The following is a 144,179-nucleotide window of genomic DNA, read 5'->3' on the forward strand; positions in this document are numbered from 1 at the left end:
CTTGAATAGCAAAACATGATATGTCTCTCTTTGTGTCTGTGAAGGTCGTAAGGGCGCTGTGGATTTTGATGACGAGGTGAATCCCATAGCGTCAGAACTCTCCGAATACTTGAAGACTCTGCCAGGGGAGTCCAGGATCAGATCATCCCTCCGTTGCCTGGAATGTGGCGAAGAATGTGAGAATCATGCAGCTTTACAAGCACACCACATCACCACGCACACAGAAACCGCTGGTGAATCAGAAGCAGTTGAGCAGAGTGCGTCGCAGCTTCTCATCTGCCGCCGCTGCGGCATAAAGTTCAATGACAAAGAAAAGCTGGAAGAACATATGAAAACCCACATCAAGGCGAAGCCCTACTCGTGTCCCGACTGTGGCAAGAGGTTCATCAATGAAAGCTACATACAAATTCACCAGCGCATCCATACTGGGGAGAAACCGTTCCTCTGCTCCCAGTGCGGCAGAGGTTTCCACACGGCTTCCTCTCTCAAGCTGCATGAGATGCAGCACACCGGGGAGAGGCCGTTTGCATGTCTCATCTGTGGGAAGACGTTTCGAATAAACTCGTACCTAACAGCACATTACCAGACCCACATTAAAGAGAGACCTTTCATGTGTAGTGTCTGTGGGAAAGGCTACTCCAGAGCTGAGGAACTGAAGGTGCACCACAGGCTTCACACCGGAGAGAGACCCTACGAGTGTGGAGAGTGTGGGAAGAGCTTCATTTACCGTCAGGGTCTGCGGCAGCATCAGCGCACACATGCTGGAAAACGCATCGGCCCAACTAGACAGCTCGGTAGACCGAAGCAGCAGGCCATGCTGGACATCTAACAGTCGATCTATTGATGAATTTTTTGTTGTGTTTGAAGATATTACAGTAAATTGCGCTTCTTTCCTGCTCTTCTTCCTTCCATTCTTCCCACCTACAGTAGAGACGATTACCGTGTCTGAAAATATGCGCTACAGCGTCGTGTGGGTTGCCAAATATAATTTGGAACCTTACCTTTTCATCTTTCTTGTAATCATGTTTTGTACCCATGTGTTTATGTTTACTCATCCCTAGTAGCCCATCTGTACAATTTGAGTGCCTTTGTATCATGCATGCCAAATACTTATACTTAATGTTAAAAGAAATATGCACAATATCCTTGTTATTTTAAAATCCATGTCGATGGAATACAGAAATTTTTCAGAAATATGTCTGTTTTTTTCTTCATTCAAAATAATGTATCTTTACAGTAATACGGATTCTCCACAATCAGCTTAGTGACCTGCTTATCGTAGCACAACATACTGCACCAAAACTCCACCAATCATATATGGATGCCTAACTAATTTTAAATCTAGCCAAAAAAGTGTTCGTATCAAACCCTCATCCAGTCTTGAAAGATGGTTGTTCTGCAGCTGAGTATATTTCAAACAAATTCTCATATTTTTGCCAAAATATGGCTTAATACAGTGCTATTTCTGGTGTGTGCAGTGAGCAATCAGAAAATATTTGTATTACCTTATTTAACTACAGCGGATGCAATTAGCTGTTTCAAAAAAAGACTACATTGTCAAAGTGAAAACAAATCTTTACAATACTGATATAAATGAAGTACAAAACAAAATAATTGAGTACAGAAGGATTCACTCCCATCACATCTGCAATTTCCACCCCATCTTCTCTTATTGACAAACCAGCTGTTTGATTCTCCAGATAAAATGGTGTTCACCTTGGTCTACACCTTGAATACTCACAGGTGATCTGAAAAACTGTTGGCTTTGTCATCATTTATTTTGTAGATTTGTTTTTTAGTTTTGAGTCTTTGTCTAGATAGATGGAGAACTAGCTATAAGTTATAGACACTCATATTTGACAAAAAATGTCATATCAGTGCAGTCCCACAGTGTGTATTATAATTAAAAGTATTTTGTTGCTGCGAAGAAAAAACGGATGCACCTTTTATTTTATTTTTTTATTTATTTATTTGCACATATATAAAACTGCACAAAATCCAGTCAATGAAAAAAAAAAGAAATGTGTCAGGAGAGGTCAAGAAGCCACAGGCTTATATACAAAGGACCTCCCTCCGACCCCATGAGAAAAAAAAATAATAACAAAAAAGCAAGAAAGATCTAAACTAACATAATTTAAAAAATTCAACAAAAGTTAAACAACAAGAAGTACACAAAATGTGCAGAAAAACATAACCAAACAGTGGAAAACAATCCAATAAAAACAATGCAATACATACAAAAAACAGTACAGAAGAAAAGAAAATGTATCTAAACAGATCAAAAGATGTTTTTAGGATAACGAGCTCTTCTTGATATCATGTATTTTGGTGTTCCATATTTGTACACCACGATATCTGAGGGAGTACTGGCCATTTTATAAAATCTATAACATATATAAATATTTAGCTTTTAATATTTGTGGTAATCAGATTTAAATGAAGTTGAATGTTTTTAGTGATAGCAGACTATTGGAACTCTATTTGACAGCTTGGATTGCTTATTTCTGTCCTCTTATCTGGCAACCCTAGCCAGCCTCCTCCTCTACTAGCTGCAGGTTGTTCTAGTCTCTCTTCTCATACAAAGACATGAGAGACAACGTGGTGCACACACAGCGGTGATATTGGGCTTCTGGGATGTGAGTTAAAGCTAACATGGTGATTTGAAGCCACTATGAAGGAGGTGAGTGTTATAAATCTGCCCATAAACAGCTGCGTGCTAGTGCTACATGCTAGCTATCCGTCAGCCAGCTGTTTGACAGTCAGCTGGAGCTGCACCGTTAACTCTTCATGTTTACTGCCGCTGTGCAAATACAATTCAACCTTTAATCATTGTGGGAATCAGATTTATGAATGCTATTAGAGATGTTAGCAGACAGCTGTTATGTATGGAACTCTATTTGACAGCTTGTATTCCTTATGTCTGCCCTCATATCTGGCAACCCTGAACCTAGCTAGCCTCTAGTCTCTACAGATGCATCTTTAACATGTTTAGAGGTCTGTGAGTGTCAGGTGTTAAAGTATCAGGCTGTCTGGTCTGCAGAGGTGGACTAACTTCACTTTAAAGGTGCAGTGTTGATATAATGTTAGCATGTGCCAGATTTAACCCTCCCACTGCCTTTCTCATTAACCTTATACATCAGTGATCTTGTGTGAGTGTTGTGTCACTTTCCCACTTACAGAGACAGCCAGGGCTGTTTATGAACATTTTACAGAACCAGGGCTGTTTATGAAAAAGAAATTTCAGTGCACACAAAAAAACATACTGGAGATATTCACTGAAATTGACAAAAAAAGTGTATTGGATTAGAATCACTGACTCCAGCTGGTGCAGAAACAAAGTGGCTCACAACACTGTTCCAGCCAATCAGCATCAGGGGGCGTTAGAGGGAGAAAGGTCCATGGATGTACTGTATACATAGAGAAGCGTTAGAATGGGATCCTGGCCACTCTAGTAAGTGGAAATAGTTTCGTTGTTAAAGGGACTATTTGTAACCTTCAGAAATGCTTGTCAACAGCGACACCTGTGGCCGTTAAGTCAACGAAAGTCAGCGTCGGGCTTGCGCTCGCTCTACATAGACATGAACGAGCATCGCTCAAAACAGTGAGGCGACACACGTCAGCTAAAACCACAATATCACTCTATAATTCATCTGCTTGGCAGTAATGTTAGCTGACCAGACGAAGGTCTCTCCATGAATCACTGCTGATCCTAGTGTTGGCTTTTCCTGCTTCAGCCCGACCGCGGCCGGAGTGAACAGGGAAGACACCGGCACCCGGTCGTAGACGATAACGTTTCTCGCTGCGGAGCTCCGTCACTTCACAAGACACGGGAAACCTCTGTTGGTCTGGAGGAGCTCCAGCATTTATTTCTGCACAAACGTCCACTGTTCATTTACTAGATATTCTCAGAGCTACGAAGTCTTCTGCAGTGTGTAGTGTGCGCGCATGCACGTGAGGTGGAGCGAGAACGCGTGCGTTGTGTGAGTGAAGGCAAGCAGGAGCGGTCTGAACAGCATAGCCACACGCGAGCGCGCATATGCGAGCGCGCATGGGACACCGACCTGGTAGATTTATTTGTGTAAAGTTACAAACAGTCCTTTTAAATGACGAGACGTGATGTCATTCTGAAAACTAAATGTCTTGTTTTTTTTAGAAGTCATTCCTAATGTGCATCAAGCTGATGATTAACAGTTGGATAGGAGAATGGACCGGTGTTGCTGCTGCCATGTGTGTGGTAAGAAACTATCTAACAGCAGAGCTCTGCAGCGACACCAGAGGACCCACTCTGGAGCCAAAGCTCATACATGCTCCCATTGTGGGACAGCGTTCAGGTTCCTGAACAGACTGAAGAGACACATTTTAATCCACACCAAAGAAGAAGGAAGAAGGCTGAAGGAACACCTCGGCATACACGGATGGTCTGCTGAAGCCGAGGAAACTACAGAAGCTTTGGGTGGATTGGACACTGCCAGGACGCCGATCGACTCAGATATGGCACATTTGGAGAGGAAGTCTGCTGGTAAGTTGATTTAGGGCATGTGATTATCATAAAGTGGGCATGTCTGTAAAGGGGAGACTCGTGGGTACCCATAGAGCCCATTTTCATTCCCATATCTTGAGGTCAGAGGCTAAGGGACTCCTTTGAAAATGGCCATGACAGTTTTTCCTCACCAAAATGTATGGTTGGTACCAATGGATTCCTTAGGTTTTATAGTTTCATATGATGCCAGTACTCTTCACTTTAAAATAGAGTCTGCTACAACCTAAAAATTGCAAGTTGCGTTAATGCGTTAAAGAATTTAGTGGCGTTAAAATGAATTTGACAGCCCTAACAATAATACCTCACATTTCATTGCAGAAATGTAGGTGCCAAGACACAAGAGGTAAAGGAAAATATAAGACAAAAATAAAATGTTGTCCGTCAGAGACAACTCATTTTCACAAAGGATCCCTCAAACTTAGATCAAAGAGCGTTTTTGGTGTTGTTGTTCTGTACACCTACCAGTCTCTTTGTTTCATGCAGGTAAGACTGCTGATGTTACATTACCTGGTGACACACACACGGCGATGCCCGCCAAACCTGAACGTAACCATTCTCCGAAAACGACACCCACGAAACGTCAGACGAGAACTGAGTCTGAGGAGCTCGTCAGCTGTGCAGAATGCAGCAAAGGTTTCCAGAGCGTGTACGCCAGAGACCGCCATCTGAGAGAGAAACATAGCAAACACCCACTTCACAAGTGCTACGACTGCGGACAGACATTTAAAGTTAGCCGAAACTTGAAAGTCCACCGGCGGGTCTGCCATCCAGCACCTGCAGCAGCAGTGGGACCTGAAGAAGAGCGAAGGGCTCCAAAGACTCCCGTTTGTTCAACATGTGGAAAGCAGTTTCCTACTAGTGCCTCTCTGAGAAGGCACCTTATTATTCACTCGGGAAAGAAACCGTACCAGTGCACTTTGTGTGAAAGAGGTTTCTCTCAGATTGGAAACCTCAAAACACACCAGAAGATTCATAAAGGTGAGACCACTGAACTCTCCAGTATTTGTCTTGACCTTTTTAATGTTAAGTTTCAGTTTCTTGCTGTGATTGTCTCTTTTTGACAGGCAGCTGTTTTTCCAGCACTTGTTTATTTCCACCACAATCTCATTCCTTCAGCACATCAGTTTGGTGAATCAGTGATTTTGCGCCAGATGCATTTCACACCAGATGATAGTTGGAATAGAGGTGTTTAAGTCTGTAATGTCCAGGAGCGTCTATCTGGTGTAAGTCAGATGGCTTCAGGTGAAAGAGGGTGAATCTGGGGGTGGTTGTGAATGCCCCAAAGTCTGTGTGAAGTGAGGCAGAGTTCAACCGTGGAGAGAGATAGTAGGGAAGAACTGGCGATAAAGTCACTGTGAGAAGGGGACATTTTTCACATATAGAGAGGCGAAGTCCCTCCCCTTCCGGTGGACCCCATGGGACCTTATTTAAAAAAAAAAAATATGTATGATAGTCAACGGCAAAAGACAAATATTTTTTTGATCCCGTTTGAATTGCGCCATGAATCACACATATGATGTTTGTCAATTTAAAAGATAATTTTGTAAGTCAAGAAAGTCACAGTTTACAACCTGTTCACACATTGTCAATAAAGAATGATTAAAAACGTTTATAAGCGTAAAAACGTACATACAGTTCCTTTAAGGTTGATTAACTTCATTTTGTTTTTCTTCCAATAGGGAAATTCACCAACATGGCGGCGTTAGAGAAAAGTTCCCCTCAACCTGAAGAGGCTCAATCATCGGTGGAAATCTGCTTCTGTCATTTGTGTTGGACACAATTTTCAGAGAAACAACTTTTAGAAGAACACTTGAAACAAGTCCATGAATCAAAGAAACCGTTTTCCTGCACGCAGTGTGGCAAAAGATTCATGAATGTCCAGAAATTAGAAGAACACAAAGCTGGTCACCAGGGTCTGAATCTCCACCGGTGCTCCCAGTGTGATAAAGGTTTCCAGACCTCAAAGGGACTTGAGAACCACATGCGAGATCACACAGGAGAGAAACCTTTCCCCTGCGTTATATGTGGAAAAAGGTTCAAGCAGGACTCTACTCTGAGAGCGCACCATGCGACGCACTCTGGAGAGAGGCCTCACCTCTGCTCCATCTGTGGCAAATGTTATGTGAGAGCTGAAGAGCTTAAAGTTCACCTCAGAGTTCATACGGGAGAGAAGCCGTACCAGTGTGACGAGTGTGGGAAGAGTTTCTACTACAGGCAAGGCTACAACAGCCATAAGAAGACTCACAGTGCCAAACCCATGGGGCCAACCAGGCAGCTGGGCAGACCCAGACAGCTGGGGAGGACCAGGAAGAAGATCCCCCAGAGAGCTCCACCTGATTCAGATGGAGAAGATCTGACCAGGGAGCCTCCAGACCTCGGTAGGTGTGTTGATTAAATGTATCATCCATGACCATGCACTTCACAACGTGAACATTTAAAGGTTTTTTTGGAGGTTGTTATATCATTCTGTAGCTTCCCAGTGGTGTTCCTGCACATTTTGGTCAAAGCCCAAACCCAAGCTCTTCTAAAAACATTTTCCCACGTGACCTGACGTAGGTTTCTGCGTGATGACACTGCTACATATACAATATATATACATCCATATAGTCAGTGTATTAACGTTACATACAGTAACTCCCAGTTTGGAGAAGCAGACAGGAACACCGGCACGGAAGCTAAGCAATGTACTGCTGTGTAGACGCCACGTTAGTTCAGATCCGAAAGTCACACAATAACACAAACAAACTAACCGATCGATGCAGCGGTAGACCAGAAACTTCCATGTTCTGTGAGCTACATAGCGTACACTTAAACTGTTACTGATTTTTTTAGGTGGCTCAAATGGCTCGATTAAATATTTTAATCGATTGACAGTCTTAATTACAATATAACTCAAGACAAGTGCGGACTGTGTTTAAATATTTGCTTAAGATGAGCTCTGTAAGTTGTATTATAAAAATCACAACCTTTAAAAGCATTACTGAGGTATTGTTTTGTCCCTTGACCAATGGCTATGATATAATGAATGTGAGTCATTTGTTTATACAGGAAATAGGCCCCAGCATCACCTTGGCAACCAAGAAAATCATGCTGCAGAGAACCACAGTCAGGTCAGAGAAATTACAACCTGTAGATGTTAAAATTGACTTTCTGCCTGTTCACATCACATTCATTATTGTTTTATATTTTCCAGACATCTGCCTGGAACGGTGGTCATCATACAGCATTCAACCTGTCGGACAAAAACCCAACTACATCCCACTGGAGCGCAGCAGAGGGCCACCACCAGGCCTATGGTGATCCAGCAGGAGCAAGCATTGATTTCAGTGCCCTCCTCAGGGGCACGGCGGTAAGTGATACCTCGACCTCCAAGTTAAAGTGGACAAAACACTTGGCCTCACTTAATGTAAGAAAGTGACTGAATTGGGTGGAAGTTACTGTAAACTGTCAATAGGTGGTGCTGTAAATCCAGTCTTTGATACCAAACATCTGCATCCTCACGTTTGATTGTGCCTTGCATTATGTATCAGTGGCATAATCAATATATAATACTAATGTTTCTAAGCAGATTTATTTTTTTAAGATGGCATCTGTTTGTTTTCTATATATGTTGAGTGCAAATACCACAACAATAAATGAAACCCTATAATTATACACGTGGTGATAATTTAAAACCTCTCATGATTACAGGGTCAGGAGCACTTTAAAGAGAGCTGTCCAGCGGAGCAGCCCTCCTGGCCTTCTGGGACTTCCTCTGTAACACCATCCTCTGAACTCGGGCTCCCCACACTCCTCCCACACAACACCACATCAGAGACAATGCACCTGAGCAACAAGACGGGTCCGGAGGTAAATCCCCATGAAGAACTCAGACCTGAAACACAACAGGACCAGGATCACAGAACAGCACCTACAGGTGAGTTTGACCGTAGTGGTACAGTAATATGTTTTTTGTGAACACATACAACTCTTACAGATTTATAATCAAGATAATAAAGACTTTGGTCTTTCATGTTGTTTTAAATTCTACCAGGGTTGAGGGGAAACCTGGAGGAGGAGGGGTTGCCTGTAACAATAGGAACTTACTATATGTGCTGCATTTGCAACACAGAGCAAAGTTGTTGTTGCACCTAGAGGAATAAATAGTAAAAAAAAGAGTGTGGCAACCACCCAACAAACAACAACATCAGCAATGTGTCTCGCATCTGTTTCACGTCATTTATAATGTATTTCTTGTGTGTTTTCGTGACATAATGTAGTTTGGAGACCTCATCTGGGATTCCTCCCGGTGAAAGATCTTGTAGTGTGTGACCTCCTGTCTCCGGTCAGTCATGTAGTGTGAAAACCACAACTTACAAGACAGCAAGTTTTGTAGTGTGAACAGTACAGCAATCTGACGACTTTGAATGTCATGTAGGGTAAACTTGGCTTTAGTAAACATTACCATATGTACTCTACCTTATGTTTTCATGCCTCCCCCCCCCGGCGACAGCTGTGGCCGGAGGCATTATGTTTTCAGGTTGTCGTCTGTACATCCGACCCTTTCTATTGAACGTGATATCTCAGGAACGCCTTGAGGGAATTTCTTCAAATTTAGCACAAACGTCAACTTGGACTCAAGGATGAACTGATTAGATTTTGGAGGTCAAAGGTCAAGGTTTCTGTGACCTCACAAAACATGTTTTTGACCCTGACTCAAGAATTCATACACTAATTATGACAATTTCACACAAATGTCTAACAGGATAAAATGATGAAGTGATGACATTTTAGGCAGACATGGATGTAAACTTACTGGTTGGCGGAGGAATACAACCGCAAGGTGATAATTCTATTTTCTTTCTCTTTTTAGAAGAAACTTTAAGACAGCCAGAACCTGAACACAGCAGCTCTCAGGAAAAGCCATTTGAGGAGCCAAAACAATGCCAGGAGCCTCGCAGACTTAAGAAGAACTATGACTGTCCGACCTGTGGGAGAGTTTTCCTTCGCAACACCGCTTTGCAACGACACCTTATGATCCATTTAGGGAAAAGACCTTTCAAGTGCTTCATATGTGGAAGAGGATTCACCCAGAGTGGAAACCTCAAAACACACATGAAAGTTCACAAAGGTCAGAGGCAACAAGAAGCTCTTTTGTCTTTATTTGTAATGTTAACTTAATAATTAAAATTCTTTTAAATGCTGGTGTGACTGCGTTTACAATACATAACTATAAATGTCTCTGTTTTCTCACAGGCGAGTTACCAAATTGGACATTAGTTCAAGAGAAGAGTCCGCCTAAAGAATCTCTAACAGTTCATGTGTGTGGAAAATGTGGCATGGACTTCCCTCAGAAACAACAGCTGGAGTTACACCGAGAGAGCCACAAAAAGCCTTACGCGTGTCCTGACTGTGGCAAGACATTCAAAAATGAATATTATTTTAAAATACATAAGCGCATACACTCAGGAGATTCACCTTTCCTCTGTTCAGAGTGCGGGAAGAGTTGCGTCACAGCAGATTCGCTTAAAAAACACGAGTTGACACACACTGGAGAGAAGAATTTCCATTGTGATCAGTGCGGGAGGGCATTTTCACAATCTTCCCACCTCAACGTGCACCTCAAGACTCACACCGGAGAGCGGCCTCACCTCTGCTCAATCTGCGGTAAAAGTTACTCCAAAGCATGCGATTTGAAAGTTCACCTGCGAGTTCACACCGGGGAGAAACCGTATACTTGTGAGAAATGTGGCAAGTGCTTCTATTACTCTCAAGGTTATCAAGCGCATCTGAAGATTCACGACAAGAAGCCAAAACCTCAAACAAAACCGTTGGGTAGACCAAAACAACAGCCGATAGTGGTAAAAAATCAATAATGTCCCCTGGGAATTCACAATAGTCTGAGAGGGTATAAACTGGAAAAGTAAATCTATTACAGTTGTGTGAAATAAAATATCTCAAGTGACTGAAGTGATTGTTCAAACAATATGATAGTATCACATGTATATGGTGTACAGTCAGTTCTGTTGTTTAATACATGTATTGTACTATAGTATTAAAGAAAATAAATTATAATATTGTGAATCATTGTTGATAATATTTGTTTCTGTGTCTTTAAATGTGATTCACTTAAACTTGACCTTTGACCAGAGTTGATTTTATCATATATTTTGACTCTACAGATCACAGTATACATTGGTGTGTTACAAAGGAAAAGTTTTTACTGCTTTCTTGGCAAAATAAAACAAGAAGTTTGTACTTAAATATATTTTAGACTCTGCATTGAATTACTTTATATATGCTTGTATTTTTTAGTCAGAACTATTTTTATATCTTCATACACAAATACTGTATATGCTGCTTCATGCATTGGGTTGTCATGAACATGCCGCAGGATAATAGTATACTGTCATTGTTGGGAGTTTATTTTTGATAACAAATTATGGTTCTGAAACTTTTTCTGGCATGCCCCTCTTTAGAAGGAAAACAATGTAAAGATTTGTTTTTGTAAGACGGCATCTGTTGTCAGCTTTATATGTTGAGAGCCGTTTGAAAGTACCTTATGAATAATAGTGTAATAATATGAGTAGTAATGTCCTTGTATGAGCCAAATATGTTGTTGGAATAACCAGACATTATTTTGTTATTTACTGTGTGTGCATTGGGCGTCGCTGTGCTGGCATCTAGGGGCTCTGGTAGAAACCAAAGAGTGTAGGAACTGTTGTCGTTTGGTGTTTGACCCCGGAAGGACAAAGTGTTTGGTTTTTGACCGCTGTGGCGCTAAAAGTTTTTTGTTTTTTTTAAATACTTTATTTCAAGAGTTCAATACAATATATTCGCTTGTTCAGATTTTTCATTAAAATTCTGCAAAATGTTTTACAATATAAAGATAAAAATAAAAATAAATGATAAATTATACAACAAATAAAATTAAGAATAGTCAAGTCAAGTCAAGTCAAATTTATTTCTATAGCACATTTAAAACAACATGAGCTGACCAGTGTTTTACAGACATAGGCAGAATAAAAACAGGTCAACAGAGCAGACAACAAAATCACACACATCCACAGACAGAGACCAAGACAAAATCCATGAGTAAAAGACTGTTATAATGAGCATTTATAAAAAGGCCAATTAGTAATCACAATTCAAGTACATTCAAAAGCCAAAGAAAAGAGGTGGGCCTTGAGCTGTGCTTTGAAAGACTCTGTAGAGGGAGCAGATCTGATGTGGAGAGGCAGAATAAGGAAATATAATCAATAACTGACTAATTTAATGATTGTCTTTATACTTTTATAATACATAATTGACATGCCAGATTCCATCAATCCGATTATAATGGCTGTTTAAAATGGATTGATTAATGTGTTATAAGTAAACATGAACACTATAAAAGTCTATAAGCGACGACAATTAAAGAAATAGTGAAGGCAAGGCAAGGCAAGGCAGCTTTATTTGTAGAGCACATTTCAGCAACAGGGAAATTAAAAGTGCTTTACATAAACATTCAAGAACATTGCGACAAAGTGCAAAAGAACATTAAGACATAATTAAAACATTAAAACATTAAAGATTAGAAAATAAAAACAAGCTAAAAATAAAAGCTAGGATAGAAGCTAAAATAGAGTATAACACAAGAGTAAAAGCTCTAGTGCAATATAAGATCATTATCTGGTTTAATAAAAGGCAGCAGCAAAACAGGAAGGTTTTAAGCTTTGATTTAAAAGATCTCAGAGTTGGAGTTGGTCCTGCAGGTTTCTGGGTTTTCCAAATATTTGGTGCATAAAAACTGAATGCTACTTCTTCTGCATGTTTAGTTCTGACTCTGGGGACACTAAGCAGACCTGATCCAGATGAACCTGAGAGGTCTGGATGGTTCAGAACATAGCAGAAGATCAGAAATGTATTTTGGCCCCTAAACCATTTAGTGCTTTGTAAACCAGCAGGAGTAGTTTGAAATCAATTTCTCTGAGAGACAGGGAGCCAGTGTAGAGACCTCAGAACTGGACTGGTATGATCCACTTTCTGGTCTTAGTGAGGACTCAGCAGGTTCTGAAGCTTTTATTTTGGTTTCAAAAGCACAACCGGAAGTTCCGGTACTACTGTTAGTGGCTAGCAGCTAAAGCAAGAAACGTTTTCTTCACATCCAAACGCTTATTTAACTTAACTCATTCGTCAGGAGGTATTAATTTAACACGTTGTTTGAACATATTGAGCATAAAAAATGAGAGAGAAGTTAATATCGCCAAGTCGTTTCAATAAACTGTCGGGAGACTACTTTTTACCTGAGGGAGAAATCACTGCTGAGGTTGGTCAACATGTCTGTTGTTAAACGTTAGCTAGCTCGGTTAGCTCAGTGTTACTCAGGAGGTTGAGATATTTACAGCTCATTTAACGCATTATTTCCACGTTGGACTAGATGGTGAATCTGTCGGGACTGTTGTTTTCATAGAAAATGCACCTGAGTGAGATGAGTCCAGAGGTAGATCACCATGAAGAAGAACACAGACCTGAAACACAACAGGAGCAGGATCACAGAGCAGCACCTACAGGTGAGTCTGACTGGAGTGGTGTTGTGTACAACTCTTACAGATTTATACTCAAGATAATCAAGACTTTGGTATTTCTTGTTGTTCAAACTCTACCAGGCATGATGTAGAATATGCTGTTTGAGCTTTAAACTGAAACACGATAAGCCTGGAACAAAACAGATAGTAATGCACACAGTGCACTTTCATAGACTAAGCTCCTGGAGTCACCCTGCACTATACTCATTTATAACAGTCTCTTCTGCACTATATTCACTTTTTTAATAGTCACAGCTGTTACCCTGCACTATATTCAGTTTTAACAGTTTTTCTTTATCTCCTTGTATTTTTATATCTGGTATATTTTTTTGTACTTTGTACTTTGCACTACCAATTTTTTTACTGCCTTTTTACTAACATGTTTTGCACTATGGAACTGTGATGCTGGAAACTTCAATTTCCCTCGGGATCATTAAAGTTACTATCTATCTATCTATCTATCTATCTATCTATCTATCTATATGGAACGACACAGGACTGGTGAAAAGGGTTGTCTGTGTCATTTGTGTTGCACCTGACTCCCCTCTGGGCATGATATACCTACATGTTATCGTGCACCTTGATGACCCGAGGAATGTGGTGTGCAGGGTGTCTACATTTTGTTCACTCCTCATACCTAAACCTAACCAATTAATCCAACCAACCAACCAACAAAGGCATTCAAGGCAATGAGATGGAAAGGTCCGATGATGTCATTCTGCATAATAATTAGCCATGTGCGTCTGTTTGTTGCAATGAGAGTGTGTATTTCCTGAACTGATGGGCTGGCTGAACTATGGGCAGTCGCTGTGGAGGTGTGCCTTTTCAGGTTTTCATACCTGCTGCTACCATTGGTGCAGCTTTATAAATGTTCCTTAAAAAACAATACCATATGTATATTACCTGTTTTTTTTTTCTTCTCTTTTTAGAAGAAACTTTAAGACGGGCCGAATCTGAACACAGCAGCTCCCATGAACAGCCTCAGGAAAAGCCGTCCGAGGAGCCAAAACAGGGGCCAAGCAGACACAAGAAGAGAGACTGTCCGACCTGCGGGAGAGTTTTCTCTAACAACACCGAACTGCAACGACACCTTGTGATTCACTCAGGCAAAAGACCTTTCAAGTGCTTCATATGTGGAAGAGGATTCACGCAGCGTGGAAACCTCAAAACACACATGAAAGTTCACAAAGGTCAGAGGCAATAAGAAGTTCCTTTCTCTTGAGAATGAGATGCTTGTGGAAATCATTGATCATGTGTTTTCATTGAATTCTTAAAGGTCTTATTGATAACATTTCTATGTAGACGAATAATTTTTAAAACATAATACATCCACAGAGGTTTTAGAAAGATACAGATTAAAAGTATGACTTTTCCCTAAGAAAATAATTATGATTGTGAATTAATAATTAAAACATTTTGGAGGGTCCAAAATTAATGTTTTGTTTAACTCTGTGGAAGATATCTGACGTTTGGTTCCCACTTCTAACAAGGCTTGTGAGCCAATAATATAACGACGTTGGTATCACGTGGTATCCCCGTGTCGTCAGCAATCAAGTTGCCAGTTAGTGTGGAAAAAACTGATAAATGGCTGAGTTTGACAGTAAGCGCTCGGCTTCACTCCGGTATCTATCCCAAGTGCGATAAAAGAAGGCTTCCTCTGCCATGCGTAGTCGCACTGACACCGGTGTCTCCATCAGGCTGCAGGATATGTGAATATTTACCATGGCAACAAGTGACAACTGACGTTAGCACATATTAACTATCTTAGCTTAATCGTCCGAACAACGATAACCCATAAAATTTGAATTTTGCAAATTTAAACAAAACCAACAACTACCAACAGCCATAGTCCTTGCAACCTTAACTAATGTGTTGTCACCGGTTAGATTATCAAAATGACAAAAATAAACGCTTCAATCCTTGAGGAGCTACGTTAGCATTAGTAACGGTTGTGTCCAGTTAGCATAATGTTATAGTTCCCTCAAACAATGTATAACGAAGATGCGCATCAGAGGGGATATAGAAGTGGGTGGCCGACTGGAAAATAAGTATGCCGTAAACCTGCGTATAGAAACAAAGTAACCTAAATCTATAGCTAATGTAATCCTGTGGCGACATGTTGGAAAATGACTTCATTACCACGAAAGATTTATCACTTGACATGATGGTCTGTCTGAATCATTCCATTCACCATCAAATATGCAGGTTGTACAACGAACTGGCAACCACTTGTTGTGAAGTGAATGCAATTGAACAGATGAGGGAGAGTGTGACTTCTAGTGGCTGGATGTTATACTGTAAATTTTATCAATACTACCTTTAATTTCTACTAAACTTATTTGTATCTTAATTGTTTTTTCTCCTATTAAATTACAGATAAATTATGTAGATCTGATCTCGTACTTCCACTGAAGTCTTCTTATGTTACAAAGTGTTGTCTTTGATTTATGTGCAGAAATTTTAATTGATTAATGTTGTGGAACTTGTGTTAGCTATGCCCTAAAGGAGGGACACACCAAGTGACACAGCGAAATACTAATCTCAGTTGCTAAAGGGACAAATGTTCATTTTTTCAAAAGATAAATTTGCACCATTTACTCCTTTCTCATAACTGTCTGCCAGTGGTAATTTAATAAAAGTGATGGTGCAACACGGCCTAAAAGCAAAAAATGTACGTGGGTAGACTTTGCCTACTCAAGCAAACACACTGATTGAAGTAATTCCATTGATATGAATTGATTTCACAGTGAAATATTAATCTTTTAAATGTTGGTGTGACTGTGCCTTAAAAATGCAGAACTGTAAATGACTGTAAATGTCTTTGTTTTTCTCACAGGAGAGTTACCAAATTGGACATTACTTCAAGAGAAGAATCCGCCTAAAGAATCTCCTGTGATGGTTCATGTGTGTGGAGAGTGTGGCATGGACTTCCCTCAGAAACAACAGCTGGAGGAACACCGCCACAGCCATAAAAAGCCTTACGCATGTCCTGACTGTAGCAAGACATTCAAAAACGAACAGTATTTTGAAATGCATAAGCGCATTCACTCGGGAGATTCAAATTTCCTCTGTTCAGAGTGTGGAAAGAATTATGCCTCGGCAGATTCGCTTAAACAACACAAGTTGACACACACTGGAGAGAAGAATTTCCACTGTGATCAGTGCGGGAGGGCATTTTCAAAATCCTACAACCTCAACATACACCTCAAGACTCATACCGGAGAGCGGCCTCACCTCTGCTCAATCTGCGGTAAAAGTTACTCCAAAGCATCTATTCTGAAAGTTCACCTGCGAGTTCACACCGGGGAGAAACCGTATACCTGTGAGAAGTGTGGCAAGTGCTTCTATTACTCTCAAGGTTATCAAGCGCATCTGAAGATTCACGACAAGAAGCCAAAACCTCCAACAAAACCGTTGGGTAGACCAAAACAACAGCCGATAGTGGTAAAAATTCAATAATGTCACCTAGGAATTCACAATAGTCTGAGAGGGTATAAACTGGAAAAGTAAATCTATTACAGTTTGCCCATGTGTGAAATAAAATGTCTTTCAAGTGACTGAAGTGATCAAGCAATATGATAGTTATCACATGTAGCATATGGTGTAGTCAACTTTTTTTCTGTCATGCCCCTCTTCGGAAGCAATTATCACATTTTATTGAAATAACCTTATCAAGAACATGAACCGCATGTTTTTTCCCTAACATGTTGATAACCTTGTTAACGACACAGCGATCTTATTTTGCATCTTCAATGCAGGAAAAGCACATGTGGATGTAATAACATTTATTATGGCTCTGTTCCAGCAATTATTTTAACACAATGCAGCAGATAATAATGCCATTAATTACACCTGTATTTGACAACTCAAAGTGTCTGCTGTGTCACATTTTTCCCTGATCATGTGTGCCTCCTGCTCATCAAAAAATAAATAGTTTGGAACTGTCCAGCTTGTTTTATTGTTTTTTGACCCAAAAGGGTAAGTTGTCATTAACCTTTTACCCACCAGAGGATTACTTTTTACTCCAACCACAACGGAATATGTTCACGTAACAGTAGAAATACAATGGTCTAAAAATACAAGTAAAAGTTCTGAATTAAAAATGTTACTGAAGTGGAAGTATAGAAGTATTATCAGCTACTTAAAGTAAGTAGAAGTACTCATAAGGCCGAATGGCTCCGTTCAAAGTGTTATAGAATATTATATTATTCTCCTTTTATCATTAACAAATACACCTAAGAGTATTTTAGTGTTGCAGTTCCTCAAAGAGTATTTTAGTGTTGCCGTTCCTCAAAGTGGAGATTAGTAGTATAATATTGCATCATATATAAGCATATATGTTTTTTATATATTTAAAAAAAAACATAACTAACTATACGTGTCAGATAAATGTAGTGCAGTAAAAGGTACAATATTTCCAAGTTAAGTACAAGTATGTCAAAATTGTACTTAAGTACAATACTTGGGCGAATGTGCTTAGTTACTTTCCAGCACTCAGTCTGGATATTATCATTAAACTGACGGTATATGTAGAATGAGTACTTGTACTTTTGATAATTGCACTTTGCTTATAGTTTTACTAATGTTACTGTTTACTTTTATGTGTTTGCAAAAGCTGTATCAACTGATCTTCATCATTAATTGGGAGATTTATACTATACTTTATACTTTTATAATAGATAGATAGATAGTAACTTTATTGATCCCGAGGGAAATTCAAGTTTCCAGCATCACAGTTCCATAGTGCAAAACATGTTAGTAAAAAGGCAGTAAAAAAGTTAGTAGTGCAAATTACAAAGTACAAAAAAATATACCAGATATAAAAATACAAGGAGATGAGGAAAACTGTTATAACTGAATATAGTGCAGGGTAACAGCTGTGATACACGACTATTAAAAAAGTGAATATAGTGCAGAAGAGACTGTTAAAGATGAATATAGTGCAGGGGGACTCCAATATATAATTTGCATGCCAGATTTAATTAGTCCGATCATAATAGCTGTTTCAAATGGATTGATTTTATTAATGGATTATAATGAAACACCATAAAAGTCTATAAGATACTGCAATTTAATTATGTTATATTAGTGGGGCTTTTATTTTGGTTTCAAAAGCACAACCGGAAGTTCCGGTACTGCTGTTAGTGTCTAACAGCTAAAGCTAGAAACGTTTTCTTCACATCCAAACGCTTCTTTAACTTAACTCATTAGTTAGGTGGCATTAATATGACACCTTGGTTGAACGTATTGAGCATGAAAGGTAGAAATATCGCTAAGTCGTTTCAATAAACTGTCGGGAGACTACTTTTTACCTGAGGGAGAAATCATTGCTGAGGTTGGTCAACATGTCTGTTGTTAAACGTTAGCTAGCTCGGTTAGCTCAGTGTTACACAGGAGGTTGAGATATTTACAGCTAATTTAACGTTTTATTTTCACGTTGGACTCGATGGTGAATCTGTCGGGACTGTTGTTTTCATAGAAAATGCACCTGAGTGAGATGAGTCCAGAGGTAGACCACCATGAAGAACAACACAGACCTGAAACACAACAGGAGCAGGATCACAGAGCAGCACCTACAGGTGAGTCTGACTGGAGTGGTGTTGTGTACAACTCTTACAGATTTATACTCAAGATAATCAAGACTTTGGTCTTTCTTGTTGTTCAAACTCTACCAGGCATGATGTAGAATATGCTGTTTGAGCTTTAAACTAAAATCTTTATTTAGTTTCAAAGGACCTCAGGAAGGAGTGAGGAAACTCACAGACAATAAGCCTGGAACAAAACATGGTAGAAGACATGCAGCTCTCGTTCCGTGTCCATCTTGTCGGCATATAGTGGGACATAACACCTCTGCAATTGGACTTGTGACAAGCCTTCCAGTTCTCGCTCCCACCGGAGCCATGAATCCCTGAGTCCCGGTGGTTGAAGTGGGTCATCCCAATCCCTTTTGGCTTGCCACAGATCTTGGACGATCACTTTGGCTCTGGTGGTGTAAGGGAGCAGATAACCCAAAGGATCATACTGGCTGGCGAGGACCCGGTAGATGGAGCGCGCAGCGTAGGCTTCTCGGCAGATGAGGCCACTCAATGCTTGTAACTGAGGGTGTCAGGGAGACAACTCCATTGTAGACCCAAGGTGGGTTCTTGAGGACTGCTTGCTGGTTGAGAGAGCCATAGCTCACTGCTGGTAGGTTTGGTATGAAGTTGCAGGTGCTGTACCACCTCAGCTCTATTGCTGGCCCACTGTCTGATTTCAAAGACGCCTTTAGCCATCACTGTGTGTGGCTTGTCCAGGAGAGTTCGGGTCTGCGCCATGGAGGGCAGCCTCTGAAGGCATAGAATTTATTAAATGTTCCTTAGAAAATATTACGATATGTTTTTTTTTTCACTTTTTAGAAGAAACTTTAAGACGGCCAGAATCTGAACACAGCAGCGCCGATGAACAGCCTCAGGAAAAGACGTCCAAGGAGCCAAACCAATGCCAGGGGCCTCGCAGACTCAAGAAGAACTACGACTGTCCGACCTGCGGGAGAGTTTTCTCTAACAACACCGCTCTGCAACGACACCTTGTGATTCACTCAGGGAAAAGACCTTTTAAGTGCTTCATATGTGGAAGAGGATTTACGCAGCGTGGAAACCTCAAAACACACATGAAAGTTCACAAAGGTCAGAGGCAACAAGAAGCTCTTTTGTCTTTAATTCAATGTTGTTGTTTTTTTAATAAAAAATGCAGAACTGTTTGAAAATAAACGACTATAAATGTCTTTGTTTTTCTCACAGGAGAGTTACCAAATTGGACATTAATTCAAGAGAAGAATCCGCCTAAAGAATCTCCTGTAATGGTTCATGTGTGTGGAGAGTGTGGCATGGACTTTCCTCAGAAACAACAGCTGGAGGAACACCGAGAGAGCCACAAAAAGCCTTACGCGTGTCCTGACTGTGGCAAGACATTCAAAAATGAACATTATTTTAAAATGCATACACGCATTCACTCAGGAGATTCACCTTTCCTCTGTTCAGAGTGTGGAAAGAGTTGCGTCACAGCGGCTGCACTTAAACAACACCAATTGATACACACTGGAGAAAAGAATTTCCACTGTGATCAGTGCGGGAGGGCATTTTCACAATCCTCCAACCTCAACTTGCACCTCAAGACTCACACCGGAGAGCGGCCTCACCTCTGCTCAATCTGCGGTAAAAGTTACTCAAAAGCTTCTGTTCTGAAAGTTCACCTGCGAGTTCACACCGGGGAGAAACCGTATACCTGTGAGAAATGTGGCAAGCGCTTCTATTACGATCAAGGTTATCGAAAGCATCTAAAGATTCACGACAAGAAGCCAAAACCTCAAACAAAACCATTGGGTAGACCAAAACAACAGCCGTTAGTGGTAAATAATCAATAATATCACCTGGGAATTCACAATAGTCTGAGAGGGTATAAACTGGAAAAGTAAATATATTACAGTTTGCCCATGTATGAAATAAAATATCTTTCAAGTGACTGAAGTGATTGTTCAAGCAATATGATAGGATAACAGTGTACTTCTATCAATTTATTTTTGTATACAAATTGTGTTGCTCAAATTATTTCTGCCTTGCCCCTCTGCGGAAGTAAAAAAATGTGAATTATAATGTTGATAGCCTTGTTAACATCAGGGTGCTTTTGCTTCTTTATAGAAGACATTTTGCATCGTCATTGCAGGAAAAGCACATGTGGATGTGATAACATTTATTATGGCTCTGTTCCAGCAATTACTGTAACGCAATGCAGCAGATAATAATGCCATTAATTACACCTGTATTTGACAACTCAAAGTGTCTGCTGTGCAAAAAAATGTTTTCCCTTATCATGTGTGCCTCCTGCTCCTTTGTTTGGGATCGAATGATTTAGTCTTTTAATTCATAATTAATTGAAAAGACAGAATAAGGAAATATCATCATTGATTGGGATTGCATCATATATAAGCATATATATTTTATATATTTAAAAAAACATAACTATAAGTGTCAGATAAATGTAGTGAAGTAAAAAGTACAATATTTCCAAGTGAAGTACAAGTATGTCAAAATTGTACTTAAGTACAGTACTTGGGTGAATGTGCTTAGTTACTTTCCACCACTCAGTCTGGATATTATCATTAAACTGACAGTATATTTAGAATGAGTACTTTTGATAATTGCACTGTTCTTATACTTTTACTAATGTTACTGTTTACTTTTATGTGTTTGCAAAAGCTGTATCAACTGATTTTGGTCACTTAGAGGCAGAAAAACAAACTGTTAACACAACATTGACATATTATCACTATTAATTCATTATTTACTGTGCAGAAAGAAAAAGTAAATATAAGAGATTTAATAATTCTCTTTATACTTTTATAATATATCATTTGCATGCCAGATTTAATCAGGACTATCATAATAGCTGTTTTAAATTGATTGATTTATTAATGGATTATAATGAAACATCATAAAAGTCTATAAGATACTACAATGAAATATGTTATATTAGTGGGGCTTTTATTTTGGTTTCAAAAGCACAACCGGAAGTTCCGACATTGCTGTTATTGGCTAGCAGCTAAAGCTAGAAACGTTATCTTCAGATCCAAATGCTAATTTAACTTAACTCATTAGTTAGGGGGCATTAATTTAACACATTGTTTGAACGTATTAACGTATTATAATCACGTTGGACTCGATGGTGAATCTGTGGGGACTGTTATTTGTCATTGTTGACTTGTGACAGCTTAGAGGGGAGGCTAATGGACTAGCTAGCTGGCTAATAACAAGTTTCCTCAAAGACGGTGGTCATCCTAGCTGAGATATCTCATCTAGAGGTCAAATACTGTTGTCTGTGCTGCAACTCTGGTTCATTAAATGAAACCCTATAATTAGACACGTGGTGATAATTTAAAACCTCATGATCACAGGATCAGGAGCACTTTAAAGAGAGCTGTCCAGCAGAGCAGCCCTCCTGGCCTTCTGGGACTTCCTCTGTATCACCATCCTCTGACCTCTGACCTCACACCCCTCCCACACAACACCACATCAGAGACAATGCACCTGAGCAACAAGATGGGTCCAGAGGTAAATCACCATGAAGAACTCAGACCTGAAACACAACAGGACCAGGATCACAGAACAGCACCTACAGGTGAGTTTGACTTTAGTGGTACAGTATTATGTTTTTTCGTGAACACATCCCAGCCAACATTTGTATGTGGGGCCCATGTGGGTAGTAAATGGGCTGAAAAATTGGCCCTATATGGGATTGTTCGTGGGTTCAATAATGGCCCCATGCCAATTGCCCTTGTGGGTTTCATGCAGGAGTACACTGGGTGTTATATGGGCCCAATCTGGGCAACATAAACCAAAACCCATCTCGGCCCCAGGTTTAAGTTCTATGTGGGAACTACATGGGAACTCCATGGGCTGAAATATGGGTTGTAAGTTGGTTTGTCCACAGTTTTCATGGTGGCCCAATGCACTAATTTCCCAGTAGTGACCCAACTAGGAACCACACGGGTAGGGACCAACTTAGTTGACCCAAGTGGGCCCCATTTGTGTTGCCCATTCTGAGCCCATGCACTAATTTCCCATTAGTGACCCACCTAGAACCCACATCGATAGCCATGTTGGCTGGGATATAACACTTACAGATTTACAATCAAGACTTTGGTCTTTCATGTTGTTCAAATTCTACCAGTTATGATGTAGAATATTTATTGGTCAAATTTAAACAGGAATTAAATTCCATTATATAATATAAATAGTATATAAACATAGAATTGAGTTGAATAGATCGGCCCCATTGTTACGATACCCATTCCAGCTATTTGAGTCAGTATCGGCCCGATGTCCAATCCGATATCGGTGCATCGATAAATAATTTAGAGAAAATAATATGGAATAAACTCAAGGTACATGATTTTATTTCAGTGCAGATCACGTTTGTATTGTAGTTTTATTAGAAAAGGTGCAGTAAAAATATTAACAGTAGGGGTGTCCCAGAGTAAGAAATGTACATAGTTGAATCTGATTGGTCAAGTCTTCGTCAAGTGATCATCGAATCATGTTTTTGCTTTCTCATGCCCTGTTTAAGCTTTATGTATCGATACAGAAATAGCAAAAAACAATAAAAAAAATTGCGGAGATACACGTGACTATCGCTTAGCTGCCCTGTTTGTTGTGTGTAGGTGCGGCACTGTCCAGAGTACTGAAACAAAGCGGAGGAGATCGATAAACAGACAGAACATGGTTTCTTAGCCTGCTTGCTTTTCGTGGTTGTAAACAGATCTTTTGGCTGTAATTATACCCCCCCTCCATTATAGCCAATCCAGAGATAGAAAGGAAACGACAGGGAACAGAGAGAGAGAGAGAGAGAGAGACTGTCTGCAGTTTTGTGACACTACTATTGGAGCAGCTTTATCCTTGAAAACATTACCATATGTTAACTACCTTTCCCTTTTTTTTATTTTAGAAGAAACTTTAATACGGCCAGAATCTGAACATAGCAGCTCCCATGAACAGCCTCAGGAAAAGACGTCAAAGGAGCCAAACCAATGCCAGGGGTCTCGCAGACTCAAGAAGAAAGACTGTCCGACCTGCGGGAGAGTTTTCTCTAACAACACCGCTCTGCACCGACACCTTGTGATTCACTCAGGGAAAAGACCTTTCAAGTGCTTCATATGTGGAAGAGGATTCACGCAGCGTGGAAACCTCAAAACACACATGAAAGTTCACAAAGGTCAGAGGCAACAAGAAGTTCCTTTGTCTTTAATTCAATGCTTGTTTTTTATGAGATGCTTGTGGAAAGCCCTGGTCATGTGTTTTTCAGTGGAATCTTAATTTATTCATCTTAACTTGTAGCTTTCACTAAAGTCTTCTTATGCTACAAAGTGTTGTTTTTGATTTATGTGTAGAAATTATAATTGGTTAATGTTGTGGAGTTTGTGTATGCTATACCCTGAAGGCCCGGTCACACCAAAAAAGTGGCACAGTGCCCACTCAAGCAAATTCACTAATTGCAGTGATTCTATTGATATGAATTGATTTCACAGTGAAATATCAATATTTTAAATGCTGGTGTGACTGTGCTTTAACAAGAACTGTCTGAAAATAAATGATGATAAATGTTTTTGTTTTTCTCACAGGCGAGTTACCAAATTGGACATTAGTTCAAGAGAAGAGTCCGCCTAAAGAATCTCCTGTAATGGTTCATGTGTGTGGAAAATGTGGCATGGACTTCCCTCAGAAACAACAGCTGGAGGAACACCGAGAGAGCCACAAAAAGCCTTACGCCTGTCCTGACTGTGGCAAGACATTCAAACACGAACAGTATTTTGAAATGCATAAGCGCATTCACTCAGGAGATTCACCTTTCCTCTGTTCAGGGTGCGGAAAGAGTTGCGTCACAGCAGCTGCGCTTAAACAACACCAATTGATACACACTGGAGAAAAGAATTTCCACTGTGATCAGTGCGGGAGGGCATTTTCACAATCCTCCAACCTCAACTTGCACCTCAAGACTCACACCGGAGAGCGGCCTCACCTCTGCTCAATCTGCGGTAAAAGTTACTCAAAAGCATCTATTCTGAAAGTTCACCTGCGAGTTCACACCGGGGAGAAACCGTATACTTGTGAGAAATGTGGCAAGTGCTTCTATTACTCCCAAGGTTATCGAGCGCATCAGAAGATTCACGACAAGAAGCCAAAACCTCCAACAAAACCTTTGGGTAGACCAAAACAACAGCCGTTAGTGGTAAATAATCAATAATGTCACAAGAATAATAATGCTCCTCTGTTTGGGAACCAATGATTTAGTCTTTGAACATTAGTCATCATCCATCTATCACTGCTCAATATCTTATCTGGTTCTAAGTCTCAGTAAGCAGCCCAGATGATTGTTATTCTTTAGCCATGTCGTCCAGTTCCTCCAGAGGGATTCTGAGGCATCCTCTAGTCTTACCAGTCCAACATGCCTCGAAAACCTGCTTTCAAAAAATAAAAAGTTTGGAACTTTCCTGCTTGTTTTACTGTTATGACCCAAAAGTGTATGTTGTCAGTTTACCTTTTCCCCACCAAAGGAATAATATATAAGCACACTAATTACTCAGATTCTTTACTTAAGTAGAAATACAATGTTTAAAATACTCCATTACAAGTAAAAGTTTTGAATTCAAAATGTTGCTTTAGCAAAAGTACAGAAGTAGTATCAGCAAAATTCTCAATGTAGTGCAGTAAAAAATACAATATTTGCCAGTATGTCAAAATTGTACAGTACTTGAGTACATGTACTTAGTTACTTTCCACCACTGACACTGGATAATAATATGAAACTGACATATGTATAATGAGTACTTGTACTTTTGATAAATACACTTTGCTGATACTTTTACTGGTTTCATTTTATGTGTTTGTAAAAACTCTATCAAATGATTTCAGCCACTTAGGGTCAGAAAAACAAACTGTTAGCACAATATTGACATATTTACATTAATTAAATTAATTTACTAAAGACAGAATAAGGAAATATGATCATTAACTGAGAGATTTAATTATTCTTTCATCCCTTCATAATACATCATTTACATGCCAGATTTAAAGGTCCCATATTGTATTAAGTGAGATTTCCATGTCTTTTATATTATAAAGCAGGTTTAAGTGCTTTATAAATAGAAAGAAACACAGAGAGAAACACACACAGCCCGTTTTCAGAAATTGTGCGTTTGAAACAAGCTGTTAGGATTTCTGTCCATTTGTGATGTCACAAATATACAATATTTACACGGTTTTAAACATAAACATTCTAAATGTGTCCCAGTATATTTCCTGTTGCAGTGTATGTAAATAACATCAACTGACAGGAAGTAAACATGGACCTAGTTGCCTAGCAACGCAATTCCATTGAAATGCACTAAAACAGAGCGTTTCAGACAAAGGGTAAATACAGGCATATTCAGACAGACAGTATGAGGAAAATAAAGTTTTTTTTGAACATTACAGCATGTAAACATGTTCTAGTAGAAACACAAAATACAAGTATGAACCTGAAAATGAGCACGATATGGGACCTTTAATTAATCCGATTACTATAGCAGTTTAAAATGGATTGATTTATTAACCCACCATAAAAGTCTATAAGAGACAATGAAAGAAAATACATTAGTAGAAGTAACATAACTCTGAAGGGTGTCAGTAATGCAACATCACGGATGAAAGCAACCTTGCCTGGAGCTTTTATTGTGGTGACAAAAGCCAACCGGAAGTTCCGAACCCTCCTACTAGTGGCTGGCAGCTAAAGCTAGAAAAGGTTATCATCAGATTCAAACGCTTATTTAACTTAACTCAGGAGTTAGGTAACATTAATATGACACCTTGTTTGACTATAATGAACATGAAAATGAGAAAGAAGTAGAAACATCGCCAGGTGGTTTAATAAAGTTCTTCTGTGGAGCTTCTTCACCTGAGGGACAAATCAATGCTGAGGTTGGTCAACATGTCTATTGTCTGTTGTTGAACGGTAGCTAGCTCAGTTAGCTGAGTGTTACACATGTCGAGGTGATGTTTGCAGCTGATTCAAGGTGTTAGTTTCACGTGTGACTCGATGGCGAATGTGTCCGGACTGTTGTTGACCTGCGGCTCTAGCTTAAGGGGAGGCAACCCGTTAGCTAGTGGCTAATACGAGCCTTGCTAGAGGACTAGCTGTCAGTGGCTAGCTGGCTAATAACAGAGAGGTGGTCGTTGACCAGAGCGCTGGTCACCACCACCAGGAGACATCATCTCATCCAGAGGTCAAACACTGGAGTCTGGGCTGCAGGGGGCTCTTGATGGGTTCAATTATGACACCATAAGATACCAACAGGTTTGTCAATTAGGTTGCTGTCTAACTTAAATCACAATAATGTGGGAGTTAAAGGGATGGAGCAAATTGGTCCCTCAAGCTAATGCTACAGAGCTAACTGGGCTACCCAGCACAGAGAAAAGAGGTTTCCCCCTGACAATCAAACCACTTGAAAGCACAGTAACATCAGTTGTTTTGATGGTACGCACTGTAACAGTACACAGTCAAATAGTGTTGCACCTTGAATAGCTTCTGGTTATACCCAGCCAGATGTTACAACACACAGCATCCGCCCTGCTGAAGTGTCCTTGAGCAGGATGATGGATGTCTTCCAGGGTTGAGGCACTAGTTGTAGAGGGGGACAAGTGACAAGGACACTTCTCCTATAGAGATCTGGTGCTGGAGGATGAAAATCTACCCAGAATGTAATATATAAAAAGGACATCCTCAGCCACTGAATGAATCCTTGGGATTATGATCAGGGGTGTACTGGGAAAGAAATTGAGCCCTGGACTTATCTACTGGGACAAAAATGTTTGAAATAATTATTTAATCCTAATTACAAGAACCCTGAATATGATATCTGGGATATGGTAACGAATATATCTTTATGGCTGTCAGATTTGTCCGTCAAGGTAGGCTTCGTTTATGCTTATAATGTTTGAAATAATGTTTAGCATATCTGTAACAGGACTATGATTGACATATACAACATTATTTAACATAGTAAATCACTTTGACTGTTGGGTCACTCTTTTGCAGAATTGTAATTAGGACTCTTGATATTGAAGTCTTGCAATTAATTATAATTATTTCAAGCACATCCAATGTCAGACTAGTGTTAGCACGATAATGTACTAATAGTCCAAAGAGTCAGTAACAGCAGTATGTTTGCCGCAGCTGTTTGGCGACGCGTTTTCAGTACTTTGCTATAAATTGTTATTTGAATGTCTGTTTTCTGACTCTTGATTTTTCACCTCTTCAAGGTTGTATGTTTGAGAGATGGGCTCTGAAAACCCAGAGGACTTTGGACCAGCTGTGATCCTCGCTGAGGAAGCTCAGCAAGAAATTGGATGCCTGATCAACTCTGATGGAGAAGAAGTGGACTTCTCAGATCTCGGTGAGAAGATAAATTGTGACAGCAAAGTATACTGTACACTGAGTGAAAGGAAAAATAGAGCCCCCCCCCCCCCCATACATCTCAATGTAATCCAATCTAACTGCCGTGTAATGAATACAAACTTTTTGAAACTTAATATTTTGAGTTCACACTGAGCTTTTGCAGACTGTGGTGGTGCTCTGTATATGTAAATGACGTTGCCAATATATTATGAATCAACACATAAACAACTGAAGTAGTAGTTTGAAAACTGAACATTTCAAGTGAGGTTATATTTATTGTGGGTGGTTTTTATTGCATTGACATACATCATAAAAGTATTCCCATTTTTCTTTTAAAGCCCTGTAACATCTGGATGGAATAGGATTAGTAATTAGGGAATTCACACTTTGAAGGAATAGTTCTGGTGTTTTGAAGTGGGGTTGTATGAGGTACTTATCCATAGTCCGTGTATTAACTACAGTAGATGATGGTCTGGAGTTTGGAGAAACAGACAGGAGTAAAGTCACTGGAGCAAAGCAATGTACTGCTGTGGACGAGGGCAGCAGCAAAACCCTATTTTAGACTCCTAAAAGAAACCTAAAAAACCGTCCATTTAAGTACGCTATATTCAAAATATTTTCACTGCTTCATCTTGCCTTCAGACGGCCTTTCTGATGGGGAACTGAACTGAAATTTAAACTTATCTATGCTCTCTTCAAAGCCACCAGACTCCATAAACAAAAACAGTATAGATACGTCTCACTTTCAGTTCAGTTCCCCGTCGGAAAATATTCTATATACAGTATAGCATACACTTGATTCTTTTAGGTGAGCCTTTCTTTTAGGTGTCTAAAACACATTTTGCTGCTGCCCTACAGAGGGATAGAGGGAGCACAACACGTATCTGCTGTGGAGGTCTAATGTTAGTGATGTATGAAAGAATATTTGCAGTTACTTGATGTTCTACTCGTCAAAAGTTTGACAGGCATGGTTAGAAGAGCCATTCTAAATGATAAATTAACTTAAATATTAAGTTTAAAAGCAAACAAGATAGATACTCTGAGCTTTGTCTATAGTGCAGTATTTATCTTGTAAGGGATAATGTACAGCGAGCCGGTCATTGTTGTGAAATAAACGCCGACAGGGCGATTTCGCATCGGGGTCTTGCGTCGCCCTCAAGGGGTTTATTTCAAAACAATGACCTGCTAGCTGTTCATTATCCTGCTTATTACACGGCTACTTACTTAAGAAATCAGTAATTTGACACAAAACTGGTCCTCCAGAGTTCGACATCAGAACTGCAACAGTCTGCTATAAAGAACTAACGCACCGTAGAACGCCATGATTTACCAATCAGAATCGAGTATTCAACAAAGCCGTGGAATAAATATAATGATTATTCAAAGTCAGCATAAACATCCAGTGTCATCTTTATGCATTCCCAGCAAAGATTGAGAGGTCTGTGCTAGATTATGATGTGAATGCATGAAGGTACCTGAATGCACCATGTCTGACAGCTTGCACACAGAATAGAGATGCAATGATTTATTTTTTATTTATTTATATTTTTTGTTATATTTATTTATTTTTGCACAATTTAAGAATACACAAACATAACAGAAATAACAAATAATATACAGTGCAGGAAGAGGCAGAAAACCCACTGGGCTTATTTGAAGCTTCCACCTAAATAATGTGAAAATTACACAATGTCATAGAGAACACAAGATTAATATACAGAAAATAATATTACTACATGATAGTGATGACAAACTGATTCCACTTTTTCTCTCCCAATATTGACACCTAAGTCTCAGTATGATGAGCGCTACCTACAGTATATATAGGACTCTACTACACGTGTGACTCTGAACAGCATCACTGTTCGTTGTGTTTAGGGATGACTTAACATTTTTGTTTCCCTAAATACAATCTTTCTCATCTCTCTGCTCCCACAGGAGAGAGCGCTATCCCTGGCATCGTACCTGCAGAGACTCCCTCCAAGACATTTGATCAAAGTGAAAATGAAAAACCGCCGTCTCTTCACAGCTGCTCAGTGTGTGGTAAAGACTTCCCTTACGCCTCTAAACTTCAGCGCCACCTACGCACTCACTCAGGAGAGAGGCCTTTCCCTTGCTCCATGTGTGAGAAACGATTTCCAGAAAAGGGGCTGCTCATGATCCACGAAAGGGTCCATACTGGGGAAAAGCCATTCCCATGCACTTTCTGCGAGAAAAGGTTTGCCAGTCAGGGTGAGCTCAGGCTGCACCGGCGGACGCACACCGGCGAGAGGCCGTATCACTGCTCCATCTGTCTGAAGAGCTTTTCCCGCCACTGGCATCTGAAAACTCACTTAGAGGCGATGCACTCTGAGGTTGTTGCGGGCTTTACGAGGAAGAAGTTCCCGTGTTCGGACTGCGATAAGAGCTGTAACTCAGCAGCCGAGCTGAGAGATCATCAGAGGACTCACACCGGAGAGAGGCCCTACCAGTGCTCTTTCTGTGACAAAAGGTTCGCCTTGTCGGGTACACTTGTGAGACACGAGCGTCTCCACACTGGCATCACGCCTTACCACTGCTCCGACTGCGGTAAGACGTTTGCACAGCAGTGGACTCTGACGACACACATGCGGACTCACACGGGAGAAAAACCCTACAGCTGCACACAGTGCGATAAGTCTTTCGTAGCTCCGGGAGAGCTTCGGAGGCACACCAGGATTCACACGGGAGAGAAGCCGTACACCTGCAAGGACTGTGGCAGGCACTTCTCACTGGCAGGAACTCTGAGAAACCACAAAAGGTCGTGTACACAAAACAAGAACGGATCAGTTACAGAAGTCATCTCAGATCCAGTTCAAGCTGCAGTTGGTGAATCATCCCAGCGAGACCTGACCAACAACATCAGCTCTGAGGTAGAGACAATACCCAGCAATTTCATAGTAGAATCTGTGTTTTCTAGTTTGATTGAGATGTTAAACTTTTTGTTCTGCATTTATACATATACTGTAGTTCTTTAGAACACCGTTGTTTCCGTTTGTTCTTATTAAACTGTTTTTTGTAGGTGTCCGACAGTCAGAGTTTGCCCAGTGCAGTTGGACTCCATTCCTCAGAGGGTCTTGACTGTGACAAAGCAGCTCAGTGTGAAAACAACCTGCGAGAACCAGAAGACCGACCGGAGGACGTCGTTTCCAGTCCGCATATGAATGTAATCGTGAAAGAGGAGGAAGAAGAGGAACCTTTGTGTGGTACGTAAACATGAGATTCCACATTTCCTTCTTATGTGACACAAGGAGTGTGAATGCTTTTGATAATGATTTTGACTTGGGCAAAGTTTATGTAATAATAACGCGTTAACGCAAATTTGTTTTAATGCCACTAATTTCTTTAACACAATTTTTCAGTTGTAGCGGTTTTAAAGCTAGATTGGAGATACTGGCACTCTATGAAACTAGAAAAACCTAAGGAATCCATTGGTACTAACCATGTCATACTAGCCTGTCGGGAAGGAGGTTAAATAACGATCCAAAGTTAGGATCAATTTTGGCGAGGAAAAACTGCCATGGCCATTTTCAAAGGGGTCCCTTGACCTCTGACCTCAAGATATGTGAATGAAAATGGGTTCTATGGGTACCCACGAGTCTCCCCTTTACAGACATGCCCACTTTATGATAATCACATGCAGTTTAGGACAAGTCATTGTCAAGTCAGCACACTGACGCACTGACACTTGTTGTTGCCTGTTGGACTGCAGTTTGCCATGTTATGATTTGAGCATATTTTTTATGCTAAATGCAGTACCTGTGAGGGTTTCTGGACAATATTTGTCATTGTTTTGTGTTGTTAATTGATTTCCAATAATAGATATTTACATACATTTGCATAAAGCAGCATATTTGTCCACTACCATGTTGATAAGAGTATTAAATACTTGACAAATCTCTATATATCTCAATAAAAAAAGTGTGATTAATTTGTGTCAGTTGGAATTAACTGTGAACAATCATGCAATTAATCGCGATTAAAAATTTGAATCGATTGACAGCCCCAATTTGAACAATTATGGGTTGTTTCACTTGTGTTTTCCCCCAGTAGAAGAAGCTCCTGACCAGGTGTCTGGTAGCGAGGACTGCACCATGCAGGAGGAAACTGAAAAGCAGCATCAGGAAAGCAACACAGAAATCAGGATTACAGTAAAGGAGGAAGAAGATGAATGTATTAACAGTAAGGAAATTAGTTTACAGGAGTACAAATGCAACAACACATTAAAGATAATGTTCACTACTGTTACTGTCTTTACTGCAGTCATTAACTGAGACCTCGTTCCACTGAATGACGGGATTAAAACATGTTTTTCCTCACTGATTTCAGCCCACCCTTCTCTGCGTTTACCCTTTTTCTCCTGATATACTGAATTTACATCTACAGTAATCTGGGTAATTCTGGAAAAAAAAATCCAGAATGTTTGTGTGTGAAAATGCAGTGTGTCCTCACAAGTGTTTTCAGGTAGTATTTTTAAAGGTTTCTGTCCATACTGAAACCGCTGAACAGGAACATTTTCATTACAAAGTTAGAGGCAACAGAAAGTTGTCTTCTTAAACCCCTGTCAATAAAATTTGAGACCATCATTTTCCGATTTATCCACTCTGGTTTTAGAAATGCTCAGTGTTAAGGAGTTAGAATTCTTGATGATGATTTTCTTGCATGCCTCCACTGTGAACGAAGAACCAAAAAACAGAGAAAAGTCTTGATCAGTTGAAGTAAATGGAGGCCACGTATAACACAGTGGACAACCTCCAGTTCTGAGAAGGGAAGCTAATGCTGAAGTGTCTTAAACTTGCAAACGGATGTTTTGATTTAGTTTTGCTGTTGTTAAACGCGGCCCCTATTTACTTCAATTCATCAAGATTTTCTCCGTTTCTTTTATTCTTCGTTCACCGTGGAGGCATATGAGAAAGACAAAGTTCTCTTCGTGAATTCAAGGTAAAACGGGGTGAGTAATTGATATACAAATGGTGATTTTGTGGGTGATGTATTCCTTCAACAAGCAAAAAGGTTAATATGAGTTGTTGTTTTTTGTCTTTAGTGTTACTAAATGGTTTAATCTTATCATTTGTGTTTCCACAGTGCCTGGAGAGGATCCTGACCACGTCTCTGACAGTGATAAAGACAGTGATAAAGACAGTGATAAAGACAGTGATAAAGACAGTGATAAAGACAGTTCTCCAGCATCACCGGGGCAGGAACAGTGTAACGACAGTCTGACAAAGAGCTCGTACTGCTGCGGGCTCTGTGGAAGAGACTGTCACAAGATGTCTGCTCTTCAGATTCACATGCGAATTCACTCGGGAGAGAAACCTTACCAGTGCAATCTGTGTGGGAAGCAGTTCACCCAGAAAGGTCAACTCAAAGGTCACCAGAAAGTCCACACGGGAGAGAAACCGTTCTCCTGCCCGGACTGCGGGAAGAGCTTCGCCCACTCTGGGGCGATGAACAGACACCGGCTCACACACACAGGAGAGAGGCCCTACCACTGCTCCGTGTGCGACAGGAGCTTCAACCAGTCCGGCCGCTTGAGGGAACATGAGAAAATCCACTTTGGGGAGAAGTTTGACTGTCCCGAGTGTGAAAAGAGTTTTACGCGAGCTTCAAGCCTCAAGAACCATTTCAGGCTTCATACGGGGGAGAGGCCGTACGGCTGCGACGTCTGTGGGAGAGGCTTCAGCCGCTCACAGAGCCTGAGGCTCCACAAACGGAAACATGAGGAGATTCACACCGAGGACGAGTCTGCATTCACTGTGAGGAACGATGATTTATCACAGAGTGACGATGACTCTCCAATTAATATGTGTATAGCAGACAAAAATGACTGATAATGTATTTATATAAACCATAGAGATATGTACCAGTAGTAGTATAACAATACAAGATGTTAGGCAGTAAAACATGGACTGAAAGAGGGGAAAGTTATGGACTACCTCTGTGAGTAGACCGTCATATATGGTGCCTTCAAATGAAACTCGTGAGCTCGTGTTTACAACGTGGGAAGTCGTGAATATGCTATATATGCTTGCCGTTCAAGTGGTTAAGTCGTGAGAACACCGCTGCTAAGCAACAGCAATATTAACGTTACTGTTGGCGTCTAGAAGCCACAGAGGTTTGCAAATTTAGCAAGCAAGTGGGTAACATAATGCAGGAAATGCAAAAGCATAACAACAGAAGAAAAAGATGAGGCTGTTGAGAATATCAACATTTTCCTCAGACATATTACAAAATTATGAAGAAAAACAATATACAACTAAAATTATAATATATTAACTTATTATGCACCAAAAAATGAACTTCCATGTCCTCTGCCATTTCTGACAACATCGACAAACACGTCACAACGTGTGAACTTGGAGCTTTCTGAAACTTTCCACTGACGAGGTCATGCATACGACATGAGGGGGGCGTTCATGTGGACTCTTCTCGCGAATGCGGTAAACACGACCCCATTTGAAGGCACCATAAAACTTTATGTCGTGGTTCACAAAAAGTATTAAAGCTAAAATATTTTACTCCCTGAAATTATTAAACAGACTTGTGTCAGGTGATGTTCAACAACCAACAACATAGTTTCAGACAAAACGACCAAACAAATATTTACTACAAACACAATTTTAGTGAAATCTGTTCAGATGATAAATTCTAGAGGTTATATTTACTCTCTTTTGTCACTCTTACCTACATTAGTTGCATCAAAATATCACACTCACATTTAGAGTATTTATTGTAGTACAAATGAGTCAATTAAGGTCTGTGATTTCACATTTCTCCATGCAGTATTTGTCATTCAAATTAATCGTGTATGTGGAAATTGGATTGAAGAGTAATTATGTTTTTTTGTATCGATGGCCAATGAGCAGTCTGAGAATCAGGTGAAACTGAAATTCATTCTTTGGGTGAAATATCAGAAATATATTAGCCAGTAATGAAGCAACGGGATCATGATATTCACCAGTTTTGTTTTGCCTAAACCATTTTGCCTTAGTGGTGATTAATCTTTATCTCTGTTCAAGTTATTCAACAACCAAATCATGAATCAGGTTCACCTGGTTTAGACAACTCTTAAAGGCCAAGTAACTATTGTGAATAAAGGAGTCATCCTATCAGGCTGTGATACAAAAGGCATTTGAAGCCATGTAGGTGGTAAAATGTGCCCAGTGCTGCCTCTGTCTAATTGTATGGGACATGTTATACTGAACAATAAAAGTAAAAGTACTAAACACTGTTTTCCTTGGGGAATTCTGACTGCAGGAGTTATTGTATGAAAGGTACAAATATATGTACAAAAAGTCATGAATATATACAGTAATGTATTTTACACAAAACATCGACTGTGGACGCTGACCAAACAAAGTTGTACTATATTAAAAATCAAGATGGTATTAGCATTAATATTGAGCCAAACTGTATATTTCAGTAGGTTCCTAACTAAAGTGATAAGTGTAAAAGTTACAAATATTCTGTAACACTTCATAATAATCGTTTATAAATAGTAAAGTGGTAGTTAATTAAATCTAGTTAATAGTTATTTTACTGTTAGTGAAATGATAATTAATAATGTTTACTAATTATTTGTAATGCTATAATTTTTGTTAATTTATCATTAGTTTGTGTAATATGAAATAATTAGTTTATAAATGATATATTGTATCATAGCTGATAGGAGACAATAATTACATTCTGATTACATTAGTAAATTATTTATTAACAGTTTATTGTTGTACACATAACATTTTACATACTTTATTAAGTATTTGTTAACGATTACCAGTGATGAATGATGTAAACCTTTAAGAAATATATATAATATAGTATGTAAAATGTTATAATGTGTGCAACGATAAACTGTTAAAATAACATAAATTATAGCATTACTAATAATTAGTAAACATTTTTAATTATAATTTTCATGGTTTCTTATTAAACTAAATTTGAATTAACTATCAATTTACCATTTATAAATGATGATTATTATAAAGTGTTACCAAATATTCTCAGTTCAAACCAGTTCTGCCTGAATTATACGATGCATGACAAATGTTTTGGAACAAGTGTTTAAATTAATTCACTTTTTGGGGGTCTGCATGAAACCCTGCATATTTTTGACCCCCATCGCACTTCCACTATGACTACCCAAACCTGCTCGAACATGAGTGGAAAAGGAGAACCAAAACATGTTGTGGGAACGACTACAAGGTAGATGTTATTTTGCCTAAAGACATAGCACAACGTTGGAGATACACATTTCAAAGAACCTTTTAATCTAGTATATGGATCTAGAACAATTATGTCATATAACATTGTACATGAAACGACATATGCCAGGAATGTACAGTATATTTGGTTAGTCTAATTGAGACACTAAACCAATATTTTCAATCTAATTTCTTGAACCACTGAGACATTTGACTACTAAATATTCCCAGAAAATAAAATGAAGTGACTTATTTATATTTGATATACTATTTTATACCACATGTCATGTATGTATGTAAAGAACTGTTACCATTTAAAGCACATTTACAAATAGTAACCTCACTCTGATGTCATTCAGAACAACTTTATTTTGAAATCCCAAAGGCTCACCTTCCTCAACACCTGCTGATTAATTTCTATCGGGCAACCATTGAGAGCCTCCTGACCTACTGCTGCACTGTGTGGTTTGCTAGCTGCACATTAGAGGACAAGAGGGACCTGCAGCAGGTGGTGAGGATGGAAGAAAAAAGTGATTGGGACCACATTACCCCACCTCAGTGACCTATACGCTGGCCGGCTCCGCAAGAAAGCCAGCTGTATTTCTAAAGGCCCCACCCATCCTGGACATGGACTGTTTACTCCCCTTCCCTCCAGAAGGAGATACAGGACAATTAAAACACACACAAACAGACTACGGAATAGCTTTTACCCACAGGCAGTCAAGTGTGTAGAACCCCCCCCCCAAAGGCTGAGGACACTAGCTGCTGAACCATAATCATGGCACCTGCACTTTATGATCCATTTATTTGTCTATATTTTGATTTGAATGTTTTTATGTTTGCTATTAATGTTTGCTTTTACTGCCAAGGGCTGCTAAACAGTTTTTCGTTATTTTCCATGGCAATGACAATAAAGTCTCTATTCTATTCACTCATATAGCTACAATAGACACAATTTACAGATTGTACAAAACCCGAGCTGCTCCTGAAGGCAGCACCGTAGTCAGGACACGTACCTGACCCTTTCACCTTTGAAAAAACCCCAAACCATTCATTAATTAGTCATCTTTATATAGCAATACGTTGTTGACATAAGCACATTACATGATATTTGGACTTTAATTTTACAGATTGAGAATCTGACATTAACACAAGAGGTTGTTTAGAGGGCTTTCAAAAAAAATGTTCTCGAAATTCCGAAGTGTCCATGAATGTGCCATGAAGATAAACAGACGCACAGCATGGAGACGGTGGTTCAGGTTATCAACGCTACGGATTATTGAGCTAAATACACATGTATTTAAAGGAAAACCTGCACTGTAGGCTGTATTTATTGTGTCTGTAAGACTCTACGGGTCTCTAGGTAAGCGGTGCTGACGTTAATGCCCCTTAGTTAGCTCACGTTAGCTCACATTAGCTAAAGTTACTGTTAAAGTTAGCTAACGGTAAAGCTAATAAACCGTTGCTACAGCAACAGTAACCGTTACGACTAGTTAAAGTTATTATCCTAAATATAATGTATTATCAGCCAAAAACTGCGTTTTTTATTAAGTGGCCAAATGTCTTCCTGGTGAACTTTGACATTCACGTGTTGTTTCCTATGCAGAGCTAATGTTAGCTCAAGTTAGCTAGCTTCAACAAAGCTAATGTTGTTTGGACAAAACGTGCAACACGTCATATCGTCATAACGTGTGACGTCACGAGAATGTTATTTAAAAGTATAGCTGCAATAATTAATATATATATATATATATAACGTTACTCACGTGTAACCTCCAAATGAAGGTAAACATGCTTTTAAAGATGCAGCACGACTCTAATATTATCCATTATTAAATATTATATTATGAAACATACTTATATATTGATTAATGACGTTGTAATTGCATATCCTTTACTAACATGTTTTTGCACTATGGAACTGTGATGCTTGAAACTTGAATTTCCCTCGGGATTAATAAAGTTACTATCTATCTATCTATCTATCTATCTATCTATCTATCTATCTATCTATCTATCTACAGTATGGTAGCTTTCTTTTCAGCTTAATGTGTCCTTAAGTGTTCTGTGTGTTGACTCAAATGATCCTAAAGAAATGCTCTACTTTAATCCCCAATTTAAATTTCCATTATAGCAGTGATGGAAGAAGTATTCAAAGCAGTAATACCAAAGTTTAGAAAGTACAGAAGTATTAGCATTCAAATGTACTGTACTTAAAGGACAAAAAGTACTCATTCTGCAGAAATGGCCCATTTCAGAGTAACGTATATTATATTATTGGATTATAATTGCAGGTGGTAAAAGTGGGGTTTATCTTTTTTACTATATGTACTGCCGGGTAACTTGTGAATCAATCAATCAATCAATCAATCAATCAATCAATACTTTTATTGTCATGTCAACCCACAGTTGATTGGAATTTGTTTCGGTGCAGTGCTCATTAAAAACAGACAAAAGCACACACATATAAAAAACATAGAAGACAACCACCTACATTTATACAATCATTCAGACCAATAAAATCCTAAAATGCTAAAGTTCTGAGAAGAGCCTTGTGCTATTGCAACTTCCCTTAAAGTGTCTAGTGCAAAAATTCCACCAAGAGATCAATAAAGTTTTATCTTAATCCACAATACATCATAATTAATTTGTTGATAATATGTTGTATTATTAATATGTATCTGCAAAGTAACTAAAGCGGTCAAATAAATGCAGTAGGAGTATAAGGTAGCAAAAAATGGAAATACTCGAGTAAAGTGCACAAACTTTGAAATAGTACTTGAGTAAATATACGTAGTTTCGTTCCGCCACTGCATTATAGTTCCTTATACTTTTTGTCTTATGCACCTCTTCTGTTCTCTGTTACATCATTCCTCTTTTAGTGTTGAAGTGAAACCATCAAACTCAGCTGTCAAATCTAATAAATTGTCATTTTCACTTCACTGGTTCTGATGCACACTCCCACCAGCTCCGGACAGCAGGAAATGAGATTATCCGTCTAACTGAACTTTCCTCTGCTGTCTCTCTTTCTGTCTCTCATGTTTTCAGTCACTCACTTTCATAAACACACGCTATCAGGATGGTGTCGTACAAGCGGCTGAACCCTGAAGATGTCCAGTTCTCCAATGCAGTTTTGTCAGAAGAGCCTCGTCCTGTCCATGAAGAAGTCCCAGTGAGTTCCTTATGTTTACTGCTTCCTCTGCCTCGAACCTCCTGCAGTTTTAAAAGTGCAAATTGTTGGTCTCTTTCTGTGAATTTAAATCACTGCTGCAGAAACGTAATGCTCTTTCTTTGGGCTGCCAATGTTTTGGGATATTTAAGAGTGTTAGTCTCATTATTTATTGTTTGATAGTATTAGTTTGATCCTCTTAAGAGCTGAAACGAACAATCATTTTCTGGTTCCAGCTTCTCAATTGTGACGATTTGTTGCTTTTCTTTCTCTTATGTGATAGAAAACTAAATGTTTGTTGGTTTTGGACTGTTGGTTGGACAATAGAAGATGTCACCCTGGATTAAAAGAGATTGTGAATTTTTTTCTTCTCAATTTAAACAACAATTTAAAGGCCAAACAATTAATAGTTTCATCAAGAAAATAATAATTGATTAAGTGATAATGGGTGCAAGCGGCCGAAATGGGTTTCCTCAGGAGGGTGGCTGGCGTCTCCCTTAGAGATAGGGTAAGAAGCTCAGTCATCCGTGAGGGACTCGGAGTAGAGTCCTTGCTCCTTTGCGTCGAAAGGAGCCAGTTGAGGTGGTTCGGGCATCTAGCACGGATGCCTCCTGGGCGCCTCCCTTGGGAGGTGTTCCAGGCACGACCAGCTGGGAGGAGACCACGGGGAAGACCCAGGACTAGGTGGAGAGATTATATCTCTACTCTGGCCTGGGAACGCCTCGGGATCCCCCAGTCAGAGCTGGTTAATGTGGCCCGGGAAAGGGAAGTTTGGGGTCCCCTGCTGGAGCTGTTGCCCCCGCGACCCGATCCCGGATAAGCGGTTGAAGATGGATGGATGGATAAGTGATAATGAAAACTGTCAGCTGCAGCCCTAGTCTTAGGGACAATTGATGATGATTTTCTCTTTTAGTTGGCCATACAGTATATCACGGCTAGTTGGCGATACAACACAAAGTTCTACCAAAGTTCAGTGTCGCTTTAACTGTGATTGGAGGTGACTGGCGACCCAGAAACGTAAATTGATATTTCTGTCAATTTTACTGCTAATGAAAAGAGATTTATTTGGTTTTCAAGTTTTTCTCAGGTTAAAAGCTTTTTAAAAGCACCTATAAAAAATAAAGAGGGCAAAAACCATGTCTGTGATCTTCTGATATCTGATCCAATCAGCTTGAAGACATCTTGGAAATCATCGAGAGTCGTAAAATCAGTTTTCTGCAACATTTACGAATATTTAGCGCCTTTTTGGCAGCCATTTAAAAAAATGACTGCCCTGGCCCTCAGGGGCCAAATTTGTTGTGCCCCGATATCTATATCTTTTCCTAACATATAAACCTACATCCGAGCCATATGTGTTGCTTTTATCGCAAAATGCCCAATGGTTATGCTTAACTGTCACGCTATCTGCTTCTATTATGGTTATATGACAGCTCTTAGGTGGTCTTCAAGGTGCTACTTTAGATTGTTCTAGGATTTGTTTGTGTTACCTGTTTTCTATGTTTTTAGTCTGTAACACACTTAGGGCTGCAACTAACGATTATTTTCATTGTTGATTAATTTCGTTTTTGATTAATTGATTAGTTGTTTGGTCTATAAAATGTCAGAAAATAGTGAAAAATGTTGATCAGTGTTTCCCAAAGCCCAAGATGGCGTTCTCAAATGTCTTGTTTTGTCCACAACTCAAAGATATTCAGTTCACTGTCATAGAGGAGTAAAGAAACCAGAAAATATTCACATTTAAGAAGCTGGAATCAGAAAATGTTGACCTTTCTTTCTTATAAAATGACTCAAACCCGTTAATCGATTATCAAAATAGTTGGTGATTAGTTTAATAGTTGACAACTAATCGATTAATCATTGCCGCTCTAAACACAATGTAATTGCTGCCTGTCTTGGACACTCTTGAAGAAGAGATTTTTAATCTTAATGAGGCTTTCCTGGTTAAATGAAATCTCTAATTTGAGCTTTTTTGACTTGAAAAGATCAGCAGTTTTTTACAGTCTAAAGGAACTAGTCTGGTTCCCCTTGGTTGCTTTTCTGAGTGTTTTTCTTATTTGATTTCCTTGTTGTGTTTTTAAGGTGCCGGAGCCAGAGGAAGCCTCCTTGCTTCCACGGAGGCCGCCATGCTCCGTCACCACCGGCCTCCTGGTGACCGGCTGCCTGCTGCTGCTCCTCTGTGGCGGCTGGCTACTGGGCACCATGTTCTGGCTGCACCGTCCAACCAACCAGCAGCCACACAGACCCCCGTCACCGGCCCCCGCAAAAACACCAGACTCTCAATTACAGACAGGAGTAAATGACACTGCAGCTGCATCCCGCCGCGAGGTTTGCAGTTTAATCCCGGAGGCGTGGAGGTTTGACTGCTACCCTGAAAGAGGGGTGGTTGTGACCCGAGAGCTGTGCGAGGCGAGGAACTGTTGTTTTATCCCTGCGTCCTCTCCCTCCTCCTCTGCCACCCGCCCGTCAAGGAGAAATGGTATCCCCTGGTGTTTCTATCCTCAGGATTTTCCTTCCTACTCGCTTGTGTCAATAAACGACACATCGCTGGGACAGAAGGGTACGCTCGTAAGGGAGGTGAAGACCTACTACCCAGCAGATATCCTCACTCTGGAGGTGGAGATACGTCATGAGACAGACACACGGCTACGTGTCAGGGTGAGTGAGGGAGCTACTCACATGAGTATTCAGTCATATTTAATAAGTCACACAGCATGCAGATTCTGTTTGTGTTTCTGTGTGTGGAGGACTTGTTGCATCATAAATTATATATTTGAGGTACATGCAATCATACTGATCAAAAAAACAATTCTCATCAAAGCCATATTAGAGAGGAGTATTAAGTATTTTAGCCAATTTTTTTAATGCTAAAAGGCTCTGATGTCATTGAGAAGAACAGCTGTCCCTGCAGCTGTTTGCCTTTAATGGCAGTGTAAAATGTAGGGCTGCCCCCTCTCAGTCAATTAGTCAACTAATTGGTCGTTTTGGTCTCAATCAACTAAGATTTCTTTAGTCGATTAGTAATTTTTTCATGCTGAATGACTTATTTCCAAGAAACTTATGAGCACATCTCTGGTAAACAGATAAGACATTTGAGGTTGAAGTTGGGCAGAGTTAAGTATAGAGTTTACTAAGGTCATTAAACTCCATACACTGTAGGAATAATAATAATAATAAAAGTGCAAGCTAACACACATTTGTGTTTGTTTAATTCACTGGAGTTTATATGAAAAAAAAGGTTAAGAGAAATCTCATCAACTCTTTATTCACGTGAGTAAACAACACATTTATAGGCCAGTAAGATCTGTGCCAACCCTTCGATTAAACCAGCTGGGGGTGTAAAGCTGTCATAAAGTGTTACAGGTCAGTTGATAGAGTTTTATTAGATACCGCTGTAAATTATCTGGTCTGATAATTTAATTACAAGCTGTTTGTTTTTCTCATGTCTGTCAATCTAGATTACCGACCCCTCTGATTCACGTTTCGAGGTTCCGATCTCTGTTCCCGCTGCCACCAAGAAGGCAGAAAGTCCAGATTACATTGTAAAGCTTTCAAAGGAGCCGTTTGGTCTCATCGTGAAGAGGAGGTCTACAGGAACTGTGCTGTGAGTCTCACTTGAATGGGCTACTTTAGGTCGGGTAAAGAAAGGGTGACGGTCACAATCACACATGTGTTGTTTGTACTAGAAACTGATAATAATTATCAATATAATACTGTCTCCTTTCATCGGTTTCCTGTTAGTCTGAACACCACAGTGGCTCCTCTCTTCTATGCGGATCAGTTTCTCCAGTTATCCACCTCCCTGCAGAGTCAGTTCATTTACGGCCTGGGCGAGCACCGCTCCACCTTCCTGCATGACGTCCACTGGAACACGCTCACCATGTGGGCCAGAGATGTGCCTCCTACGGTATGGGAACCCCTGTTGTTGTCATTGTTCTGTTTATAGTTACATTTTAGCCACAGACACAGATATTAACATTCAAATGATGGCCTTTTTCACTGCAGATATTTGACCTTTAGTAGGAGAAGCTCAGGTGTTGCTAATAACATTAACGATGGCAAGTCAGCATGCACAATAGACCTTTTTCACACCAAACATTTTGACATGCCATTGAATGGAAAGCATGAGTGCACTTAAAGGAACAGTGTGTAACATTTCAGGGATCTATTGACAGAAATGTAATATAATATTTATAAGTATGTTTTCATAAGTGTATAATCACCTGAAACTACGAATCTTTGTGTTTTCAATACCTTAGAATGAGCCCTTCATATCTACATTACATAGGGAGCGGGTTCTCTTCACGGAGTTCGCCATGTTGATCCGCCATGTTTCTACAGTAGCCCAGAACGGACAACCAAACACTGGTTCTAGAGAAAGTATTTCACGTTTTTACCTGAAAGCCACCGTAGTTCTCCGACAGGCTTGTGAAACTGCGGTAACGTGAGCCGCAGAGTACAAAACCGTGGTACAGCAAGCCGCCGTCTGACTTCCGTTGCTCCTAAAGTAGTGTTATTATGGTAAGGATGACCTCTGAGCGAGGCGAACGGTGTTACCACAGTCTTGGAAAGGGAGGAGTGAGCGGAGGGTTACTCAGTTGGTTGCAATCTGCAACGACACCGCTATATGTCACCAAATCCCACATACTGTCCCTTTAACAGGCCCTGGTGTTGTGCATGCTTGCTCACTTAAATAGCTTTTGAGACACTTAATGGAACCAAGTCATCATTAGGGCTGATCGATTATGGCAAAAATCATAATCACGATTATTTTGGTCAGTATTGAGATCACGATTATTTAACATAATTACACATTGACTTTGTAATCATCATACATTTAGAAAGTAAATTTTGTATCCTACATTCAAGACGGGTCGGGTGGGTTTGCTGACATCGCAGAGGGCACTGTGAGCACTAAGCGGTGAGGCCCGGGAGAGGGGTGCTGTAAAGCGCCACCTTCACCCTGGGCAAGCCGATCTAGAGCTGGTCGCAGTGCATCACCACGGAGGAAAAACGCTCAGTGAGGGCCAGCCAGCGCCAGGGAGAGTTCCCACGGATCCTCCCATACCGAGTGGCCGTCCCTGACTCGCTGAGTGGGGCGAAAGTGCACCGCTGTAAAGAAAAGAGGTGCCTTGGATTTATTACACAAGACAAAACTAGAGCGTCATTGCGAAACAGAATGCAGCACAATAGTCGTTTTATGTCGATTATCTTTTTTTCATTATCGTTGGAAGCCAAAATCTTAATTGAAATGTGATTAATTGCACAGCCATTGTTAATTCTATTATTTACACCTTTGCTTTTCATACTACGATATATCAAAATGTCTGCTGTGAAAAAGGCCTCCATAAATAACATTCAGGACTTCACTTCTGAGGATTGTGGCTTGTTTGAATGTGCAGTTCAAGTTCAGTTCCTTTGTACAAATAAGATCTAATGAATTGTGTCCCTCTCTACAATGTAGGAACAGACAAACCTATATGGAGCTCATCCATTTTACCTGGCAATGGAGGACGGAGGGAACGCACACGGCTTCTTCCTGCTGAACAGCAATGCAATGGGTCAGTCTGTTAGACACCAATTCAGGCTTCACTACGTGCAGTAATACACGTCATCTGACAGTGTCACAACAGTTCATACGACAACATTAAGCAATTTTATAAAAGCAGAAGTCCCGAGTTGGCAGTTTGTGCAGTCAGTGTCACAGACGTGTGACTGCAGTGTCAGTAAATATCAACTCTCCAGTGTTACAGTATGTAAAGAGGTCATTTAAAGGTCCTGTTATATTTCCTAACAAAATTACTGAGCGTTGCTAACTGAAAAGTTGAATTGGTTTGCAAACTTAATCAAAGTTTAATTTCATTGGTTTCCCTTCGACATCATCAAAAGAAATGTTTTATCTCAGCTTTTAATGTTATAACGCAGATGTTCTATTTCCATAAATGTTGTTCATGAGCAGGGATAATCAGCTATTTATTTCAAGATATTTATATAACTGTACATTTTATTCTTAGTTACTCATTATATCCCATGTACTCTATTTATTTATTTGCCCTCTTCCTCCATAGACATGCATTTATCTTGCACTTGTCCTTAATTGTAACTTATTCTGAAGGAGTTTCTTATAAATAACAAATGTTTCATCATCAGCTTTACTGTTTGTCCAGATGTGATCCTCCAGCCCGCCCCGGCCCTCACCTGGCGAACTATTGGAGGAATCCTTGACTTCTACGTTTTCCTTGGTCCTGATCCTGCTTCAGTGATTGAACAGTATGTGGAAGTCATAGGTCAGTAGGAGTCTGCTGGGATGTGGGAATGTTGTTGTGTACAGTAGCTGCATGACTAGCATATTGAATATAAATGTCCTGTTACTGAACAACACTGCTAATTCATTAGTTGCTGCAATTTGCTGTTTGTTTTAAGTCTGTTTCTCTTTTATAGGAAATTTCTTATGTTGTTTTCAACTTTTTGCTGTTTTGTTTTTATTTGTGCTTTTATGTGAAAATTATAAGCTGAAGTTATTCCTTCCCACTACAACCTAAAAATCGCAAGTTGCGTTGATGCGTTAAAGAAATTAGTGGCATTAAAACAAATTTGCGTCAACGCGTTATCGTGTTAATTTGACAGCCCTAGTGTAATTATGTTAACCACAGAGTCTGTTGTTTTGTGTTTCCCTGAAGTCCTGCATTTGTAAATGACAATGTCCTCACTCCTCTCTCTCTTCATCCCTCCACGTTTTCACAGGCTACCCAGCGATGCCCATCTACTGGGCTTTAGGCTACCATCTCTGTCGCTGGGGTTACTACACCAGCAATTCTACCTGGGAAGTTGTCAAGAGCTTGAGGAATTATGGGATACCTCAGGTAAAGTTGACCCAGCAGACTGTTTGTTTGTTTGTGTGTCAGTATTTTTTCCATTCTTTTGTGAAAATGATTTGTGTGTTTGATGTGTTCACAGGACGTCCAGTGGAACGACATCGACTACATGGACCAATTTCTGGACTTCACTTTTGACTCAACAAAGTTTGGCACGCTGCCCGATCTGGTCAAGGACCTGCACGATCATGACCAGCGCTATGTCATGATCCTGGTACACAGGAGTTTTTTGTTCGCCTTCATATGTGTGTCTGATTTTGCGTATTTGTATGACAGATGTGTGTCAACCTGCAGGATCCAGGCATCAGCAGCTCGCAGTCTGAGGGCTCATACTGGCCGTACGATGAAGGGCTGAGGAGGGACGTTTTTATTAAAGACGCTGAAGGAAAAACACTCATTGGGAAGGTGAGAAACAAACGATATCCCAATTACCTTCTGAAATGTTAGGGGTGTATTAGAAATAAGACTCTCCATCTCTTCCTCCAGGTGTGGCCGGGTCTGACAGCATATCCTGATTTCTCTGATGATGTGACACACGAGTGGTGGTACGAGAACCTCCAGAGATTCCACGAGAAGGTGCATTTTGATGGATTATGGATTGTGAGTATGGAAATGGGAAACAATTGAAGAACTGACTCTCTGCAATTCATGATATCTTCTCCCTGACCTTTGTCTCATCTCATCAAATAAATAAATGAAATTATTATTATCTTATTTTAGGACATGAATGAGCCGTCAAATTTCCTGGATGGCTCGACCAACGGCTGTCCATCAAACAGTCTTGAAAATCCTCCATACACACCTGGTGGGATCTGAAGCACAAATCTTACAACAAACATAATATATACACAATTACAAAGTACATATAATTGTGAAAAATGTAAAATTGTGTCTTTTTCCTTTTTAGGAGTACTAGGAGGTTTGCTTAGAGCTAAAACTTTGTGTGCTACTGCAAAGCAGAAGCAGTCCATACACTATAACATGCACAGTCTCTATGGACTCATGGAGGCAAAGGCGTCTGCAAGGTTAATACCTATAACACACAAACACACACACAGACACACACAACAAAAGATAAAGTGCTGAACACATTTTGTGTACTTTCCTTAAATCTTCTGCCTGTCTGCTGTCTTTTCTTGTTTTGTGTCCTCTTGTCCAGCGCTCTGAAGAGGATCGTATCCAAGAGACCTTTTGTAATCTCTCGCTCCACCTTCCCCAGTCAGGGGATGTACTCTGGTCACTGGCTTGGAGACAACAGGAGCCAGTGGAAAGACCTGTACTCTTCTATAGCAGGTTAGACACATATGTATTACACATTTTACAGCTAAATAAATCTAAATAATCGAATAAACTAACTGGTGAGGAAAGCCGAGGCTTGCTAAGGAGCTAAATCTAACGACCGAGTTATTTTTCTGAGAAGTTGGGGAGACAAAAACACGCCTCCAAATGAACGCAAATGTCGCTCCGTGTCTCTGTGGGTGTGTAAACAAACAGCTGTTTGCTAACATGTTAGTAAAAGTGACCAAAATAAATGAAATCAGCTTTAAGTGATAGCCATATCACTGCCATAGTCAGCAATTTGGAATATATTTAAAGTATTTTATGACACATTTATGTTGTTGTGTAACTGATAATTTGAAGGTTGTGTGATTCTAAAGATCTGCATCATGGTTTCACATGTTTTATTGCACACACTACTCTCTACTTACTCTGTCAACTACAGTACAATTAGGAGGAAGAGTAACACCCAAACAATGTATTATATTTAGATTTCCTAGAATTGTGTATAAAATGAAATGTCCATTGAATATTTGGACAATGTTTCTCCGTCATTTTAGCATCTCTTAGTGTTGATTTTTCTCAAGTTTCTCCTTTCTGTGCCTCACCTCTTTTTTGTCTCCTTCAGGTATCTTGACCTTTAACCTTCTGGGCATCCCGTTGGTGGGAGCAGACATCTGTGGCTTCAGTGAGGAGCCCGAGGAGGAGCTCTGTGTCCGCTGGACGCAGCTGGGAGCATTCTATCCCTTCACACGCAACCACAACGCCATCGACATGAAGGTAAGAAGATCTTAACATCACTGCTCCAACGTCACCACAAAGCAAAAGGGGTGAAAAAGAGCTAGTCCGTCCTTTTTTAGAATTTTTTTCTTTAAAGGGCGGGTCCATTATTTTGTTTTTTTTAGGTTTTTATAACATTCTGTAGTTTCCCATTGGTGTTCCTTATGTATTCAAATCCAAACATAAAAATTTTGGTCAAAGTATGTATGTTTTAGCGTAAAAATTTTATTTTCCCAAGCACTTCTGAAAACTTTTTCCCAAGGGACCTGACGTAGGTTTCTGCATGATGACGCTGCTACATGTACAATATATATGCATCCATATAGTCAGCGTATTAAAGCTACATACAGTAGCTTAGATGGCAGTCAGCATCCTCCCAGTTTGGAAAAGCAGACATAAGTACTGGCTTGGAAGCTAAGCACAGTACCGCTGTGTGGACGCTGCGTTAGTTCGGATCTGAAAGTCACACAATAACACAAACAAACTAACAATCGATGCAGCGGTAGACAAGCAACTCATGGTTCTGCGAAGTCAAATTACTGTTTTTCTGAATGGAGTCTTGTGGCTTTGAAGCGAGCAATATAACGGCTTCAGTTCCCCGTTGGAAAGGGCTGTATTCTAAATAATATTCTAAATATAGCGTACACTTAAACCGTTGTTGTTGTCTTTTAGGTGGCTAAAATACGTTTTTCTGCTTCTCCCGTCCACAGCCTCTTTACCTCGCCGTCAGACAGCCCTCTCTGACGGGGAACTGAAACCGTTATATCGCTCTGTTCAAAGCCACCAGACTCCATTCACGAAAACAGTAATTTTACCTCGCAGATTGTGGGAGTATACATACAACCCCACATCAAAAAATCCAAACTAACCCTTTCAGTTATTTCCAAACACTGACTCAGCTAGCGTTCACATTATTCATAACCTTATTGATTAGTTTATTTTTGGTAACCTACGGTACGTCACTGCTTTTTGCTCACGGCTGAGTGTGTGTTTCCATTTGAAAAAATGAATGCAGAAGAATGCAGATGGACCCGCCCTTTAACATTTTTTTTGTTTCATTTACAGCCTCAGGACCCGACAGCGTTCAGCCCTCTGGCCCGTACAGCCATGAAACAGGCTCTGCTGCTGCGCTATTCTCTCTTCCCCGTCCTCTACACTCTCTTCCATCATGCACACGTACACGGACACACTGTCGCACGGCCGATTATGTTTGAGTAAGTATTTGATTTCTTATTTTGTCTGGATTGGGAGGATCTTTGCCTTACTGTTTGTATCCTTTGTGCATTCAAAAGGTTCCCAAAAGATGTAAGAACCTATGGCATTGACAAACAGTTCCTGTGGGGGAAGAGTTTATTGGTGACGCCAGTGTTGGATCCTGGAGTCGACTATGTGGATGGTTACTTCCCAGAGGGTCTGTGGTATGACTACTACACGGTAAGACCCACACTCCCACTATTCAGCCCAGTGCACACAGGGGCGAATTCACAACAGGATTGAGCGGCTTTTGCGACCGCTAAACCTGCAGAAATAAGACATAAAGAAACGTATAATTCTCAAAGCACCTGCAGACATTGAAATGCAACCTTAACTGAGCTGCCAAGCGAATAGCATCTCGGTGCTCCTGTGCTATTTGCAGGTATGTAAATGAGGTAATATGTATACATTCAAAAAGCCTCATTGCAAAAAATTCACAAAGATCAGCGCTGACAGCCACACGCAGTTACATTATGGGCGTGTTTGTACCGTAATATCATCAGCACAAAATCTTTTGTGAATCGGACCTTGAGACAGGGCAGATAGCGGTTGCAAATGATGCGCAATTCATGGTGCCTTCAGTGGCCATTCTTTGTGAATTCACCCCTCAGAGTACACAGCGTTATATGAGCCGGGAACAAAATGGAACAGTAAACTTATGGCCACATATGATCCTCTACTTCCCAGGGTGACTCTATGCACAGTAAGGGGGAAGACCTTCGACTCCATGCACCTCTCGATAAGATCAACCTGCATTTGCGTGAGGGCTCCATTACACCGACACAGGTAGATAGGATTTTTGGTTCAATTTACATGGTTGTTGTTTTTCTGAATGATTCTGAATTTCCTCACTTATAGGACCTTTACACTGTTTGATTTCAGACAAAAGTCCCCTTTTCGACAATCTCCTCTTCCCTTCTCCTCCTTTTTTTGAGATTCTCAATGCACAGAGGTGCCAGCACAATGGCCGAAGCTTGTTTATTGTTTTACAACGTTTTCAGAACATGAGAGGGGATGATGCGAGTTGACATCATGTCTCTGCTTGCATCTGTTTTTCTTCTATTTACATGGTGGCTCTATGATTCACCATTCATCACTCCATCTGACATGCCTCAAAATTAGCAGTCTGACACAGATTGTGACCAACTGATGGAGTTGAACAGTTGTACTGTTGACCAAGAATTGTACGATTGTTGTTATCGTCTATGGTCACCTTAACTTGACAAGAGAAATAAAGCAAAGAATGTATTTAAGGTCAAGGTGTCCCCAAATTACAAACATTTTTACCCCAGGTAAAATTAAAGATGCATAAACTGTAGTTTTGGTTTCATGAGCTGAAGTTTTGAGATATCTGCATCTAAAACTGTTTTTCCTTCAGTTTCACAAATGCCATGGACATAAATACTGTCAGATATACCCTGGATAAATCCACAGACCTCGCTGTCAAGCTTTTTATTGGGACTATTTCTTTGGTAGAAAGTAGTTCCAGTGAGAACTGTTGACAGTGAGTTTCTGTGGATTATCAGGGACACTGTTTCTGGAAAGACACATTAAAGGCATACATTCTATGCAGGATTTGTCGCTTACTGTAAACACAACATTCAGAGTTGGCCCCTCCTCCCCCCCGGCTCAACGACTCCAGAAACACACGGTTACCAGAACAGGCCCAGTGCACCAACTGCAGCATCACATACGGCAGCGAAAGTGAAAGCCGACTGTAGATTCACTCTCGTTTTAGAAGGAGCTTGTTGTTTCGCCTCGTTATATTTGTGTTTTTTCGGCGATGTGTCGGCCATTTTTCTGGCTTCCCCTTGGATGCGTGCTTGCGCATGCCTGGGGGCTACATCCAGTGCCCGAAGGCTGACCCCCAGAAGAGCCCCGAAGACGTCAAAATAAGAAGAAAAGAGACAGTACAGGCAGAGGGCTGCAGGGTATTTGCAGATACAGACACCGCCACACACTTCTAGTGGATTATACGTGATGATTTAGAGGGATTATTTTTGTATCAGTCTATACATTGTTTTTAGGAAAATACTGCATAGTATACCTTTAATGACACAGAGGTATCTCCACTTTGAGTCTGCACCACACAATAATTGGTCTTGTGATTTGGTTGAACTGGTCCTTTAACCTAAACCTAAAAACTAGTCTTGATCATATATGATGTTTCTTTGAACTGAATACTTGTCACACCTACATTTTTTTGTGAATCTGACAATTGCACTCCTTACAATCAGTAGTTTGTAATGTCACATTTGTTGTTCTCTCTCCGTGTTTGTGTGTCCAGGCGCCCAACCTGACGCTGCGGGTGAGCAGCAGCCAGCCTCTCCACCTGGTCTCGGCGCTCTCTGACGATGGTTCAGCCAGCGGAGATCTGTTCTGGGACGACGGAGAGAGCATCGACACCTACGAGAACAACCTGTACTCCTACATCATCTTCAACGTCACTCAGGTGCTTACACTCAACTAGTTTTGCCCTAAAAGAAAGAAACCTTCAGTATCACAGGACCACTGGTTCATTCCAGCCTGCTCTGCTCTGATTCAGTTTGTGATTAGCCACATCACGTCTCTGCCTGTTAAAAACCTCCACAAACTGTGTCTGAACTTGTTGTGATTTAGCTCAAGGTTGTGCGTGTAGATGAAGAGAAACTTACTCAACTTTTTCTTTATAGCAGCAATGCATCTTGGTCTACTGAGGCTGAGGTATCATCCTTCTCTACAGTGAAGTCCATTAATGCCCATTTTGTTGTTAGAGAATAGCAAGTTTACAGAGAAGCTTTTCGGTACTGACATTTGCTGTTGATGTTGAAATAATTGAAAATCTTTCAGATAGCATTTTTGTCACACTGCACATAATTTCATATCAATCATGTTGTGTATATTTGGCCGAGGGCTGCCCCCTCTTAATCGATTAGTTGACTAATTTGTCGTTTTGGTCTTATTCGACTAAAATTTCTTTAGTTCATTAGTGATTTTATCATCCATACTGTAGAGCTGAGGGGAATACTTCTCTGTGGGTTGATCGCTATGAGCCTAAATACAATGCAAATATTGATTAGTGCAGCGTTAGTGTTGCGGTGTAACTTACAGTCATCCATCTGCTTATTTTGTAGAACGTGATGACATCACAGGTGCTCCATAGCAACGTGGAGGCCACATACATCATCGTGGAGACGGCCTCCTTCTACGGGGTGAAGCAGAAGCCGAGCAGAGTGCTGGTGAACTCCCATGATGCAACGTTCACCTACAGAGCCAACCAGGTGAGGTCAGGGGGTGACCTGTTTTATATCTACGGGTGAACTATCGATGTGCTTGATGTTCACGCTGAGTCACTTGGGCTTAAGATGGATTTAGCTGCTAGAATAAAGTGGTAACTTTATTAACTAACTTTTATAACTAACCCTGGTGACTGATCATGTGCTCCACAACGCTGTATGCTATATTGAGAATATTTTCACCGCTTTATCTTGTGGTCAGCCTTTTCCTTCTCCTTTCTGATGGGGAACTGAATTGAAAGTGAAACTTGTCTATGCTGTCTTCAAAGCCATCAGGCTCAAATGACAAAATCAATATAAATAAGTTTCACTTTCAGTTTAGTTCGCAGTCAGAAAATATTCTAAATATAGTCTACACTTTAATGGATATAGAATTATTTTAGGTGAGTCTTTCTTCTAGGTGGCTAAAATACATTTTGCTGTTCCCCCCGTCCGTAGCAGATAATACACTGACGGATAAGTACCTCAGACAACCCCACTTCAAAACACCTAAACTATCCTTTAAAGCTGAAGTAGGCGAGATTGAAGCAAATATGATTAAAAAAACTTATTTTTATAAAACTGTTTAAAGCCTGAAAACAGAGGTGAAGAAGTCTAGTTACCATCTAGGGCACCATCTAGACACAACCAAAATAAATGTAGGGGAGTAAAAAGTACAATATTCCTGAAATATAATGAAGTAAAAGTATAAAGAAGCATAAAATGGAAATACAAAAACTATAGTAATGTACAAGTACCTCAATTGTATTTTAAGTGCCGTACTTGTTTTAATACAGAGTGCTGAATCCACCTCGCTAATTGGATAATTTGTTGAAATTAAAAGTGAATCTAGCGTAACTTCAACATAGCTTTTTTTGTTTTCTTTAATAGTAACTTTATTTTCCAAGATGTGAGCCAACAACGTGATATATAACTAAGGTACAGGACAGGGAAGAAAGAAAGAAACAAAAAAGTATAAAAAATGAAAAAAAACACAGTTGTAGTTGTTAGATTAGCGTGTTTTATGGAGTAGTGTTTTGATGATGTCTTTTCTCTCTGCAGGTGTTAACAGTTGCAGATCTTGGTCTCGAACTCAGTCAGAACTTCACCATCAGCTGGATGTAATCAATCACATGTTTTTTTAACCGTTGGTTTTATTTTCTGTTGGCTGTTAAAGTCAGAAGCTGGCACACGGTGCAGTCTATATGTTTTAGGAAAGTGATGTTTTGGCTCTGTACTCCAGAACATTGTGGGTAAAAGGGAACAATAACTGAGGTTAAAGTGCTAATTTCACATTTGTGAACAGTGTACGACTCGTAGACCTTTTTACGCTCGAGGGCTCTGCATAAAAAAAGTGCCAAAATTCCAAACTGTCCATCCGATGTGGTTGCAAACACCCTCAAATTAAAGCTGAGAGTCAGCACTTTAACCTCATAGTCATTGTTGTATTTCATATCTGATGTGCCGGAGTACAGAGACAAAACAAGCTGAAGATGAACAGATGAAATAGGTTTGTGTTAAACATATTTATAGTAGGACGTTTAAAAAAATGGACATGTAGGCTTATGAAACAACAATACACAGCCACCGACCTACACTAGTCTGGACACTGCTTTAAATATCTGTGTGGAAAATCTAATTTAACGCCTGATAACTTGGCTTGGTACCTTTTTAGTTTCATCTTTATTTGAGATCAAATCTGCATTTTGTGATTCTCATCAGCAGAAGGATTATGTGCAATAAGTGAAAAAGAGGACGATCTACCTTTCTACAAATGTCTGAAAATAGTTCATGATGTAATATGTTGTATGTGCTTTAATGCTGTTTACAACTTATTTTTGCACTAATTAGTCCTGCAGTGTTGTAAAGGTAGATACAGGTGCCTTATGATTCCTGTTTGTGTGTTTGTGAGCATCTCTGGGTTTGATCCAGATGATCCTTTTGTTCAGCTTTATATTTGTAAGCCTAAATGCTTTTATGACCATAGCACTGCTATGCACGATGATTCCTTTAATGCATACGTGTTCTGCAGTAATTTGACTGTGAATTTTCTGTTTTTCTGTCACCTCTGATGGCAGAATGCAACTAAAGCAACCTAGCCCAGATGTAAAAAATACATTTCTGGAGCTTGTTGAGTGTTTTCAAAATCAACAAAGTTAATTCTGCTTAAATTTGACCGTGACGCTGTGAAAATCTGATTTGAATTTATAGTCACAGATCACCAGCTGTGAAAACCATGCACCTTTTCAAAGCAAATCATCAGTGCATGTGTGCAGTAAAGCAAACTACGCCAAAATATTTGTAAGCATGTAAAGACATCGATACAGAGTATATTTTAATGTCATTTGTGTTTACTGAAATTGTGACAAAAAAAATGCAGTATTTTATCATTAATTCTTGTGTTTAATTTTTGTGTAATTGCTTGAATTTAATTATATGAACAATATGAAAACTACTGGAGCTCTACTGGATCTTTTTTTTTCTATTTTATGACAGAAATATTTTGGGGCAAAGAAAGTGAATTGTCTTGACCCCAAGATATTTAAAGATTCAAGGCAAAGAAACTGCATGTTTTTTTTTTACATTACAAATGTATAATTTTGAGCCCTGTTGTGATTAAAAGATTTAATTTGAATAAAGAAATAATTTAATTTATTTTATTTTATTTATTTTATTTGCACACACATAAAAAATAATAAAATTCAGATAATAAAAAAAAAAAACATACATTTTATTTTTGATCTTGCCTGCATTTGAACCTTGAGGTGCTGGAGCAAATTGTGCCACTAGAGGACACACTTTCTCAATACTGTGATGATAATTGTTGGTATCATTCCTCATAACAGATACTGTTGTTTCCCCTACAAAATATGGGATGTCAGATTTATATAGTATATTTGTCAGTTTTAACTACTGAAAAGCAGGTGTTTTTTTTATCGGGTTTGAACTCCAAAGTAGAAACTTTTGAAAGAAAAGTGAAGAAGAAATGATCTTCCGTGTGTCTACAACTCTGATCAAAGCCTCCATGCAGAGGTGTTTAACCCACAACGAGTCCAAAGTACTTATAATGAGGTTTTACTGTAATATATGCCTGTCTTATCTTTTAATACCTTTTGTTCTGGAGCGAATTACAAACCTTTGTAGACTAAGAAACTGCAAGATATGTGGTTAATGTTTACCTTATCTATTTTATAATGCTTGTCTGCGTTGGCTGAAATACTTATCCAATATTAATATATTTTAAATGTATCACATCTTTGTCCTGTTGTCTTTACAGCATCACGGATTGTGATTTTTTATCACATCTTCCTCCTCTACCTTCTTCTCTGTTAGTGTTTCCCTTTAATCATCCCCATCACTCTGCAGCCTCTCTCTCTCGTGCTTTTAGTCTCAACCATTTTAAACCCAGCACTTCTGTAGATAGAGGAGTCTCAGGATGTCTGTCATTAAGATACGCCAGCCATCTGACGACTGAGCTAAATTGGGCCTCATGCAGGAAGCGATATAAGAACAAATTTCCTCTCATTTTTGTTTGTGTTGATTCATCAATGTTTTCTTATTTTTGCTCTTCTCTTTGGTAAGAGAACATTTTACCGGTGGGTCGAGAGCACTCGCACCAAGATAAACATCTGGTTTTCACAGTCCACAAATTTGTTTGTCGAATGCAAGAAAACATAAGTTTTAAATTTGAGGAACAAAAAAAACCACGAATATCATATAATCAATTTTAGATGTTATAGGTCAGTGTTTTCCAAACACACATTTTTTTCTGGGGACCCATTTTTAAAAAATGACAAACCATCGCAACCTACTTCACGTTAGGCCTTATATCTATAAATGGTGAGAAAAGCAAATTTGTGCATGAATGATAACCATTCCTGACCATTTTACTGCCATTTACACATCTTAAATAGGTAAACCAGACATTTTGAAGAGATAGACAAAATCACAGCGTCTTTTTATGAATGTGTTATTGAAATCATATACACATGTTAACTACTATGACTATATAAATTAAGCTAAATATATGCATTTAGGCGGAGTTAACAGGCTCTCGTTTTTTTCTTCTCAGTAACACAAACAGAGTGAACGCTAGCCTTTCATGTTATATTCAATTTTATAAGTAGGCTACTATTATCAGAACACTGTGAACATTCAGGCTCCCTCGCGGGGCTCAAAGTTGTACTGCAGATATAAATGTTAAAAGACTAGAAGAAATTCTGCAAATTTATTTGGCAACCCTGATAAAATCTCCAGCGACCCACCTGTGAGTTCCACCCAGTCTTTGGAAATGATTGTGTTTTGTGGGCTAAAGAAATACTATTGGTCCATTGATCCCAATTTTCCTGTAACGCCAGTACAGACGCTCTGGAAGGTCACTCGTCTACTTTGTTCAAAGGTCCCATATTATGCTCAATTTCAGGTTCATACTTGTATTTTCTATTAGAACATGTTTACACGCTCTAGTGTTAAAAAAACAACTTTATTTTCCTCATACTGTCTGCCTGAATATGCCCGTATTTAAGAGTGTCACAGCGTTTAAAACTGTCAAATGGTCTAGATATTGTATATTTGTAACATCACAAGTGAACAGAAATCCTGGCGGCTTGTTTCAAAGGCGCAGTTTCTGAATAAGGGCTGTGTGTATTTCTCTGTGGATTGAGCATTTTGATACTTTCACAGTATTTATATAGGACTTAAACCTGCTTTATGATATAAAAGACATGAAAATCTCACTTTTTACAGTATGGGACATTTAAGTTTATTTAACAGTAGCCTACCTCAATTTCACTGCTGCTGAAGTTCTTCTTGTGGCCTTTTTTTCGTGGCATATCTACAATTCTTGGGCATGTGCCAGAGTATGTGCACACGGCACAATACCTGCCCTTATATAATGTTTAGGAGGTGTTACCTATTTTAATAACAAAACAATTGGCTACTCCCCTCCAATTTATGATCAAGTGTGATTCATCATTCAGCACACCTGGATAAGAGCAGATTTGGATGGTTAAGAACGTTTGGTGCATCTGGAGTTGACTTCTCTTATTTTTTCTCTTAACAGAAAATGTAAGAGAAGTTTAAGAGAAGAGGCCCAGTGTCTAGTATGTGCTGCTCTCCATAGAAACTAACCAGAAAACAAGCTGTAAACTCTGAAAGAAGCACTCAGGCTAGAGTCAAGAATTTGACTGGATCTCATGAGTCATGACACCAAACAAGTATTTGATTGTCTCCAACAAAACACACACACAACAGCTGTAGGAAGTGATTGTCGTATGTTCCTGCTCTGATAGCAGGGTTGAATTATCCTCCACTACTGATAGACATGTTTTTATTGGCTCTGTGCAAACGTTCACAGGCTAACTGTTTCCAGATGGCAGTTTGTGGAGGGCACGTATATCATTCAGGCGAGGGGGAAGAGAGAGAAAGAGAGCGGCGGGGGTCTGTCAAAAGCATTCTGCTCTACTGACGAGGGCATTTCCTGTCTGGATTTGGGAGGATTAAGTATTTGTGCGTGGGGGGTGTTTGTATGGTCGGCATGTGGAGAGAGAGACAAAGTGGACTTCACAGGACTTTTAGGGGATTGTGTACATGTTTGATTTGACTGCTCCTAATGTGGGAGGAAAGGAAACATGTATAAAGGCAAAAAGTGATTTAGTGTCAGAGTTTACACGTTTTTAAGAAAAACCCTAGGTTAATGTTTCAGTCTGGACTTTCTGAGGTTGCTTGTTTTGTCATATTTATGCAGCACATTTCATACTGAAAGCTTCACAATATGCTTCACAAAAACAATTCTGTTACATATTGTTGTAAAATTAAATATTTGTATCATTTTTAACAGATTGTTATTTTGCAAGAGAGTCTTGGGGGGCGTAAAAAAGAAGCTAAAATCAGCTTCATTGTTCGATTGTTACTTTCTTCATCTGTCTGGGTGTCTTTTTTTAACATGAGTCAGTCTCAAACCGATAAACACAGTTCAACAAAACAAACTACAACTCTTAAGTGTGTGTGCTTTTTATATTCACTTATAATCTTTCCATCAAGACCACTGGTTTTGTGAAGCCCAAGTTATTTTTGGCGAGTCCAGACTTCATTTAGTACAGCGGTTCCTAACCTTTTTCCTTAAGGGCCCCCTTTTCTATCATTGAGTAAACTGACGACCCCTGACGACTAAGTGACATATTTTATGGATGTTTCGTATTATATTCAATGCATAGCAGTAACAGTACAGAACAACTGATAACTGTACAATTAACCCAAATAGTGAACGCAATAACTGCAGGAAGTTTGTATAAAATGAGTGATTTGGATGGATTTTAAGGCAAGGCAAGGCAAGGCAGCTTTATTTGTATAGCACATTTCAGCAACCGGGCAATTCAAAGTGCTTTACATAAACATTCAAGAACATTGCGACAAAGTGCAAAAGAACATTAAGACATAATTAAAACAGTTATAAAAACATTAAAACATTAAAACATTAAAGATTAGAAAATAAAAACAAGCTAAAAATAAAAGCTAGGATAGAAGCTAAAATAGCATAAAACACAGAAGAGTAAAAGCTCTAGTGCAGTATCAGATAATTATCTGGTTTAATAAAAGGCAGCCGCAAACAGGAAAGTTTTAAGCTTTGTTTTAAAAGAACTCAAAGTTGAAGCGGTCCTGCAGGTTTCTGGGAGCTTGTTCCAGATATTTGGTGCATAAAAACTGAACGCTGCTTCTGCATGTTTAGTTCTGACTCTGGGGACACTAAGCAGACCTGATCCAGATGACCTGAGAGGTCTGGATGGTTCATAACACAGCAGAAGATCGGAAATATATTTTGGCCCTAAACCATGTAGTGCTTTGTAAACCAGCAGAGTATTTCCCGTGAATATTACACCGGAGATGAGATTTTCTGTTATTTTTAGGAACTTTTAATACAATTATCTGTATTGTGTTTTTTTAAGTATTATTATTATTTTTTTTATAATCAATCATTCATACATCATCATTTTTTTTCTCCCTGACGCTTGACCATTATTTTGCTTGCTCGTACTTGCTAGTTGTTTTAACTGCGTACTTTTCTAATTTTTAAGTTTATTTATTACAAAGCTGTGTTGAATACTCCATTTTTATTGGTCAATCACAGCGTGATCTCAATCTGTTAATTCTTTATAACAGAACGTTGCCATAGGCGCAGTTCTGATGTTGGATTTTGGCGAACTTGACTTTTTAAAGTAATTTCTTAAGTAAGTAGCCGTGTAATAAGCGGGATAATGTACAGCGAGCCGGTCATTGTTGTGAAAGAAACCCCTTCAGGGCGATGAGAGACGGCATCGCCCTGTCGGGGTTTCTTTCACAACAATGACCGGCTCATTGTACATTATCCCTTACATATTAAATAATAACCCAATGTTTTAGTTTTATTCACAGAAATGAATGAAATGCTGAGATGTAGACCAACTGTATATTTTTTTTAAAAGTTGTCTTACACCCATTAAAATGAAGAAGGCCTCGCGACCCCATGTAAAGCTTTGGCGACCCCTAGTGGGGGTTGGGACCCCCAGGTTGGGAATCAGTGATTTAGGAGATGGGTCTAGGTTTGTGATTAGAGTTAGATTCCGGTAATGATTAAGTGAAGAAATGTCATACATGGACACATGCAAGTCAGAATTGTGAATGTGCGCCGCTTGCCTAACCACATTTTTATACTCACTAGTCTGTATTTTGCCTCCACACCTACAGTCATTTGAGTTTAGTGTTCCTCAAAGGTGTGGTGAGGCCTGCTGCCCCATGATATCACCAAACAAATATTTACTCACTTATCACATTGCCTTTTGCTTTCTATTTGCTCTCTTCTCTGTTGTATCTGCTTTAGGTAGAATCATACTTCTACAGTGTGTGTGTGTGTCTGCTTTGCAAACAAAAACTCTCAATCATTGTCTACTCGATACAGAATCCAATTCTGGTTTGAAAGTCCAGTAAATTCCCTTCAACTGACTGATTCCCATGATGGTCTGAAGCTTTAATTCATCATTGATGAAGTTAAATTAAGTTAATTAAGTGACAATTAATTTAACTGTTCAGGCCAGCACTTGAACATCTGGCAGACAAGCAACATCTGACTGTGAATGAAATGATGGTCATTTCAAGAGTGTAAATAGAGAACAAAATAGTTTAACCCCTGACATAGAGAGGAAAATGATGATTCAAGAGTAATGAGTAACACGTGATTTAAAAATGTCACAAGATCTAAGAACAAGTTCATGCAAACCAATATTAATAAAATCATGTTAAACTAGCTGACGGCAGCAGAATACCTGAATCCTGTCGGGGATTTTTATCAATTGTGCAACATTTAAAGAGTGAAACTGAAAAACACTTCCACACCTCTTCTGTTTGATAGTTTGGCCACACCCATCAGTGATGTCACAGTGTGCTGATCACACTCAGGAGTACACGTCTACATCACTGCAGCAAGGTGAAAGTTTCAACCACTGGAGATGCATTTTAAAGTGGATCAGATTCACTTTAAAACAGCATTGATTTACTTTTTTGGCTACTTTGGGGGCAAACATAAACCATTATCACCATAAAGTTGGAAATGTGTTAACAAACGACTGCTAACATTCACACGTCCAACATTCACTCTCCTTTTAGCTCTGTTTAAAGGTGCTAAACTCCAAATTCTTTGATTGAGGGATTACCTCCACGAGGCTCTAAACATGGGGATGGCTGTGCCGTCAGTAGCAGCTAACGGTGCTTACAGCACTAACAGTGTAAACACCGGTACCCGTCGTATAAGCTCAGTGCAGAGCGGCGGTGATTAGCTAGCTGGTTTGGCACACACACTGGGACTCACGTGCACTAATGTACCCACGCGGCCGGCCCGGCTACGTAAACAAAGCACAGAGGGGCTCAGATTACAACACACACAGAGGGAGAGTGACTTCATTCTCTGCTCAGGTAGACATTACTCCACTATATCTTTACAAAGCGAATAGTTGCTTGCTGCTATATTAGTCTAAATATCTGGCATTTAGCATGTATCTGCTGTTTGGTGCTGGACCGGTAGCGTACAGTGTGTTTATCCAGCCCGGTCGCACAGCAGTTTGTGAAATAGTCACATAATTTTATGTATTGATTTGTGTACATAGACATGAATTTCAAGTTTTTTCCGTGATGGTCGGCACGAAATCAATTCGTATGTAATCCACGTAATTGTGAGCCAGGAAGTATAAGGAACGGCCAACGCTACGTAGGGAGGAGGTCGGAGTGGATGGATGGGTCAAAAAACACACACAGGAGACCGGTGTTGGTGTCCTGTGTGAAACCACGAATCAATGATTTATTTGTCACGTAACTGCTGTACTTAAGTTACAGCACATACAGAGTTATTTTTACCCAAACCACGATCTTTTCCTGAACCTAACTAAGTAGTTTTATTTTGAAAAGACTAGAGCGGAAATTGTCACATGGAAAACGCACAAAAAATACGTAGTTGAAAGTCGTGCTGAGTGTCACAAAAAAAGGGAAATTCGTGTCTGTGTACACAAATCAAATAGATTAGAAAGATGGATTCGATTTTGTGTCTATATTTCACGAACTGCCGTGAGACTGTGTTGGTTTATCAGACCTTTATCTCTGATTACTGGAGGCAGAGTCGATGAGAGCAGAGAGAGTGAACCAAAACTATAAAAAAAGAGCTGAAAGATGCTTAAAAGCTCTATAAAGCTGAGAGGGAACTGCGAAAATGGGTGATAATACTGTGTGGGTTTGCCACTACGAGTTATCTCCTCCACATACACACAGTGATTAAATCCATTAATATAATGAAATATTGATTTAGTGCAGCTTTAAAGTGAACTGTGTTATGGTCATTTAAATGCATCACATTGCTGTAGCACCACTTGAAGGTAAATGCCATGAGTGTTTCCATGTTGACTAAACTTGTTCAAGAATGACGGCAATTTATGTTAAATATGCAACACCTACAAGAAATGGCAGCCAATAACTGGAAGATCAGACAGAACATAAAAAATAAAACATTTTAGTGGATATTGAAATATGCTTGAATTTGCCTAAAATTTGAAGAAGGAACGGTGGAAAAACTCATCAATTAATTGATGATGTTTATATGACAGGTCCATGTTTGTGGTGTTTTATAAATGGACACATGGTGGCGCTATCAGCACCAGTAACTATAACTTGTTTCTTTTCCCATGACCTCATTTATTTGAAATCTGTAGATCATTCTGCTAACAAACAGACGAATAAACAGGACCAGAAACAAACAGTACACTGCAGTGAAGAAGGTGAAGCAAAGTACAGCATGTACCTGAAAGTTTGACTCAGCAGAATGACGCTGCTCTGCTGTCGGCCTGCTGCTTTCTGAGCATGCGTGCAGGTGTCAGGTAACTTAGTAAGCCGACACACCCACACACCCAGCAAACAGGATAGGACGGGACAGGACAGGCCGACTTATACAAGCAACAACCACACCTGGTTAACTGGTTTCACAGTTTATCCTCCATTTAATAGCTCCATATTATAACCCTTGAATAAATTTTCCTATAATATAAAATATAAATATGTAACGGTAACTTATTATTTGGGAGGTGATGTAGCAGGGGCATGGAGGTCATGACCCTCAGTTTCTGGGTGGGTTTTTGAGTTTACATTGATGACATAATTGCACACCACTTACATGTGGTGATGTTTTTTTAAAGGTGTGGTATTATTTGTGGTCTATATTTAGCCTCTAAAGGAACAGTGTGTAACATTTCCGGGGACCTATTCGCATAAATGGAATATAATATTCATAACTATGTTTTCATTAGTGTATAATTACCTGAAACTAGTTGTGTTTTTGTTAACTTAGAATCGGCCATTCAACACGTTCTCATCCCAACTCGTCACATACGGTCGATTTGTCAAGCCCCTTGGCAACAAAACTATTTAGTTAGGTTTGGGAAAACCTACATGATTGGGCTTAAAATTACAACGTTTGTGAAGTGAAAATTAAAATGTACGTTGTGAACACGGGACAAGAACGAGCTGCTGTTGTAAAGTGAAAGTGAAACTTAACGCACGGTACATTAACAACGGGCTCCTGGATGAAAGCCCTGTGTGTGTTGGACCCATCCACCCTTTTTCCCACCCTTCCTTGCCCTTTGTGTCTCTTTTCACTCTTAAGGTGGTATCACATGAAACTACAAAACTTTAAAAAATCCATTGGTACAAACCATTTCATACTACCGGGGCGGCTGTAGCTCAGTGGGTAGAGTGGGTTGTCCTTTGACCACAAGGTTGGCGGTTCGATCCGTAGCTCCTACAAGACTGCATGTCGAAGTGTCCTTGAGCGAGACACTAGACCCTAAGATGCTCCCCGGGTGCTTGCAGCAGCCCACTGCTCCTAAAAATACTTAGAATGGGTTAAATGCAGAGGTCAAATTGTATCATGGCCATTTTCAAAGGGGTCCCTTGACCTCTGACCTCCAGATATTTGAATGAAAATGGGTTCTTTCTCCCTTTACAGACATGCCCACTTTATGATAATCACATGCAGTTTCGGTCAAGTCATAGTCAAGTCAGCACACTGACAGCTGTTGTTGCCTGTTGGGCTTGAGTTTGCCATGTTATGATTTAAAAACGACACGGAAAGCGACCTTTCTGGTCAATATGTGTCATTGTTTTGTGTTGTTAATTGATTTCCAGTAATAAATATATACAGTTTGCATAAAGCAAGCATATTTGCCCACTACCATGTTGATAAGAGTATTACTTGACAATACTTGACAAATCTCCCTTTAAGGTAAATTTTGAAAAGATAAAATGTGTGATTAATTAATTATTTTAATCAATTGACAGCTCTAGTTTTGTTTTTCATCTATCTATGACTTAAAGTGTCCTGAGTAATTTGGACTCATGAACTCATAGCTCTAAAATCTTATCTATGGCTCTGTGACACACACACATGCACACACATAAGAAATGAAGCTCAAAGCAACCATGAGACTTTGTCTGACTAAATGTGAAGTTTCAAAGCAACTGCTTGAACTTATGTGATTATCTAAACCAGTATTAGTGTGTAAAACCTGGTGCTTTATCTATAAAACTACAGAACAAACACCAGTAATGAGGCAATACTAAACAAAGATCTATAACACACACACACACACACTGAAAGGAGAAACACAAAGGCTGAATGAGCTCCACCCAGATACCGCGTCACCATCGACCTTTCCCAGGTGTCACATCCAGTTTCTTCACATTTCCTTAGAGGGTGATTCCCACACACACATAATCACCAACACACAGTCTCTTACACAGAGTCCTGCTGCTGCCTGTCATTTCCTGGATCCAGCGTGTCCAAGCTGCTGTGGAAACTTTCACAAGTGTGTTTTGTTGGAGAGAGGAGGAGGAGGAGGAGGAAGAGGAGGAGGAGGGAGCTGCTCAGTGAGCCTCCAGCGGCGCTGCAGCTCTCAGCACACGGATCAGATCAGCTCTGCTCTACTCCGCTCCGGGGATGTCGGCGGTGAAGGCTCTGCAGCAGTGGTGCAAGCTCCGGTGCGACGGCTACCGGGATGTGTCCATCACCAACATGACCACGTCCTTCAGGGACGGCATGGCTTTCTGTGCTCTCATCCACAAACACAGACCTGATCTCATGTAAGTACTCAGACGAGCAGGAACTGAGGGAAGTTTTCTACACCAGTTCCTTCAGTGCTGCTTATTTCCTGCCTGTTCACAACATAAACTGTTTTAGAGAGGAAGGAGTTTTACTTTCCAGCTTTATGGTGCAGCTTTATGGTAGGTTTCTGCAGGTCTTTAATGAAAGGGAACTTTTATCTTCATGGGTCTGCAGGAAAAACAGGAGCAGGAGCTCAGCTGTGGAGCCACTATAACTCATATAGCCTATAGAGGTGGTGAAGTCTGCATGTTTGTACATGGATTTTAATGTTCTGCACAGTTTACCTGACTGCTAATGTGATCATCTCTGTCAATCCTGTTACTCAGTATTTATATTTGCAAAGTTGTAAACTTAAAGTGGCAGTAGGCAGAATATTTTTGGCATCATTGGGCAAAAATTCCATAATAATATTTCGGCATATTGTAATTCAAGTGTTCTGAGAGAAAACTAGACTTCTGCACCTCCTCATGGCTCTGTTTCAAAATCTAGCCTGTGACGGGAGACTTTGGCCAATCACAGGTCATTTCAGAGAGAGAGCGTTCCTATTGGCTGTTCATTTAACAGAGGCAGCTGTCAATCACTCGCAAACTCCGATCAAATGGTCAAACTAGGGAGCGGTGATCAAATATGAATTAATATTCTGTTACTGTAATGCCTATTTCTTGCCTCAAATGTTTTCAGAAACATCTTGTAGTGTTTAGCTGTAAAATGAGAAAGTTCGCTCCGGCTGGTGGGCGGTGCTTGGTATTTCCTCAACTGATCTCAACATGGCTCCCGGGTCACAGAGTTTTTAATGGGGGAGGGATCGCCTCGCTTCCCAGCACCGGACGCTCGATGGGCGGCCACTAGACGCAAGGCACTCTGCACCTGATTGGATAAATACTTTCCCTCATGGCACTCAGCTTTCTAACCGAAACCAAGAACGCGGCTTGTTTGGAAACTTTCTTGTCTTGTATCACCAACATGGTTCACCAAAATGTGTTTCTGAAAACATTTTATGCGAGAAATACGGTTAGTTTAAAAGTTTCTCGAGAGTATCCAGAGGCGGCGAGTCGCGTCGGACGCCTCTGATTTGCATAAAGTTCCTAGCTCTCAAGTTTATGCAAATGAGGAGCAGGCGACTTGACGGTTTGTCTCTCAAAGCGCACCCCAACGCTGCCAGATTGCATTGCACGACTACTTACATAATGAATGGGAAGCGTGGAAAGGACAGAGGCTGTGGTCACACACCATAAGAGGAACTGAATACCTAATAGTGAAATATAATCACTTCTGAATACTCGAATGTTGAAAATTTCACTTTGAAAACCATCCATCTGAATTTATGATCTGCATCTTCACACGCGTGAAGTTGAACATCTGGGATAACAAGTCTAAGCAATCGAGCCTGAATAGAATAATTTGCTTCCATAATAGCCACACATCTATTAGGCCTGAAATAACCTGGTCTCATAAACTCTTATTGAAATGCCATTTTAATGGTCAGCTATCACAGGCGTGTAGTTGACGGACATATCGCTTCAAATTTGACTTGTTCTTTCCACAAAACACTTAAAAACTGTTTTGTGTGTGTTTGTTCTTGTAGATGTTAATCAATGTTGCACAAACCTCTGCAACTATTAATGTTTACCATCATTGAATAACCTCTTGATTCATTATTAGATCAAGTTTTTCTTTATTTAGTTCATGGAATGTCAGAAATAAGTGTAAAATTCCCGTTACAAGTTCCCAGAACCCGGGGTGAAATCCTCATATTGTTTGTTTTGTCAGGTCAACAGTGCGAAGCAAGCAAGCAATTTTCTGTCTATTGTCTAATTGTTTCAGCTGTGTCAGCACTTGGAGCTGAAAATCAAAGTTGCATGGGATCTCATACAGTTTGTCTGTGTTGGTTTGAGATCTTGATCAAATGTTTGGCATTCAGGATTTATAGGAAAGTAAAAGCACATCTGCTCTGTGTTTTTCCCGGGACTTTCTGATAACTACCAGGGAATTTCCACCTGGGAATATTGGTTAATATTTGGTACTTGTCTTTTGATGGCCTACAAGATGTTCTGAGTTAGATGTTTCCATGTTAGGCTTTGGTTTAAATATTCCAAAGACTTGACTCATCATCTTTAGTCCGCCAGTTTTACACAGAGATGCCTGGTGTTGTTCCAGAGAAGCCATTACAGCAGACAGACAGTAGTTTCATTTTAGGAAGAGCTGCTCCAGTCTTTCCATTCCACTTTTTCCTTGCAGCCAGACGAGCGTGGCGGCACATTTCATGTTTACATGCTGAAGCACTAAACATTGGTTAAAGGCTTTACTTCAGTTTACTGAATTAGACACTCTCATGCCTGCAGGCTGAACTTTCTGTTCCAGCTGTTTGACAAACTGACATGAGATCATGTGTCACCACAGCGGCCGTGTAGTGAACTCATCAGTCACACTGTCATGATGATGTGACGGCGTTGCATGACTAAATAACACATGTTTAGGTCTCGACTGCTTGTAAACAAATGAATGAGGAAGGGAAGTTGGATCACGTGTGTTACACTCATTTTTTTTCCTCCTCTGTTGCAGCAACTTTGATTCATTGAAGAAGGAAGATGTTTATGAGAACAATAAACTGGTAAGACACGTTTACATTCTGCATTTTGACTTCTGACTGTTTTTAATTTGTGTTTACTGAGTACACACAGGGTTAGTATAGTAGATATACAGACATTCATGGTCCCCAGAGGATGAATCCTATTGACTGAAAGGGGAACTTCTGTATTTTTCAACTTGGACCCTATTTTCGCAATGTATTTGTGTCTAAGTGACTAATGGGGACAATAATTTCTTAAATAGGTCCAGTATTGAGTGATAACGATGTAACCGGCAGCTGCTAAACGAGCTGCGAAGGCAAGTGAGCAGCGTCAATATAATGTTACGTTACGTCCACTAAAAGTGTTTGTTTTTGCCACTGACAGGCTCAGATTGTTATTATAAGTGTCTGACAACATTATGGAAAGGACCCTACAGAGGAATAAACCATTTTTCTTACCTTTCTCTTGATCCGGTCTGTTTGATATTGTGTCCAAGTCCCGCTCAATGAGAAGTCTCGTTGTGAAATCTGAATATTCGTATATTTTGGCTCAAATAAATACGTACGGCCATCAAATTCAAAGACCTTGTCCACATTGTGGAAATCATCTAAATATTCAGCCATGACATTGAAAATCTTTTAGATAACACTAAGCTACACTTTCTGTACTCTAACACAACAAACTCTGCCCGGCTGGCACTCATGTTTCCACCATGGATGTATTCCACTATTCCACCGTTGTCTTCCAGCAACACGTCACCTCGCCATATTTCAGAACAATACTTCTCCTTGATCGAGACTCTTTCCATAATGTTGTCAGACACTTATAATAACAATCAGAGTCTGTCATGGCAAAAACAAGCACTTTTAGTGGACGTAAATGACGGTGCCAGCTTGCCCCAATAGGATCACATTGCAGCCCGTGAACAGCTGTCATCTACAGCGTTCTCCCTCAAAACTGGAACAGTTTCAGAAACTCAGAAACTGTTGTTGCTATTAGTCAGTTAGACATAAAAACATGGAAAAATCCAGAAGTTACCCTTTAAAGGTTCTCTGTGGAGTTTTAAACCTCTAGCAGTGATAAGGAGCTGTTTGTCTATGAGTGGGCCCCTGTTTTGTTTATCTCGGATGACATGATACAGTCCTACCAATGGTTTCACATTATTCCACTGATCAGTAGTTGGCGGTGACATGGCAAGATATGCTGCAATGAAGAAGAACACTAGAAGCTAGTAAACATGGATGTAAACAAAGCAGGATTTAAAATCCTAAAATAGATCCTGAAATACTTGATTTATTAATCACTAATTAAAGTAATTGTTACTTGCAGCCATAAATTGCTTCTAAGTGCGTGTTGACTCTGGATATTGCATCATCAAGATTAGGTAACAGGCAATTTTCAAAAGCGTCAGTGTTGAAACATAGCTGAAGATCCCAGTCATTGCCAAATATGGAGTGTTTTAGTCTGGGAACTTTGACATTGGCTTCTTCATTGCTTTCTTTACTTTCACTTTCTTCCCGGAGCTTCTTTACTGGATTTTGAGCTCTGCATGACAAAAACTCGACATTACTTTTACTCTTTAAAGTGATATTGAATAAAAGCCTAAATTAGCAGCCAGTATTTGACACTATTCAGGATAGTAACTGAAGCTGTAAGAACACATTAAGGTTAAAAACAACGATGAGCTGTAAGAGATTAAAGTGCACAGCAAAGTAAACAATGTTTTTATGGCTCTCTTGATCGTCTGATTACTGATTAAGTTCTGCCTCTGGTGCTCGGCGGCGGCCTGCCTCTACTTGTTGTTGTTTTCTGCTTCCATGGAATCCTCTCACTTTCACTCTGAACACACAAGGTGTAGACTCAACCTGTGCTCAGGAATTTTCCATTTGAAAAAAAGGATTTTATGTAGGATACGCAAAAAAACAAGACATGCATAATAGAAAACATTGATTTGAACAAAGAAAACACATGTCCACATCTATAGGTAGGACAGGCATCTAAAATCCAATGACAGGCACTCAAATTAACAATAAAAATAAAACAAATTTTATACAAATTAACTAGGGCTGTCAATCGGTTAAAATAGTTAATCGCGATTAATGGCAAATTAATCACAAATTTTTTATCTGTTCAAAATTTACCTTGCTTTATGCAAATGTATATATATATATATATTTATTATTAGAAATCAATTAACAACACAAAACAATGATAAATATTGTCCAGAAATCCTCACAAGTACTGCATTTAGCACAAAAAAATGCTTAAAACATAACATGGCAAACTCAAGCCCAACAGGCAACAACAGCTGTCAGTGTCAGTGTGCTGACTTGACTATAACTTGCCCAAAACTATATGTGATTATCATAAAGTGGGCATGTCTGTAAAGGGGAGACTCGTGGGTACCCATAGAACCCATTTTTATTCACATATCTTGCCAAAATTTCGTCAAAATTTTGCATAAGTTTGGAGCATTATTTAGCCTCCTTCTCAACAAGCTAGTATGACATGGTTAGTACCAATGGAAAACTGAGCACACTACAACCTAAAAATCACAAGTAGCATTAATGCATTAAAGAAATTAGTGGCGTTAAAACAATTTTGCGTTATATTGCGTTAACTTTGACAGCCCTAAAATTATCACTTTTTAAAAACGTAACATGTATCAGCGTTATTGTCGGTGTCAAAACACTGATTTTGGCAAAAACGTTTGAAAAAAATATACCTCAACCCGAAGAGAAGACTCTAAAGTAAAGCTCAAATAATAAAAAAACTAATTTAGGACACTCACAGTCGATAACATGCACTTGAATACTAAGTGAATATCTTGTATGAAGTGTGTTAAGATGCAGAAACATCAGTTTTTCAGTGAGGTCTCATAAAGTCAGACTCTCTGCTTTTCATGTGATTTATTGGTCCATTTCCATCTTTGGCTGCTCGGCCTAGATGCTATAAATCCACCCTGAGCTTCTTCTGTCTTGTTGGATAAAGTCAATGTTATTTGCAGGCGTTCAAGGTTGCGGAGGAGGAGTTGGGAATTCCAGCGCTGTTGGATGCAGAAGACATGGTGGCTCTTAAGGTTCCTGACCGCCTCAGTATCCTGACATACGTGTCCCAGTACTACAACTACTTCCATGGACGCTCCCCGAGTGAGTATCAGTGTCTCGCTGTGGCCGTCTCTTCCTTTGTTCCCTTCTTCTTTCTTTCTCATCCGTTTATCTGTGTGCTCGCTGCAGTTGGTGGTTTGGGCGGTATAAAGCGGCCAGCTGACGGCCCCACAGACGAACCGTCAGGGAAGAAGAACCAGGCGGTGGCGTCGAAGGTGTTTCCCTCTTCTAAACCGGCCAGAGAGAACAGCCCTCCCCCCTCTTCCAACATCTCAAGGCCCTCTCCTTCTCCAAGACAAGCCAGAAATGCCACAAAGGTAACCTTTACTGCCTGAATACTTTACACAACCATTACTAATAGTGACCAGAAAGTGAAAAAAGGCTTGTTTTTTGAATTACTTCATGAGAAATGTGGAAGTTTGCAAAGTCAAACACATTTAAGATGACCCAAATACCTACAATTGTTGTGTCTGTACCAAACTACTGTTCAAAAACCCCCAAAAAACCCTGCATTGCCTCAGAGAAGTTACAGCAAGTGAGGTAAAAGATGATTAGTCATGAATCAAGTGTTATTTCCGCCTCATGTAACCTCTCTCACCCTCTCTTCCCCTCTTCTAGGATGTTGTGGGTGAGAGATCCCACCAGACGGGCACCCTGAGTAACAAATGTGTGTCCTGCAACAAGCATGTTCACCTGGTGCAGCGACATCTAGTGGACGGGAAGCTCTATCACAGGAACTGTGCAAAGTAAGAACCCTTGTCAATTCCTTTAATCGTAACTGATCCGTATAATCTGTGGAGTCTGGAGTGTGCCACGTGAACAATTAGAGACATTTTTAATTCTTAATGAAACTCGAAGTAGAATTAAAATTAATTGATAAATCTAAAAAAAAGCAATTATGAATTGATTAATTAAATTAGCATTTAAATGATGCATTAAAAGAGTTCTCCACTGATTTTTTATTGCACTCCTACACCACTGTCAGACTCACAATGGACAAAATTGATGCAGCAGAAGCAGACAAATTCTTCTTTGTCATACAGTAAGTTGATGCATATATTACCCACAATGCAACTCGACCGCTGACAGTTCAGTTGGAGATTGCGTATGTTATGCTGATAGCGGCTCTTTACCTGTGTCCTGATTATCATATTCCATGTCAAGGTCCATTTGTGTAACATTTACAGTTTTAACTTCATGATCGCTTTAAAGGGACAGTTCACCCCAAAATCAAAAATACATATTCTTCCTCTTTCCTATAGTGCTATTCATCAATCTAGATTGTTTTGATGTGAGTTGCCAAGTGTTGGAAATATCAGCCGTAGAGATGTCTGCTTCCTCTTGAATACAATGGAACTAGATAGCACTCAAGTTTGTGGTGCTCAAAATGCCAAAAATGCATTTGAAAAACTCAACAGCAATGTCTCTTTCCAGAAATCATGACCTGGTTACTCAAGTTAATCCACACACCTTGTTGTGAGCAGTGTCACGTAGGAACTAACACTGTGGGAGTCATGTGTGCGAAGCATTTTGTAACGACTACATGTCTTTGTGCTTTCTGTCTTTCAGGTCACTGACGCCTACAAACCCACCTGCACCTTTCAGAGTTTTACCCACAAACACTCCTGTTTCCAGATTTAGTCCTCTGCCAGACTCCACTAAAACCAGCACAACTACTCCCGCTCATACACCCTCCAGACCAACACCACCATGGCTGACAGAGAAATCCAGCACCCCTCCCAGCTTCTCCACCACTCTTTCTCCTTCTCCGTCTCCTTCCCGGCCTGCTTCAAGTCTCTCTTCTGCTGCTAAAGACACTCCGACATCTGTTGTCTCCAAACCCGAGCCTTCACGGACTACATTTCAATCTACCTTCACCACCACACCAACGACCACTTCTAACAACACCAGGCCCACTCCTGCTCCTCGTGCCTCAACCACGGCGGCCAAGACTCTGCAGTCCAAGCTCAATTTCTTCCAATCGGATAACGCCGCTAGCGAGGAAGAGAAAAAGACTACAACCACCAACATAGTCATAAATAAATGGCCGAATGTGACCGGTAAGGGCCAGGAGGTCACAACAGGGCAGGCCGTCACTGTGGTTGTGAATGTTGGTGGTTTTGGCAGAAAGGAAGCGAATGTGAGCGTGGACACAGGTAGGGAGGGAGCTAAACCAGCTGGTGGAGGTCCAGATTCAAAGATGAAATCAGCTGGTGGAGGTCCAGATTCAAAGATGAAATCAGCTGGTGGAGGTGCAGATTCAAAGATGAAATCAGCTGGTGGAGGTGCAGATTCAAAGATGAAATCAGCTGGTGGAGGTGCAGATTCAAAGATGAAATCAGCTGGTGGAGGTGCAGATTCAAAGATGAAATCAGCTGGTGGAGGTGCAGATCCAAAGACAAAAGCAACAGCAGCAGCCTTCATCTCCAAAAAACTGGCTGAGGAGAACAACAATAACAACAAGTGAGTAATGAAACACACTCACATACAGTACATGTTTGTCTAGACTTAATAGTATCTTGCATTGGCCTGACCTCTAGTGGTGAATAGTAGCATTTAATCTCTGATCAGACCTCCTGAAGGGGAGACTCCAAAGAAGGAGACGGTGGGTGCCAGAGGGAGGAAGCTGCTGAAAGTTGACCGGTCAATCCTCGCTGACCTGGAGACCGAAAAATCCCGGACTCCGAGCCCGGCCGCTAAGAGTGGACTCAGAGACAGAACCCCAGATAGAGGCGCGCCAAAGCCCCGCAGTGCATCACCCAACACCTCAGGTTAAACTCACACACTCTGATAACTGTACATAGAGGAGTTTAGTCTGGTATAATGCATGTTTGTGGAGTGGGAAACCCTGATTTGTGTATGATACAATTTATGAGAAAGTGCTTGTTGTACTTGTTCAGAGCAGTGATTCTCAAAGTGGGATCTGTGGCACTCTGCCAGGGGCTCCATGAAGTTTTCAGATTCATTTATTTAAATGATCATTTTATAATTTATAGGTCTGTCAATCGATTAAAATAGTTAATTGCGATCAATCACAAAATAATCACCTATTTTTTATCTGTTCAAAATGTACCTTAAAGGGAGATTTGTCAAGTATTTAATACTCTTATCAACATGGGAGTGGGCAAATATGCTGCTTTATGCAAATGTATGTATATATTTATTATTGGAAATCAATTAACAACACAAAACAATGACAAATATTGTCCAGAAACCCTCTCAGGTACTGCATTTAGCATAAAAAATATGCTCAAATCATAACATGGCAAACTGAAGCCCAACAGGCAACAACAGCTGTCAGTGTGTCAGTGTGCTGACTTGACTATGACTTGCCACAAACTGCCGACTAATCCAGCTATTTCAGTCAGTATCGGTCTGATATCCGATCCGGTATCGGTATCGGTGCGTCCCTAAAATTTACCATCAACACTGATTAATTGTTATTTGCATAAAAGGTGGCAAATTTTCCCTTTTACGAGTCAGCCTGTTACTTCAACCTGTACACTAACCTCTGTGCAAAGGAGCTCCTTGTTCCTCTGGGGATCCTTTGTAACAAAACAATAGAAATAGGAACTGATATTTGATGGGACTCTGGTGATGGAAGTAAACCTGGTGGTGTAAAACATTAAAGTTTTGATTTCCTTTTTCTCATCAGCATCTGAAAACAAAGACTCTCCTGCAGACTGGAGGTCGAAGCTCAAACCCATCGCCAAGTAAGACTTATTTATTCACTTATTATACCATATTTCTGGTTAATTCCTTGCCCTCACTGGCTCAGTTCCTATTGTCATAGCTCCAGCAGGGTGTATCTGTACGTGGGCGAGCTCACAGCATATCAACATCTCTTCCCCCCTCCGATGTCCTGTCCATCCATCCATCCTTTGATCCTGTCTTTCATCCATCTATCCAACCTTTCCGTCCCACAGGATGCCTGTACCTGCTGCTCCTCCAAATGGCTCGGCCATCATTTGCAGTCAGAGCTTTCAGCCTCTCCTCTTCCGCCACATGCATGTGAGCCCCAAATGGTGTCAAGACTGAGTAGAGTCCTCCGCGGTGCAACATATGCTCAGTGCTCAGAGTTCCTTTCCCCCGGATGACCTTTCCTCCCACTCTCATGAATCAAAACTAAGGGCTGCAGCAAGACAGAAAGGGGACTACTTGTAGGAGCAGATAAATGGCCATTAATTAAATTCTGTCTCTTTTTCCTCTTTTCTGCTCGTCCTCCATCCATCCACAGACCTGCTGGTCCCACACAGTCCTCTCCTAAACCATGGAGGGCTAACGGAGCCGGAAAGACTCCAGAGCTGCCTGTCAGGCCTTCTCCACCCTCTCATCTGCCCACCCCGGACGTCTCTGTCACTCCACCTGCAGCAAAGGGTAACATGGGCACCTGTGCTGTAATGTTGTTCTGTTTAAATGCAATTTGGACAAAAAATATACCTGCACATTGCACATCTTTTTCTCAATTCCTCTTTTATTCTACATGGGCACATCACATGACAATGTTTCTACCACAAATGGTCTTCCTCCCTCTTCCGTCTTTGTTCTTAACTTTGTTTTAATATTTATTTTCTGAGTTATAACTCTTTCTTTTTTCAGGTTTCCTGAATGGTCCGAAAGTCCCAACTGCAAATGGTACCAAGTCAGAGTCAAAGATTTCCAAGGTATGTGAACCTTAGATGGACAATAAGTTGGCTTCAGCTTAAAGTTAGGCTATATCAAATAATATTAAATGTAATCCCTTTGAGGTTTTTATTGTTTGTTCAGTCAAAATAAGCATCTAGAAGATGACACTTTGAGCCAGTGAGTTTAGTTTATTGCATTGTATAAACTCTTTTTAATTAAATGTGTGTCAAAACTAAGTAAATTCAATTTTAATTTATTTAATTACTGATTTGTAGTAAAAGTAAAAAAAATAAATTATCTTTTACTGCTTTCTTCACACTAAGATGTAAGGATGTTATTTAATAAAAGCAATGGGATCACTAATTTATGTTCACCTGTGCTCTTTACCTATGTTTTGGTTCATATCTTCCATTTAATTTGTGCATGTTTGTGTGTGTTTCATCTGTAGACGAAACCAGACTACATTAACAAAGATGACATCATGAAGGAACTGCAGGAGATTGAAGATAATTTGAACGAGTGGGAGAAGAGGGGAGTGGAGCTGGAGGTGAAGCTCCGCAGCAGTGAGGAAGGTGAGATAATAAACACATAACTCATACTGTATATGAGCCTCGTCTTCAGTCGGGAGTGAAAAGAGAGGCAGATTCAGAGGAAGGGAGTGTACAGGATATGGGATTAACTGTGTGTGTGTTTGTGTGTCAGAGGGTGAAGATGACTCTCTCATGGATGGGCTCATGGTCGAGTGGTTCAGCTTGATCAGGAACAAGCAGGTGGCGATGCGCCGCGAGTCTGAACTGGTCTACATGTGAGTAAACACATACACGCACACACTTAGAAAAGGCAAAGGGGCATGCCACAATTTTAGCGATTAGTGAAACAGACTTGTGGCCAGAAGGTTGACAGTTTGAATTCCCAGTGTCCTCCCTCCTCCGTCCCACAGCAGGGCGTCCTGGAACGAGACAGCTCACCCCCCCACTGGCTGCAGTGTGAAGCAGGATGCTGCTTAACTGCACACATGCACTGCAATTATTCCGTTCATAAATTAATGTCAACCCTCTACCTCTACCAAGGCCTTTTAAAGGCAAATGAGGACAAACAATATGAAAAAAAACCTGTATTTGAATCCAGATCTGCATTAAGATTCACACATTGTTAGAAATCATGGGGATTTTAGGAAAATAACTTAACAATGGCAACACTGTGCTCATGAACACTTAGTATTGTACCATTTAAAGCTGCTCTAATCAATATTTTTATGTCAACAATAGACCAATTGACCATGAGATTTGTGACAAGGGTGGCTCATTATATCCTGCCTCACACCCGAGTGTTTTAGTGTCTTTTAGCTCATTGTTTTGGTTTTACGGACTGCAACTTTATTGTTTTGGTTCACTCACACCGCTCTTATCAGCGTAATTTCCAGTCTCAAAAACCCACCGTACACTATACCTGCCAAGCACCAAAAGGTAGTCTGGCAAAGTTAGCGACAAGCTGGTGACCATAGTCGAGCATTTAGCAGCTAAAGAGACAGATATTTCACTCTGGAAGTGGTGGAGACCAACAACAGAGCTAAAAGGTGAATATTGGCTTTTGATGATTTTGCTGTTTTTAATGGCTCCAAAAATGTGAAGTTTGTCAGGTGGCATTAGAGGAAAGGCCATGATAATAATAAAAAGATATTCCAATGACAAAAAATTTGAGCATAAATTCTTGATCTTGTGTTTAGTAGTTTGGCAACTCAGTGTCCTTAATGTACTTAATAGTTTTTGCCAGAACTTTCAACTGCATCTCACGTAAATGTGTTTAGGCAGTATAATAACGGTAAAGCTCATATGAATAGATATGTGTTGAAGGAATTAAGCGAAACAAAATTTGTCAAACAACCAGACTAAAGACATACAATTCTAGGCAATACTTACAAATACAAAAAACTATTTAGATTCATATTTGTATGTTGTTTTTATGTGTAGTGGGAAAACCCAGGATCTGGAGGAAGAGCAGCCCAGTGTTGAGCTGGAGCTCAGGAGGCTGATGGAAAAACCAGGTGAGAGTTTGGGGGGAACGAACACATTCAACACAACATGACACAGATCGAACATCTCAGACTGAAACGTGTTTTGTGTTTGAGCAGAACGTCAGAAAACATCTTGGGACCGGAAGAGAGAGGAGGAGCTGATGGCCAAACTGTTTGAGATCGTCAATGACAGAAACGCTATTGTAGAAGGTCTGGATGAGGACAGACTCAGGTGTGTTTATACAACCTCAGCAGAGGTTATTTGGGGCAAAGCTGCTGGGTAATACTTTATAAAAACCATCATTGATAAATGGTAAATTGATAGTTAATTAAACTTAAATAATATTTATTTTACTGTTAACAATGAAATGATAATAATAATAATAATAATAATAATAACAATAATAATAATAATAATAATAATAATAATAATAATAATAATAATAATAATACATTTTATTTGGTGGCGCCTTTCAAGACACCCAAGGACACCTTACAAATATAAAATAATACTCAAGTAGATAAAAACAGCCAGACATGACTAAGACACTAGCAGAGCAGACATATCAAGAGACGTTTAGGCAGACACATATGATGGACTGATGGACACTACAGTGAATATGCCAGTTTGAACAGGTGAGTTTTGAGATGAGATTTGAATGTTGTGATAATAATTAATAATGTTTACTTATTATTAGTAGTGCTATAATCTGTTATTTCATCATAAGTTTGTATAATATAAAATAATTAGTTTATAAATTCTATATTGTATCAAAGCTGATGAGTGACGATAACAATTATATTCTGATTACATTAGTAAAGTATTTATCAACAGTTTAATGTTGCACACATCATTCTAACATTTTATATAAAGTATTTGTTAATGATTACCAAATAATCTGTTAACCTTTAAGAAATCGTTTGTAAAACACTTATAAACATAGAGTACAGAGCCAAGACAACAAAATGTTTCACTGCCCTAGTACTCACAGATTGCATCGTATGTATAAATACAGCATATACAGTATATGCTCATACAGGTATAAACTGCTGTTAATCTCTGTTTGCTTTTTGTGTGTTTTCTCAGGGAGGAAGAGGAGGACGTGGAGCTAGACAAGATGATGTTGAATTTCAGTGAGTGTCTGAAACACCTCCACAGACCCCCCTTCCCTCCGCTCTGTTCATTAGTTATCACAACCTCCATGTCACTGCAACTTAGTTGGCTTATAAATTATCCAATTGAAGATTTCCATCATGGACGCCTCTAATTGAAGTAGATAGAATTCTCATCGTGGTTTATGGACGTGTGTGTGTGTGTGTGTGTGTGAGCTGCATTTTTTACCGGGCGATGTTTTCATCTCATTTGATCTAATGACTGCTAATGGAAAAAGCATCAAACAAAATGCTCCCCCTCTTTTTTTTGTCAGCGCCGTTTCCTATTAGACAAATGGATAATGTAGCTGGTTAATTTGACCCTCTGATAGAATAGAGTTAAAGCCGGCTTCATTTGCAATTCATGACCGGGAAAAGCAGGGCTGAAAATTGAGGAGATTTATTGAACTTCAGTGAAAGGTCGTTATGTTGCAGCGAGTGAATGCCGACCGTGGGCTAAAGACTAGCCATTTCATTTTAATGTATTCGTAAAGTTAATGCCAAAGTTTCACAGTTCATTCCCGCTCTGAGTGCAGTCATGTGATCGTTTACACACACACACGTTAGGTAAATGCTACTTTATACCACGGCCACGGAAAATACCACTTTTTGATTTCCTGGCAGGTGTTTTTTTTAAAATCTTGTATCAGGACATCTCAGACAAAGGTTAACTGACATGCTGACATTAGACTGCACGTAACCACGGCAACGGTGCTTCTGCTATGTGAACCCTCGCTGGTGAAGCAGACCGAGCTTATGAGTTAAACTGACTAAAAAACAAACTTTAAACACAACCTGTGGACACAGCTCTTTTTGCTTGTGATAAATGGTTGTGGTATAAGCACAATAATGCATGCAGAACTGCACTAATATAAAAATTAGGGCTGTCAAAGTTACCCGCAATAATAACGCCTTAACGCAAATTCATTTTAACGGCACTAATTTCTTTAACGTATTCAACATTCATTATTATTAGTTATTTTCAGACGGATATCGCTGTTTGTTGTGTGTAGAGATGTGTATGTGTACAGTATTGCAGCAATAGAGACAGAAAGACAGAAGAACATGTCAGCCTGCTGCGCTGTGAAGCTTCAAATACCTTCGAATAATTCTCACCAAAGCTTCGAAGCCCAAAAAATGGTATTTGGGACAGATGTCGTCCCTCAAATCCAACTCCTTTCTTGCCTCTGACAAAGATTGAGTAAAAATAAACATAGAACTATTATTTGCATACAAGTAGGTGAAAAAATAGGTGTATATATAACAAGTAATAATGACCAACAACATATAATGTGGCTATAAACAAGTCAAATGTTCTGTAGATTGTAAACTAATACAAATAGTGCAAAGAAATATTCTTGTCATGTTATAGCTAACTTAGCTTTAATGTTTAGCACTTCTGAAGTGACATATACATGACATATTTAAAGCAGCATTAATCAGATTTTTTGGCCGCTTCGGTGCAGAACCTTAAAAACAAATCACACAGGTTTGGGATATTATGGGTTTATCAAGTTGATTTATTAGCAAACTACTACAAAGCTTTTCATGTGCTGCAAACAGTACTTTTAAAATCAGATTTTCCAATTTTTTTATAATCCTAAATGTAAAAGCTGATTTGAGTTGATTACTTTTACCAATCTCACCTGTCATGTTTACCTCTGTGTCATCTTTTAACTATCCTCCTCTTCTCCTCTCTCAGACATAAAGAAAGACAAACAAGACAAACCAAAGAAAAAGTCTCCGATGTCCAAACTGTTCAATTGGGGGAACAAGAAGGAGGGATGATGCTCTGCAGAACACAGCGCTGCTACTGTCTTTGATGTGTGTGTTTTTTTGCTGCTCTTGTTGTAGTCTTAATGTCAGTGTACTCAGCCTGTGATTCATGGGATAACACTGATGGTGTGTATGTGTGTGTGTATGTGTGATCTGTCATTTTAAGCGCTTTTAGAAAAATGCCCTTCCCTCTGTCGACTGCATCACTCAAGATCTGACGTTACTCCTGCCACACACACACACACACCCCCACACATGCACGCAAGCACACACAGATGATGTTGAGGGGTTAATGACTCACCAGCCGTGATGTGATTGGGTTCAGCGCTCCGGTTGTTAGTTTTAATACCCTTCTAGTCTTAATCTGTCTACTTAATGCTCTCTCTCTCTCTCTCACACACACACACACATACACACAAACTCACAAACTCACACACATTTCCTCCTTATATCTTCTTTCATGTGCAACTTATTGAAATGTTGGTTGTGTACAGTAACACTAGAGATGCTAATAGGAGTTAAAGAACAGAGGTCAGACAGCTGTTTCTTGCTCGCTGCTCATGTTTCGGTCCAGAATACCAGACTAACGTCAGGGTCACTCTCTGACCTTGTTGTAGTCGATTACATGTTGAACTGCTTTTAAACTCAAAGGTCACGCTCCCTGTCGTTTTCTCTCAAATACAGCACTCATTTTTTTTTCTTGGACAACAACAACTTTTCTCAGAGCGCTGCCCTTTGATAAGGACAAGTTTTAAAAAAAAAATTTCTTTATATTACGGCTGTCAAACGTTTGAAATATTTAATCGCGATTAATGACATGATTGTCTAGTTAATCACAAATGAATCACACCTTTTTATCTGTTCAAAATGTACCTTAAAGGGAGATTTGTCAAGTATTTAAAATTCTTATTAACATGGGAGTGGGCAAATATGCTTGCTTTATGCAAATATATGTATATATTTATTATTGAAAATCAATTAACAACACAAAACAATGACTAATATTGTCCAGAAACCCTCACAAGTACTGCATTGAGCATAAAAAAATGCTCAAATCATAACATGGCAAACTGCAGCCCAACAGGCAACAACAGCTGTCAGTGTGTCAGTGTGCTGACTTGACTATGACTTGCCCCAAACTGCATGTGATTATCATAAAGTGGGCATGTCTGTAAAGGGGAGACTCTTCTACATAAAATGATGTCTGAGTCTGAGAAGACATAATCACTCTTTAGTTGAACTTGTCACAGCCTGTAGGTATATGCAATTTATGATGCAAGTATCGGCATAGCTTTGTTTTAAGGGCTGGAAACCACTGTGCCAGAAACACACACTTATTTGCATACAGCATTTCACTCTTGAGCTTTGGGAGCAGTAGATGGTGAAGGTTCACTTACTAATGATTTAGAGATTTCAACTGCATATTAAGCTCTTCATTCAGCGACTATGATCCTTACAGAATGAAGTGAGCTCGGATTCTCTTCATCATATACAAACTGATATTTTTTTAATAATACATTTATGAGTTAATGCATATCTGATGCTCAAAGATAGTTGCAAGAAAGTCACTAGATGTCTTTTGGCTGTTTCATGGCCGTTTTACTTTCTAATCATGTTCTTCTCTACTTGAATATGTGGTTTTACGGTTGACTAGAGGAAAAGGATTAATCTGGTTTGTGTCATGTGACTCACAGGTTTAAGTATTCAAACTAAAAGCAGGAGTTGACTGGATGTTTTTGAGTCTTAGGAACACAAGAACTGGTCCATATTGGATCTGGATCTGTACATATTATTACATCTAACTGTTTAGTTTGTGAGTGTCATAATATATTACTTTTGGAGAGGCACTGAAGCAAACTTTAAATTTCTGTGTCATGACCAAACTGCTCAGTTTCAACACAACTAGTTGGTACTACACACAATTTATAATTTTGTATATATGTTAATGTTCTTGTGCCCTTTGTTCTGATTTATCTCAGCTGTATATATGTTGTATAAAGTTGGTAATTACAGCAGTCTGATTATAAAATGGAGAAACTGGACTTTAAACCAATAACTGTAATAAATCTACTTAGATTTTAATAAAAATATTAATTGATCATGGTTCTCTCATATTGTGATATTCACTTATATAGAAATAGAATACATAACTAATGGTGAATGTAATTAATGCTAAACCACCTTAATTTAACGCAGCGGCTCCTGAGGGAACAGATTTACCTAAGTGCTTAGTAGTATTACTTACTTAAATTAGTTAAGAGTTAAAATTAGGGCATGTATTTTGGTAGTTTTATTCAGGCTCTGTACTGTTTTGATCATATTTGGCCCAAGCATGACTTATCATTGGTCTTTTAAAAGAGTTAAAGTGCTGGAGTGATGATGCATTTTCTGTGTAAAAACACCAGGAGGCAGCATGAGACTTTCCATGTCACTGGAGCTCACACACAGCATGAATCCCTTTGTATCTTCTGGTCTGTAGAACCGACAAATATGCACATGCATACAAGGTCCAACCCAGACTCAGAATGAAAGACACATGGAGTTCATATTTTTTTAGATTTATCTTATAAAGGAAGTTTTCAGCTTTGGATTGTTCTTCTGTTCTCACTCCTGCAGAAAGACAACACAAGCCTCACTCTCTGTTATCACTTCTCCAATGGAACTATTACATAATACACATGGTTTCACATACATTTAATTTTCTCTTGTCAAGTGTGACAGTAAAAGCTGAAAATAAAACATAGAATTTGATTGGTGTTAACCGTCAGTAATAATCTTTAAATCTCCTTTGCTTCAGCAACTTCGCTGCTGCAGAGGAATCTTGTTTTCTGCACTACAAACGCATAAAACTTTTCAAAAACAGCGAGGAAAGATATGACAATTTAAATGACAAATTAGCTTTGAAGGGCTTTACAATCTGTACGGCATACGACAAAAAAATAATACTCAATAATAACTCATTAATAACATATTTCTGCAAGGGGACAAGAAAAAGAAAAGTAGTTATTATAAGGATATAGAGGTTGTGATGCTCAAGACGGAAAGGAGAACGTATGGGCACTGACAAGAATAGCCAGTTTTCGTATGTTTGTATCCCCAACTTGTACTGTTATCTATCAGGGGTGTAGTTAGGAAATCCAGGCCCACCTTTTTACATAAAAATAATCTTACTGCCCCTTGCTGCAGCTGTGAGTCCATCACCACAACACTTACTAATGAAGGCATTTTAGATGGTCCTATAGCAGAGAACAAAATATGTTATTTGTCATTTTTGAGATTTTAAGACACAGAATAATATAAAGTAGAAACATTTCTGGTGTGTTCTTAGTTTTTTACCAAACATTGAGCATTAAAACCATCTTGTATCATCTTACCTGTAAAAGCTGCATGAGGAATGAGAACACATCAGGGTTATTATAGGAAACTAAAACAAAAATAAACAGTGAAAAATATTTTTATATAAACTGAAACTAAACACAAACTATATCCTTTAAAGAAACAGTGTAGCATTTAGGGGGATCTATTGGCAGAAATGGAATATAATATTAATAAGTATGTATTTTAAGAATCGTGTTTTCGTTACCTTAGAATGAGCAGTTTATATTTACATAGGGAGTGGGACTCTTCACTGAGTCCGCCATGTTTCTACACTAGTCCAGAACGAACAAACCAAACACTGGCTCAAGATTGAGCCATTCACACTTTTGCATTTTCATGTCAGCCACCGTAGTTCTCCTACACGCTTGGCACGCGGGAGAAGTTTCAGTTGGTTGCAATCCGCTACCTCACCACTAGATGACACCAAATCCTACACACTGCACCTTTAAGAAAAACTAAAACTAAAGTGATATGATTTTGCCTGAGTACTAAATTAATACAAATAAATATGAACATAAACTCATTAGTTTTTTAGTGATAATAGATCCCTACCGAAATGAATTTCCGTCAACTCTGCTTCACTAAAGTAGCACAAAGATTAAACATTGTGGCCATTCCTCAGTGGGCTACCTCCGGGGTCTGAGAAGTGAAGCCAATGCTGAAGTGCCTTAAACTTGCATTCTTTCTAACAGCCAGCAGGAGGCGACTCCTCTGGTTGCAAAAAGAAGTCTGATTGTATAGAAGTCTATGAGAAACTGAGCCTACTTCTCACTTCATTTATTACCTCAGTAAACATTGTAAACATGAGTTTATGGTCTCAATCACTAGTTTCAAGTCTTCTTCAATACAGCATGATGTTCATTTAGTAAATTATGATCCCATTTAGAGTCAAATAGACCATAAAGCAGGGTATGCTTTAGGGCGTGGCTACCTTGTGATTGACAGGTCGCTACCACAGCCTTGTCCTGTCTGGGAGTTGTCCGTGTTTGCGTCTTACAACTTTAACCCTTTCACAGTGTGTTTTCAGTTCATGAAAGTTAATTATACAATTTTTGGTTGCCTAAAAATGTCTTATTGAGTATGCGGTTGTACTTAGCTCCACCTGCTCGTATCACTTCTGGTTGCAAAAAAACAAGATGAAGACGGCCAAAATGCCGAACTCAAGGCTTCAAAACTGCAGTTCACAAACCAATGGGTGACGTCACGGTGACTACTTCTTATATATAGTCTGAGCCATTCCTACACAGTTGTCCAACCATGTGTTTTGTATGTATATGTAGCTTCTGAGACATTATAGCTTGCCCTTACAAAAACAAACTATCCTGTAAAACTAAATAAAAACTAAACCTTTCTGAAAAACTAAAACTAAACTAAAATGAAATCGAAAAGTCAACACTAAACTAAAATTAAAAAACTGATTGAAAATTAAAAACTATTATTCTTGTTACACATGCAGAAAAAGACAGTGTGGGTGAAAGCTGTCGGTAAAAACAGCCGTTAATCTACAGAAGCACAGCGCTCTGAGAGACGAGGTCAAACACACACATGCAAACACAAGGAACACTTTCTCTGCTGCAGCTGAATCATCCATTCACAGTAGCGAGGAGGAAAAGAGAGAAATAATACAATACAAGAAGAAAAGAGCAGGGAAATTGACTTTTAGCTCATAGCTGTTGTTTGTTTTATATCTTTTGCCGTGAAAAATACTAAACTGTGTAATCTCCTCCCCTCTAAAGGCAACATCTGTTCCTGTTGTTATGTGTGAAAGTGTTTGTTGATTCCTTCCTGAAACCATGATAAAATGTTCCATCGCCGCGCCGCCGTGTGTCTGAATCAATCATGTCTCCGCTTAACTTTGGAACATGTTTATCTTAAGTCAACTCAATAAGGTACATTTATAAGGTGGGAGACTGCGGTTTCAGTGCAGACTGTAAATATACCTTTGAGGTGGTTCATTTACATAACACAGTGGGCCCTCACATATTATTCACACAGACTTTTAAACAGTTTAGTGAGTTTGGAGTGAGGCTCGACTCTGTTCTGACATAATGAGATTCAACCATTCACAGCTCATATCTGTTTAATCCACGTTAAAGTAGTATAAAGTCGACATTAGCATACACTCAACCTGTTGGTATTGTTGTTTTGCACGCCTTTATGTTCGTCTCCTTTAAGGTTTAAAAGGAAGCTGTGTTCATAATTTGACACACTGCACACTTCTCACTACTTCTCTTCATCCCTTTACCGGCGTTCAGCTTCTTTTCACACACACCTCGCAGATTTTATGGTGTCTTCAAGTCAACTAAAATAAAGTTAACTTTCTCTTTTTATTCATTACTTTAGTTGTCTCACATTGACATTAAACCTGCATTAATTGTTTTATTTTCCACTTGGCAGCAACAAGCTGAAAACATATTATCACTTTATAAAGTTGATTTAGTAAATGTGGTAGCAAGTTGTCTTTTTACAAATCCAGCAGAGGAACAACTTTCAACCCGGTCTCACGGGAAGACGAGTATGAATAGCACAACATTACAAGGACATTCACACGGAGGACGCAATTTAGCCTTTCGAGTGTCATTTTTACGCCACACGCCAAAATTACGGTAACGTCCGCGGTTAGCTTTAGGCAACAAACCACTTAGGTTTAGTAAAAACATCATAATTGGGCTTGAAATAAGTATGTAAACTAAGTAAAATACGTACGGAAACAATGTAACATAAGTACAGAAAACACGTCACCAAAAAAACATGTGACAAACCCAAACAAAACACCGGTCTTGAACACTAATCTTCTGGTTAAAAGTCCTATGTTTGCTGGACCCATCAATCTCAAAAATGAGAAAGGACTTTGTATTGCGCATTATCGTGGCATTCATATGCCTTTTTGTGCAAACGGCCTGCATTATCATTCATTCTGAGTTATTTGTGTCCACCTGATACATGTCAGTCCAATATTTACTCTCTTTTTTAGCTCTGTTTTTGGTCTCAACCATCTCCTGAGGGAAATATCTGTCTGTTTTGCTGTTAAATGCTCCACTATGTTCACTGGATAGTCACTGATGCGGGTTTATCAGAACTTTTTCTCTGAAAACAGCTGAATGCTGCTGCTGGAAACGAGGTTACGGTTGAGGTCACAGGTTGAGACTGAAATCAAACTAAAACTCATGGTTAATATAAAAACAATTAATTCATGCAGATTTAACACCTCTGTCCTTATGCTTTTGTGTGGTTTTGGTCGGGGGCTGTTTCTTGTAGATTGGGCTATAGGCCTCTTAGTTACCAGGAAAACGTTCTCAGTGGAGGAAGAAGATCTTGTACTTAAGTAAAAGTAGTAATACCACAGTGTTGACATACGCTGTTACAAGTAAAAGTCCTGCATTCAACATTTTACTTAATAAAGGTACAAAAGTATAAGCATTAAAATATACTTAAAAGTCTCTAAATGTAGCAAGAAAGTTGCCAAGTCGGAAACACTGACAGTCCGTCGCTTCAGTCCTCCCTCCAAAGCCACTCCCCCAAAATTATCATTATGAACGTAAACAACGAACATGGCTATTGTTAGTACTCACAGCTGTTAAGATAGCAGCTTGTGGAAGACTTCAGTGACGCACAGTGAGTGGGTAGAGTGTGCTCAGGTAGACAAGCAAGCCGGCCATTCAATCATTACATTTGGGCAGAATGAAACGTCCCCATAGCCATTTAGTGTACCTTGAATTTGGGTTACTTATTCCCCAGCAGGAAATCTCTTGAAGGCCACAAAATACAGTAAACCCTAGTTTTTAAATCACATTTAATACTTTAGATATTCCTCCTAAATTCCCAGATAGATATGTCGTTTATAGTTAATGATCTGTCTCTGTATTTCGATGAAATTATATACTTTATAATGTTCTATTTTTTTCTATGATTATGAGGTATAGTGACTTCCTCGCCCTCAGCGTGTTTTCATGGATTTCACGAGATTCTTATAAACCAGCGAGAGGTCATAAAATGGACCACATGAGGAAGTTTAAACTGCTCTAACCTTATTTAGTCGGTTGCTTTATTTTATTTTACAAAGAGTCTCGTAGATATTTAGTCTGCCCTTGGATAACATGTTTTGTAGAGCAATATGTTGTGCTTCGGCAAAGCAGTGAGAATAAAATGTAAAAGTGATGACAGCGTTTAGAGGGAAGACAGCTTTTTGCATGAAGGAGGAGGAGGAGGAGGAGGAGGAGGAGGAGGAGGAGGAGGAGGAGGAGGAGGTTGATGTGTGTGGAATCCATAGCAAAGTGATTTTTGGTGTTGGTGAGATGCATCGCTGCGTGCATGCGTACACAAGGTGGAACAAAACGGTTGAGATTGAACTGTTGTTTTTGTTATTTCCTTGTGTTGGAGCAGTCGCTGTGTGCTGTTTGAGTATAAGTGCGTCTTTGTGATGACAGCACTGGAAAAGCCATCAAGAACTCTCAAGAACCTCTGGATGTCGGCCGTGGAAACCCTTTGCATGTGGTCTCTACTTACACACACGAACACACGTGCGCGCACAGTAAAACGTACACACACCTTAGTGGTGGCGACAGGCGGCAAAATCATTGCAGGATTTTGGTTCAGGTCTCCTTCTTTGTGTTTCTCTAAGTGTCTGTGACAAGGCAGGAGGGTAATGATCAGTGTGTGTGTGTGTGTGTGTGTGTGTGTGTGTGTGTGTGGGGTAGCTCCTCCATGGATGGATACTTCTGTTTGTCTGAATGAGTAATGTAAAAGACAGGGAGGATATGTGCTCAATGAATCACAAACACCATCTATCAATGGGAAACATTTCCACTCACATTTTCAGGCTTTGAAAAGATCAAATATAGTTTTAATTAAATGATTTGCTTTAAAACAGAAAAGAGTGAACTAAAAAAAAAACTAAAAAAGTGATGGAAAGTCCTGAATTTTCTTTTTTTTAAAACAGATTTTTTGGCGTTTTAACAGTCCAAATGTTTAAATGTCAAATAAATTTATTTATGAAGCATTTATTTATGTTCCATTTTATTTATGTCAAAAACAGCACACACTGACCGTAATGATGTATATGATTTATAAGAAAAGTTGTAAAATCAGATGTTTAAGAACAAGCGAGCACTCCCTTACTGAAAAGGCACAAATTAAGTTAAATCTCCAAGAACCACATGTACCTGTATTGTGTTTCCTTCATATATGAAATGTATAAACCAAGTGTGCCTATATGTGAATTTATCACATGTGAAATGTGATACTACATGTGATTTTTTTTGTTTTCATATGTGATGATGTCTCAGCCCTGTCTCATTCCCAGGGCGTCAAATAGCCTACTGGCGTTTTGTCATGACCCTCGTCGTCTGATACAGACGCACAAGGCGCCCTTTAGCGTCTGTATGAGACTCAGTGGCTTTCAAGTAACTACAATGTAAACCTATCTACGGCAATAGTAGACGCTCAGAGCAACTGCAGGAGGAGGTCCGGGTCGATGGAGGGATCAAATAAACACCTTTATTTTCCTCATACTGTCTGCCTGAATATGCCGGTATTTACCGTCTGAAACGCTCCGTTTTAGCACATTTCAATGGAATTTCAACGGAATTACAACAGATTGGATCCATGTTTACTTCCTGTCAGCTTATGTCATTCACATACACCGCAACAGGAAATAAACTGGGACACATTCAGAATGTTTATGTTTTAAACTGTGAAATGGTCTAAATATTGTAGATTTGTGACATCACAAATGGACAGGAATCCTGACAGCCGGTTTCAAAAGCACAGTTTCTGAATACGGGCTGTGTGTATTTCTCTGTGGATTGAGTGTTTCGAAACTTTCACAGTATTTATATAACACTTAAACCTGCTTTATAATATAAAAGACAAGACATTTTACAATATGGGAACTTTTTTGCCTGCCTGTTTATTTCAAGTATTGTGCCATCCATCTGTTTGTAAATTTATTGATAACTAAAAACATTTGTTTTACTACCTACTTATCAAATGACCATCATGTCTTTTTCAGGTTCTGTCATATTTAACTTTGTATTATATATATATTTATATAATTTTTTCTGGATTTCTTGTTGTTTCTATTTTCCGTAGCACTGTGATCGCCATCTCGTGGAGTTTGTTTTTTCCTGCTGTTTGCTGACCAGCAGGTGATAATGATTTGAGTTGATTGTCTCTACAAGAAATGCCTTCTTCCTTCTTATTGCAGATCAAAACTGCGCCTTAAAAAGAGAAATAAACTATTTATTTGGAGCCCAACAGTGTGCCGACCCTTCAGGTTAGTAGTTTTTGTCTTACGCCTGAGTATCTCTGCCTGGATGTTCGTACACTTGGTCCCTCTTCTGATAATCATTATATAACATCAAAAACAACCTGCATTAGGCACCTTTATGATCTCAAGGTCAGTGAAGTACACCGACGTGTGTGTGTGTGTGTGTGTGAGCTCATATTTATAGTTAATTGAGCTGAATTGAGATCAGCAGAAAAGCTTAAAGCAGAAAATGAGGGAAGCACTCAAGTGGCTATCAGTATCATAAAGGAACAAAAGTGAAGGAGGGGAGGAGGGATGAAAGGAGATGATTTGCAGTGTTAATCCAAATTGAATTACATTGATAACATCTTTCTTTCTGGCTTTATTTTATATATTTTTCTCATTTTATTTCAAACATCCACTTTCCACGTCGTTGTTGTTGCTCAACATATGAGACACAGTTTGTCTTTGGTTACAAAGGAAACAGCTGGCTGGCTGCTCACTACCACATTTCTTTAAAAACAAACTAATGAACAAACAGCAATCGGTAGCTATTTATTCAACCCTCTTCCTTCTCTGTCTCTCTCTGTTAATAGTGTGAATTAGCATATAAATGAGAGATAGCATGTGATAGAATCCACTCTGCTTCAATCTGTCCATTGGGACTTATGATTATCTCTTTCTCCTCCTTTTTGCTTCACTCCTTATTACTCCTTTCCTCCTCTGTCTGCCTTTCTCCCTCTCTTTCCACTCCTCTACGCAGACAATTATTCCTTTCTTCTCTTTCTATTTGAGGACTCCTTTTGCTTTTTATTAACCGATACAGTTAAAGTGAGTCATTCTCTCTGTTTGTGATTATTTGTTTACCTGGATGTGCCTCTGTGTGCGGTTAGTTTAAGCGTACTTAATTGCTCCCGACTAATTAGCAGATGAGTCGAGGCATTTGGGAGATAGAGAGCACACACACACACACACACACATAGAGACACAAATACACACATTTATAACACCTTTCTGTCCGTGTCATAAGTGTTCGTCTCTTGATTCTTCCCTCTCTTGGCTTTGTGTCCCCAGACGGTTGAGGCCCAGCGGTACGCAGCAGGAGGTGTTAATGATGTGACTGGGCTCTGTGTTCTCTGCTGGGAGTGATCTGTTGTGTGTTAGCTGCTGTCTGTCACCACACGAATAGACAAAAAACATCTTCATAGTTCATGTGAAGTGTGTGTGTGTGTGTGTGTGTGTGTGTGTGTGTGTGTGTGTGGAACTCTGAAACTGATGTTTCAGTGTAGGTGTGTGAGTGTGTCATGTTTTCCACTTTGCAATTGCTCTGCATATTAAAAATCATGAATCTCCCGCCTGCCGTCCCTGCCAAACAACACAACTTTATTAGTGTGTGTGTGTGTGTGTGTACCTATCCATTTTGGGTTATGAGGCCTGCGCTCTGCGTCACTGTTCCCGTTTTATAATTCAGATTTGTTGGATGTGTTCATGTTGTGTTTGTGTGTGTGTGAGGTCATGTTGGACTGTGCGACTGAGGAAATGTTTGACGTACAAGTACAGCACTTTCTACTTCTGCTCCATTTCTGTGCCAACTATTGTATGTTTTACTGTTACTTTACCTGTAGTTTGTTATTTAGCAGATTAAGATGATTATTAAGATGAGAAAAGTGGGTAACACTTCATTTTAAAGGTCTGCAAATTTAATGGTAATTAGGTGATAATTAGCAAGTAACCTATTTGAAATTTCTTTGGAATTACTGCCAAATTACCCCGATATTTACCTATAAATGTATCGAAAATGACTTTGTTATAAACATTATTTAATAATGATATGCTTAAATAGCATATAATGGTTAAAATAGGGCCCTAAGGCTTGAGAAGCGGCTGCTCTTCATCAGAGTTGGAAAACCAAAAATAATAGAAGACACTTCTGATCAGGCACAAATCTCACCATTGTGTGACTTATTGTCTACACAAATGTAGCCTGGTAGCTGATGTCATGATTCAGGGAGTTTTTTAAGTAAATTTCAAATAAATTATTTGTTAATTATTATCTATTTATCAGCAGAAAAATGGATCTAAAGCATGTCAATTAACTTTGTATTATTTTCCTGGAAATGTATTAAATAAATCACGTTATTTAATAAATGAATGAATGTATTATATTAGATAAAAGTGTTTTGATTGGTTATCTCTGTTTTTTCTGGCTTTTAATATAAGCAAATCCTTTCTTTCTTATTAAGGTTTTTAATGGGTTATCTGCATGCAGGGCTTTTAAGGGGTAACAGAAGGAAAAGACAAACTGTGCAGGAGGGGCTTGAACCCAAAACCTTCAGACTGTGGAGTTTCTCTACCAGCTGAGCTATCAGGACTCTGAGAGGTGAAGCGACTCTCACTAAGAATTACAGTTTGACAGTTTGTCAATGTCAACATGTTTCAGTCCATAAACTTTGTTTCTCTGCAGGTTGATGAAGGTGAAGTTTCTGCAGCTTCAGTCTGGTCTTCTTCCGCTCTTTGGTTCTTTGTGATGATCGGCGCCAGAGATGGTCCAGTGGTGGAGGACACCGACCGGCGACGTTGCGACGCTGGATCGAACCCCGCCTGAGGTACGCCACACAGGAGGGTGATGAATGTGTGTGTGGTTTCATTTCATATGTACTGTAGCAACGTTGTCTAATGGTTAGCGCAGCTTAGTTGGTATGTAAATATTGACTGAAGAATAACTCTCTGCTGCTGCCAAACCTTTTAACTTTTAACATTAATATATAGTTCTTGTGTTTTATGATTTAATTTCTTGTTTTTTACCTGCATTTGCCTTGAATTTTTTTTCTTGTAAAGTGCTTTGTAACTGTCACCCTCTAAAGTTAATATGGCGAACTTGTTAGCAAACAGTTGCTTATTTACAGCTAGTTCGTTAGTTTATTGACTTAAATATCACAACACAAATATATAAAATGATTTAACCTGATCACATAGGTCCAAACAAAATTCCATATGCAATAAAATTCGGTCAACACATTAATAAAATTCCACACAGACATAGAGCAACGTTACAACATTCGTTTCTGGACAATGTGTCTGTTAGCTCTGTTTTGGTCTCCACTATCTCCTGAGGGAAATACCTCCCTCTTTAGCTGCTAAATGCTTCGCTACGTTCACCAGCTAGTCAATAGCTTCATCTGTCTGTTGTTTGGAGCAGAGCAGGTAGAGTACAGTGGGTTTATCAGAGCTTTATCCATACAATCGGAGTAGAACGGACATTCCCATTTAAGTCAACGTGGCAGGATGGTCAGGCCAGAGAAGTAGCCATTTACCGTTGCCATTGCAACCATTGCTGACTTCTGTGTAAACCAAATTGCGGCAAGTTGCAGATTCACTCATGCCGGTGTGACGTGTAAAACAACAGCTTTCGCCATGCCGGCCGTCCCTTTTACAAGTAAGAAAGAAAGAAAACTCTGTGACTACCACCACTGCCGGCTTAGCGTTGGAGCAACACACATTACGGCCCAACTGACGTGTGTTGTCACCATAACAACAATTGACATTTTCTTTTGTACGAGTCAAATGACCATGGAAAACAGTTCAATGTCCGTTCTATTCCTATTTCTATGGCTTTATCACTGAAAACATCTTTTTGCCGCAGCAGAAAAACAGCGAAAAGAGCCTCGAGGACTGAAGCAAAACAGGGACGTTGTTGTAAAAATGAAACAAAGAGCTGAGAGATGCTTAAAAGCTCCGTAGAGCCGACTTAAAAAAAAAGTTTCACCACTCACAATCTGGTGCAAGATGAGACAGAGTCAGCTAACACTTGGGCTCGATGTGTCCATCATCAGGACGCTACTAATGTTTGGTACCCAGTTACGCTGACTCGCCATTTTTCCCTGGATAAACAGTGAGAGCTGGAGTTGGCTGATGCCCACGCTCAGAGTAGTTGTTAGAATAAACATTTGAATAGTCTTAATTATTGCCCTGTGAAGACGTTTTTCCAGCGTCTGAAAAATTAAGTGAGGCCAAATTAAACACAAACTTTGTGGCTTCAAAACAGAAAACCAAGAAAAAGATTAATCATCCGGTGGAACACTGGCACCGCTGTTTCACCAAACCATTTCTTTTTTTGGCTCCAATCTTTTTTTATTTCTGTTTCTGCTGCTCTGCTTTTTTCTCCAAAGTATTTTTTTTTTTGTTTTAGCAGCCTGGTGATGGTTTGTCTACATAAACTAAACCAACACAGACACACACATCTATATAGAGGACGTACAGCAGTGATGGGGCGGGATTGAATTAAAGTGAATCACAGGCTTCCTCTGCACAGGAAGAACATTTCAAGACACACACACACCAAACCCTTAAGATCTGACACCCTTTCAGATATCCGCATTAGACGCTATAATCTAATTCCTGGCTATCGTATTACAAATCGAATCATGACACACCACTCATATTCAATATCACCAAACCTCCAGCCTTTTAGTTTGGCCTCTCAAACCACCGTGTAAAAGCTTCATCATGGACCACGCTGATGAAATTACCCTCTATTATCCCCCCTGTCTCTTTCTCTTCTCCCCTCCAACTCTCACCCTCTACATTCGGTCTTACTTGAGGTAGTGTGCAGATTTAATTTACAGCAGGACTCATGAGCCACTTAGCGCAATCTCTCTGAGTGTGCAAGGATTGATTGATTAGGTCTTATCTTGTTATCTGGGTCTGTGGTCGTTTTGATAGGCCTGTTTGTTCTCTCACTAGTCTCTCAGTCTTTCTATCTGTATCCCTTTCCTTTTTGTAATTTCATGCCTGTGTGTGTGTGTGTGTGTGTGTGTGTGTGTGATGGCCTGCAGCTTCTCCGTCTACTTTTCTTCCAATGTGGGAATCAGACACTGATAAGGACGGATTGTCTTGCAAGATCAGAATTAGGAAATTACATGCTTTAGCCGTCGCAGACTCGCACCCCCTCCCTCTCCGCCGGCGGACTGCGAGCCGATATTGTTTCTCAGAATTTGCTCAAATTGCTCGGCTGTAATGGCCGACTAAGTAAATACTCCACTGGTGCCGTTTCAGCCAAGAGGCATCAGCATGTTCACCGTGAGCTGGTTGTTTGGTCATTGTAGTTTTTTTTGTTTCATTCATAACTAGTATTGTGCCCAAACTTTTACAGGTGAGGGGTTTTATTTGAATGGAGAAAGTAAATAAGCAAATTGTCCTGAGGTGCAGGGAGGAGGTGAGCTGTAATGAGTCCAAGTATGTGTACACATACAAGGGTTTTGACTCTGGTTTTAACTTGCTTGCAAACAACAATTTGCAGGAAGATAAGGATGCCACGGTGAGGATTTTCCCGCCGGTTAATAAACTTGTGACAACACTGGTGTTACCGATTACATCGGACATTTTACAAGACAAGACGATGGTCAATATCTGTAGAGCGCTTACTTTAATCTATAACGTTGGATGGCTGTGTGTCTGGCCTCTCTGGTCCAGCTTTCGCTGCGAGGCTGCAGGTTTCCACCCGGTGCCATACCAAATGTTTACAGATTGCCTCAATAACGTTATGGTTCTCTATTATCATTGGGTTTAAATCTGAAATATTGCCAAATAGGTGCAAATCCTCTGCCATCGTCTGTCAACTCTCTCTTGTCCCGAGATAAGTGTGTGAAATCTGACTCCTGCTACTCTGTGCTGAGACTACTTACGGAGCAGACACTTTCACTTTATAATTGCAGCATCCGTTGTCGAACAATGTATTGATAACACGCTTAGTATTCTACAAAGTAGAGTTTTTTTATTTTATGAACGTGGGCGCTGATAACCCGAAGCGACGGTTGAGGTGGTAATGAAATCGTTGTATGCCCGAACACTGTGTAACACCTTTCCAACAGGGAACAAGGGAGTATATATTATAACCCCAGAAAATCTGAACTAACCCTTTCAGTTATTTCCAAACTTTGATTCAGCCAGCGTTCACATTATTCATAACCTTATTGATTAGCTTAAATTAGCTAACTACATCACATCTACATTGCTGCTTTTTGCTGACGACTGAGTGGGCAGAACAGAAAAGAATGCAGATGGACCGGATAAAAAAAGTTAAAACGGTCACTATATCCTGACAGTAGTGCATGAGACAGATAATCTGAAAAACAAATCATGTGCCTCTGTGTCCTCTGGTGCTCCTAATGGCATCTGCAAGATTTCACAGACTGGAGGAAAACAACCAATCAGAGCTGATCTGGAGCCTGCCGTCCAGCTTCCATCTATGGAAGAGCCAGGCGTCAATCACTCGCAAACTCCGATCAAACGGTCAAACTAGGCAGCGCTGATCAAATATTGACCAATATTCTGTTACTGTAATGCCTATTTCTCACCTCAAATGTTTTCAGAATCATCTTGTAGTGTACTGTTTAGCTGTAAAATGAGAAAGTTTGTGACCCGGCAGCCATGTTGACATCAGATGAGGAAATACCAAGCAACGCCCACCAGCCAGAGCACAGCCAATAGGAACGCTTCTCTCTCTGAAAGGACCTGTGATTGGCTAAAGTCTCCCGTCACGGGCTAGATTTCTAAAGCCTGAAAACAGAGCCATGAGGAGGTGCAGAAGTCTAGTTTTCTCTCAGAACACTTGAAGTACAATATGCTGAAAGGTTATTATGGAGTTTTTGCCCAATGATGCCAAAAATATTCTGCCTACTGAAGCTTTAATAAAATTGTGTTAATAATACTCCTTGTAATGGAGTATTTTTATAGTATGGTATTGCTACTTTTATCTAAGTAAATAATCCAAGTACATCTTCCACCTCTGCCTGTGTGTGTGTGTGTGTGTGTGTGTGTGTGTGTGTGTGTGTGTGTGTGTGCGTGTGCGTGTTCCCAGCTGAGTAGTTTACCTCCAGAGGACTGAGATGCTAATTAAGATGAATCCACCTCCAGCCCCTGCTGGCCCCGCCTCCCTGCCTCACATTCATCAGTGTTATGCAAATGTGTGTGTGTGTGCAAAATCACATCTGAGGCCACACAGATCACAGCTACCACCATCCCATCTGACTCATAGTAATATATAGCATTTAATAACGCTGTGTACACACACACACACAGAAAATCAATATCCATGATTTAATAATGCAATGTACTGATCCAACTGGTTTCACAGGCCTTATTCCTGGCCACAAGAGCATCGCCACGACAACAGGCACCAGAATAACAGATCTACTGCTAGTGTGCTAATTGAATGCGCGTATATGTGTGTGTGTGTAATGGGTGTGTGTGTGCGCACATGCAATGAAGAAACGGGCAGCACATTCTTCATCTTTGGAGTGATGAAGTAGGATTTAATAAACTAGCAGAAACACACTCATAAACTCACACACACGCAGATCGCCTCAGCAGGTGAGCGTAGCTGAGTTGACACTTTGTCAGCACAGTGTAATTTGACATAATGAATGCAAGCATCGTTACTGCTGTTAATTGGCCAGACTAATTATACTCCGAGGACGTCATTAGAGAGAACCTGCCGCTCCAACTGTGTGTTAGTGGATGTGTGTGTGTTTACGAGTCAGGTTGGGGCAGACGGTGGGAAAAGTGCAGGAGACTGGAAGAGACTGGAGGTGGGTTTGGGCTCAGGACGGGAACGGGATGAGGAGGAGGAGCAGCGCAGGTGGTGAGGACGGCTGGAGGGGCGAGGAAGGGTCTAGTTTAGGGTGAGACAGTGGGAGGCGGTGAGTATAGATTTCAGGCCAAAAAGAGGTGATGGAGGAAGGCAGGAGGTTTGAGGAGTGAGAGCAGGATGAGGACGAGGGAGCTTGAAAGGTTCACGCTGTCAGGAAAAGTTTGTTAAAGTCTCCAATGCCAAAGTCAGGGTTGCAAATACACCACACAGCCACTCTATTTAAAATTAATTACTATAAAGGTTGAGTGAGCACAAGCACTTTTAGTTATGATTGCTTTATTAAATGTTTTACCAACAAACAAACATTTTCATGTCTATTTTGACCCATAAAAAGCCAAACATTCATTCATTGTAACACCTAGCTCTGTGTCTGGTTTCAGATGTTTTAAGTGCTTCATTAGTATCTAAACACAGTTTCCAAATGTCTCTACTCACTGAAGCAGATGAGCACAAATGACTTAAACTTAAGTCAAGTCTAGTAAGTTTAATTATATAGCACATTTAAAAACAACAGGAGTTGACCCAAAGTGCTTTCAGATGGGTTAGGTCTGCCTCAATAGAGTGCTACAGGAATGAGTCCTAAAACCCAGGAATGAGTTAGCATTTTAGCACCTTCGGTTCACTCATCTGGAAATCAATGGTTTTTTTTAATGGGTTTTTAGTTAGATGCCTGAAATAAGGTCTGTGGTTAACACAAGCTGAAGAGATTTTATGTGTCCAGCTTGGAGGATGGCTCGTTTTGATTAAAATTAGGTTGTAGCTCGTTGTATACTTTACTATGGTTAGAAAGACCCGTCGTCTGTGTTTTAACAATGACTAAGTTATGAATTATTGATCCGGGAAGTTCGAATCTGTCAATATCTTTCACACTTTACCGAAGTTAGTTACTCTGCAGTCATGTCTTCTTCCCTGAGACACACTCTTTTATTGTTTCAAAAAACGATGTACTGATCCACGTTCGTCACCTTCAGTTACACAGCAGCACCGTACTTTTTTTTTCTCTCATACACAGCACCGTCCTCATACGCGCTCTTACTTTGTAAATGGCAACTTTCGGTCGCAGAATATGATTGGTTGTTTTGTTTGTTTCTGTCTGCTAGTGATTTAAGTTTTTAGAAATAGAAATGAAGATCAACCCGTTTTTTAAGTTTAGTTCATCTCTTTTGACCCTGATAAAGAAAAAGGCCTTGTATTTCAATTTAATTTCTTGTATTTTAAAATGAAAATCAAATAATCACTCATTTTTGTTTTTTTAATACCCGTTTGTGAAAGGAAAATCGAATGACCAAAAGATAAGCTGACCCTACACTTGAAACTAATAACTTGTTTAAAGCAATTATTGCTCAGTATAACAAGCTGACATGTACAGTATGTTCTTCTCTCCTGTGCATACAGTACAAGGTGAAATCTAATCGTTGTTAGTGTGTTTGGTTTTGTGGTGAGGGTTAGGGTTGGCGAGTGAAACTCTCACCTCCTTGTGGATTTTTTCCACAAACAAGCAGTCAAAGCACCTGATCAGGAAACACGCAGAAGTCATAATTAGGGCTGTCAAAGTTAATGCAATAATAAGATGTTAACGCAAATTCGGTTTGATCAGTTTTAAAAGCTAGAGTGACGATACTGGTATCATATGAAATTAGAAAGCCTAAGGATTCCATTGGTACCAACCATGTCATACTAGCTGGTTGCAAAAGATGCTAAATAACGCTCCAAATTTAAGCTAAATTTTAGCGAGGAAAAACTGGCATGGCCATTTTCAAAGGGGTCCCTTGACCTCTGACCTCAAGATATGTGAATGTAAATGGGTTCTATGGGTACCCACGAGTCTCCCTTTTACAGACATGCCCACTTTATGATAATCACATGCAGTTTGGGACAAATCATAGTCAAGTCACTACACTGACACACTGACAGCTGTTGTTGCCTGTTGGGCTGCAGTTTGCCATGTTATGATTTGAGCATATTTCTTATGCTAAATGCAGTACCTGTGAGGGTTTCTGGACAATATTTGTCATTGTTTTGTGTTGTTAATCGATTTACAATAATACATATATGCATACATTTGCATAAAGCAGCATATTTGTCCACTCCCATATTGATAAGAGTATTAAATACTTGACAGATCTCCTATTACGGTACATTTTGAACAGATACAAAATGTGTGATTAATTACTATGGACAATCATGCGATTAATCGCGATTAAATATTTTGATCGATTGACAGCCCTCGTCATAACTGAATCTTATTCCAGTGACTGATAACAGCATGCATTACTATCTGTCACAGTGACCTCTCAGTACAACTACACATACTGTACAGTATTGAGTGACCTTAAAGAACAGATCCAGAGGCCACCTTAATACAATGGTCACATGAAGCCCATATGTTATATGTTGCTGTAATTACTCTTCTGCACATTGGCTATGAAGAGATCCCTTCATGACGCAACTACACTATAAAAGAAGAAAATCCACAGTCCTCATTTTGAGCAAAAATGCTTTCCAAAATTAAACTAGAGTTAATATGAGACTGGTTTGTGTGGAAGTGTCAAATTCATCATCGATATGTTTGGCTAAACCTGGCCCTGACCTGCAACCAGTCATCTCTGCGATGCCTAAAAATAGGACCTATCCCTCCGCTGTGGCTGTTATCCTTTTAAGAACAATATTTGAGTAAATGTACTTTGTTACTTTCCCCCACTGAATAAATATACGTTTATATTTATGCACATGGGTTCATGCATACGCCAACAACACGCACTTAAACACAGACTTGATCCAAGCAAAGGACAGGGACCTGAGCCGTCCTCTGATAGGCAATTAGCTCATGAAGTGACATAGACATGCACGCAGAGCCGCCGACAAATACACAAATACATGTACACACACATACACACACACTCACACAAGAGGCAGAGCTGGCTTGCTCTCTTGATAGGCAATTAACTTACTTCAGACACCTCATCAGCAAGTGAACAAAAATCCCCCTTTAATCGGACATACAAACACGCACACGTCCTCGCAGCTTTGCATATGCAGTGTTCATTGAAGCATTGATATGCAGCGCGAGCGGGAGAATCTGTTCCCAGTGCTAGCGCCTTAGCATTGCTAAATTTCAAATGCACACACACATACACTCTCACAAACACCCATTGGAGGGATCAGGGGGCAGATGATTCGTCAGGAGTCCTGCTGAGTTAAGTAATCACACTCGGGTGTTTAATCACTAACGAGAACCTGATGATGCTCTTTAATTAACACAACACTAATTGAAGAGGGCTGGCGAATCACAGCTCTCGCTCCTGTCTGGTATTTGAATAATTAGAAAAGCAAAGGATTGTGGGCGAGGAGCCTCCAGCTGGAGGCGGGTCAGAGGCAGTTTGTGTAGCCTGGAAATGTATTAGAGGAGATTCTTTCATGGCTGCGTTATAGAGGTGTTTGTGGTTTAAAGACAAGGCATAACGATAGAAAAATGTTATTCAGAATTAGTAATCTCTCTCTCACACATTGTGTGGATGTAAGAAGTCACTGACAGATTTAGTGAGACGATTTGACAGTAAAATACTTATTTACTTTTTATACAAGTCCTATGTCCTTTATACTAGTCTTCCTGACTCATATATCCTTTATCTGACTGAGGTTTGTACAAGTTAGAATCTATGGCCCCGACCACGACTCTGAAATATCCTCCAACGCTCATTACATGCATACAGTCAAAATATACTTCCGTCTTCACAGGAAACAATTTCCTTATGTTTAGGCAACAAACTTACTTAATTAGGTTTAGGAAAAGATGGTTTGGCTTAAAATAACTCCGGAAGGGACATTACTTAAGTACGTAACTTAGGTGACGAAATGTAATCTATTTAATTCATGTACATAGACACAAATTTCCCTTTTTTTTTCATGACACTCAGCACGACTTTCAACAACGTATTTTTTGTGCTTTTGTCCAGCAACACGTGACACATGTGTCAATTTCCACTCCAGTCTTTACAAAATCAAACTACTTAGTTTGATTAGTTTTGATTTTCAAACTACTTAGTTTGATTTAGGAAAGTTAGGGAAGTTTGGATTTAAATAACACTGTAAATGCTGTAATTTAAGTTATGTGACAAATAAATCAACATTGACTTCTGGTTCAAAACGGGAGACAAACACCAGTCTACTGGGCGAAAGTCCAGTCCGACCTCCTCTCTACGCAGCGATTGCCGCTATTTGTATTTCCTGATTCACAATGACGTGGATTGCTTAAGAATTGATTTTGTGGTATATATACGAATTACAGTGCATTACTTTTCGTAGGTAAAGCTACGGACGCTGTAAGAGACCAGCCTGGCTGTATTGATAAATCCATGGCGCTATCCGTGGTGCTGAAGTAGCAGAAGGATTTGTAAATGCAACTTTTTTTCTGAGTCCCGCCCTTCAGTCAGTTTCGTCTTGGATATATAATATTCTCTAAACTATATATAGCCAGAAGGGTGGTATTAAAAATACATAACCTAAAGAGTTGTTGATGGGGTGGTTTGCTAGTCCGCCCCTCTTGTTTAATATTAACAAATCACCTACTGATGATATTAATATCTTCTGCTCATCTTGGTGGCCAAATTAGTTTGCTGTAAGTACAGAGGGAATGTTTTGTATATTTTTGTTTACAGTGTTGTATCTAAAATACTTTGCAAAGATGCTGTTTTGTTTATAAAACATTGTAACACTTTAAAAAGACAACCAGTGTTGTGACAACATGACCGTATCTTGATATCATGAGGTGAGGATCTAAGTAGGTCAAACATTTGAAAGTTATGATGCACACATCAGATAGAAACATAAACATGAAAAAGCACTCTTTATGCTTCCTGGTTAACGATTACTGATTTTTGAAATTGATTTTGTGGGTTATATACAAATTACAGTGCATTACTTTATTGTATGAGAACAGCCTGCATAACTAAATAAAGAGAGTGCAAGTGACTAACGGTGTGCAGGTTGCTTCTCATTTACCCAGAAAGTTTAAAAGGATGATAAAGTAGTAGAGACCGTCACATGGACTGGATATTGCAATCAGATAGAGGTCGAGCCTCTTCTAAAAACAACACTGTACTTGTTTCTTTCAAAATAATTGGCCGATATGATCTTTTCAAAATAAGAGGCGAAAGGCTCAGACACATCAACCCGACATCACTGATTCGTTTAAGCTGAACCGCCAATCAGAGTGAATTCTCTCACCGGTTAATATTTATATCTAAATTGTAAATGTTTTATGCTTACAGAAGTTACAAATATATGATCAAACATGAATGAATTATGAGTTACAGATTGTAATGTTTTCTATGAACAGCTTCATTCAAAAGAAGAACAGGAGCTGGGTTTACTAATTACTCTACATTCACTGGTTTCTCAGCTGCTGAAAGCCAAGTGACAAGCGGAGAGCTTACTCAATCCTTTGTTCAACACACATATTCACAACACCGACTGTAGGAACATAATGGTCCATGATTCATAACTTACCGTGACATTTACAGAAGCTGATGAGATTCTGACATCTGTGAGCCGGTTGTAAACAACCGAGCAAATGTTCCCAAACTTTGTTGAATCCTCTCTGTGTCAGTGCAAACACTCAACACGCACCATGAAGAGTTTATAGGGTTTCGATTAGAGCGTCTCTGTTAAAGTGGGGCGAGAAGTTCGGTGAAGTTTAATATGTCAAAGAGGGGGGGGATGGGACCCAACACGGCAACACGGAAAGGAGGGGGGGATTAGTGTTTTGTTAATGAGGATTACCGTACAAACCGGTGAAAGGCAACTAAGCTGAGCACCACCGTCATCAAACCGATTTAGTTCCTGGCTCCTATTTAGAAGGATTACCACACAATGTTATTGTAATTACAATTGTTCTACCAATGAGACCGTTGAAGCTATTCTTGTCTGTTGTTATTTTACACTGCGTGGCTAATGTAACGGCTAGTGTTTGCGTGTTTGTTCTGCTAGTCACGGTATGGTGTTTAACATGTCCAGCACACTTTGTTGAGTTCAATTTGCAATGCTAACCTTGTTAGCATGTTACAGGTACAGTGAAACACAACAGTATCGCTACATAGCTAAAAAGATATAGATTATTCCTTTACTTTTGCAGCACGATGAGAAATGTTTTGTTTTTTTTCCCAGAAAGCTGCTGCTGTCTGTTTATAGTTTCCACATGGGAAAAGGACAAAGGTTTAAACAGAGGGGGGATTTCAAAAGATAATTAAGGAGGAACGAACAGGCAAACTATTGAAGGAGGCACGGAGGAGGGATTGGGAGCAGAGAGGATAACAGAGGAGAGGAAGCTACCTTTGTTGTGTCTCAAACAAGTGGATCAACTCAACTGCTTCTTCTCAAACGCCATGAATATGTATTATATCAGGTTATTCATCCAGCGCCATTGTTCCACTTCAAATTACGTCCCAACAGAGGAACACTGAGGGAACACAAAAGAAAAAAATTGGGCAAATAAAAATGTAACAAAAACAAAAAAAAAAAAAACCCGACAGAGCTGTTCTTTTTATGTCCACGCAGGTTCTTTTGTGGCATTAGAGGAATCTTCAGAGATGACTCGCTTTTATTCAACCGAATAATGCCATCTTTTGAGGAAACGGCTCTAATTAACATCTATTTGAATAATCAGATTATTCTACATTCTTAAAATGTGCTGGGGAGAAAGCAGGAATATATGGCAGGAATATGTCTTTTGTCATCGCGCACTAATGCACCAAAGGTAATATGAGAAATACTTAACGTTAAACCATCTTTTACAGAAAGATGTAGCAAACTAATTAAGGGGTTTACTGCTGGATGGGTTTCCTACACAGAAATTCATGTGAGGACTTGGCTGATGCACAGATCTCCCCATATGCATTCTGTAGATACATATCATATTTGTATTATTTTTGACTAATTTAACTCTGTAAAGATCCAGATTTGGGCTAACATTTCTATAGCTCTAATGTGGGTCTGTCGGTCGATGCAGTTTGGTCCAGATTGAAATTAATTATTGGATGGATTGCCGTGAAATATTGCGCAGGTATCCATGGGGCCCAGAGGTTTAATCATACTTGCTTTGGTGATCCCCCACCTTTTCCTCTAGCATCAACTTCATCATCACTATAAAATGTTGAACATTCATTTGCCCATCAGGATGAATTGTAATCACTTTGGTGACCCATTCATCAACAGGTCAGATTTTTAATTTGTCCAATACTTAGTTTGATGACTAAACACCTGCGAGACTAATAACATTTCTATCAGCCTCAGCTGTACTTTGTGTTTAGGGTTAATTAGCAATTAGTTAACATAATAACATGCTAAACTAATATGGTGAACATAATAAACACCTGCGAATACCTATACCTGCTAAACATCAGCATGTTAGCATCGTTATTGTGAGTTAGTGGTAAACCTCCGGGTCTGAGAAGTGAAGCCAATGCTGAAGTGCCTTCAACTTGCATTCTTTCTAACAGCCAGCAGGGGGCGACTCCTCTGGTTGCAAAAAGAAGTTTTGTTGTATAGAAGTCTATGAGAAAATGAGCCTACTTCTCACTTGATTTATTACCTCAGTAAACATTGTAAACATGAGTTTATGGTCTCAATCACTAGTTTCAAGTCTTCTTCAATACAGCATGATGTTCATTTAGTAAATTATGGTCCCATTTAGAGTCAAATAGACCATAAAGCAGGGGATGCTTTAGGGCGTGGCTACCTTGTGATTGACAGGTCGCTACCACGGCGTTGTCCGGTCTGGGAGTTGTCCGCGTTTCCGTCTTACGACTTTAACCCTTTCAAAGTGTGTTTTCAGTTCAATAAAGTTAAGTGTAACATTTTGGTCGCCTAAAAATATCTTATTCAGAGTTCGGTTGTACTTAGCTCCACCCTCTCGTGTCACTTCTGGTTGCAAAAAAACAAGATAGCGACAGCCAAAATGCCAAACTTGAGTATTGGTAATGGCAGTCCACACACCAATGGTTGACATCAAGGTGAATATGTCCACTTCTTATATACAGTCTATGTTGACAGTAATTAAGAGCAACTGAGCTGGAAAATATTGATTGTATGCCGGTATAATTTCAAGGCGGAGATATCGGTATCGATATAGCTTCATGGTAAAATGTCTGTTACAGTTCTGAAATAGTTTAAAGTACTTTCATGATAGTATATAACTCTACATATTTAAAATGATGCCTTGCATGATACAATTTGAAATAGGTAAATAACACTAATTATATATATATGCAGTATATATTGTTATTAAGTCATTTTTTATTGTTTATTTAAGAAAAAAGATTACAAGAACCTAAACCACAACAAATAAAATAACATTTACATTTAACAGATAACTGTAACTGTAAATTGAAAAACTAATATTCAAAAACAAAGGAGAGGGAAAAAATAAAAAATAATAATAATAATAATATATAAATATAAATAAAGATTATAAAATAAAAATATAATATAATTTAATTTATGAATATAAATAAATAGTAATGATAATAATAAATAATATTACATAAATTAATGAATTAAGTTCACACACCAGATTCCCAGCACCTACTTATATCTCCGTGGTCCCGCTACCCGCACAGGATAGATACAGAGTATATACTGTGTGTGTGAGGCACAATTACAAAAGAGTAAATAAAACAGAATATTAAAATAATTCAATAATATGAATATAATTAAATAACATGTTAAAACAAAATGAATTAAATAAAGGTTGCAACAAAACTGCTAATTATAAATACTGATATCTTACTGACTATCTGGGCGACACATGCATAAAATGACAGAATAAAAGGAGTGATTTTACTGCCATTCCCAAGTCAAACAATGGACATGAGACAGACACACACACACACACACACACACACACACACACACACACACACACACACACGCACACATTCACACAGTAGTCTGGCACAAACACAATAATATAGGTAGCACTCACCTGGAGGGAACAGAGGAACAAGGGGCTAATTAGTGATGATGAGAAGTTAATTTAGTCAGACACCTCAGGTAATAGTCTCCCCCCTCTCCCGTCTCCATCTCCCTCTTTCTCACCTCCCCTCTCCTTCAAACGTTCCCCGCTCTGCATATTGCTTTTTACTCTGCAGCCCAACAATTTTCATGTTCAGACAAGGTGTCAAATGTTCTGTTTTGTGTTTTTTTTTCATCCCTTCAGTGCGTCTCTATCCCTGTCTGTCACACGTACAAACACATATCCACGTGTATTCTTCAGAGATCGGAGAGGCTGCAAAGCAGGCGAGGTTGTCAAGTCGACTAAGTGGGAAATTACATTATCTTCTGCTTTGACATTACTGAATTGTATTGCCGTGTGTGTGTGTGTGTGTGTGTGTGTGTGTGTGTGTGTGTGTGTGTGTGTGTGTGTGCGTGTGTGTGTGTGTGTTTGTGTGAGAGAGAGATGGTTCCTGAGCTAAATGTTTGCTAGCAGGTGAGCCTGTTGTTGACAGATGGTGTTTGTGAGAGAAGCTCACTCCCTGCAGAGTCTCACCCCAGGAAAATGCTCATGCTAACGCAGACAGGCCCACTACACACACACACACACACACACACACACACACACACACACACACACACACACACACACACGTTAATGTACTGGTACATACAGTACATAGAGCACTAACACACTGTCACGAGGTCTCTGAGCAGATTCGCGGCACAACCAGGTGAGATAGACCACAAAGGAAACACATACAGTATAATACACATAGTGAAGAGAGGAAATGATAACCAAGTGGGTACGTTTACTACTGCCATCCCATCATTACCCTTTGTGTTGGGAAGATAAGACAGAAAGAAGTCAGAATCAGCTTAATTGGCCAAGTATATGTACACACACAAGGAATTATTTAAGTTGCTTTTAGTAAACTCACACACAGAACAATTTACAGGAAGATGAACAAAGACATAAAATAAACATATTAAATATTTTATAACAATTAATCGCAAATTAATCACACATTTTTTATCTGTTCAAAATGTACCTCAAAGGGAGATTTGTCAAGTATTTAATACTCTTATCAACATGGGAGTGGGCACATATGATTGCTTTATGCAAATGTATGTATATATTTAATGCTTGAAATCAATAAACAATACAAAACAATGACAAATATTGCCCAGAAACCCTCACAGGTACTGCATTTAGCATAAAAAATATGCTCAAATCATAACATGGCAAACTCAAGCTCAACAGGCAACAACAGCTGTCAGTGTGTCAGTGTGCTGACTTGACTATGACTTGCCCCAAACTGCATGTGATTATCATAAGTGGGCATATCTATAAAGGGGAGACTTGTGGGTACCCATAGAACCCATTTCCATTCACATATTTTGAGGTCAGAGGTCAAGGGACCACTTTGAAAATGGCCTTGACAGTTTTTCCTCACCAAAATTTAGCGTAAATTTGGAGCGTTATTTAATTTCCTTTGCGACCAGGTTGGCATGACATGTTTGTACCAATGGATTCCTTTGTTGTTTTTTTTAATTCCATTCCAGTATCTTCACTCTAGCTTTAAAAGTGAGCCAGCTACAACCTCAGAAAGATCGATTGCCTTAATGTGTTTAAGAAAGTAGTAGTGTTAAAACGAATCTGCGTTAATGCTTTATCGCTTTCACAGCCCTACTTTCAGTATACTCACACACAGAACAATTTACAGGAAGATAGAAAGAGACATACAGCTAAAAACAAGGACAACAAAGCTGAAACAAAGATATGAAAATAAACGTATATTATACTGTATGTACGTTATAATATTATGTACATAAGAGTAGCTAAAAAATAGGTGTATATATATTAAAAATGAGAAAGAAAGATACCAACATAGAGACGACTTTATATGTTTATACATTGCAACTATTGGCTAGAATATCATCTATTAATGCTTCATATGTAAGGAATATATAATGTAAGCCTCTGATATACTGGTTTTTAAGTATATCTGTGTATTCCAAATCACATACTTTTTACTTTTAGTCCATACTGCAGCTGCCCTTACAAAGTACATACTGTTGCATGCTGTATACATACAATTGTGACATACTACTTCCTCATAACATTGCACCTTGAACTTTGACCCTCTTGCTCATATATCCGCTGCGCACATGATTGTGGGTCAGAATAGCCAGAAAAGCATGCTGGCTTGCATACTGCAAAATGCGACCGGATGTAGTAGGACATCCTGGTATTTTTGTCATACTGCATGTGACATATGTACTGGGACATACTGAATCTTTTTCCGGCGTACTAAGTAGTATGGTAGCATGGGTATTGGAATGCACAGTATATTTGTTCATGTATGATGGCTACCTTGCATATGAAAGGTTGGGGGTTGTGACATGGAAATCGATCACATCGCTCCATCTTGAAGAACGTCCCAAATTTTAAAATGCATCTCAAGGAGGCTTGCTGGAAGAGCTATAAGCGAGGATACACCGTTGAATACTTTGCGGAAGTCTTTTCGACATCACTTTAAAATGACAGCTCCGAGGCAAGGATGTCTCATTTTATTAAATGCCTGTTGGCGCGACTCTTTTCTCCTCGCGTCTCTTCCTCGCCTTCTCCGCTCTCATCTCCCGTGGGAGGGACTAAGACGTGAGGAGAGGAGGCAGGAAAGGAATTGAGGATGTATAAACTCGGAAATGGGAAAGGCCCTATGTTCTTGCTTTTTGATCTCGACATTAAAGGGTAACACACACTGACCGCACATGATGTGTGTCCCAACATCCACACCCACTGTAAACACACACACTGGCGGAGTCTTGTCATATCCGCTGAAAGAAGACTTGCGTCAGTGCATAAAGACATACTTACCCTCCCACAACGCGTCATACCGACTAGCTCCTTTCTAGCGTAACACAACAATAACATATAGTAAACTTTACTCAAGTGCTGCCATGTTTAGATGTGCTTTTGTTGTGCAAAATCAGAAGTTCTCGAGGAAGATATTCTGTAGGTATATACACAGTCAAGTATGTGAACAATACCGCTCCCGTCGCCACTGCTTGTCTACACGTTATTTAAAAAATCTGTGCACAAAGGCGATCAACTGTCCGGTACCGGAGATAACTGCGACACTCCGGAGATGTTGGGTTGATTTACTTTTCAGAGATCCTTTATTGATTTGTTTAGGAAGAGGATTTACTCGTGGGGAAATAACTGAATTGAACAAACAGAATTTTTTTCTTTGGTTGTTTATTGATGAACCGCCGAAAAGTCAGCCGATTAGATTATGTTGTCAGGCTATTAAATAGGCGTTATCAGTCGCTATAAACCCCATAGGTGTGGGTCAATAGGGGCCTACTACACTCACTAGTAGGTTTTATCATCTATTCACATGGAAGATCACCAAAAGAAGGTATAAAAGAACACAACAGCGACCTCTAGCGACCGTAGTAATCATGACAGGAGCAGAAGCAGAAGCCAGGTGCTGTACAGTGTGAAACTCCATAAAGGTGGCAAGTTTGGGACGATGGATGGACACAAAACACAGGGTTTTCATCCAGGAGACTGGAGTTCGCATCCAGTGTGAAATCAACAATGTGTAGTTGTCTTTGTGTTCATAGTTATTTTAACTCAAAACACTGTGTTTTTCCCTAAACCTAACCAATAAGTTGGAGTTTTGTTGCCCAAACCTAAAGAATCATTTGTGTTTGTGTTCAAAACATGACATTTCATTCAGTTTTACAACATGTTAGAACATGTTGCTTTTAAGTTTAACTTTCACTTTTACAACGTAGCAGGCCCCTAATGACCCACATCTATGGTGCCTATAGTGACTGATAGCGCCTATTCAATGGCCTGACAACAGTCGAATCAGGTGGAAGAGAGGTGTTTTTTTTTAGTTGAACTCTAGACTCTTTATTTTTGGTGAATATGATTAGGACTTGCATTTGATTATCTTACATTAATTCCCCAGATCCACGTTGTTGAACCAATCCGACAGCATCCAATCAAGTTGCAAGAGAAAAACTAACGCTATGTTACTGAGCACCAGTTGAATCCAGAATCTGTTGTTAAAATGGAAAATCCTAAAAACTGAACTCCCCCAACTTGTGACACCATTTTCCTCCCCGGCCGGCCGACACATAGACAGCAGCCATTTTGTGCCTCTGAGATCAGATTAATAGTCTGATGGCACCGCTTCCCATCAGCAGGACCGCTGGAGCGTGGCAACTGTGGAGGAGTCACGATTAGAGCTAATGGCAGACTAAACAGCCTTTAAGTCGGGCCTGTTGTGTGTAATGAGACTTTAAGTGTGATGACAAGAGGAGCCAGAGGAAGGAAGAACACGGCAGCGCTGACAACTAGACGTTAAACAACCACTTAATGCTTCTTTAGAGCGATATGTAGGTGAGGAATAAGCAAGTCCAAACAAACACGAGAGGAAGTGACTAAACTGTAAGGAAATATGACGAGCTGGCGTCTCAGAGGGGTCAGATAACGGAGCGCGAGGAAGTCGGCAGAGAGAAGCCGACAGTTAGAAAGAGAAGAGACACGGCGAGGGGAGGGGGAGCGAGTGAGAGCTCCTGTAATTAGTCAGTTAATTACATCTGGATGATGATCTGCTCGGGGGGATGGATGTTGTTTGAGCTGTGTGTGTGTGTGTGAGTGTGTGTGTCTATCCTTGGCGGCTGTGTACACTCCAGAAAGCGTTTACTGAAATGGGAGCTAATTCTCGCTGTCTGAGGCCATTACGGTATTAATTTAATTTGGGTTAGCTGTCGCTAGCTCATTAACACATCTAATTAATTCATTGACATCAGAATTAAGTTGTTTCACTGAAACTGACACCTCTCTCTCGTATAAGAGCGAGTGGGAGGAGAGGGAGCGACAGATTGAATGAGAAACGGAGATGGGAGAGGAGATGGAGAGGGATGATGGATTGAATCATATCCACAAAAAAAATACTATTAATACATTTTGTCAGCTGCGGTGAGTAGAGTCAATCTGTTATGAGGGAAATAAGGATGAGGAATGGAGCGTAAGAGGGAACACAGAGGTGCAGGTAATGGCTGTTAAAGAAAAGAGAAACATGATAGAAAGTTGATTCTTTGGTGTCATTTGAGAGGTGAGGCCTTCTGTGATGAATCACTACTGAATGTAAGGAGGAAAGAAATGTAAAGACTACAAAGGCTATGACCTTTGTGGGAAATTTGACATATTTTTTTCATTTCCAAAACAACCACAACACACAAATGACAAAATATGTAGTTTATCATTGGTTTTGGGGAATCTATTAGCAGAAATTGAAGATAATATTCATAACTATGTTTTCAGTGTATTATCATCTGAAACTTAAAATCATTGTGTTTTTGTTAGCTTAGAATGAGCCCTTCATATTAACATAGGGAGCGGGTCCTCTTCACAGAGTCCGCCTTGTTTCTACAGTAGCCCAGAACGGACAAACCAAGCACTGCCTCTAGAGAGAGCCTTTTGTGTTTTTACATTGCCTGAAGGCCGCCGTAGTTCTCCGACACGCTTGTGAAACTGCAGTAACGTGAGCCGCAGAGCGCAAAACTGTGGTACCGCCAGCCGCCGTCTGACTTCTGTTGCTCCTAAAGTAGTGTTATTATGGTAAGGATGGCCTCTGAGGGAGCGTAATGGCGTTTTTCATTTTTCATTGCCCTCTCCCGGAGTCACAATTATCCCGTTTTTCTTCAGATTTTCACACCTTTTTTCCTTTTCGTTATCTCAACCTGCCTGTTTCTGGCCCTGTACGGTGTGTATAAGCCCTACTGTTTCCACCTGGACAACAATACAGCTACATGAGGTTTTCCCGGCGGAAGAGAGCTGCTCGTGACCACGGTTTGAGATGCGCTCGCTGCACATCACAGCGTGCAGAACCCAAAGTTGGATTTTTCAGCGCAAGCCACTGGAGATAACAGGTTTCAGAGCGCAGTGGTGCCGTTATCACGTTGTGTCTGAAAGAGCCTTCAGTGAGTGAGAGACAGAGAGAGAAATGGAGAGAAAGAAATACTCAAGTAGGGCAAAAAATTAATGAATGAAAAACTGTTTATGCCAGAGATCCACAGAAGTTCACGCAAGAGGAGTGAATTATTCAGTTTTCTTTCCAGAGAATTAAAAGTCAAATTAAAAGTAGGCCTATTTAGCTTAAAGATGCTGTTGCAGTGTACTTATTATTTTGTTATTTTCATTCTTTAAAAGTCACCAGAAAGCAGGAATCAAACTTTCTGAAACTCACATTTTTCTGGATGAGGATCAGACCCCCCGTGGTATGGTTACCACATTTTTGCACTCGGCAGCTCACATTACTGCAGTCTTGGAAAGGGAGGAGTTTGCTGCTATATTAATGCTCTGGATATCAAATTTAACACCTTTAATCATAATTCGTTTCTGGCTTCTTGTGTTTAGACAACATTTAATATAAGAAAACTTTGGCTTCTTTTCTCAGATGAGAAAAAGGTATTTTGTACAAAAACATGTGAAGTATTGAAGAGAATATTGTTTTGGCATCAGTACCAGACTTCAGGTACGTATTGGCACTACGTACTGAAAGATTTCAAACCCAGCCAAGTTCCTCAACTGATACACCAACTCTAAATGTCTTTCCTGAACACATTTAAGGGCTGCAACCGTCTTATTCTCCCGATAATCCAACAGCAAAATCTAACACGTAGACATTTGACTTTTGTAATGTATAACGTAGTAATCCATAATGTTGTGATATGTAATCAAATGATAAACTCTAAATGTGTTCGCACGATTCAAATCTCCACATGTAAGAGTACCTGAGAACATCGGCCAGGTAATTATAGTTTGGAGGATTATTTCGGTGCAACCTGGCGCGAGTGTGTAGTTAGAGGTGGGACACCTTTGGAAGTGGCACGCGGTGTGAGCCTGGCTAGAGGTAGGGATTATTTGGATGTAGCACGCAGTGGGTTTCTTGTTAGAGGGGGGCGTCGTCACAGTCTGTCTCTGTGGTAAATTTGATTAAGGCTGGCGGGAGGAGGTTGTCCAACCGTGAACAGGTGCCCCTCACAGCTGAGTCGGGTTCAACCCTTGGTCTCTCTCTCCTTCTCTCTGACATTGTACTTCCTGCTCTTTGTTCTCCCTCCGTCTACCGGTGTAATCGTTCTCTATTTCCACCGCTGTCTCTCGTTGCCACCGCTGCCCCTCTGCGTCATCTGTCTCTGTTTGTCTTGTAATCAGTCGCGGGAATGGAGGCCTCGTAGCACGCGGGACCTCCACCTTGAAATGCTTCTCCATCCTCGCCTCGTCTTTTGTGCTGCGTGACTTTCACTGACCTTCACGAGCCTCCTCCCCCCTCCTGTTCACTTTATCCCTACTTCCTATGTTTTCACCCCCTCTGTACTACCCACCTGTCTGGATCAATCCAGCCAAATCTCAGACCACTGGATCAGACCCCGTCCACAAATACTCTCATTTATTATTCTCATGTTCTCATATCTGGTGTAGGATGTGATATCCCGTAATTTTGGACAATATTTCTGTCGGTTGTAAAAACATTATACTCACCAAGGTAATTGCTGAGATCTGGAAACATGACACAGCAACAACAAAGTCTGACAAGGCCAGAAACATGAGATGATCAGACTATAAAAAATACCACTTTATTTGCGGTTAAACTGAGATTGATGATTGGTCTCAGACCTCTGAATAACTGCCCAGATATCAGATTTGTATTTATTTTTTGTATTCTAATGTGTTGTGCTTGCCCGACTGGCAAAATAACGGAGCCAATCAGAGCTTGTACGTCATCTGACGTTATACCAACTCATCTATGAGTGGGTGCTGAATTGGCTGATATGTATGTGTGCGTATCATAGACTGTATATAAAAAGTGGACGCCATTAGTCCTCCATTAGTTTGTGGACTGTCATTTTGAAGCCTCGAGTTTAGCCATCTTGGTTTTTTGCAACCAGAAATGACACGAGAGGGTGGAGCTAAGTACAACTGAACACTGAACAAGACATTTTTAGGCGACTAAAAATGTTACAAATAATGTTCATGAACTGAAAACACACTGTGAAAAGGTTAAAGTTGTAAGGCGAAAACGCAGACAACACCCAGACCGGACAACGCCGTGGTAGCGACCTGTCAATCACAGGGTAGCCCCACACTAAAGCATCCCCTGCTTTATGGTTTATTTGACTCTAAATGGGACCATAATTTACTAAATGAACATCATGCTGTATTGAAGAAGACTTGAGACTAGCGATTGAGACCATAAACTCATGTTTACAATGTTTACTGAGGTAATAAATCAAGTGAGAAGTAGGCTCAGTTTCTCATAGACTTCTATACAATCAGACTTCTTTTTGCAACCAGAGGAGTCGCCCCCTGCTGGCTATTAGAAATAATGCAAGTTCAGCATTGGCTTCACTCTTTAGACCCGGAGGTTGCCGCCTGGTGTGATTGGTTGTTTTTTATAAAAAAAATTTAACTCGGGTGATATTGAAGTTGCTGTACGGGTTGTTGTATGTTGATTACAGAAACGACAATAATAACAATAATAATAATAATAATAATAATAATAATAATAATAATAATAATAAATTGACATGTTTCTTTAAAGTTAACTTCAGTAACATGTCGGTCACTAGTAGGACTACTTGGATAATAATCCATTACATTTCTTTACAAATTACTCATCAGAAAAAAGTTATTAGCTCCATTTACATTACTTTATTAACATGTAAAACAGAAAACAACAAGCAGCCAGCTCATGTTTTGGAGGTAGCCTACTTACTATCTACATCAGCAAATTAGCTGAGAAGATATCACATGTAAATTAGACAACTTTGGCGTTGCTGGGAGGTGTATTTTTGTCAGAGCTTCCCAACACCTTGAGCCAGTACGGTAAATTGAATTTGAACCTGGAAGTTGATTTGTAAACTGTGATGGATGTTGACAGTTTGGGTAATACATCTCGTCTTTGTTGTCTTTTCCAAAGGAAGTACAATCTTAGCAATGTTCCCACAACTTAGCAAATGATCGTATTTACCACTACAAATGGAAATCATTACTAAAACTACTGAAATCAAGCAGAAACTATCCTCAGAGGTCTGAGCCCGTCTCCTTTACTCTGTGTGAGACAGCTATTCCCCAGAGAGGAGGGAGAAAGAGATGGACAGAGAGAGAGAGAAAGCTCACCTCTTTAGCACCGAGGAGCTACATCACCAGCTGCAGCAATTAACCCCTTCATCCTCTGGGGAACCATTAGAAGGTAGAATAGCCTTTAAAATTGCATATGGCTGCAATTAGAGCCGAGAAAGTGATGAAATGATTTGGCTTGGATTCTTCTGGATAGATTTTTTTTTAGGAAACGGCCCTTTTTATAACGCCATAAATTGGAATTAAAAGAGTAAAGTACTATAGCCTCTCCTTTCATTTCCTCTCCTTTTTCTTTCCTCCTAGCCCCTTTCCTCCTCTCCTCTCCTTTTATCTCCTCTCCTATTGCCTCTCTTCTTTTCCCCGTCTGCTCTCTCCACTTCCATTTACCTCTGTTCATTTCTTCTTCTGTCCTCCTCACCCTTCTTCTCTTCTCTCCTCTCCTTTCCTTCCTGTGCATCTTTTCTCTTCTCCTCCTCTCTTTTTGCTTTCTTTCCTCTCTACCTTTAACTCTTCATCTCCTCTCCTTTCCTCATTCACTCTTTCCTCTCCTCTTTGCTCCCCTTCTCTCTGACTCCCCCCCCTTCTCCCTCTCTGAAAGACGTGACTCTTTCCTCTTTCCTCCCGTTTCCTCATTTTCTCTCTTCTAATCGATTGCTGCTCTCTCCTCCTCTGTCCTTCATCCTCTACCTCACCACTTGTTTCCTTTTTCCTTCCTCCTCTAGTCTCCTCTTTTCTTTTCTCCCCCTTTGCTGTCCTCACTCTCTCCTTTACCTTTCCTCCTCATTTCTCATCTCAGTTCCTCTCCTCATCCCTTGTCTTCTCTCGTCTCTCCTCACTGCCTTTAGCCTGCTTTCTCCTCTCCTTTCGTCATATCTCCTCTTGTCTCCTCTCTCCTTCTTCCTCCCATCCCCTCCTTTACTCTGTCCTCCTCTTTAGTGCTTCCTCCACTCCTCTACTCTCCTCATATCTCTTTTCTTCCTCTTCTCTCCCACTTCCTCTTTTCTCGTCTCCTCCCTTTTCTCATTTCCTCTTCATTATGTTCTTCTCTTCTCCATTTTAATTTCTTTCCTCTCAACTCCTCTCTACCTTTCTTCCTTTTTTCTTGTCTCGGTTTCTCTCCTTACTCCTTGTCTCCTCTCTTCTCCCACGTCCTCCTTTACTCGCCTTTCTCTTCTCCTCTCTTTTCATCACATCTCCTCTTGCCTCCTCTCTCCTTCTTCCTCTCCTCTCCTCCTTTACTCTCTCCCTCCTCTTTCTATGTGCTTCCTCCAGTCCTCTCCTTACCTCTTGTCTACTCTCCTTATTTCCTCTTTTCTTCCTCTCATCTCCTCGTTGACTCTTACCCTATTTCCTCTCCTCTCTGTTCCTCTTTTCTCCCACTTACTTTTTTCTCATCTCCTCTCTTCCTTTTTCTCATTTCCTCTTTGTTATGTTCTTCTCTTCTTCTTTTTGATTTATTTCCTCTCAACATCCCTCTATCTTTCCTCCTCTCCTCCCCTCCTATACTCTGCTTCCTCCAGTCCTCTCTTTACCTCTTGTCTACTCTCCTTATTTATTTTTTCCTCCTCATCTTCTCCTCTCTTTCTTTTTCTCATTTCCTATCTCTTCTCCTTTTTGATTTCTTTCCTCTTGACTCCTCTCTATCTTTCCTTCTCTTCTCTTCTCTTCTCCCCTTCCCTATTTCCTCCTGTTCTCTCCTTGTCCCTGCTCTCCTCTTTTTTGTTTGCCTCCTCTCCTATTTTGCTCTTTCCTAATTTTCTCTCCTCTCCTCTCCTCTCTTCTCCTCTCCTCTCCTCTCTAGTCCTCTCCTCTCCTTGCCTCTCCTCTTTCCTTCGTCCTCTACCTCATCTCTCGTTTCCTTTCTCCTTCCTCCTCTTGTCTCCTCTCGTCTCTTCTTTTCTCCTCCTTTGCTGTCCTTACACTGCTCCCTACTTTTCTTCCTCTTTACTCGTTCGTCTCGGTTCCTCTCCTCACCACTTGTTTCCTCTCTTCTCTCCTAGCTGCCTTCAGCCTCCTCTGTCCTTCTTCCTCTCCTCTCCTCCTTTACTCTGTCCTCCTCCATCTATGTGCTTCCTCCAGTCCTCTCCTTACCTCGTCTCCTATTCTCTCCTCTCCTTACCTCCTCTCCTCTCCCCTCCTCTCCTCTCCTCTCCTCTCCTCTCCTCTCCTCTCCTCTCCTCTCCTCTCCTCTTCTCTCCTCTTCCCTCTTCCCTCTTCTCTCCTGTCCTCTCCTCTCCTCTCCCCTCCCCTCTCCTGTCCTGTAATAACAGAAGGAGATGACTTAAGCATCTGTGTCATCAGTGCAGATTAATGTTCTAATAATATTCACAGATGTCATTTCAAATTTTCTCCATTTGTTTATTTTAGCTCTGTGTCGTTTTTCGCCTCCTTTTCTTCCTCTTGTCAATGAATCACAGGACTAATCACGGGCTCATCACGGACTTCAAAGCAGCCACTTAAGAGCGCCTGTCTGCTTGGAGTGTGACACACACGCCTCTCCAGCAGCACTGTTTCTGAATCATTCTTAATCGGGATAATTACACACGAGAGGAACTAAATGAGCGAAGGGTTGAGTTAAAAAAAAAAAAAGGGGGCAGGATGGCGAGAAGAAGCGAGGAGAGGAAGTGCTTCCTGACACGTTTGCTTATTATTTTGCTGCTGTAGTTGTTTGTTTACTCATTAAGGATAATCCAATTAAAGCACTTAAGAGCAGCTTAAGAAGGAGCGTACACACAAACACAGCTCAGAGTGGGTCCGGTCTTGGAGAGAGGACAGGTTGCGGTGGGGTCTGTAAAGCCTGCAGTTTCCACCCCTCCCTGCCACTACAAACAGGGCTGCAGGAGAGCGTGCCAGGGGCTCGGGGCGCTGAGACCATAACATGCCTCCATGGCGGCTCCATGTTGGCTCGGGAGCTGGTCAGTCGCCTGCCTGCCTGCGTCGTCCCCCCCTCCCCTGCGGTGCTTTCCTGTCGTGTGTTGGCTGACTGGTCCCCCTGTGCACATATGCCCACTTACACTGTGTTCCTCTCTAATTAGCTGCTCTTGTCTACACAGACGCACCGGCTTTGTTAAAACATCGCTGGCATGTTCTCGTCTTGTAAAAGTGAATCCTTCCTCACATCGTCAGACGATCTCATTAATCCTGGCCTTGTGCGTTGCACAGACTGGACTAATAAAGAGGATGCTCATGGCTCTCTTTTTTTCCAAACAAGCAATAATAATCTGGAGGGCAGGGAGCGCTGGTTACCTTGGTAACCTGAGGGTGGACAAATGCCTATTACCTCATTTTTGTTGGTTTTTCGATGAGTCATTTATTCAATCTACGAGTGTTGGCTTTTCCTCTATAGTCAGATTTCATTACTCTCTAACCAAATCAACTGTTATCTTTCTTTCTTTGTTAATTCTTCTTCCCGTGATGGAGGAAGAGGGAGAGGGAGAGGATGGGAGTGACTCTACTTTAGAGTTTGATCATTAATTATTAGTCTCTGGTTCCTCTGAGGAGAGAAGCTGATGACAGCTAATTAAGGATGAAGTGATGTATATGCTCTCTCTCTCTCTCCCTCCTCCCTCCTCCTTCCTCTCCATCTCCTCCCCCCTCCCTGCCCACCTGCCAAATCATATGCTGGAGCTATAGACAGTAAATATCCAGAATAAATGTGTGGACAACGGCATCACACATTGTGTTTACCACACGCTTCAATGATCTTTCAGCAGAATGGCAATATGGAGGATTTTGTTTGGAGTGAATTCAAACTACTTCACAGAAACTGGGGTGAAATATTGGTGTTTTAAAGTAAAATGCTGGCGTTATTCAACATTTTTCCTGTCAACAAATCCCATGAATACATCAATACTTTCATTCCTGCTGAAGACAATCTATAAAAATCAGTTTAATTTTTTTTAAAAGATCTCATTCATTTCCCAAAACAGATGGGCACTGTAGTCTAAGCAAACACTTCTCTAACGGGAGTAAATTGTGCGTTTGACAGGGACTATTTTCAGGTGTGTGGGATTGACTCAAAGTAAACTATAGTGCAACAGTGAGGCTCATTCATGTGTTTCTAATAGTGTTTGGACAACAATGGAGCTCTATGGCACAGAGGAAGAAGATAAATCAGGCTTTAGTTACACAGACATTAGTCCGATCAATTCATTGTTAGTTTAGTCTTTTCCTGGGATTTCTTGATAATGAGAAACATATACAGAATATTGCAAGCCTTATCCTTTAAAGATGTTAAATGTGAGATTGGGAGCATTTCTATTGCTTCCGCACGGCTCTCAACATGGAGAAGGCTGAGCCCTGCCGGCTACCAGCTAACAGTGCTAACCTCCTAATATAGAGTAATAAAGAGTGATACTGCAACCTCATATCACAACAAAGTGTGTAAAGATCCGCCTGTCCAGAGGACCTTTCAGTGTCAGGTTTTGCCTCGCAGAGATGTGAATATTACACGCCTTTATTAACGTGCAGAACCAGCAGGGGACAACAAATCCACTGACTTAGGATCAGGCAAGAAAGTTAGTTACTTAGTTAGGGTAAGGAAAAACATCATATTAGGCTTAAAATAGGTACGTAAACTAAGTGAAACACGTACGTAAACAACGTAATGGAAAATGCACAAAACATGGGACAAACGTTAACTTACAAAATAAAGTACCGGTCTTGAACACCAGCCTCCCGGTTGACGGTCCTGTGTTTGTTGGACCCATCCACCCACCATTAGTGGTCTTTCTAACTTTTATACTATGTCACTAGCTCTGAGCTTTGCACGGAGTACAGAAAACTTCATAACACTGCACCTACATGCAGTAATATTCACGCCTCGGCTGATACAAATATTGATATGTCAGAGTTTTAAAAATCTTTTTGAAATATGTGTATATATATATATAAACACAAAGCAGAACAAACACTTAACCTTAAATTATTATTATTTTTTAAATTGTGACTATGATATGAACGCAATATTTTACAGAAAAATAACTTTTTCAGGGCTCTCTGGCAGACAAACTATGGCATCTCTATTTCTAATTATCTCAAACCTATTTTTTTACATTTTTGTCGTTCTTTTTTATTTTTATCAGTCAACATACATGGCGATACTGATATATCTGAAATAAGATAATATCGACTCGGCACAATTGTTGGTCTAGCCCTAATACTATACTATAGCATATAGCACTATATATGTCAGTATGCATAAATAACCCAGTGTGCTGGACACAACTGTCCTACAATGCAACGCAACATGAAATTGAAGGAGCTCCTCAGGGCTGCAAAAAAATTTAAAAAATAAAAATGGTGAGACGGCTACCACAAGATATAAGAAAACAAAAAATTTAAATGTTTGGAAAAAAGTCTTTTCCTTTCCTATTTTCCTGTAAGCATAAACAACTGAGCGGTGAGGTCACCGTTTGTTTTTTTCGCTTCATCATCCTCCACAGCTTCGTCTGTTGTGTCGATTCACCTCCAACCAGCTCCACAGAAAAGTGACTGGCAGATAGATCATCATGTCACTCCTGCTTTCCTTCCTCTGCCCTCAAGCAGTGATGATGATGTCTTTATGACACCACGTCCCCGGGCAAGAGGAGGGACAGAGGAGAGGGTGGGAGGAGGAGAGAGCGAGGGAGAAAGGGAGGTGTTATTTTTAAGGTTTGTGGATGGAAAATTGTGCCACATTGACTGCAGTTGGACCACGACTACGGCGAGACCAGCTGGACAAACAGAACATGAAACTAAATTTGCTGAATAGGAAAACATTTTCAAATTGAACTGGAATAATTTTAGATATTCATACAAAAGATAAATGATGAGACAGGTCATTAATTAGTTTTAGTTTTAATATTATTTCTCCCAACCTCCCCCCATCCTCCCGTCCCGCCATGCACACCCCGCCGAAACCTTTCTCTTGAACGTCTGGTGACTCCAGCAATAGTAACACCAGTGGAGGAAATCATTTGTGCCTCCAGGCGAGTCATTACAGAAGCAGAGTGTGAGATTGCAGTGACAAAACTCTGTCTGTGGCCTCACGACCAGCCAGAGACCAGCACGCCTCTCCACACCCATTACTTCATCCCTCCACCTTTCCTCCTTTCCTCTTTCCTCCACTCGTCTCTTTTTTCCTCCTTTCCTCCCTGTGTTTCTTCCTCTCCTCTCTCAAACTTTGTTTTCATCGCAACCTCTTATTTAAATTTCATCATATTGTCTTTATTCCATCATCAATTCACTCTTATTCTAAATATTTCAAGTAGTTCATCAGATTACATTCCATTTTTTTTTTGCATAATTTTTTCACTTTTTATGTTTGATCGTATCCAAAAGAGCGATTTATTTCTCACAACAAAAAATACTACTATTAGCAATGACATGCAAAAATAATTAAGATCTGGGTAAAAATCACAAACTTTAAAAACTTAAAAGGTTCAAACTATGGCTGCCAATCGATTAAAATATCTAATCGCGGTTGATTGCAAATTAATCACACATTTTTTATCTGTTCAAAATGTACCTTAAAGGGAGATCAGACAACTAATCGATTAATCAAAAAAATAATTGAAAACCATTGTAAGCTGCAGCCCGACCTGTGACACATGTATTTAAAGGTGTATTGACATACTTTTATTGTATATGGAATATGGTTTGCACATTTTGTTTTTATTTCGATCATGTAAAATGATTTTATACATTTGCATTGTGATATTTAAGTCTCACTATAAAATATTACTCACTGTGCCTTCAAGAGGAAGTCAATAAAGTTGTTCATATTACTTTGAGACTTTTATTTTGTAGACTTTTTGACTAACAAAATTCAAAACAAGATTTTTGCAGGATGTTTTTGCCCTTGCTGGCCAGAAGGTGTCAGCTCTGTGTTGGGTAGTGGTCCGCAGCTACACACACAATACACACAAACACACACACACACACACACATAGAAAGCTGGGCGCTACGGCCGACTGATGTCCAGCTGCTCCTGTCAACACTTCGCTACAGCGTGTAATTCACCCTCACACACAACGGCAGCTGAGACCTGAGAGGAGAGGAGCTCCACCCCCCAATACACACACACACACACACACACACACACACACACACACACACACACACACACACACACGCACACCCACACACACACATAAAGAAGTCTGAAGGGAAAGGAGGAAATAAGAGGTGGAAACGAGAGTAAGAAAATAATAAAACAGAGAGGAAGTCAGAGAGCTGGACGAGGAGAGGGAGAGTTGTGGGTGACAGACGCACAGAGAGCCAGACAGACAAAGAGAGTGTTTAAGTGGCCTAATCAAGGGACCACCCCTTCAAAGGGAGCGCTGCAGTGTGTATGTGTGTGTGTGTGTGTGTGTGTGTGTTTGGGGGAGGCTGGGTGGGTTGCACATGGACAGACTGAGTCCAAGTTCCCCTGCAATTATCAACTTACCCATCCTCCTCCTCCTCCGCCTCCCCCTTCATCCCCTGAGAGACCCAAGCTGCTGTACCCATCAACAACTCATTCAGGCCTTAACAAAGCAGCACCACGCCTACCCCCCCCTACCACCCCCAACCCCCCCCCCCACACACACACACACTTCTACACACACACAATTCCTACGTGCGAATCATTTGAAAACAATTTCCAAAATGGGGATATGTAATCTCCTCTCCTCCTGTTTTTTTTTTTGATTTATTGTCACCTTGTTGTGTTTTGTCAATCCACTGACAAACCGGGCTTTCAGCTAACTCATATGTAAAGCCATCCATGGCGTTATTCAACGGTCAGAGCAAGTGACGTAGTATTAGTTGCGTGAGAGTCTGTCAACCAGGAGACCGCTGTTCGTGTCCCGTGTGAAACTAAAAGTAACGTTGACTTATTTTGTCACGTGAGTCGTTAGTCAGTGAAGTTGACGTCAACCACGACCGTTTCCTAACCCTAACTAAGTGGTTTGTTGCCTACACCTAACTTCCGGTGACAACAGAAGTTTATTTTGAAAGGACAGTATGCATGTAATGAGCATATATTGACACGCCGTCATTGGTCCGTCCAAAAGTAATGCAAGAGGGTTACACTGTGCATCAGTCTCCGATGCCAAGAGACATTGACCAAGGGGCATTGACCAAGGGGCATTGACCAAGTGGCGCTATTTGATGAGTGGCATTTCAAATTTTTTATTTTTTTATTTTTTAGAGGGTGACCAGTGACCCCAGAAGGTGGCGCCCTATGCGACCGCCTATATGGCCTATGCCTCAAACTGGCCCTGATTTTGCCATCACTTCTGTGGTGTTTCATTCCAATTCATATCAATAAAGATTTACAGTCACTATGTTTTTTTTTTTCTGATTCCCACGTGAGAATCCCAAAACAGAGAACAAATCGTCACATATCTTCCACTTCAAGTATTTTTTTTCTCCTCATTTGGGTTGTAAAGGTCACGTCAGAGATCTATTAAGGGAACAAGCTGTTTTAATAGACTCTTGCCTCCTGTAACAGAAGCTTTTAATGTGCTAACACATGCAGTATCCTGCTGCCTGCTTTTACAGTCTAACACTGCTAGTATGAAACACAAGGGAAACTCGCTCTGTGTGTGTGTGTGTGTGTGTGTGTGTGTGACGTGTTGGTGTAAGCCTACATGGCCGGCGTGTGCCGCTCCACACGCTGAACATGCCCCAAGGCCATCATCTCACCTACGGCCCTCTTAATGTGGAGCGCCTGCTGTGTGTGTGTGTGAACAATATATGCATTTATGCCTCTGTGTGTCTGTGGGTGTGTGTGTATTTGTTCTCTAAGCCTTCAGTAATAAGGTTGGCCATGGTGCATCAGAGATAAGGCATTAGGTTGTTGACCTCTGACCTCTAGCTCTGTTTAATACGGAAAACCGGTCACTAACACCCAGGAGAGGCCATGTTTAAGAGGCGCAAACGGCTTAATGAAATCAGTGTGTGTGTGTGTGTGTGTGTGTGTGTGTGGTAATTGAGCCAGCTTTATAAAGCAGCTGTATTTAAAGTGTTGTCTTGCATTCAGAATTGGCTTTAATAAAGGAGGTGTTTGAAGATGATTAAATCAAGATTTTTAACAATGGAAAAAAAATGTCAGCTGTCACTGTTTAGCTGCGACGTGACAGCAGTTGTCACTCAACATAAAGCAGCATTTGATGTTCTATTATAAGACCCCTTTCAGACATGGAAACTGTGATATTTGTTGGTTAATGAAGTTTTAAATGAGTTTTCTTGGATTTCACAGACAAAAAATGACGTTGACTCTGTATAAACATTACAGGATCATTGCAGATAGAGCTGTAATATTTGGCACACAAGATCGGCAACGATGTGTTAAGGCTTTTACACACTGTTGGTGTTTATGCGATACATTTGCACGTCAATATATTTTTTTGAACTGTTGTCTATACTTTCACACAGAATGCAAATATTATGCGTCAAAAAAGCGCCGTACTTTTTTTTCCGGAATGAGGTTGATTTTTCGGAGCTTTTGCACCACGAATAAACGCATCAACCGATCACGTTGTGCGGAACAGGTTGTGTTGTAACCTAAATTTATGAAACAACAAACTTTACTCGTCATTTCAACGTTGACAAAGGCAGCGCAGACCAGATCCACTTTTTACGTTCTTACCTTTCACAATAAAAGCCCTAGACATATCATATTCACAGGTGAGTGTTTCGCATTTGCATGTTTATTTGTTGTAAGTTGTAAGACAAAAACACGGACAACTCCCAGAGTGGACAACGCCGTGGTAACAACCTGTCAATCACAAGGTAGTCTATTTGACTCTAAGTGGGACCATAATTTACTAAATGAACATCATGCTGTATTGAAGAAGACTTTAAACTAGCGTTTGAGACCATAATCTCATGTTTACAATGTTTACTGAGGTAATAAATCAAGTGAGAAGTAGGTTCATTTTCTCATAGACTTCTATACAATCAGACTTTTTTTTGCAACCAGAGGAGTCGCCCCCTGCTGGATATTAGAAAGAATGCAGGTTTAAGGCACTGCCGCATTGACTTCACTTTCCAGACCTGCTGGTTACCCACTGGTTTCTTGTCATGTATTGTTGTCATGCTTTTTGCTCTTACAATCGAGTGAGGAGAAATTGTTCAAAAGCGTGCTCCCTTGTCCCTTTTTGTACTATTCACTGCATCTCACCCCCCTCTTATTGACCTTAGAGTGGCCAATGTGGCCATTTGAAACAGGCATAAATATTTTTGCTTGAGACACGGTTGGACAACACTTCATAAGAGTTAGTTTGGTTTAAGCGTACATCGACCTTTAGAGTGTACGACTCGTATTTATCTTCGTTTTAGACTTTTGCTGTATTGCTTTGTTGTGATATTTACTTTAAAAAATCCTTTAAAGTTCTATCTTATATCTTATCTTGTCAATAAGGACTTGACATCTGCGTTGCTTCATTTTTATGTGTGACATGGAGAGTTGTGAGTGTGTGTGTGTGTGTCAGGTAGTTAACCGGGTTTGTCTGGGACACTGAAGACATTCTCCAGCCTCTCCTCCACTCCATTAGGCTGTAAGTGGAGGCGGAAGTGTATCACGTGTGTGTGTGTGTGTGTGTGTGTGTGTGTGTGTGTGTGTGTGTGTGTGTGTGTGTGAGAGAGTGTGTGTGTGTATGCGTTGCATCGATATAAGTGTGTGTGTGTGTTCTGGTGCGTGGGGTGTCACTTCGGCTGTATTGGGGTCAGGTTGGGAAATATAGAAGCTTCCAGGCACTCAGCACATAATTGAAAATCTATTTCGCTCAAAGTGAGGAGAGGGAACGAAAGAGTGGAGAACAAATGAAAGAGGGAAGACAGACGGAGGAGGAGGGGGAGGAGAAGGGGGTGGGGGGCCAGGTGACCAAATGATAATGGTGAGGGGGAGGACGAGGAAGAAACAGAGACTGAAGGAGATATTATTTCAAAAGGTGGAGTGTGAGACGATGGAGGAGGCGGTGGAGGTGAGGGAAGGACGAAACCGGCGGTGGCGGGTGAAGAGCCTTCACCACCGCCTTAAGTGGATAAAAAGCAAAAGAGACGGCCGAGAACAGTTCATTTTTCTGTCCTAGTAAAGACTTCCTCCCTGTATTATCCAGTCCCTTCTGATCTGTCACAATGTGTTTCTTCTACTGTGATCTCTTCTTGAAACCGACTTCCAGGCTATCTGAAATAAATGAATGCATACATGCATACATATCACATATAGTCTTTATTATTACTTTGTTGAATACTCAATTCTGATTGGTCAATCACGGCATTATTCTTTATAACAGACCGTTGCTATGTATAGCAGACCGTTACTATGTATAACAGACCGTTGCTATGGGCGCAGTTCTGATCCCGGACTCTGAAGGACCATTTCTGTGACAAATTGTTGATTTCTTAAGTAAGTAGCCGTGTAATAAGCGGGATAATGTACAGCTAGCGGGTCATTAGTGTTGGGTGCAGCATCGCCCTGTCTGGGATTATTTCACAACAATGACCGGCTCGCTGTACATTATCCCTTACATAGTCAACGCATCCTCATACAACAGTTTATATGATATGCTATGAAAAGTTATTCCTCATTTTTCGTGTGTTCTCCTACGAATGTCAAGCAACACGTGTCAATTTCAGCACGTCAGTCTGCTGCTCGGATCCTTTTCCTCCAAATCTAACTGTATAACCATTTTTTTTTTGTAACGGTCTGCTCCTTTACAACTGAACTGTTAATGCACTGAATTGCAGGATGGTGTAAACACACAGGCTTGCATATCACACCTCGCTGTATTGACTTTGCACTCTGGTTTACAGTGTTGTTGTTGTTTTACTGCTGTAATGACGGGCTGTTTAACATCTCGAGGGCCTGTGTCTTTCGTCATGTGAGAGTTTCGTTCTTTTGTGCTACAACCGAAGCTTTTTGGTGCAAATGACTTTGAGAAAAAGCTTGTGTGTTTATTTTATGACCATTGGAGCAGCTGTGAAATTGTCACTTTTACACCAGCCAGAGTTGTGTTCTTGGATAAACGGCAACTGTATTTGATGCAAATAGCTTCAGAATAAGAAGACCAAGAGACTATTAAGTGATCTCAGTCATATGATTATTTCTTTGTCTAAAAACGTGAACTTTTGTTCAATGAATAAAACAATACAAAACATAAATCTGGACTGTTTCTCAGTTATGTGTTTCTGGTCTGGTTGGTTTGTATATTTTAATACTTGTGATGACGATTGTCACAATTCAACCCTAATCCTGTGCTTAATGCAAACATAACGCTCTCTATTCTCTCCATAAATGTCCTCTCTCTCAAGGTCTAAAACTGAAGTTGGTCTTCAAGAAGATAAAAGCACAATAGCATAATGAAGCTTTGGTGAATTATTTATTATCACACCAGAGTTTTTGGTATTCCAATAAACCGAAATTGCACTTTTAATTAGCGGAGCAGCAACAACACGTAATAAGCCGACCACAGAAACACTGACATTACAGTGCAACACTTCACCTCATTAAACCCACAAATACTGAATCTGTGAAAATGAAAGGACAGGAAGAGGAGAGGCAAAACAGAGATTTTATTTTTGGGGGGAAAAAGAGAGCTGATTGTTCACTGCTGTGAAGAGTTCAAATTATAATAGGGTGTAAGTATGAGCCCCTGCAGCAGAAGTAACATAGAAAGTCTGCCAAAATAATTAATAAATAAATGTAGCCATAATTTACAAATTATTAAAAATAATCAAATTAATAAATAAAAGGAAAAATTAAACAGAAAAGTAAATAAATAAGGGAATAAATACAAAGGTAAATAAATAAATAAGCAAATTAAAACAGAAATATCAATTTATGGCTACATTTATTTTCAATATTATTATTGGTACTTTTAATGACATATTTATTTTTTTATCGAGTCATGTGTTTATTTGTACTTGACAGAGGGTGTCGTATCCTGAACAGATCGTAAAGCCCCCTGAGGGCATAAATTTGTGATTTTGGGCTGTATAAATAAAATTCACTTGACTTGACTTGACTTGACTATTTATTTATTTGGCAGGTCCCGTCCTCCATATCTGCTCTCATGAATGGTAAAGATATCCTGCATCTGTATAATTGTGTGTCTTTTTGTGTCTGTACCTGTTCAGGTGAGGACAATCTGGAGGTTTGGGGCTGAAGACGTCTTCAGGTAGGAGAGTGGCGGGAAGTGACAGGAAGCAAAATCTGAAAGTTAAAGAGTGAAGATGCTTTGACTCTGACAGATTCAACATGTGGTAAAAAACAGCTGATGTAGAAAACAAAATAATTTAAAATTATAATATATATTGGGGGATATTCAAATATGCTCAAAATGTACTTTTTTACTATGTTATGACAGGCAACCACACACCGCTGTCCAAAATAGTTCTGCGGTGTTACCGTACCCCAGCAGAAGCCGTCGCTCGACTCTGCACAACATTATTGTTGCAATGTTTAATTAAACATCAAGTAATAATATGTAAGTATATATATTTGAATGTTGAGTAATTTTCTAAACTCTTATGGTTCATATTTATTCATAATTTTCTTTTAGCCAATTAGGCTCAATTTGTAAAGTCAAAATCACGATGCAAAAATGTTGTGAAAATTGCTCCGTTGTGCAGAAGAATCAGAAATAGCACCACAAAGAACACAGTTTAGCTCATATGTCCATGTGTCTGTATGTGTGCGTGAGACAGGTAGTGTGTGTGTGTGCGTGTGTGCTTGCGTGTGTGTGTGTGTGTGTGTGCCCGAGGCCTCTTCATCTCATCAGTAGAAATCTATTCTGCTCAGACTCATCCAATAAGGTGGGTAATGATACTCCACTCTAATATTGGGACCGTCCAAATTGAACACATTTAAACTTTAATGCAAGTCAAGTCCTGGGGAGAATGTAATCTGCCCCACTTACTGTGTGTGTGCGTGTGTGTGTGTGTGTGGATCCATGCATCTGTTTCTGTGTAGTGTAAAGCACTTTTTCTCCGTTACTCCACTAATGAATTTAAATATGTTGAATCAGTTTTAAGAAGAAGGTGAGAGGTGAGAGGAGAACGTGTGTGAAGCGTCAGTTTGAACAGTTGAAGCAACAGTGATTCAGTGTTTAGAGGCTCCAGCTGAGACGAGCTCCACGATGAGAAAAACACATTGCACACCTTTCAACCTCGCTCCCCTCATCCTCCAATGAGACAAAGTTCACGCTCTCTTTTTGGTTTCCTGTGAATGTAAACAACTATTTCTTTAACCTCAGCATGTTAGCATTTAGCTAAAAGTACCACTGTGCCTAAGTACAGCCTCACAGAGCCTTTAGCAGCGCTGTAGACTCTTAGTGTTGTTTTGAGCTTTCAAAGGAACACTTAGTAAAGTAGTTAGTAGTTAGTTAAGCAAACATGTATTTACGTGTACAGAAAAAGATAAAAAATGTGATGTTTCATTTTGATGTGTTTACGTCAGCTCACAGCCTGGAAAACAGGCAATATGGACTATTTGATTTGTTTTTATTTATTATGTTTTATATGTTTTATCAGTATAATTTATGAATCTTGTTGAAGACATGAGGGTGAAATCAGATTCTGACAATTATGTGAATTCGTTTTTCTTCATTTTTAGACACTTTGTTGTATTGTTTAAAGCGCTACATACAGAATGGGATCTGGTTTGTGTTAATTTATGGTGTCACACAAGTACATGTGAGCTGGGCATATCGGTTAGAATGACACAATGATAAAACATCATCATGTGTTGTATAGCTTTTTTGAAAAATACATAGTAAGCAAAACCAAATACTTTATTTTACACCTAAGCAGAGTCTATAAATCAATTTGAGGGTATCTCTGTGTGTGTGTGTGTTGAGACAAAGTGTTGTGATTGATTATTTAGACATGTTGAGAGCCTCGCCAACTCGCTTACGGCTCAGACGTCGGTCCACAAATACGAACGTGTGTGGTGTTTTGTTTGGTGTTTTTTACCAATAATCCATGAAGAATCCTCTTCCTCCTCCTCCATTTCCTCTTCCTCCCAGGATGTCAGGGTCACATCAAAGGAAGAGCAGCGACCTTTGACCCCGTGACCCCAGTTTAGCAGCTTTACGAGCGAGCAGGGCGAGAATCCATTAGCTACAGCAACATCATCATCCACAACAATGACGAAGAAGAAGAAGTAGCAGATTTAAAATCAAGAAAAATTTGGTTAACTCTAATAGCCACGATGTTAACGTCACAATTCCTTCCATTTAAGGATGGAAAATTTATATTAAATTGTGATTATTATTAATAATAGAAGGATAGAAGTAAACCAAATACAAATGATTACACCAAACATGACAACAACAGTTAGTGATTTGTTCTACATACAGTAACTCTTCTTTTTTTCGCATTATTACTATTTCAATAACACAATTATTTGGTACCTGAAAACCTGATGGGATTAGATTCCTTGTTTTCATAACTAATGAAAAATGACAGGGCAAACTGGATGGAGCTTAACATGCTGAGTGCCGTGTGTGCGAGTGCATTTTCTGCTTGTAAATGGGGCTAACCTGCATTTAAAGCAGCCCTCGGCATTGCTCCCTGTTTTTGTCTTTTTTCACAATGAGTAACTTATCTAAACCATCCCCTCTTCAGCGCTCAACTTCAGCCGCCTATTTATCCATTTTGGGTTGCGTGCAGCCCGTCGTTAGTATTCCAGTACACACCTCAATAAAGCCATTATCATAAAAACACACACATTCGCATGCAGATGGATGGCTCTTAGCCTCTTAGCTCTGCAGCTAATGGCGCTAGCCACTTAATTAAGGTCACTTATGGACAAACTCTGTTAGCATGGGCACTAATAAGTACTGCCCAGACAATGGGATTGCGTGTGCGTGTGTGTGAGTGTGTGTATGGTAATGATATTGCTGTAAAGCCTGACCTGCAGTCTCCATTACCTCCAGCTTATTGAGTGGTTTGTTTTGCAGAGTGGCTCTTAGAGGTGGGTATCATTGAAATTTCCCCAGATGGACAACTGGACACTTTAGAAAATGCATCACAATACATTTTGAGCTGAAGTGTGTGTGTGTGGCCCAGTTAAGAGGCACCCAGAGACAGAAAAAAAAAGATAAAGTATCTGCAGTTTTCTCACCAGAAACCCATGTGGAAACTGAATATCCGGCACGTCGTTAATTTATAGCCCCCTGCTTTCCTCCTCGTCTCCCTCAGTCCTTTTGCTCCTGTCCTCCCTTCCGGAGCCTCTCCTCAAGTTGCCTCATCTAAAAACAATTAGTTCCCCCAAGAAGACTGACCGACCGGTCGGGTTAGGGAGAGTGTGTGTGTGGCGGCGTCCCGCTGGGGGAGCGTAACGTTGCCCTCTAACGTCGCCAAACAGGATGCTTCCGAAGACCTGGTGACCTTTCACCTTCAGTGGTGAGGATGAGAGACGAGGGGAAGCAGAGGGTTGGGGGAGTCGGAGGGGCACAGTTTAGTGAAGGATATGAGAAATCAGTCAGTACAGTATGTGTTTAAGTTTCAAAGTGGTTCAAGTGACATCCAGCAACTACCTGTACTGTCAGTGAATGTCATGTGGAGTATTTATTATTAAGTAGCCTACATTTTCCTAAGTATCACACTTCATTTTATTTTATGTTGTGTCATTTTATACAATTGTCATGAACCGATATTCCCATATATTACGACACCTCGTCATGTATTTTCACTCACATACGATACCATATTGCCATCCTGGTACATAATGTTTACGTATCATGTCACATCCTACCTGGTCTTGTTGTATGTTGTTGTGCCACATCGTATTGAATTATACCATGTCATATTATATTGCATTTTGTCGTATCATGCCTGACATAGTTTGTCATATATAAAAATCGTATCATACTCATATAATTCTATATTATCAGCATGGTATCACACTGGAACATATTGTTTTATATTTTACTCTTTACCCATATTTAATCATATCGTAGAGGAAACCCACGTTTCATTCATGTGTTAAGCAGCCATCTACTGAGAGACGTTGACTTATTGCTCCCCAGGTGAAAACAATTGATTATGTCCTCACAGGGACACTAAAGAACAGCTGTTTCTTTCTTTCTCCATAACCAATCCGTCTTTCACCCTCGCTACCTCTGTCTTTCTCTCCTCTTTTTCTTTCCTGTCTTCCCCTCCCTCCTATCTGTTCTCTTCTCACTACATTCATACAGTTTATTCATACAGTTTACTGTATATACATCCCCCATCATTTTGACCACCATATACCTCTTTCCTCAACTTTCATGGAAGGCCACCCTCTTTGCTCTTTCTCTCACAGCATTGTACGTGGTCTCATGATCAGGAAGCCAAAGTTCAGAGGTCAGATAAATAGTTGTCAGGAGGGCCTCATCCCGGGAGGGAGAGAGAGAGAGAGAGAGAGAGAGAGAGAGAGAGAGAGAGAGAGAGAGAGAGAGAGAGAGAGAGAGAGAGAGAGAGAGAGATTGTTTATTAGATGAGAAACTTGAAACTGGATTTTAAATTAGCGTTTTAGCTGAAGAGAACAAGAACCTGCACCCCTTTCCCCTCTTTGTCTTCTCTTAAAGGGCGGGTCCATTATTATTAATATTATTATTATTATTGTCATTATTTCTTAATCATTTTATTATTTTATATCATTCTGTAGCTTCACAGTGGTGCTCCTATGTATTCATATTCAAACGTTCAAATTTAGGTGTTTTAGCATTCAAATGCTATTTTCCCAAGCCCTTCTAAAAACCTTTTCCTACGTGACTTTACGTAGGTTTCTGCATGATGACGCTGCTACATGTACAGTATATACTGTATATACATCCTCATAGTCAGTGTATTAACGTCACATACAGTAGATGGCGGTCGGCACGCCCCCAGGTGGAGAATCAGACAGAAGCACCGGCACGGATGCTAACAATGTACTGCTGTTTAGACGCCAAGTTAGTTCGGATGCGAAAGATGACGACTAGTCCGCACGTCTTGACAAATCACATCACGAATTCCATCATTTGAAAACCAATCATGTAGCGTGGTCAATCCTTCGCAAGCAAATCAAATGTCGAAGTCCATACTTTGTCAGCCAGTAATGCCCCGTAGTTCATCTTTCTAAATGCCAATCAAATGGCGAGGTCAATCTTTTTTCCTGTTTTGAACTTTCGTCGCTGTCTTTCGTCGCTACCTTTTGTTGCTGCCTTTCTTCGCTATTTTCTCTGTGGTTTTCGGGAAGTAAGGTAAAAATCTCTATGTTCTTGTGTGAATTAAATTAAATTTCAGTCTTATGAAACGCGACCCGATCCCGGATAAGCGGTTGAAGATGGATGGATGGATGGATGAAACGGCTTGTGTTCATTTTGATCGCATAAATGTTAACGTAAATGTCACCACCTCATATTATCACAAAATTTTCAAGGCGGTAGACCAGCAACTCTGTGATCTACAAGGTAAAATTTGTGATTTTGTGAAAGGAGTATAGTGGCTCTGAAGACGTAACGGCTTCAGTTCCCCGTCGGAAACGGCTGTCTGAAAATATTCTAAATATAGTGTACATTTAAATTAATATTGAGTGTTTTTTTAGGTGGCTAAAATACGTTTGCACCGTCCACAGCTGCTTTACCTCATATTCAGACAGCCCTCTCTGACGGGGAACTGAAGCAGTTACATAGCTTTCGTCAAAACCACCAGACTCCATTCACAAAAACACTCATTTTACCCTTTCAGTTATTTCCAAACGAAGCACAGCTAATGTTGACTCAGCTAGTGTTCATATTATTCATAACCTTATTGATAAACTTACTTTGGTAACCTACGTCACTGCTTTTTTCTGAGTGGTCGTTTCCATTTGAAAAACAAAGGGGAAAGAACACAGATGGATCCGGCCTTTAAAGCAGCCTGCAGGTTTAATGCAGAATGTTTTTTTGTAAATGAGTCTGACTGAGAATCGAAAGGTAGATTTGCTCTACTATAGTTAAAGCCTCAGTTGAATTAGGACAGACATGAAAATGTACAATAAATGAAAAAATGTTGCCTTACAATATATTTTTTTCTGTATGCATATTGGAATTTCTTTGAAGCATGTAAGTATAATATCATTTAAAGTGGAAATTAGACTTTAGCGAGCATCTGAAAACACATTTATTTTATATTACCAATAAGCTTCACACGGTGGATTTCGGTGCATGATTCATTCTCCTGCTGAAGATTTTGCATTAACGAGGTTGTGCTGCAGATGAAATAGGTGGCCTCCCCTCACACACAAACTACATCAAACTGAGGCGGCAATCCCATTTCAGAAAGCCATGTGAAATAGATACGTCAACACAAAACGAACAGGGAGACAGACAGAGAGAGAGAGAGAGAGATTGGGGTTGGAGGAAAAGGGGGAGATGGGTGGAAGGATAAAAGATGGATTAAGGTTGTGTTTCAGATTGGCAGGAGCGGTTTGTATGTGCTGCATGTGTGCATTTAATGTGTATGTGTTTAACAGTAAGCTGAGAGATGTGCGACTTTATTTGTTACAGTATTTTTCCTGCAGCCTGCCGTTCCCCATGTCGCAGAAGGAGAAAGCCTTCTTACCCAACATACTTATCTCTGTCTGTGTGTGTGCGTGTGTGTGTGTGTGTGTGTGTGTGCAAACCCCCTTACATGTGATAATGACAACTGTAATGCCCGTCTGATATCTACTCAGCTCTGGGACTTCAGTTGCATGTTTGTATCTGTTTGTGTGTGTGTGTGTGTGTGTGTGTGTGTTTGTGTACAAGGACCTGAAACATGCACTTGGGATAGACACGCTTTAAACGCTCTTTGTGTGAGCGCAGGATAATCTTTAACGTGTGTGTGTGTGTGTGTGTGTGTGTGTGCAGGGGGAAGACTGTGTGATATGACAGGTGTTGGGGATGAGATCTCCAATTATCACACTTTAATACCTTTTTTCCTGTTCACACATAAACACCTCAGAGTGGAGGGGCGGTTCAGGAAGAAGCGAAAAATCTCAGGAGGAGTCCAAAAAAAGAGTTTTTGTGAACCTGAATGTTTTTTTTTATCAGTGCTGAACTCCAATAAATGGACTATTGTAAATTTCAAAATAAAAGCTAGAATTCAAATAGTGGCCACTTCTCAAATAATATATTGTCAAACAAATAAAGGTCCCAATACACAACGTTTAACTGTTTACCTTATATAAATTATTACCTTTTATTTCAATTTTTATGTAAAGTACTGTATTTTTAGAAAAGTGCTACAAATAAAGGTTTTTATTATTATACCAAAAAAAGGTGGGAATACATAAATTGCTCATACCCATTATAATGTCTTGCATGGTATAAAAGGCACGTATTTTTGATTGGCTGACAACTGTCTGTTAAAATCTTCTAAAAGGACACCTCCATTAAAAAAATTAAACAGTAAGAGCAACATGTATTAATGTGGTAACCATAGTAACAGAGGTTTTACTTGATGCAGTGAAAATAATAGACTCAGTTTAGGAGGCGGAAACATTTCTCTGCTTTGGTGGATTGTGGCGTTCTCCACCGCCTCCATGATTCTTTTTAAATTTCAGGACACCCTGAGTGTATTATTTATTGCAATTTACACTTTTACAGCTTGATTTTCATCAGTATGGCATCTTTTGTTTCTAACAAATACAGTTTAATTCCACTTTAACACTTACTCAAGATTTCCAGGGACGATGTCATGAGGGTTATCTTGGCTTGGGCTTCAGTCTACATTTGGGGAGAGCTGGTACAAAAGTTAGGCTGGACAAAAGTAATGCAGGACAAAATTAACAGGGGATGAACGTAACACAGCGATTTTGTCCGTGCCCATACGAGTCTGATATGCCTAAATACGTCAGCATGCAACATGTATCAGAACTGCAAAAAGTGCATGTATACGTCATACCGTCGCTGTGTTTTACCTTCAAAGCTGTTTTGGATCACGGAAAGTAAATTCACTCAAGCGGTCATTTTTTTGAATGACAAGTTGTATTTATTGTTTCATGAGTCATAGTCATGATCATTTCACAGATTATTTAGTACTTTAACACATCCTGAAGTTTGACAGTTATCAGGTTCAACTGTCAGGAGTCTTTTAAATTTTCTTTAACATTTATACTGTCTGAAAAACTTTCGATGAAATTGAAAATGAAATTTGATATTTTTTTATTAAGACAAAGCACATAATCTGTTTGCAATCACATATTGATACGGACATTGTCAGACATGTTTAATAAAAACAAGAATAAAAGAAAATACTTAAAGTCTATACCGTTGTGTTTCTTTCATCCCAACTGACAGGGTCGAGGGTAACAACGTGTGCAACGTCCGTTCAAAGTCAAATTATACCAGAGTCGTTCCACATTTGTACAAAATAACCTGGTATTGATAAAACACACATGTTTCTTGTTGATCACAAATAAAATTAGTTTCTGTCTATAATGTTATCTTCTAAAATTACTTTTATCTGTAAAGTGTTACTTTTGTACTGGCTCTGCCCTATAAACTGGGATTGGCAGGCAGGGCGGCCTAAAGGAATATGCTACTGCATTATGGGACATGTAGGACCAACCATCTTTAGAGCCATACTAGAGACTAATGCTTGAATTATGCTTGACGCATCCTCAAGGGGCGTGAGTGTCCACACATCCAACATGTTCTAACTACGCAGACGGAGATGGGTGTAGAAAATGGAAAACTTTAAGGAGCTGCTGATTGTAGAAGTGAGGGATATCGGTTTGACGCAAGAAGAAACCCGCACGGAGTATAAAAGATATATAAACGTTTCCTTGTCACGATTCAGCGTCAGCTCATGTCTCTGCGACCGTCCATGCGGAAAGCATAACCGTGGCTTAAAAGTGGACATATCTCGACCTCTGCAGTTTCCATTATGACCAACTCCTTTTAAAATCTGTCTCTTGGGAAGCCCTAATCTTTATGGAAGCGTAAAACTAAATTACTGGAGTGCTCCTTTAAAGTAAAACAGATGGAGGAAATGTTGAGTTTGCAGCAAGCAGACAATGCAATACAAACAGAAAACAGACTAAAATATGCTGAATTATATTTATAAAATATAAGTAGGAAACTTAATTTTAAAAAGGACGTTGTCTAATAATAGCTGGCCTCAAATAAAGCCCTATAGACACCATTTGAGAATCTATAGTTTGACTATGTCTTGCTTCCCAAAAGGAGCGATGCAGCTTTACAGAGTGTTTGTCTTTATGTGTATGATCTCAACTTTCATGTAGACATTTGCACAGATGAACACATATGAATATATATATATATATATATATATATATATATATATATATATATATATATATATATATATATATAAACATATGCAGTTTCAGTGTCAGTCTCCCTCCCTGTGTTCCTGTCATCTTCCCTCTCTCTCTCCTCCTTTGATCGTTGTGTATCTGCTGCATCAGCAAGGTGCCAGGCAGCACAATGACATCATCTAACAGAGACAGTGTGGGATGACTGACACTATCCCCGGCCTGTCGATCATCATCACCGCCCTCTATGAAAGCTGTGTTTATCTGCAGCTGTGACTGACTGAAGGACAGGTGTGTGTGCCCCGTCCGATGCATGCCATCACACACACAGGTCTGTTTGCTCTCCAACTGTTTATTGTTAACCCTCAGTCAATCTTAACCCATTAAAGTTGCGATCTTCACTCTAACTTTCAGCAACATTCAAACTGCAGGAGGGATGATTGCAGTGAAAACATCATCAACCAATCAGGTAATGTGAGAGTGAATATATTCATCAACATGTTATTTACTAAAGTGACTTGGTGTGATGGCATTAGGTTTGTGAATTTGATGTGACAAGACAAACATAGAGAGAGTATGGTGAGCATCTCCAGCCAAAATAAATCAGATGTTTTTATTGTTTGTCCAACATTTTAGCTTTTAAGGGCACATATCATGCTCATTTCCAGGTTCATAATTGTAATTTGTTTTTCGACTAGAACATGTTTACATGCATTAATGTTCAAAACACATTATTTTTCTCAAACTGCCTGTCTGAATATACCTGTACACCTGTCTCTTTAAGAACCCCTGAATCACATGTTTTCTGATCTAGACAGCCCACAAAAAAACTGATTGGGTTGTCTTATTTCACAGTTCGTAGGTTGGTAGGCACTCCAGATACCCAAATGTATGAACACAAGCACTGAAAAAGTGAGTTTTTCATTATGTCCCCTTTAAGATCTTCATAAAATGTCAAAATATAAATTTTGTGTGAGATTAGATTTGTTACTCTGAATTTTCTACCCTTTTCTAACTATCCCATTGTCCCATTTGTGCTGAGCAGGAGTTAGTTTATCTAATTATATGGAGCTAATTAATTCTTTATTACTGAATAGAAAATAATCTATAATGCAATTTGTGTCTTGTGTGATGAGCAAATGCCAAATTTGTTTCACCTTAAAGAGCTTTTGTTGGACCTGTTAGTACTTTTGAAGAGGAGCAATTTCACACCAGCTGAAAATCTGTTTTTTATGGATTATTATTATGTTTTTAAACACATTAAGGAAACATCTTATTAAAAGAACAAACATAAACAACCAAAAACAAACAGATAGATTTGAAGACAATATACAAAATGTACTGGTCCTTTGAGAAATACCAAACTAGAATATGTGCGTCTCTCCTTGCAGAGAAAAATGATCCGGCAGCACAAAACTTAGTAGTAAAATCCAGCTGAGATAACAATAATATCACAGCTCAATATAACTAAATAAACACACAACGAATCAGAGGAGAAACACTGTTAATCACAAAGCTCAAAAGCTGTTTATAGGCTGTAGAATTGTGGAAACAAAAACTGAATAAATAATAAATGACTACAAACAGTTAAACATGGCAGCAGGATTTTAATAACAACAGATCATTTGTTCATAATTGATGATTTCCCGGGTTTCAGTCCATGTTTTGCTCCTAAACTGAGACATTTCTGTGTAAACTGTTAATTTTTAATTTTTTTTTTTTTTAAAACAACTCCTACTGGTTGTTGTAGAGAACCCTGTGAACACAAGGCAGACGTAAAGTCAGACCACAGACAGTTCATCTCTCTCAACACTGAATTTGTAAAATGAGAGCGTATTATTCACTATTACCTGCTCTGTTGCCCTCATTTGAAATGTTCGCTCCAGCTTTGGTTTGGTTGCTGGATTAATATTTCAGCAAGTTGATTTAGCTGCATAAATATTATATTTGTGATCAGGATCATAAAGGCAGCAGATTATTTGTGGATGTTTGCTGGACAGTTAAGACAACATTATAGTCAGCGCAGTCACACAGCAGTTTGTGAAATAGTGACAAAATTGAATGTATTGATTCATCTGCATAGACACAAATTTCTCTTTTTTTTCTCTCGTGATGGTCAGCACGAAATCAATTCATATGTAATCCACATAATTGTGAACCGGGAAGTATAGAGAGCGGGTAACGCCAATTAGGAGGTCATCGTGGACGCTTCATGTCAGGTGTGAAACCACAAGTCAAAGTTAATTTATTTGTGACGTAACTTCTGTACTTAAGTTACGGCACTTCCGGTGTTATTTTAACCCAAACCACCATCTTTTCCTAAAGCTAACTAAGTATTTTTTGTTGCCTAAACCTAACCAAGTTGATCTTTTCCTAAGCCTAACTAAGTAGTTTTATTTTTAAAAGACAGGAGCGGAATTGACACGTGCGTCGCGTGTTGCTGGACATTCGTAGGAAAACGCATGAAAAATACATACATGTTGAAAGTTGTACTGAAATGGAAAATTTGTGTCTACGTACACAAATCAAATTTTAAATAAAAATCAAACATTACATTTCATGACTATTTCACAAACTGCTGTGTGTCTGCTGATAATTAAGTATTATTATGGAGAAATATTAATAATACACCACCAACCTGCTTCATCATTTGTTTTTATGAATGTGTTTTCTAAAATCTCAATATTCTTTACAGTGCTGCAGTTTTTGTAGTTTTAATAACATCAATGGTCAGTAATAAAATGCCTCTAATCTGAAGTATTTGGGATTTTTCTCTTGATTTTTTTGGAGCTTCTGTTTCTCCAGCCTCAAATATCATATTTGATTCTAATACTCTTTAACAGTTTTTTGCTGTTTTGTTATACAACATGACATCACTGAATCTACAGATACTACTACTACTTCATAATACTACTACAGATACTGAATGGGGCCTTTCAAACCATAAGATGGAATTTTCTCGTGTGCGTTCGTTCCCGCTCATGTGTTTGCAGTGTTTGTACAGTTCTGTATGTTTTTACAGAAAGTGTGAGTGTGTGTTGCGTGTGGCCTGTGTGTGTGCGTGTGTGTGTGTGTGTTATGGTTGGACGACCGTCACAGGCTCATGAGCTGGCCATGATCCATACTGGTGCGTACAGTTTACACATGGTGCAGTGTGTGTGTGTTAGTGTGTTAGTGTAAATGTGTGTGTATATACGCCATGACCCATAATGTTTATTCAGTTTTTTTCCTCCAGAGAAAGAGGGGAGGTGAAGCGAGAATTGTGCCCCAGTTCGGAGGTCCACTGGCGGGGTGGCCAGGCGTCCCGCAGGGCCTGTGGCTCCGGGTCTGACCTGGAGAATGTTCCAGATCTGTGAGGATGCTCCATCCGTAGAGAGGTTTGTGTGTGTGTGTGTGCGTGTGTGTGTGTGCGTCTCACTGATTAGCCTGACTATCTGCTTATTGATGTACTGGTTAATGATGTTCCCAGAACAACACAGACAGATAGATGGATGAGGAAGAGGAAGAAGAGGAGGAAGAGGAGGGAGGTTCATGACAGTAATAATAGAGGGAGAGAAAAAGGACAGAGACATGTCCCTTTAATTGTTTCACTCAAAAGCAAAGACATTTTTTTCTTTGCATTTCTTAGTTTTTTGGGACAATGACAACAACAAACAATGATTGTGTTTTTAACTGACCACACAGTTTTGTAATTACGAGCCTTCACCAAATTAGTAAAAGTAAAAGTGCATTTTCAGTACTGCATAGATTTGTGTAAAAAGTAAAAAATTTTAAACATGTCTTCACTGTCAACAGAAATGTGTAAAGCCCAATAGTTAAAACATATATTTTACATACTGTATATTATAAACATAAAACATTTTAAATATATGATAAACATTTTTTTAAAGATGGAAAAAATATAATTAACTAAATGTCATGTAAAAATAACCAGAAATTAGGAATGTCACAATATACTGGTATTGACGATTTAAAAAATTAAATATTGATATCATGTTAATATACACACATGATAATATGTAAATAATCCAGCACCTCTTAAATCACGCTTTTGTACAGTTATGGTTTCAGACTCTCTGTCCACCTCCAAGTGTAATTAATTTGCCAAAATAGAGACAAAAAGGCACAATAAACATATTTAAAGACGAATTTCACTGATACTCATTATGATCAGGGTCAGTGTTATTTAATAATTGTATTGAATTCATTATATGTGACTGAGTAAGCAGCACTTATAGCTGTTGAGCTTGATCAAATTCTTACTACTTCATTTACTGTAGAGTTATTTAATCTGCAGCAATGTATCATATTTGACAAGATAGTAGAAATATAAAGTATTATAAAGCAATGTTCAAAATATATAATCTTAAAATTGCACTTGAGTAAATGTACTTTTGTCGAGCATGTCTTTAGTACTACTTTCATCGGACTTTCTCTTTGGTACGCAGTTACATTATTTAAGTAAGCCACCTAAAATGTAAGTATGCATCAATACAATGCTACAGGAATGAGTCCTAAAACCCAGAAATGAGTTCGCATTTTAGCACTTCTGGTTCCCTCCTCTGGAAGTCAATGGGTTTTTAGTTGAATGCCTGAAATAAGGTCTCTAACACAAGCTGAAGAGATTTTAATATTTTGTTCTACAATATAAAATACATCAATAAATATCCCACTCATGAATTTTGAAGCCTTAATGTGTCTCTAAAAAGGTGGTTGCTAAATGAGATTACTAAACGTCATCACGCCGACTCGTCCGCCTTTTCAGCCTCGTTGTGTATACTCACACTCAGGCAACCGTGGTGTAGTTCGTTTATAACCTAACGTTAGCTTTGTACTTCTGCCGATTGCATTCACACTTATTATAGATTATTTTACTGAACAAAACGTGTAAGTATCATAAACGTTTGTTTGCCACAGAGCTTATTTTCTGCATTAATCCAAAACCCAATGGAAAAAACCCATTGGCTTTTTGTCGAGGGAATCAGGGCGATGCTAACTTCCTGGTTGGCCTACAAAAATACATCATCCCCGGAGCACTCTATATATTTTACCCATAAAAAAAACTCACCAAAACATGCCACATGGCAGAGAGACTTTTCTGCCACGATACCTGGAGGGAAGCCATTTGAAAACATCTATATTTTAAAACACACATTTTTTAAAGGGAGTTTGGTGCCTAACATGCTTCATATGGGCTACAGATCCCCATTAATAACGGGATATTCTGCCTGTTTAAATGTTTCCATCTCTCTGCAGTTTGGAGACTCTGCCGTCTTTGATTGCATGTTACCTCTTATTGTTTAAGTCCTCCTGGGCATTATAATCCACACGTCTGTGTGTGTGTTTACATGTTTGCCTGTCTACATGGGTTTGTATCAGCGGGTACATGTGTGTGTGTTGTTGGTGTGTAGTCCCTCGGTGGCTGTTCCCCTGCTGTAGACGCCTGTTCTGGCGATAGCATTGTCTCCATGTCCAAAGACCTGCCGGCTGCCCTATTCCACCACGTCTTTATCATGCTAATACAGAGAAAGACGGAGCGAGGGAGGAGGGAGGAGGGAACGATAGCTCGACAAACAGAGAGAAGGGGGTAATCTTTCCCCTCCTCTCTCCGTCCTCGTCCCTTCGTTCTCACCACCTCCTCTGTTCTCCGTTCCCTCTATCCCCCTCTACTTCCCTTTCTTCTCGTCCCCGCACCCTCTTCATCTGCCGCTTTCTTAT

The 144,179-nt window shown here is 39.8% G+C and overlaps 8 protein-coding genes across 17 annotated transcripts in view; all 8 read left to right on the forward strand.

Moving 5' to 3' along the window:
* The window catches only part of LOC141764499 (uncharacterized), a 12,335-nt gene extending 11,141 nt beyond the window's left edge, over positions 1-1,194 (forward strand). The window contains exon 12 of the mRNA XM_074629788.1: positions 45-1,194. Within this exon, the coding sequence (XP_074485889.1) occupies positions 45-829 (785 nt within the window). The 3' untranslated portion in view covers positions 830-1,194. The remainder of the gene's footprint in view (positions 1-44) is intronic.
* Positions 1,195-2,505: 1,311 nt separating this feature from the next.
* Positions 2,506-10,787, forward strand: LOC141764477 (uncharacterized). Of its 5 annotated transcripts, XM_074629749.1 has the most exons (10): positions 2,506-2,680; positions 3,308-3,451; positions 4,192-4,519; positions 5,024-5,518; positions 6,220-6,918; positions 7,589-7,650; positions 7,734-7,889; positions 8,231-8,456; positions 9,393-9,650; positions 9,776-10,787. In XM_074629749.1, the coding sequence occupies exons 3-10, from the start codon at positions 4,204-4,206 to the stop codon at positions 10,393-10,395; spliced, it is 2,832 nt and encodes a 943-aa protein (XP_074485850.1). In that variant the 5' UTR covers positions 2,506-2,680; positions 3,308-3,451; positions 4,192-4,203; the 3' UTR covers positions 10,396-10,787. The 5 variants fall into 5 exon arrangements, with proteins under 5 accessions (XP_074485850.1, XP_074485847.1, XP_074485849.1 ...); XM_074629746.1 differs by lacking the exon at positions 3,308-3,451 and having other exon boundaries at positions 4,154-4,519; XM_074629748.1 differs by lacking the exon at positions 3,308-3,451 and having other exon boundaries at positions 4,157-4,519.
* Positions 10,788-12,596: 1,809 nt separating this feature from the next.
* LOC141764480 (uncharacterized) lies at positions 12,597-17,034 on the forward strand. Its single transcript, XM_074629755.1, has 4 exons — positions 12,597-12,827; positions 12,972-13,071; positions 14,016-14,276; positions 15,923-17,034. Exons 1-4 carry the CDS (start codon positions 12,744-12,746, stop codon positions 16,543-16,545), a joined length of 1,068 nt encoding a protein of 355 aa, XP_074485856.1. The 5' UTR covers positions 12,597-12,743; the 3' UTR covers positions 16,546-17,034.
* A 1,162-nt stretch (positions 17,035-18,196) lies between these two features.
* On the forward strand, positions 18,197-22,239 carry LOC141764481 (uncharacterized). Of its 2 annotated transcripts, none has more exons than XM_074629758.1 (4): positions 18,197-18,421; positions 18,566-18,665; positions 19,485-19,751; positions 19,866-22,239. In XM_074629758.1, exons 2-4 carry the CDS (start codon positions 18,569-18,571, stop codon positions 20,486-20,488), a joined length of 987 nt encoding a protein of 328 aa, XP_074485859.1. In that variant the 5' UTR covers positions 18,197-18,421; positions 18,566-18,568; the 3' UTR covers positions 20,489-22,239. The 2 variants fall into 2 exon arrangements, with proteins under 2 accessions (XP_074485859.1, XP_074485857.1); XM_074629756.1 differs by having other exon boundaries at positions 18,199-18,421; positions 19,482-19,751.
* Positions 22,108-25,107, forward strand: LOC141764482 (uncharacterized). Its single transcript, XM_074629759.1, has 3 exons — positions 22,108-22,239; positions 23,566-23,832; positions 24,239-25,107. The coding sequence occupies exons 1-3, from the start codon at positions 22,143-22,145 to the stop codon at positions 24,859-24,861; spliced, it is 987 nt and encodes a 328-aa protein (XP_074485860.1). The 5' UTR covers positions 22,108-22,142; the 3' UTR covers positions 24,862-25,107.
* A 721-nt stretch (positions 25,108-25,828) lies between these two features.
* Positions 25,829-35,299, forward strand: LOC141764478 (uncharacterized). 5 transcript variants are annotated; one of them, XM_074629752.1, is made up of 7 exons: positions 25,829-26,949; positions 27,915-28,048; positions 29,989-30,941; positions 31,091-31,274; positions 32,119-32,250; positions 33,154-33,182; positions 33,219-35,299. In XM_074629752.1, exons 2-7 carry the CDS (start codon positions 27,931-27,933, stop codon positions 33,897-33,899), a joined length of 2,097 nt encoding a protein of 698 aa, XP_074485853.1. In that variant the 5' UTR covers positions 25,829-26,949; positions 27,915-27,930; the 3' UTR covers positions 33,900-35,299. The 5 variants fall into 5 exon arrangements, with proteins under 5 accessions (XP_074485853.1, XP_074485851.1, XP_074485852.1 ...); XM_074629750.1 differs by having other exon boundaries at positions 25,830-27,073; positions 27,351-28,048; XM_074629751.1 differs by having other exon boundaries at positions 25,830-26,573.
* Positions 35,300-37,472: 2,173 nt separating this feature from the next.
* Positions 37,473-55,172, forward strand: gaa2 (alpha glucosidase 2). Its single transcript, XM_074629760.1, has 21 exons — positions 37,473-37,632; positions 39,318-39,441; positions 41,518-42,093; positions 42,894-43,039; positions 43,177-43,342; positions 44,900-44,996; positions 45,603-45,722; positions 46,180-46,298; positions 46,393-46,524; positions 46,605-46,715; positions 46,797-46,910; positions 47,031-47,115; positions 47,218-47,335; positions 47,470-47,603; positions 48,217-48,368; positions 49,434-49,582; positions 49,661-49,802; positions 50,310-50,408; positions 51,910-52,074; positions 52,736-52,882; positions 53,939-55,172. The coding sequence occupies exons 2-21, from the start codon at positions 39,349-39,351 to the stop codon at positions 53,999-54,001; spliced, it is 2,928 nt and encodes a 975-aa protein (XP_074485861.1). The 5' UTR covers positions 37,473-37,632; positions 39,318-39,348; the 3' UTR covers positions 54,002-55,172.
* Positions 55,173-65,122: 9,950 nt separating this feature from the next.
* micall2b (mical-like 2b) lies at positions 65,123-82,890 on the forward strand. The gene is given in 16 exon segments (XM_074629797.1): positions 65,123-65,524; positions 68,109-68,157; positions 71,124-71,265; positions 71,353-71,540; positions 71,842-71,969; positions 72,793-73,690; positions 73,739-73,994; positions 74,879-74,936; positions 75,461-75,600; positions 75,823-75,887; positions 76,298-76,421; positions 76,552-76,654; positions 77,820-77,893; positions 77,981-78,095; positions 78,951-78,997; positions 80,718-82,890. Coding segments are annotated over 16 exon segments (2,616 nt in total). The 5' UTR covers positions 65,123-65,381; the 3' UTR covers positions 80,804-82,890.
* Positions 82,891-144,179: the final 61,289 nt, after the last annotated feature.

This window comes from Sebastes fasciatus, chromosome 3 (genome assembly GCF_043250625.1).
Source record: "Sebastes fasciatus isolate fSebFas1 chromosome 3, fSebFas1.pri, whole genome shotgun sequence".
Classification (NCBI taxonomy): Eukaryota; Metazoa; Chordata; class Actinopteri; order Perciformes; family Sebastidae; genus Sebastes; species Sebastes fasciatus.

Excerpts from the sequence above, each read along its gene's own strand:
- LOC141764477 (XM_074629745.1), top strand. Across the intron at positions 7,890-8,230 it reads CCCTCCTCAGGGGCACGGCG|GGTCAGGAGCACTTTAAAGA; the intron begins GTAAGTGATACC and ends TCATGATTACAG. Across the intron at positions 8,457-9,392 it reads TCACAGAACAGCACCTACAG|AAGAAACTTTAAGACAGCCA; the intron begins GTGAGTTTGACC and ends TTCTCTTTTTAG.
- LOC141764480 (XM_074629755.1), top strand. The coding sequence starts at position 12,744 with ATGAGAGAGAAGTTAATATCGCCAAGTCGTTTCAATAAACTGTCGGGA. Across the intron at positions 12,828-12,971 it reads AGGGAGAAATCACTGCTGAG|AAAATGCACCTGAGTGAGAT; the intron begins GTTGGTCAACAT and ends TTGTTTTCATAG. Across the intron at positions 14,277-15,922 it reads ACACATGAAAGTTCACAAAG|GAGAGTTACCAAATTGGACA; the intron begins GTCAGAGGCAAT and ends TTTTTCTCACAG.
- LOC141764481 (XM_074629756.1), top strand. The coding sequence starts at position 18,569 with ATGCACCTGAGTGAGATGAGTCCAGAGGTAGACCACCATGAAGAACAA. Across the intron at positions 18,666-19,481 it reads TCACAGAGCAGCACCTACAG|AAGAAACTTTAAGACGGCCA; the intron begins GTGAGTCTGACT and ends TTCACTTTTTAG. Across the intron at positions 19,752-19,865 it reads ACACATGAAAGTTCACAAAG|GAGAGTTACCAAATTGGACA; the intron begins GTCAGAGGCAAC and ends TTTTTCTCACAG.
- LOC141764482 (XM_074629759.1), top strand. The coding sequence starts at position 22,143 with ATGCACCTGAGCAACAAGATGGGTCCAGAGGTAAATCACCATGAAGAA. Across the intron at positions 22,240-23,565 it reads TCACAGAACAGCACCTACAG|AAGAAACTTTAATACGGCCA; the intron begins GTGAGTTTGACT and ends TTTTTATTTTAG. Across the intron at positions 23,833-24,238 it reads ACACATGAAAGTTCACAAAG|GCGAGTTACCAAATTGGACA; the intron begins GTCAGAGGCAAC and ends TTTTTCTCACAG.
- LOC141764478 (XM_074629752.1), top strand. The coding sequence starts at position 27,931 with ATGGGCTCTGAAAACCCAGAGGACTTTGGACCAGCTGTGATCCTCGCT. Across the intron at positions 32,251-33,153 it reads AGAAGATGAATGTATTAACA|TGCCTGGAGAGGATCCTGAC; the intron begins GTAAGGAAATTA and ends GTGTTTCCACAG. Across the intron at positions 33,183-33,218 it reads AGGATCCTGACCACGTCTCT|GACAGTGATAAAGACAGTGA; the intron begins GACAGTGATAAA and ends GACAGTGATAAA.
- gaa2 (XM_074629760.1), top strand. The coding sequence starts at position 39,349 with ATGGTGTCGTACAAGCGGCTGAACCCTGAAGATGTCCAGTTCTCCAAT. Across the intron at positions 43,040-43,176 it reads AGGTCTACAGGAACTGTGCT|TCTGAACACCACAGTGGCTC; the intron begins GTGAGTCTCACT and ends GTTTCCTGTTAG. Across the intron at positions 50,409-51,909 it reads GCTCCATTACACCGACACAG|GCGCCCAACCTGACGCTGCG; the intron begins GTAGATAGGATT and ends TTGTGTGTCCAG.